This window comes from Trachypithecus francoisi, unplaced genomic scaffold, assembly GCF_009764315.1.
Source record: "Trachypithecus francoisi isolate TF-2019V2 unplaced genomic scaffold, Tfra_2.0 Lachesis_group12, whole genome shotgun sequence".
Classification (NCBI taxonomy): Eukaryota; Metazoa; Chordata; class Mammalia; order Primates; family Cercopithecidae; genus Trachypithecus; species Trachypithecus francoisi.
This window is the reverse complement of record NW_022681457.1, coordinates 77131421-77246090: the sequence shown is the minus strand read 5'-3', so window position 1 is coordinate 77246090 and position 114670 is coordinate 77131421. Positions and strand designations below refer to the sequence as shown.

Below are 114670 nucleotides of genomic sequence, written 5' to 3'. Positions count from 1 at the left end.
GCTATTAAACAGTGAGCGCTGTGAAGGAGGCATATAATCTGAATGTCAGGAAAGGAGTCATTAAGTTCTTTTGGGAGAAGGGAAAATCAGGGAAAGCTTCCAGGAAGAGGTGACATTTGAACTTTGAAAGATGATTAAGAATTTATCAGAGCATAGCATATAACCTGACAGAGCAGATGTTCAGTAATTTTTAATTAAATCAACTAATAAAGATAGTAACATTTACAGATGAAATAATATGAAGTTTGAGATTTGCTTCATAATAAGCCATTGTGGGGAGAGGGAGCGTGGGGACAGATAGAGGTATAGGCAAAACAACATTACTCACATGTTGACAATTGCTGAAATTGGATTCATGCCATTTATTATTCTCTACTTTCATATATGTTTGAAAATGTCCATAAAAAAAATTTAAGACAATTTTTAAAGATGCTTAGTGTTGGCCAGGAGTGGTGGCTCAGGCCTGTAATCCCAGCACTTTGGGAGGCCAAGGCAGGTGGATCACCTGAGGTCAGGAGTTCGAGACCAGCCTGGCCAACACAGTGAAACCCCATCTCTACTAAAAATACAAAAATTAACCAGGGATGGTGGCGCACATCTGTAATCCCAGCTACTCGGGAGGCTGAAACAGGAGGATCACTTGAACCTGGGAAGCAAAGGTTGTGAGCAGAGATCACACCACTGCACTCCAACCTAGGCAACAGAGGAGGACTCCGTAAAAAAAAAAAAAGATGCTGAGTGTTCACTCTAACTATACTTCCAAAAATACTTGAAAGCTAAAGGTAAGTATCTTGAAAACAAACAAACAAAAAATGGAAGGGAGGGGGAAGAGAGGAAGTGAAGGGAAGGAAAGGAGGGAGGTAGCATGGAGGAGCACAAAAGAAGAAATTGTATCAATAAGGCAATCCCATTTATAATAGCTACAAAAATTAAAATAAAATACCTAGAAATAAATTTAACCAAGGAAGTAAAAGACCTCTACAAGGAAAACTACAAAATACTGATCAAAGAAATTGAAGAGGACATAAACATATGGAAAGACATCTTATGCTCATGGATTGGAAGAATTAATATTGTTAAAATGACAATACTAATTGAAAGTAATTTATACATTCAATGCAATCCCTATCAAAATACCAAGCTATTTTTCACAGAAATAAAAAAATCTAAAATTCATATGGAACCAAAAAAGAGCCCAAACAGCCAAAGCAATCCTAAGCAAAAAGAACAAAGCTGGAGGCATTACTCTATTTGGCTTTAAAATATATTACAAAGCTATAGCAACCAAAACAGTGTGGTATTGGTATAAAAATACATACATAGACCAATGGAACAGAACAGAGAACCCAGAAATAAATTCATATATTTACACTCACCTGACTTTCAACAAAGATGCCAGGAATCTACATTGGGAAAAGGATACCCTGTTCAACAAATGTTGCTGGGAAAATTGGACATCTACATTCAGAAGAATGAGATTGTACACCTATCTCTCACCATATACAAAAATCAACTCAAGATGGATTAAAGACTGAAATGTAAGGCCTAGAACTGAAAAACTACTAGAAGAAAACACAGAAGAAACACTTCAGGATGATTGATCTAGGCAAAGACTTTATGGCTAAGACCCCAAAAGAACAGGCAACTAAAACAAAAATAGGCAAATGGGACTATATCAAACTTGAAAGTTTAACCACAGGGAAAAAAAGAGTGAAGAGACAACCTACAGAACGGGAGAAAATATTTGCAAACTATTCATTTAACAAGGAACTATATCCAGAATATACAAGAAACTCAGGAGCAAAACAAGAAACAATATCATTTAAAAATGGGCAAAGGATCTGAATAGCATTTCTCGAAAGAAGATACACTAACGGCCAACAGGCATATGAAAAAATGTTCAACATCACTAATCATCAAGGAAATGCAAATCAAAACCACAATAAGATATCATCTTACCCCAGTTAGAATGACTATTATCAAAAAGACAGAAAATAACAGATGCTGGCAAGGATGCAGAGAAAAGAGAACTCTTATACACTATTGGTGAGAACGTAAATTAGAACAGTGTTTATGGAAAACATTATGGAGATTTCTCAAAAAACTAAAAACAGAACTACCATATCATCCAGCAACCCCACTATTGGGTGTTTATCCAAAGGGGAAAAATCAGTATATCAAAGAAATACACGCATCCTCATGTTTATTACAGCACTATTCACAATAGCGAAGACATGGAATCAACTTGTGTCCATCAATGAAAGTATGGATAAAGAAAATATGGTGCATATACACAATGGAATAGTATTCATCCATAAAAAAAGGGTGAAATCCTGTCATTTGCAGGAACATAAATGGAACTGGAGGTCATTATGTTAAGTAAAATAAGCCAGACACAGGAAAACAGATATTTCATGTTCTTATTCATATTTGGAAACTTAAAAAAAAATTGATCTCATGGAGGTAGAGTAGAATTATAGTTACCAGAGGCTGAGAAACGTGTGTGGGATGAAGAGAGGTTGGTTAATGGGTACAAACATCCAGTGAGATAGAAGGAATAAGTTCTACTGTTCAACAGCAGAATAGGGTGACTACAGCTAACAACGGTGTATTGCATATTTCAAAATAGCAGCCGGGCGTGATTGTTTAAGCCTGTAATCCCAGCACTTCCTAGCACCTTGAACCCGTCTTCCCCATTATCCAGCACTCCACATCTCCCCATTCCTCTCCTCCTTCTCTGGTTGCTTCTTCTGTCTTCTCCAGTTGTTTCTCTCCCCTTGACTAGCTTGAGGTGCTGCATTCCTCACAGATCTTGTTCCACTTCTCATTCCATACCCTCTTGGTGGGTGAATCCCATGATGTAAATTACCACCTCTATGTTGATAACTTCCAAATCTATATTTAAAGGCTTGGTATTTCTGCAGTTTCTAGTGTGCATATCCAACTGTGTTGTCAGCATTTCCACTTAATTTCACAGACATCTCAAGCTCGGCGTGCCCAGAGTGAATTTACTCTTTCCCCTAAGCCTGCTTCTCTCCTTGTACCCCCTGTCCTTCTATGCTCCTCAGTAAATGGCACCACCATAGAACCGGTTGCTCAAATTAAAAAAATTGACACCATCCTTGGGAGGCTGAGGCTGGCAGATCACCTGAAGTCAGGAGTTCAAGACCAACCTGGTCAACATGGTGAAACCCCATCTCTACTAAAAATACAAAAATTAGCTGAACATGGTAGTAGGCGCCTATAATCCCAGCAACCTGGGAGGCTGAGAAGGAGAATTGCTTGAACATGAACCTGGGGAGTGGAGGGTGCAGTGAGCCAAGATCGCACCATTGCACCCCAGCCTGGGTGACAAGAGTGAAACTCTGATTCAAAAAAAAAAAAAAAAAGCTAGAAAAGAGGATTTGAAATGCTCCCAACACAAAGAAATGACAAATACTCGAGCTTTTATCATTATACATCCTTTATCATTATACCTGCCTTTATCATTATACATCCTATGCATGTAACAAAAATCACATGTACCCCATAAATATGTACAAATATTATGTATCAATAAAAATAAAATAAAAAAGAAGAAATTACAATAGTACATATGGGTTAAAGAGCTTGAGTTCTGAAATGGGACATATATAAGTTGGAATCCGCTTCTGCTTTTTCCTGGTGGTGTGACTTTAGTGAGTCCCTTGCCCCCTTGGGTTTTAGTCTATCCATCTATATAAAGGGGGTGATAATAGCAGCCTCCTCTTGGGTTTGTTGGGGGAGTGAGGTGAGAAGGTGCTAGAAAGCACTTGGCACAGTGCTCGCTGAATGGCGGCAGGTGACCCAGCCCTGTCTGCATCATATACCATTCAAATGCAGATCTCTTCCAAAGTCACATTTCCAGCCCAGACCACTCCGCTGACAGGTGTCTCAAACATAAGACATCCTGAACTGAGCTCCTGAGCTCACCCCACTGAAAACCAGCTCCTCCCACAGCCTTCCCGCTTAGTATGTGGTGTTCCAGCCCCCCAGCAATTCACAGGAAGGATCTCATAGTTGATTTTGACTTTCTGACGCTCTCCACACTGGATCCATCAGTAGGTCCTCTTGGCTCTTTCTAAATATATCTAGACTTTATAGTAATACTTATTACCACCTCCATTGGTACAACATCCAAGTCCCTTATCTCTCATTAGCCTTATCACAATAGTGTCCTAACAGATCTCCCCAATTTTGCTATGCTCCATTCTTTCTGCTCTCACCATGATAGCCAGAGAGATTGTTTTGAAAATTTAGTCCCTTGCCTATTCAATATTCTCCGATGGGGCTGGGCACAGTGGTTCACACCTGTAATGCCAGCACTCTGAGAGGCCGAGGTTGGAGGACTGCTTGAGCTCTGGAGTTCCAGACCAGCCTGGGCAACATAGTGAGACCTCATCTCTACTAAAAACCACAGGCGGCCGGGCACAGTGGCTCACACCTGTAATCCCAGCACTTTGGGAGGCCGAGGCGGGCAGATCACAAGGTCAGGAGATGGAGACCATCCTGGCTAACTTGGTGAAACCCTGTCTCTACTAAAATACAAAAAATTAGCCAGGCATGGTGGCGGGCGCCTGTAGTCCTAGCTACTCGGGAGGCTGAGGCGGGAGAATGGCGTGAACCCGGGAGGCAGAGCTTGCAGTGAGCCGAGATCGCGCCACTGCACTCAGCCTGGGCGACAGAGCAAGAATTCGTCTCAAAAGAAAAAAAAAAAAAAAAAAAACAAAGGCATGGTGGTGCCTGCCTGTGGTTCCAGCTACTCAGTGGGCTGAGGTAGGGGGATTGCTTGAGCCTGGGAGATCAAGGCTGCAGTGAGCTATAATTATACCAGTGCACTCCAACCTGAGCAACAGAGAGAGACCCTGTCTCAAAAATAAATAAGTAAATATAAATAAAAGAATAATAAAACAAATCCTCCAATGGTATTGCATCCCGTCCAAAGTAAAAGCCAAAGTCCCTATGTGGACTACAGGCTCCATGTGGTACCTCTGCAACCCATCTCTCACTCCTCTCCTCCTCATTCCAGCCATTCCTGCTTCCTTGCTGCCCTGGACCAGTCCATGCCAGGTACACTGCAGCCTCAGGGCCCTTGCACTAGCTGTTCCCCTCCATTACACTCTTTCCCCAAACATCTGCATGGCTTGTTGCTTTATCTCCTTCAGGTCTTGACACCAGTGACCCCTCTTCTGTGAGATCCTCCTGCTTACTTCCAAAAAAGGCCCTCCCTTCATTGAAAACCCCCTAAAACACACACACACACACACACACACACACGCTCCCCATTCCCTTTCCCAGTTTCATTCTTCCCCATCCAATCCACTATTTATTTAACTTATTTTTCTTATTTATCATCTGTCTCTCCACTCAGAATATAAACTTCACCAAAGAAAATGTTTCTTTTTCATTGCTCTATTCTGGTCATTGCTTTAAGAATAGGACCTGGCATGTGTGATGTGCTCAACAAATACTGATTTTAAAAGTGACAGGCCAAGGGGCTACATTGGAGCATTCAAGCCCCCTTCAATCACACAAGCAGGTGCCTACCTGTCCTGCAACTTTCCTACAAAATCAGGACTTCAGTGTATGATGCAAACCCTTCCCAACTAGAGATGGAGCCAGGAAAGATGCAAGCTCTGGGCTGGAGGGTCAGTGAGGACACTCTTTTGTGCAGAGGCTTTGGCCTTGTGTACCATGGACCTCTGGGGCAGTGTGGTGGAGTCTATGATCCCCTTAAAAATTAATGCCTTAAAAATAAAATACATAGAATAATGAAAATCAAAGGCATTGAAATACAAGTGTCAAGATATTTTAAATTTTTATGATGTAATTGTATGTGTGCCTCCCTACTCATGGATTAAATGAAAAGATCTAGCAACAGGTCTAATACCAACCATAATTTCAAAAAGACAATGATTGGGAACAATATTTCAAGGTAATCTATCACCTGGGATGTAATTTCTGTTGGTAACGAAAGTCGCAGACGCTGTTTGCTAGTGCTGTGATTTGCTGCCTACGTTAACAATGGAAGGAAAAACTAAGTTTCAGTCATGGGGTGATGAAAATAAAGATGTAACATTTTTCCCAGTCAGGTTTATGTCCCATTGAACTTTCTCCTCGGAGTTCTTGGGTGTCCCCGGACTCACCTTGGAGATGCCCTGCTCTAGAAGAGATCTAGAGCTGATGCTGGGGAGCTAAGTCACTCACCACCCTGCGTGGCCCTGTACAAGTCACATCCCTCCCCATCTGTACAATGAATCATTACAAACTTTAATGATTCATTTGTGCTCACCCACCCTGGAGTCTGATGAGATCACTCAGTAAATATTCACTAAGCACCTCCTGTGGGTGGGCCCCACACACACTGGGCAGGATGGGACCATTAGCGACCAACCAGTGACACATTGCCTCAGGACTGAGCAGCTCATGAACAAACAAGGCGATGAGGTCAGGACTCGAACGCAGGTGACGTTGAGCAGCACCTAGACACAGCTCAGGGGCTCTGTGCGTTCAGAAATAGGAGAGGCCCCAGTTCCCGGGGGTGGAGGGAAACAGCAGCTGCAGCACCTGAGATTGAGTCTGACCCAAAACCTGCTCCTGGCGTGGGAGTCTACAGAAAGGGCATCTCAGGTGTGGCAAAGGCTCAGAGCTGGAAAGTCAGAAAGGATGTGCTGGATCCCTTGGGGAGCTCGAGGGCCTTTCAGGGAGAAGAGGATGGAGCAGTGTTGTCACTCTGGTCTTGACTCAGTGTGGTTTTTTTTTTTTTTTTTTGGATGCTCCCTGGAAAGCACAGGGATGGGCACGGGATCAGGCTTGCTTGGCTCCCCTCCCCAGTCCCTATCCACGCCCCTCAGAGGACTGGGAACCATCAAAGTGAGTGATGGAAGGCTAATCACAGCCACTTGGGTCTGAGGAGGGACCTGTTTCTCTCTCCGAGGACCCTCCAGCAAGGACAAGTGCAGGACAAAAGCCGTGCCTCCCTGCCTCATTAGCATCACACAGCCTGCCAGCCGGGCTCCCTGCCTCGCCTCCGCAGCCCAGCAACTGGACTGGACAGCCCGGCTTTGGCTGAGCCCCAACCCAGCAGATGTGGACCCTAAAGGGGCCCATGGCCAACAGCCTCCCACCTCCCCTCAAAAAAACAAGCCAGGCAACCACTGCCTGTCCTGCCTGCCCCATCCCGTGTAGGCCTCTCCTTGTATTGTGGCCAGAAGCTGCTGCAGCTGCCAAAAACCCAAAGGACGCTGGAGACACAGAGAATCCCCGAATGGCAGTGCTTAGGGTGATGGAAACGGAGATCTTAGAGATCCCAACTTTTACCTGGGACTAGGCTCACTGAGCAGAATCTTGGCATCTGAGGCTCACTGAGCAGAATCTTACAATCTGAGGGTATTGGCGCTGAGTTTACACTGCTGCTTTAGAATATGCTGTTGCCAAACAATTGAATGGCAGTCTCTTGGAATGCCAGCCTCCCAGGACCTTGAGTCTTGAGCAGGGCTAGGCAGGTAATGCGTCAGAACTGTGAGGTCCCAGGCGATCCTGGGAAAGATTGGCTGGGGACTTGGGGCTGGGAGTGCTTGTGTGGGTCTGGATCCCACCTATTCAGGGGTAATGGAGGGGGGCGTGAGAGTGATGGGGAAGCCTGATAGCCCATTGAATACAGTGGCTCCCAGGGGATTGCTGGAGAGAGGGGCGGAGTGCAGAGAGTAGGAGCCTCAGCCAGCTCGTGTGGGAACTGCCAGAGGGCAGAAGGCCCAGCCCCCTCCGAGATCCCACAGAGCCTGGGACACAGGAACACCACAGGTCCCAAGCCGCAGAGGGTTAGCTGGGAAGGGCTGAGGACCCTGGGCTCCTGTGGCTCAGCTGGCTGAGCTGTCACCAGGCATAGGGTGGGAAAGGGTTTTCCAATTTGGTCCCGTAGCTCTAGTCGGTCTTGGAAAGGCAGGGGTCTTGGGGGACTCTTGTCACGGGATGGCAAGGGTGTGGGAGTCAGGCAGGGGCAGGTGATGTTATCATCAGACCACCATCTGCATGAGTGAGACTGAGTCAGGAGACATTGTATCTCCCCTAAATCAGGGAACTCATGAAATAACGCAGAGCCAAACTACCCCTCCCCCTGCATATGGGGCCCTCCTCTGATTTCCCCTCAGAGGAGTCCTGTCCTAATGGTCTGGAACTGTGCGGTGCCTGTCTGTAGTGATCATGGCAGTATTCGTAGCTCACCTGATGTACAGTATGGGGACTGGCTCTCCAAACAGCCCAGGATGGAATCCCAGTTAAGCTTCTCTCTTAGCCACTTGACCTTGGGCAAATCGCTTCTGTGACCTCAGTATTCCTCATCTGTAAAATAGGAGTAACCGTCCCCTCTACACTGGATTCTAGGGAGGGATCAGCAGGGATCAGCAGGACAACAGAAGTGAAAGCACAGCCCTTGAACATAAACAGCACAAGGCCTAGAGCAGCTGAGGCTAAACTTTGGTGACTCACATCCTCTTTCTGAGCTTCCCAGGTCTGGGATGTGGAGGCCCCTGGCCTCCTACCAACACTTGATCTTCACAGAGGATTTGCATAAAGCATTTTTACTCTGACACATCAGAGCCTCATCTCTGCTCTTCTCTGGGTACTGGCATCATAATAGGAATGAAGTAGGAAGGTGGAATAGGTGGAGAGGTTGTGGAAGTGTGCTGGGAAAAGAAAGAGCTCACTGAGGCTTGGCTGCAGGAGGATTCCGGGCTCTCCTGGGCTCCAGGTCTTCAAGTCCTAGGACCATAGCACTGCAGTCTTGCTTTTCTCAAACATATCCTGCTGTCTGACTCTGTGGAAGCAGGAAGACAAGCTTTCCTGCCTCTCTCTAAGCAGCCTCGCTGTGCCATGCTGTGGGGGCCTGCAGCTCTCTGACACCTCAGTGGTCTCCCTGCCTTCAGTGTGGCCTTTCCACATTGATTACCCAGAGAGTCCCTAAAAAATGATCTGATGTCCTCCTACCTGCTCACAACCTTCTGTGACTTCCCATTGCTTCGCAGCATTCAAGGCCCTGAGACCTCTTCAGCCCTAACACTTTCCACCACAGGTGCCTTACCAGCTGCCCAGGCTGCAGCTTCCAAAGCACAGCCCACTCTTTCCCAAGGCTGTACCTCTGTCCTGCTGTTCCTGCTACCCTGAATGCCATTCCTCTCTTTGCACACCTGACAAATTCCTATTCATCCTTCAAGAACCAACTTCTTCTGGAAGCCTTGCATGACCTCCAGGGGAGTCAGACTCCTGCCCTGGTGGACTTCTAGGGCAGCACTCCACATGCCTGCAGCTACCTGATTGGTCTGCATTCCTAGAACTTCCCTGTTCAGCAAAGATGACAGTAAGTGTACAATGACTTAATGAATTAGAAAGGCTAAAACTGCATTGTCCAGCACGGCAACCACTAGCCACACATGGCCCTTACATTCAGAATAATTCAACTTAAAATTCATGCTGTTGGCCAGACACAGTGACTCACACCTGTAATCCCAGCACTTTGGGAGGCTGAGGCGAGCAGATCATGAGGTCAGGAGTTCGATACCAGCCTGGCCAACATGGTGAAACCCCGACTCTACTAAAAATACAAAAATTAGCTGGGTGTGGTGGCAGGCACCTGTAATCCCAGCTACTTGGGAGGCTGAGGCAGGAGAATTGCTTGAAACTGGAAGGCAGAGGTTGCAGTGAACTGACGTTGTGCCACTGCACTCCAGCCTGGGGGAAAGAGTAAAACTCTGTCTTGAAAATATAATAATAATAAAATAAATAATAAAATAAATAAATAAATAAATAAATCACTGTGTTAAATGAATAAAAATGCAATGACTTGCATTAGCTGCACTTCAAGTGCTCAAGAGCCACATGTGGTTAGTGGCTATAACATTGGACAGGACAGACACAGGACACTGCCATCATCACAGAAAGTTCTATTTGACAGTGCTGACCTAAGAGAGGTGATAGAACACCAGCAGATCTAGGTTCTAGCTCCAGCTTAGTTCCTAGTTCCTGCTTTGCCTCTTGGAAACTGTTTCCTCATCGTGCAGCCCATCCCACATGCTGTGCAAGGCCAAGCATAGACAGTACCTGATAAGGATATTCCACTGATTCTATCATCCCTCTGCTTGGATCAGACACATGTGGACTTCGGGAAGCAGATGGACAGGTGGCACCCTGCTGCCTAGAGGTGAGGGACCCATCTGCCATCCTCAGGCTCCAGCAGCTCAGAATAACCCAGGGTCCAAAGCTAACCCAGTGAATCTCCTAGGGAGGCAGGCTCTGCAGAGAGCATGGCTAGTGTGCATCTCTCCATAGGTTTGGCCTAACGATCCCAAACTCATCCCTTCTGAACCCAGAGGGAGACCCAGACAGAGCCTAGCAGAGGAGGCAGCTGCAGGGGCTGGTCCAAAGGGGAGGGGAGGAGTGGAGAGTGGAGAGTCAGAAACGCGCTATCAGCACTGCCCGTCCTCCCCACTTCCTCTCTTCGAACGGATCACATCCTGTTATTGTGTGGACAGAAAAGGCCGGGAGCTGGGGAGGGAGGCAGGGCTCGGACCAAGCAAGTGGGGAGAGGTAGGAAGAGAAAGGAGGAGCCAGAGGAACAGGACAGTGGGCAGCAGGGAGCTCCAGCAGCCCAGCCCTGAGCCAGGTGGCATGGACAGGAGGAGGGGACCCAGGAGGATTAGCATCCCTGGGGCGGCCCGCATCTGCCATTGAGAGATGCTGGGGCCCAAGACAGAAAATGGCACCCCCTCCAGGAGGCTTTCCCCAAGCCTCTTCCTCAGGCTCCTTCTATTTAGCTAATGTTCACCCCGGGTCTCTACTGCCAGAGCTGGGTCTCCCGTGGCCACCAGGCCTCTCTCACACAGCACTTGCCTCCAGGGTGGAGGGCTCTGTATCCATTCCCTTCACCCCACTTTCACCCAGCCTGTGAGCCCCTGTGGACAGGGCCAGGGTGGTCCCTTGCTGTCTCCCCAGCACTGCTCAGCAGGAATTCCTGTTGCTGTGAATGAGGAGGGTTCCTACATCTTCCTCTTCTTTCTCTCTTCTGCCATTCCCAAGCATACCCCTATCCCAATCCCATTTCCATGAACAATAATGGCTGTTTTCTACAAAACATAAGCACTTCACATACATTATTTTGAAATCCCACCCTTACAGCTCTGTAAGATGGGTGTTAATATCTTCATTTAACAGACCAAGAAACGGAACCTCAGAGAGGTAAAGTGATTTACCCAAAGTCCCACAGCTGGGACTTCAACCCAGTGGTCTGACTCCAAAGATCAGCCTCTTTCTGTTGGCCCAATTGCCCTTCCCATTCACTGCCTTCTGTGCCCCGGCCTCTCTCTTCTTGAACTGATACCGAATTGACTGCCCTGACTATCCACTGGGCTTGTCCTCAAGCCGGGCCCACTGCTTGAAGCAAGCTGTCTAGCACCCACACTGATTGCTCATAGTCTAGCAGATTGCTGGGGCAGGCTGAGCCGCTGTGTCCCTGCACAGCCCAGGCCTGTTCGCTCTAAGGACACCAACTACCTGTCGACTATTTTGTCTTCCTTTCCTGAGAGGTGGTGAGCACTGGCTCTGGACTCAGATCTGACTCCAATCCTGGGTAACCTTAGTCGAGCCGCTTCCCCTCCAGGCCTCTCATTTCCTCCTCCGCACAATGGGGAGGATGGCTTGGATGATCCACACTTACTCCCTTCCTTACTCTGGCTCACTCTGGACACCATGCCCAGCACCATGGCCTGTGTCCCCACAGGCTGGTCAGTGGTACTTTACTGGTTCACAAGGGCAGTGGGGCCAGAGGGGGAGTACTAGCTTCTAGGGAACAGTTAGCTGTTTTGCACATAGAGAAGGAGGTAGCAGGCAGGCATGAGGAGGCTGGGCTGCCGTGAGCAGACCAGATCAACGGCCTCCTAATCTTCCTATCTCCCCACCTCACCCCACCCAGGTCCAGTATGATAACCAGGCAGCTGCGGCCCAGCCCAAGAAAGCCCACACCCGTCCTCCCTCTGCCCACAGCAACAAAAGCAGTGCTGGGGTGGAGCTGTACATCCGCCCCTGACTAGCTCAGGACCATGGCTTTCGCAGAAGGCCCTGGAGCTGCATCTTTGTAGCAATGATTCTGCCTTCCACCCATCTCCACTCTTTCATTCCATGCCGGCCTCAGAACGGAGCTAGGAGATTCCATAGAGGGGAATCTTCTCATTCAGCAAATGATGAAAGCACCCTGTGCCAGGTCTATCACAGGGCACTAGAGGCGAAGAGATAGATTGCACATGGTATTCCCTCAAGGAGTTCATGTTTTAGTGGGAAAGCAGACAAGGAAAGGAAGGCCCGTGGCAGGCACCAAAGAGGCAGCTGACTCCATAGTCAGGGCAGTTTCCTGGATGTTGAGGACAAGTTAACCAAATGAAAGGAGGGCGGAAAGAGAGGATGGGTAGATTGTCCTGGGAAAAAGAAATGAAAGGTGCAAAAACCAGAAGGTCATAAAAAAATAAAAGAATGTGATCTGGAATAGAAATGATGGTACAGTCGGAGCAAAGAGAATAAAAAAGTGGTGAGGGTTGAGGCTGACCTGGTCAGTAGGGCCATTTCAGGCAAAGCCCCAGTTGCAGTCCTTTCCCCTGGAGGACGGAGGGGCCCCCAGTGCCTCAGGAACTGAGCTGTCTTGGGAGATGGGAAGCCTGGTCCTCCCCTGCCGACCACTATGGGACATGTGGCCCTGAAAAGACTCTTTTCCTCTCTGGGCCTGTCTCCTCTTCTGGAGACATGGATGCTAGCCCAGGTGGCCCCCAAGGGTCAGGGCAGCCTGGACATTCTATCACCTCATCGTTTTGCCTCGCAGGCTGCAGAGTTCACGGGCCCTTCCAGACCTCAACGTGGAATGCCTTGCCCTCTCCTGGGAAAAGTCCTTCTGGAAATGGTGTGCCTCTCTTCCCATTCTTTAGTCCAGGACAGTGAGGCTTCTGCCTCTATCCCTCCCCTTGTGTCACTGTCATCCAAGTCATCAGTGACCTCCATATTGCTAAATCCAATCAACACTTGCAGGCCTTTCTTGCTTGACCACTCAGCCGCTTTGGACTTGGCTAACCACTTCCTTCACCCTAAAGGCCCTTTTCCTCTGGAACACCACAGTCTCTAAAACAGCACACTCTCTGTTTTTCTCCTGCCTCTCTGATCACTCTTTCCCATTTCTCTCCCTCAAGCCCTTAACAACAGGTCCCTTCCTCACACTGCTCCTCCCACCTGTGAGCACAGACCAGGCCACCACCACCACTGCTGAGATCCACAGCCAGCTCACCCCAAGGCTAAATCTCACTGTCCTATCATCCCAGGCACCTCCTTGTCCTGTACCAGGGAGAAGCACACCTGGGAGCTTCCAAAAACCAAGGAGCTTCTCTGTAGGCCAGAGCATGGTCCTCAAGCACTGCCCTGCCTCTGCCCTCCTATCTGTGGTTGGAAGCGCCTTGAGGACAAGAACAGCCAAGTCAGAGCCTGGCAGGATGAACAACGTTCACCCCAAAGGAGCCACAGTTATCTGTGAGGTCCTTGAATTCACCTCCTGGCACAACTTTTATCTTAATACTAATCACGTTGTAACTTACTATAGAATCAACATATTTATTAAGATGTGTGTGTCTATGTGTTTACCGTCTCCCCTGCTAGAGGTTAAGCTCCACCAGAACAAGAACAGGGATCTTTGTTTTATTCAGTGTGGGATCCCCAGTACCTAGAGCAATACCAGGCCCACACTAGATGCTCAATAAATATTTGTTAAATGAAACAGGGTGCCAGTGGCACATGCTGTAGTCCCAACTGCTCAAGGGGCTGAGACAAAAACCTTCCGGTTTTTGCACCTTTTGTTTCTTTTTCACCTTGATGACCCTTGAACTCCTGAGCTCAGTTCAAGATCAGCTGGGGCAAAAGGCTAGAAGAAGCAAGATCCCATATCTTGAAAAAATATTTAAATAAACGAAAGAAAGAAAGGCAGGCATGATACTTCATTAGAAGTGCCTGTGTGACCTACTGAAATCCCTAAGGATCAAATGGTCCACATGCAGTGGCTTCCCCCAGCACCAAATGTTGTGTCCTTTGTTTTATTTTTGGAAAACAATAAAGGTTGTATCATCTAAACCACATTCCCATTCCTGAACCTCCAGGGAAGTCCTCCCAGATGATATGGAGCCTGCCACAGAACCTCCGCTCTCGACTTCCAGTGCCTTCAGACTTCATCACTGAGTCCCCAGTCCTCAAGAACCAGGCATAAGAGCTGCAGCCAGCCTGGCGCGGTGGCTCAAGCCTGTAATCCCAGCACTTTGGGAGGCCGAGACGGGCGGATCACGAGGTCAGGAGATCGAGACCATCCTGGCTAACACGGTGAAACTCCGTCTCTACTAAAAAATACAAAAAACTACCCAGGCTTGGTGGCGGGCGCCTGTAGTCCCAGCTACTCGGGAGGCTGAGGCAGGAGAATGGCGTAAACCCGGGAGGCGGAGCTTGCAGTGAGCTGAGATCCGGCCACTGCACTCCAGCCTGGGGGACAGAGCAAGACTCCGTCTCAAAAAAAAAAAAAAAAAAAAAGAGCTGCAGCTGCCACTGTTGAGTCATCAGGGAACCTGGGGCCCTCCTATGGTATGGCCTTAATCTGTCCTGAACCTAGGATATATACAACTGCCCCAGCCATGGAAGCTGATCCCAACACAAAGAGGGGATGTCTGCTGAGGCTTCCTGAGCTACAAGCATGGGTGCATGAAGCTGAGGGGACAGGCCCCCTCTATGAGGCTTGCAGAGGGAAAGAATGGAAACCCTATAGAGAAAGGCTGTCTCCTCCCCAACAGGCCTGCCTTCAGGGTCGAGGGTGGAATCCCACGTCCTAAGACTACAACTGAGTCCTGGAGGCTCCCCACGTCAGGAGAAAGAGTTTCTTGCCATGCCTTTTCTTTCAATGTCCCGAGTCTGAGGCCTAGGGGTGCAATGCAAGCACAGAGTCCTAAGGCCCCTTTGTAAAACTTTTATTTAGAAATCTTCCCGATATATCCTTATATATATACACACATCATCACCACATGGGTTTTTTTTTTGCTAAAGAGTCACACACCCACAGTGTTGGCCTCTGGGCTGTACAAAGATCAAGGTACCTAGAGTGGTTACTCCTCTTCTGCAGAAAAATGCAGAGACCAACGCAATTCATCACATACAGTACAACATTGACGGAAAGTGCTGGGCCCGCCCACAGAAACAATGCACTATGTACATGGGCAGGGGGCAAGTCTTCAGCAGAGGGTCACGTACCATCGAAATCACAAGTACGGCCAGACCCACCCCCAAAAGGCAGAAATAGTTGTCGGCTGACTATAGATGCTATGCCCTTTGTTTTATTTTAGAAAAGAATAAAGGTTGTACCATCTTGTCATTTGCCATAACAAATAAAAGAATATGAATTTGTCTTAAAAGATGTGATTCCCTTCAGTGGTTATGGTCATCTTTGTTCTCAAAATGTTGTGTTTTGTTTTGTTTTACCTTTATGTTCTTTCCCCTTTGTACAGATGCTATTCTTGGAATGTTGCCAGTTTTTCATGGGTAACAAGGAAGGAGAGGAAGGATAAGGTCATGGGGTACAGAGGGTGAAAATAAAAATTACAGATCTTCTTTAGTTCTTACAAAGACCTAAAGCCTTGCCCTTTCCTACCAGGCTTGTTTTGGGTAGTTGCATTACATTTTACATAGTCTGCCAGTGTTCCCATATCTCTTTTCCATTCTCATTACTGTCTCTGGCCTTGGAACAAGACAGAAATTAAGACAATCTGGGCTGGGTGCAATGGCTCACACCTGTGATCCCAGTGCTTCTAGAGGCAGAGGCAGGAGAATTGCTTGAAGCCAGGACTTCAAGACCAGCCTGGGCAATATAGCAAGACTCCACCTCTACTAAAAAAGAAAAAAATGTAAAAAATAGCCAGGTGTGGTGGCTCACACCTGTGGTCCTCCCTACTTGGGAGGCTGAGGTGGGAGGATTGCTTGAGCCCAGAGTTCAAGGCTGCAGAGAGCAATGATGGCACCACTGCACACCAGCCTGAGTGACAGAACAAGACACTGTCTCTCACAAAAAACAACAAAAAAAAATAGATAATCTGGAGAAATGAGGACAATCTCGATAACTCAGGCCAAAGTGGTTTACAATCGAAATTACCCAAATGCTGAGCAGTCAGGCACACCGACCCACTGCCTAGGTCGTGGACTCAGGCTGCAAAACCCCACTGCAGGATTGAGATTGAGGGGGAAAAAAAGCTCTTTATGCTCTCAAAACTGTCTACTTTCATGATCCCATTCAGTCCATACCATAGCCCCAGGAGATAGGCCAAGCCAGAGTCACATGGCAAGTCTGAAAGAAGAGGGAGCCAGAAGTTTGAGTTCTTGATAAAATATCTGATCCATCTCATGAAACCCGTCCACCCATCCACACTGTGGCTACTTCTCATTCCTAAGTCAAGCGAATTCACTGTGAAGCAAACGGCTTTAGATCCTACAGCAATGACTCTATCTTTAGACAGATGGGGTTCCTCACAGGATCTTCCAAACATTGGAAAGGAACCAACCCTAATGCTCACCAAAACGTGATCTGGGGAGCCTGAAATTAAATGGGGAGCCAGAGTGCTACAAAGGTGAACAATGTTGCCGCAAGCTCAAGAATTGGACCTTCCTTAAAAGGAAGGGGAGGGGAGCAGACATATTATCTGTCTGCACATGGCTGAATTAGAGCCCCATCATGGTGAGGGCAAGCCACTGGGTTGAAGCCCAAACTATAAGAGGGGCTTTCCAGACAGCCACAGTAATGAGTTATTGCATGACAGGACAGGACCATAGCTTATCTTTCTTCTGACCTCGAAGGCAGAGCCTAGAGGGAGAGGGCTGGGGTGACTTAAGGGTACAATGACAGACACAGAGGACTTCTGTGCAGTTGGTCCCCTGGGCTTAGATGCAGGTCACAGACAGGCCTCACCTTAAGGAAACCACATCCCACCATCTGGATTGACACAGGAAATCAATGAAGGGGCAGTGGTTCATTCTACAAAAGGATTCTTCACTTTACAAAAGGACTTGCAGTGGTTATTTCTTCAAAAGATGAAGGATAAGGATGTGATTTACAAAAATTTCATGTACAGCTTTCAGAGGGGAGCAATTCTATTGCATTAAACTAACCTCCCAGACACACCCTTGATGACAGCTGCACAACTGAGGGGTGTTTAAGGTTCTGCTAAGTGAATGTGTGTATGTTTGGGTCTTAGCCAGGGCCTGGTCTCTGACTGGACTTCCCATACCCTAGAAGTGAGGCTGGATCCTGGTCCTATTGAGAGCTAAAGATTGCACCGATAACTGAAGTCAAGCAAAAATTCCAAATGCAAAGCATTCATAGGACAGAGTTTGTGCTCAATTCGGAACGCAGACCAGAACATCAGCAAACAGACATCTTACAGCAAAGAAATCCCTCTAAGCATCTAGGAGAATGCACAGATGGGGCTGCGCATCTATTCAGCACCAGCATACGCCCATCAGCACACTGGCATTCACTCGCCAGCATGAACAGTGATGTGGAGGAGTTGAAGTCCACATGCCCAAAATATCTCTAGCTCCATATCACTCTAATATCATTGTCCCTTTCTCTGCCTTCACACAAAGCCCAACAGGGCTCTCTCAGGGCTGCAGACACGGTCTCCACACCCCCAGGCTTAGGAAGGCAAGTCTCAGTGAGGAGAAAGCAGAACTTTGATGCCCAGGGCAAGAAGTAAGGGCGACTGGGTTTCCTGACCCTCTGACCCAGCTCATCTAGAGCAGACTGTCCACTGATCATCTTCAACCAGGCCCTGAAGAAGGCACCTCGAGGCTTGTGACTCTGCAGCATCTGGCAAGCTGGATGGATCAACATAGGCCTGGGTGAAGATGGGGCTCACGAAATGGGCAGCTATTGGGTACCTATAAATATGGACGGAAGTGGCCACACAGGCCACCCCAGCCAGCTTGGGAGGGGCTAAAGGCAAGGCAGAGACTGTTGGATGCCTCAGATGAGAGCTGACAACCCCAGGTCTCAGGAAAGACAGGGATCCCAAACTCCAGGCCAAAAGCAGTGACAACTCCAGCCTCTTACTTGGGAAGGATTAGGGACTGAGGGAAGAGGGACGACCGTGCGTCTTCACAAAAAGTACCTACCACTTTGCTCCATTTTTCTGATCTCCTACTGGTACAGGAAACAGAAAAACCAGCCCCAGGGTCAGTAAAGGCTTCCCAAAGTTCAGACATCCAGGAAAGTTCAAGTCCACCGCTTTGCTTCAGAACGGCCCAATTCTCATCCCACCTGCCCTGAAGCCCACCATCCCAGCAGCCTAAGGACGCCCCCTGGCTGATCCTGCTGTCCCAGACCCATCACCGAGGGCCGGCTCCATCGGCGGCGGGCAGCATGGCAGGATGCAGGCTGCGGGCAGTGTGCTTGGGCGCAGGCTCCTCTGTGTAGCTGTCCGGGCTGGCTGCCCCGTCCAGGGAGCTGCCGCAGCTGGAGTTGGGGGAAAGCACGTCCTGCAGGAGGTCATCTGGGGGCGCGCCGCCCGCTCCCCCACTTCCACCCCCACCAGCTCCCACCACAGGGTCCTTGCCAGGCTTGGCCCGCTGGGTGCCCTCCTCCTCCTGGTCATTGAGCAGCTTGGCCAAGAAGTTGATATACTTCATGGCCAGGCGGAGGATCTCATTTTTGCTGAGCTTCTTGTCCGGGGGATGTGTGGGGATCAGCTTGCGGAGCTCGGCAAAGGCCCCATTCACATTCTGCTGCCGCCATCGCTCCCGGCTGTTGGTGAAGATACGCCGCACAACTTTGGTGTGGGGACCTGGAGATTAGGAAGACAAGGGTTAGGAGAATGGGCTTGAGATTCCTTCCCCAAAGGCATCTCCATCCATTGGGAAACTTGGGAAACCTAGAGTGCCTACTTTCCTTTCACTTAGAAAACATCCACCCTTCAAATTCAAGTTCCTGTGCTTCCTCCTCTATGGGAACTTCTTCAACCCCTCCAGACAGATCTTACCAACCACCCCATACTGCAATCCCTGGAACTCCATCACTCTTGATCATTACTTACGTTTCTGTGCTTGTCTCAGTCCCTGGGCTGTGAGATATTTGAGGACAGGGACCTTATGTTATTCATTCATCCATTCACTTGTGCCAAGAGGCCTCACAGCTATGTATGTCTAAGGAGACAGACTCCATTCTTATTTGACTATCCCTGCCTATATAAATGACTCTGGGCAAGTGACATAAAAACTTGTGAAGTGGGCCCGGCGCGATGGCTCACGCCTGTAATCCCAGCACTTTGGGAGGCCAAGACGGGCGGAGATGGAGACCATCCTGGCTAACACGGTGAAACCTCGTCTCTACTAAAAATATAAAAAAATTAGCCAGGCACGGTGGCAGGTGCCTGTAGCCCCAGCTACATGGGAGGCTGAGACAGGAGAATGGCGTGAACCCGGGAGGCAGAGCTTGCAGTGAGTGGAGATCACACCGCTGCACTCCAGCCTGGGCGACAGAGGGAGACTCCATCTCAAAAAACAAAAAACAAAAAAACAAAAAACAAACAAACAAAATTTGTGAAGTGCCTTGACTTCATCACCTGCAAAATGAAGGTAATACTACTAAGTCATGAGCTGTTACATGGGTCTAATACCTAACACAGGTAAAGAACTTAAGACAATGCCTGCCTCAGCTTAGCAGTCAATAAATGTTAGCTATTATTATCCATGTATCAGTTTTTTGCTAACAACCAGGTGCTGTGCTAGGCACTGAGGAACACTGGTGAACTAAATAGAGTGCCTGCCCTCATGGAGCTTACGTTTTAATGGGGAAACAGATATTAAAAAAAAAAAAAACAAGGGCTGAATTGTAATGAAAAGAAGCTCCATGTTTAGCTCCAGTGGCTGGGAAGGCTGTTCTGAGGCTGTGAAGAACTAGCCAGGCACAGGAAGGGGAGAGGAAGAAGAGTATCCAAGCCGAGGGAATATACAGGCCCTGCACTAAACAAGGCCTGAAGCCAGGCTGGCTGGAGTTCTATGCACAAGATCAGAGTAGGCAGGGTCCAGACTCCACAGGGCCCTGCAGTAAGGGAGGGGGACTTTATCCTAAGAGTGACAGAAAACACAGAGTAGGGGCTTAGAAAACGTCTGCTGACTGATCCATCATGGTGGCAGGTGGGGAATGGAGGGGAGAGCAGAGATCAATGTAGAAAGGCTCTCATACTCAGGAGAGAAGTGAAGACACAGCTATGCACAGCCATGGCCTATAGCTCTAGGCAGGCTTCTGAAGCCTGCCTCAGTCTCCTCGTGTCTACAATGCACTGATTATGGCTTGGCCCAATAGTCACTAACATTCCATGTATAAAGACTTATGGAGCAGTGGTGGACACCAGCACACATGTCTAGGGCACTTATGGCATGCAAAGTACTGTGCTGTGTTCAAGCCTGACTTGAGATTTGTAAAGTCAGGGGAAGACAGTGAAGGGTCCTGCTAGTGCTCTTGAACTTCTGGGCTGAGGAAACTGCTTCTCTCCCTAACATCAGGGCATAAGTCAGGGTCACATAGCCCAGGAAGCTCTGTGCACTGAAGGAACTGACAGTCCTGGGATATTTATTTGCCCTCTTCTAGTAACCCCTGGAACCAGACCTCAAAAAGAGTGTGAAAACCGGGATAGAGGAGAAGGGCTAAGGCCTCATCTAAGTCCCACTGCTCATTTTATAGCTAAGAAGACTGAAGCTGGGATGGAAGCAGACCTCACCTCAGTGGTCAGTCTGTGAATCAGCTCATCCATCCTGCACTTGCTGCCTGATCATCTTTCTCTCTCCTACACGCACACAGGCATGCACATGCATGTGCGGGCGCACACACACACACACACACTTTTCCTGGGAAGGATCACCATCTCCTACACACGGCACCTCTGAAGCTGCCTTTCTAAACCCTAGCTAGCCCAGCTGACTCGCCTGGGGAAAACACAGCACAACTGCAGGGCAGTTCTACCCTGGGCTGCCTCTGAGGAAATTACTTGTTGCTGTCAGGCCTCCAGGCCAGACAGAGAGCATCCCTCAGCAGTGATATAGGGAGGACAGTCCCTCCACCATGGCTAATGCTGGTGATCTTGAGGGAGCTCCTAATTGCGGAGGGGTGCTTATGACTGCTGTCACAGCTGGAGCTATACTACATCCAGCAGGGGAGGTGGTGGGGAAGTGGTCAGGACTTATTCCAAAGCTTAAGACCAGTGTTATGTGGGTGGTCCAGGACTTAGCTGTGTGACCCAGGACTTAGCTGCGTGACCTTGATCAAGCTGTTTAACCTCTCTCAGCCTCAATTTCCTTATCTGTGAGATGAAAACAATAATATTGCCCTCATGAGCTTGTGGTAAGGAATAAACAGAAACCAAGCACACATAGTCCATGGCACATAGTAGGTATTCAATACATGGTGGTAGCAATTGAGCAACAGGAATCCACATCAAGTCCTAACTCTAGATCTTGCATTAGTTCTACTTCTATGGACTCTTTTGGGTTCAATCTCTAATTTCAGTGTCCCCTAAACACACCCTTCGCCTACATGTCTGCCTATTCCTCTCTGGTTTTTTCCAGAGAACCACCCCCCTGTCCTCACCTTCCTCTTTCCTGAATCTGTCTACCTCTCCTGGTGTCCTCTGCCTCTCTCTCTGGCCAGCACTGAGTAGGTGCTTGGTAAATATTGCCAACACTTATGGGTAATGACTGCCTTACACTCCTGCACGCCCCGCAAACCCTCACCCCTGTCCTCTGCCTCCTCTGCCTATTGTAGAAAATACCTCATCCCCGGGGAACTTCAGGGCTGGTCCTGTCTACTTCTTGTTTGGTACACCCACCTCTCCTACACTAGAGAACTCCTCTCTAATCTAGCAGCAAGGCACCCATGCCTCTCAGCCCTGCACACCTGTGCCCCAGGCTGCTTAGGTCTTTTGAAGTCTTTTCTGTTGCCCAGACGCCAGCCCCTCTCCTCTCCGGAGCACCACAGAGGGCTCCACCTCCAGCTCCATACTCATATCCCTCCTACCAGTTTGCAGCATAAATCTCAGCCTGGCTCCGAGGCCTTGGGAAGCCTTCCTACAGGAGCTCCAGGCCACAGCCAAGCTGAAGTTCTGGGGGCATCTGGGTCTGGCTCAAAGTCCCTCAGCTCTGAAGTACCTGCTCTCCTACCCCTGGTGCTGGGGCCAATCTACTATACAAGGTCAACCTTGGGAAGACAGTGAGGGTCTTCCAAATCTCCCATTTATCCAAACCATCCTTGCAAGTTCAGGGAACATTCAAGTACCTTAAAGGAGCAGTGCCAAGGCCCTTCTCAGGGAATCCAGGGGGCAAGGTAGAATCCATGATGTCAGGAAGGGAACTCCAGGTCTTAGCCCAGAATGTGTTAACGGGAGACAAGGGGAGCCTACTGTGTAGGGTCCTTGGAGGAAACCCTTGATGACTTCATTGCAGGGAGGAAGCAGACTCCAGACTCTAAGGAAGACTTGGGAGGAAGTGCAGGGAATCCCTGAGGGTCAGTGCCTAGAATGGGGGGTTTGGGGACACTGTGTGTTTCTGCACTCACTTGGGATCCTTGCTAAAGTGTAGGAATTGGAGACTGGAACTAACTCCAGAGGTTTGGACTAAGCACCATTATGTGTCTCTCTTCCATGTCTCCTCTTCACAGAACTGTGAGTGTGGTCCTGCTAGCCCCACCCAGGACTTTACCTGGCCCCAGCTCAGCTGCAGAGTGAAGGGCTGAACAGTTTGGGTTTCGAAAGTGGCCCGCCCACCTTTGTGAGACACCTACAGAGTAGTCTCAGATGTTCCCTCCTGCAAAGGGCTCTAACCAGTGTGAGGGGCAGATACAACGGTGGGGTGGGGCAGACTCACCATCAGTAATCTCCATCTCATAGGGGGAAGGTCTCCTCTTCACTCGGTTGTTGGTGGTGAACATAGGGAAGGCATCCGGCTCCCCAAAAAACCCGCTGTCAGATGGACCAGGCAGATCACAAGATCCCGTGTTGTGGGGAGGGGAGAAAGAGGCTACTTAGGGATCCTCCCCACATGTGTTGAGCCCCCCACCTCTGGGCAACCCTGCTCCCTTCACACCTGAGCAGTGAATATGCTGCACACAGACACACACACACACACACACACACACACACACGGAATGCCCTCACTCTGTCTGTCATGAAACAAGCAAACGGAGGCGACACCTTAACCACGCATCCCTCCACACAAACACACAGGCACACATGCAGAAGCAGAGGTGAATAACACATGGAACACACACACACACACACACACTTCACAGATAGAAACACTCTCCATTCTCCTGCCTTGGAAACAAGCACACAATCCACACACACCTCCACTCCCAAACATGTGCCTACTCAGGCAAAGGTAACCTTCACACCTGATGGTGTGCATCTCTGTCACCACAAAGGGGCACACTGTCCCCTCCCCCCCACCTCATCCCACCCATAAGGGGCTGTGGATACACAACAGACAGGAAACCCTGACTCCCCTTCGCTGAAATTCTCCCCCTAGCTCTCTGCCCTCACCCACTCTAAGCTCTCCATAGCTCTGTCTCTTGGGTGCCCGCCAGACTCACTGACTGTCCCACACTCTACCCCAGCCCCATCTTCCGGATTCTATCCCAACCCTACCGCTTCTCTCCGTCATCATCACAGTAGCCCCAGCAGGGAAACGGATGCCCTTACAGCAACTGGAGTACAGGCTGGGTCCAGAGACCACGGCTAGGAGCAGAAGGGCTGGAAGTGGAGGGGCAGATCAGACCTCAGGCGGGCCCTCCAGCAGAGATTCGGGGGAGGGTGCCTCTGCCACCATCCTCATATCCTTATCTCTTGCCTGTCCAGCTAGCGCTGCGCTTCCGAATGAATTTCACACCCTCAGCCACAAACATCTACCTCTGCTCACAGCAAAGCACATGCAGGCACATTCTTTCCTGGTACCCACGCTCAGAGGACTCCCTCCTCTCCGTCCCCCACGACACCACCACCCAGCACACCAGCCACACGCCTGCACCCCCGAAGGTGTCCACGCCCTCCTGTCGGCTTCCACACAGCCATGCACCCCGCAACCACACGCACACTGTCTCTCACAGAAGGCCCCTCCCTCACTGGCACTCACTGGGGGCTCCAGCTTAAGGCTCTAGAGCCCCTGGGTTTAAAATGACCTCCTCTGCCTGCGCTCCACCCGCTCGGCCCCCGGAGCAGGAGGACAGGCCGCCTCCGCTGTGTAGAAGGGAAATCCCGGTGGGGGTGGTCGCCCTGCCCACCTGCCCCTCCCGCCCAGCCCCTGGCCAGTGGCCCCTGGTCCCTGACCTGCCAAGCGAGGCCAGCGGCTGGCTGAGGCTGTAGAGCAGCGCGCGGCCGGGGGCGGCGGGGGCAGCCAGCGCGGGAGGACTCAGCTGCACCATGCGGCCGTCGCCGGTCAGCTCCGCTGGGGCCGAGGCGGGCGCGGGGGCCGGGGCGGGCCCGGGAGGTCTGCACAGCTCGGTGGTGGGGACCCGATGGCGCGCTTCGGTCGCCGGCGCGTCGCGGCCCTTTAAGTCTCTCGCGGCGCCGCCCCCACCGGCAGGGCCGCCCCCCGGGCCTCCGCGCGCGCCCAGCTCGATGACTGGGGGCTCCGCGGGGGCCGCGCGGCTTGTCTCCTTGGCGACGCCGTTCAGCAGGACCAGGTGCGGGGGGGCCATGCGGGCCTCGGCCGCGTCCCGTCCCTCTAGCTGGGGGTCACTGTGAGCCGCCTCGGTCGGCGGCCGCTCGGTCATCCTGCGGGCAGACAGACAGACAAGCGGATGCCCGCTCTGACGACCGCCCCTGACCCACCGACGTGGGCTGGGGTAAAGGGGTGAAGGGCAGAGAGAGGAACTCACGCACAGAGACGTAAGAAGAGGCAGACAAAGTTAGCGCCACGTGGGGCTAGGGCGGGAGGCCGGGTAGGGCTAGGATGGGAGGGAAAGGGGATCTCTGGATTTGGAGAAGGGAGGGGTGCCTGGGAGACACAGAGACTGGAGGCCAAAAGGACAGAGATGGAGGAAGGCGACAGAGACACTGGAAGAAAAGGAATACAGCCAGCGAAAGAAACACAGAAAGGGAAATCAGGAGGAAGGAAACGTACAAGGAGGGGAGAAAGAGATTACCCTGTCCCCCTTCTCAGGCCGAAAGGGAAGAGGAGGGAACAAATTCCCGATCGTCCTCTTTGGTTTTAGCGGGGAATCTGTCAGGCAGGGGTTCGTTGCTTTGGGAACTTCCCTTGGCCTCTCAGCAATACCCCCAGCCCACCTGCAGGTACACGCTCAGAAACACGGTGGGGGTGGAAGTAGGGAATTAGAAAGTGGAGGCTAAGGGGACTGGGGTCCACTCCACTAGAGCTGGCAGGGAATAATCCGGAGGAACCAGCTCCCTCCACACACACACACACACACACACACACACACACACACACATACACATTCGCCCCTGATGGGGAGTGAGGGAGTGTCTGTCTACACTGAGCAAATCCACTGTGAGTCCTGTGTCTGCCCAGCAGGCCTTTACTCCCGCTCAGACAGAGATGAGAGGTCACCAAGGGAAGAAGATGGTGCTGGCCGGACCTCCCTACGCAGTCCACCCCTTTCTGCTCAGCTGGACTTGGAAGTGAGGTCGGGTCTCAAAGAGAGGCCTGGCTGAGGTGAAATGGAGCTGGGTATTTGAAGGGTTCCCTGAGGGCAATGAGGTCTGGACTCCCATCCAAGAGCAGGACAGATGTCATGAGGCTCTTGAACTCTTCCAGCCCCCCTCACCATCATCTCCTGCCTTGGTGTTCTTTGGGAAATGGGAGGAATACCTCCTTTATGCATTTGAAAGTACTGTGCAAATGCTCAAGGAAACATTATTAACAAGGGGAATGGGCCAGCGAGAAAACTGCCTGGCCCAAAGTCACTCACAGTCTATCTGTGAGAGAGCCAGACCAGAACAATAATATCACTTTGCTCTACCCTCCCATATTCCCAGAGCAGTGAAACCACCTTGTGCTCCCATAAGCATACTCCAAGATGACCACAGCCACTCTACTTCCCACAGGTGTGTTAGGGCTCTTCCATCACCTGGCTTCGCCCGGATAGAGCCTGGCCCAGCAAGAACCAAAACAGAAAAATCGGGAGACTCAAGGGCCAGAGTTTGGGGATGCTTGTGAGTTGTACATATATGATCAACTCCACATAAGTTGTTTAAAATAAGCTTTCTGTTCTCTGAATTATATAATTGGGCATTTAAAAGAAGAAAACAAATACAAAAAAATCAACTTAGCCCCATGTAGAGTCTATCTAATCATACATAGTAGCCATTGAGCTTCCACACTGCCACTGCAATGCTCTGGACAGGATTCATCTTAGGAACCATCCCTCCCACTCCAGAAGGGAGAAGGGACGGACCGTTTGTAGCCTCCTCTGGAGCTTAGCTCAATTGCCACCAGACACCCAGGACGACAGACAGACAAGATTCAGACTGCTGTACACCTGCTCTGAGAATGCCAGCCCCCCAGGTCTGGCACAGAAACCACAAAATTCCCTAAGTCCTGGTGTATACAAGCTGTTAAGGCAATAGGTCCCTGATGCTTCTTTGGAAGTGAGTTTATGATTTTGGTGGAGACAATAGGTCTCTATCCATAGAATGCAACCACCAAGACACCAAGGCCACTGGAAATGCACCAGAAGTATATCAGCCAGGTCCTTTTGCTCCCAGCAGCAGCGAAACGTGCCAGAAATATACCAACCCCTGGGAAACATACAAGCTTCAAGGTGTTGGTTCCCTATCTCACTGCTCACTGTCCTGACACACTGGTGTGAGCCCAGGGACCCGTCCTTAAGCCCCAGCTTCTAACCGAGTGACAGTGTGCACTGCAGTTGCAGACTGAGCTCAAGCTCTGTTATGACATGTTTTTACTCTCCTATTAATTATTTGACTCCTGCTCTAGCAGTGGGTTCCTGAGAGGCAATGGGAGTACATATTCCAGATGAATTAACCCTGGCCCCAAATGTCTTCTTCAGATGCCTATAAATATCCCATCTCCAAGGCTCCTTGTGAGAAATACATGATTGGCTCCCAGGGTCTGTGGAGGACCTCTCCCGGCTTCTCCCTGCATTTTAGGAAAATCTTGCCTGTTCTTCTGCAATCAGGATCACCAGCCAGAGGTCCATGCCCCAAAGAAGCCACTCACACACACTGACGGTTGTTGGCGACTAAGCTGCATCACTTGGTTCGATTACAAAAAGGAACGCCTGAGTGATTTTGTTTGTTTTTATTTGGAGAGAATGAAAGAGGAGGGAGATTTTAGAGTTCTAGACTATTTGGCAACTACAGCTCCTCGCTGTTTGTACTGCGGAGACCCTGCTTATAGCCCCCAACGTGAAATCCTCATCTGCAGTTGCCAGACAGCCAGAATATTTCCACCTGCGCCAGAACAAGACAGAAGACCCCAGGAGATTCTTCCTAGGGACAGGTCTCAAGCAGACCCAATCTCCCATACAGAGAATTTCTTAGATGAAAACAGTCTCAGCCCTTAAACCCAGCCTCTGGTCTCTCTTCTGGGCCCACACCAGCACAACATCCTGGAGAAGCCCTAAGCCTGCACAAGTACCAAACCCACCAGGGAACAGCACCACCATCCTCGCCTCTACCAGAGTAGAGGGGTGTTCCTGAAGCCCCACCCTAGGCCTCAGGCCTGGGGTCAGGGCCCACTCGAGCTGGGAGTGCACTAGACAGGAAGGCTGTCGCCTTCTTCCTGCGGGAGCTCCAGGCAGAGTTTGCACCACCCGGATACAGCCGACCCAAAGTTACCGGCCTTGCAAAACGTCCACAGAACCGGGACCAACGGGAACGGCCTGGACGACTAAGTCCAACTAGCTGGTTTTACCCAGGGCAGAAAAGGGAAAGAGCCGCTGGAGGCTACAGAAGCAGCTAGCAGCAATCAGATCCCGATTCCAAGCTCTGGCTGGTCCTCCCCTCTCCCCACTCCCAATCTGAGACTGGGCTCTCCTCTGTCCTGAGCCTTCCTCACCCCAGGCCGGAACCCAAGGCCTTCCTGGACACTGTTTCCACCGGCACCATTCCCCTGAAAACTCACCTGGGGCATATTTAGAGAGACTGGCCCCTCTGAATAGGATCTCCACTCCGCCGGAGAGGGGCGGAAGCCGAGGTAGAGGATGCAGACCCGGGTCTTTGCTTTCCCCCTTTTGCGCTGAGAGGCCTGCAGTTACGCTGCGGTGTAGTCCTGGGCAATCTGCCGCGCCCAAAGCGAGTTTCCAGGAAAGATAGGGGTGGAGAGAAAGAGGCAGGGGAAGAGGGAGGGAGAGAGAGAAATGGGGGTCAATGGCTGGGAATTACCTCCTGTCCCCGACCAACCAGTCCAGGGAATCGCAAACAGCTTTCCGCCCCCAACCCGCAGGTGTTTGGAGCCTTCCCTCTACCCCCTCCTCCCCCCACCCGCCTTAAAAAACCCTATACATGACCAATCAGGAATAGCTATTTAGTCCAACAACAACAACAGCAACCCCTCCCGACAGGCTGTCTGGAATATTTTCGAACCCTCCAACTGGGATCGGTCTGGTTCAGTGTTTGTTTTCTAAGCAGGGAGGTGTCTACGCGGTTGCCTCCGCAGCCAGATCTCCGACTGCCGCTACACCGCGAAGGGGTAGTCCCAGGCCTGGATGGGCAGAGGTCTGTGTTGGGAAAGGCGAATAGTCCTCAGACTCTGGTCGGTGGGACAGAACCTTGGAGTCCACCCCACCTCATTCTCTCCCTGATGCCCATCCACCCACCTCTAGCCCAAAGCGAAACCAGAACCCAATTCCGGGGGTTGTACTTTCTTACAGAAATGGAGTTGGGAAGGGGGTTTGGGGAGAGATATCTGATATGTTCAGGTCCGTTCTCGTCCCCCTACTGATTAAGAGAATGAAAAAAGAAAGAGAGAGGAAGAGAGAGACAGAAAAAGAAAAGGAAATAAAGACCAACAAAGGGGGAAAGAAGAAAGGGGGAAAGTCCCCCATCTTCCCCTCCACCACCCCTACAAAACGATTTTCGATTTTTCGGGGTTTAAACAGAGTAAGGGAGAATTCCAATGATTTCTTACAGCAATAAACAAGGTGAAAGGAAAGGAACGTAAAAACAAACCCGATACTACTTTCAAGGATGTATGTAGCCGGACTTAGCTTGCTTTTATTTTTTCCTGGTGGATTTTGTTTAATTTGTTTTGCCTAAATCGTGAGGCTTATGATCACACATCGAAGTCTTGGATTAACTGCGAAGCACTCCTTCTGTTTGCCGCGGCTTTGGTGGAAATATAGGAATAATTCTTCTCTGGATTGCAATACAATGCGGAAGATTTTCTTTCTCCGCTTCTAATCCAAAAGAGGGAAGGGGAGGAAAGCAGAGGGGAATCCATCCATTCCCGGCGTGTTTGCGGGGGGTTAATGTTGGCGTGTTCGCTGGGGGTTAATGTTTGCCTTATGACCAAGTCTCTGTGTCCCTGCCTCTCTCCATTTTCTCTTCCTACCTCAAACCCAGCAACTTAGAAAACGGCGGTAGCGGGAAAAAACCCGCTGCTTTGTTCTCCCGCCAAAGGAGCCAAAAGGGACAAACTGCTGCCCTCTGGGATGATTATTTTAATTAAAATAGGATGTTAATGATGACGATTGTGATGGCGATGACATTAGCAATTACAATAATTGACTAAACAAAATCCTTTCAACCCGAGCTAGGGCCCCACTAACCCGGTCCCCGCCAGAGCCCGGATTCGGCCTCGGTCTCGGATGCGATGGGTACCAGACCCAAGCGGCAACCTCTCTCACCCAAAGAGGGGGCGGGAAAATCTTCCCTGGAGGTGATCCCGAATGTCCCCATCCGAGGCGCGAGGCCTGGTGAATGTGCCCATTGTCCTTTCGGGGCCTCTCCCTCGGACCCCGGCGGCCGCACCCACGAAACTGACCAGAAATGGACGAAGCCGGAGTGCAGCGGGAACCGAAGCCAGCAGCGACCGGCTCGAAGGCGCCGGCCTCTGCGAGCGCTGCTCAGCTTCAAGCCCGGAGGAGCCTCCCATTCACCAACGAACCCCTCAAACACCGAGGCACACGCGGGCCTCTGGGCAGAGCAGCCGCCGGCCCGGCTCTGTCCGCCCATCCAAGCCAACAACTGACTCCCGAATACATCATAATTTGGAATAAAATGTGAAATCCCGCTCCCCGCCCCCATGCCGCCGCCCCCACCAGCGCCTCGATCTCTCGCTCGCCCTCCCCCCTCTCCCGCCCCCAGCAATTTGCAAACGCACCTCTAAAGGACACAGGCACACAGGCACACAAGTCACTGCGGACAGGACCACACAGGGTCCAGCCCCACAGAAGGGCAACAAACAAGCACCACCCAGCACTGCTCCAGAATCCGACTTGGTCAGCCCCGCACACTGCCCAACAGGACACAACGAAATCGGTTAAACGTATCGGCTCACGGACACACAATCCAACACAGTCGGAATCACACACGCCCGACATAACGACGACACCACCCAAACACAGTCGCAGAGGCCACACACCCCCACACACAGAACCAGATCCCTGCTGAGAACGCCAACGGAGCACAATCGTACGCAACGAAGAAAACGCAGAAGGGCCTCGAAGGGTCCACATCTACACACCCCAACCGCGCAGGCACACCACACTGGGACACACAGCCTGTCGCCAAGAAGACCACACTCAGAAGCAGCCAACGCCGCCCACAGCTCTCATGAACGCACTCTCACAATCCCACCGCATGCACACAAACACGAAGAAGAAATGAAAACCAACCACCGCCTCGCGCATTTCTGTATATTGCGTAAGGAAAAGGGGGAAGGAAGGAAGAGAGTCTCCGAGGCGGGAGGGGCGGCGGCAGCCGGGGCGGTGGCGTCCGTGGAAAATGCCCCCCCATCGAAAGGAACCGAGGGAAAGGGAGCGAAGACCTCTTTTGCGGACGTGGGGAAAAAGAGGAGGAAATTGATGAGGAATTCGGTGGGAGGCCTCGGGTTGCTTTTCCCCTAGAAAAAGGCCAGAATGCTCACGTTTTTCCGCTACGGGGGTAGGCGTGTGGCCATTTTGAGGCCCGGTCCTGAGCGGCGGCGGCCCGGCCCCTCCCGCGGCCCCCGCTCCCCCGCCTGCGCCGCGCCCGCCCGGCCCCTCCACCAACGCGCTCTAATCCCACTCACGTTCCAGGCCTCGTTAGCATGGGCCCAGGCGCGCCGAGGCCGTGTGCGCTGCGGAGATAAGGCAGTGCCGCGGGTCCGCCCGCCCCCGATAAGCGCCTCGGCCATTATGGGCCAAATGATTCATTTTAATTTGGCAATTTCACCGGAGGGAGTGGGGACTGGTTGAGCGGCGCTAGGACCGGCTCCGGAACGCGCTGCGGGGAGCGTTGGACGCTCTGTCTAGGACCCAGCAGATCCAGCCCGCATCTCGGATCCCAAGGCCTCTCAGAAACCCCGGCTCCCCACAACCTCAGTCCCTTGACCTTCCAGACACCTTTCTTCAGCGACTCTCACCCCAACACTCTGTCCCTACCTCTGAAGACCACCATGATATCAAAATCGTCACCTCCCAGCGCTTCTTTCTTATTCTTCCTCCAGTGTCCCAGACACCCAGATTTCAATGGGCAGTCTCCTATCCCAGAAAGCTCCCCAGCCCTTCCCTACCTCTTCACCCCCTTCTAAAATAAAGCCGGTACCTCAAATTCATGGGCTCTACGGCGGCCTGGCAGAACCCCTGTCAACAAGGATATTAAAATGCCCATTCTGCTAGCTTTCAGGCTGAGCCCAGAGCCCAGGAACACTGCTCTCCACATGGTATTAAAAAAAAAAAAAAAAGTTTAGTCTAGCGACTGAAACACTATTCTAGGCATTTTACAAATACTAACTAATCTGCTCTTCATAAACAATCCTGAGAAGTTGGATCCTCCATTTACAGAAGAGAAAACTGAGGCACAGAAAGTCAAGTAACTTTTCCAATGATACATAACTAGTGCTTGATGGAGTCTGCCTTAGAAGGAAGTTTGGCACGGAGTCTTCTCTGCAACTCAGTTGATGAAGAGGGGCAACCAAAACCTAGCCAGGGACAGGGACCTGGGATCAACTCATTGCAGGGACCAAGGTCTTTACTGTGGGGTAGGAATCTGAGTTCAGTGCCAGCTGGATGATGCGCCCAGCCCACGGAGGGTCTCTGGGTTCATTCTTTCATGGTGGAGTGGAAAGAACACACGTTCGAATTTTAGTCACTGATCTCTGAACCTCAGTTTTCTCATATGTAAAATGGGGAGATAATGTCGACGTCACAAAATTGTGAGAACTAACTTATATGACCTTTAAAAGGTGGTGGTGAGGATAATAATGTACGGAAAGTCCATAGCCCAGGAAAACAGCATATGCACTTACATGGGAGTTCTGGTTACCATCATAGAGAAAGAAATTAAGACACAGAGAGATGTGACTTAGCCAAAACTTACAGTAACCCAAAGGAAAAGCCAGGACCCAAACTTTGGTGTCCAATTCCCAGTCCACAACTCTACCCTCCATGCCAGGCTGATTTCTCCTTCTGGTATCTCTGCTTTTGAGCTTTTTCTGGAGCCTGAGAACTGGGGAAAAGCCCCTACTCTGGTAACAAACTGAGTCCCAGTCAAAGATTGAGCTGAGAGCATGGCCCCAGTCTGGGATCTAACTTCTTCTTGGTCATCAGGATGATTTCCTGAGAAGATACAGTTAAATCAGTGCTGCCTGTCCCCTTTGTTCCTCCTGTGCTCTCTGAAGGGTCAGGCTGTCATGGGGATACAGAGAACTCTCACAGAATCAATCCCACCTCCTAAGAAAAAGTCTAGTTCCTCCCTGCCATAAGGCCTTTGCTTTTGCTTGGCTCCATCACTGAATGGAAAATGACAGTCATATAATTCTGAGTCTGAAACACAACTCTGCCATTTCTGGGCTATGGGACCCTTGGACAAGTGATTTCATGTCTCTGAGCCACTGTGAAAACAGGCTAGCCATTCCCATCTAGAAGAGCCCAGGTGGGGACTGCTTCTCTAAGAAAATGAGGCCTGGACTGCGATCTAAGAGTGAAAGTTGGGGGTGCGAAGAAGGGGGCTTCTACCAAAGCGTGAGTATCCAGAACCTTCCAGGTGGGCTGAGGAAACAGCTGGACCAAGGGCTAGAACGGAAGGGTGGTAGGTTCATGAAAAGAATAGAAAAGTGTCCAGTATGGCTGGAGCATGCTTGTGGATAAGTTAAAGGATTTTTTGGCATTTTTTTGTTTGTTTGCTTTGAAGGTGGGGGTGGTACCCTATATAAAATAAGATTTGCATTTCTAGAAAGTTCTTTGGCTGAAGTGTGGAGGGGAAAGACTTTGGGAGGCCAGTTCTGGAGCCAGTGCAGTGGTTAGGGGAAGGGGATTAGAACTTGGACCACCATGCTGGCAGAAGAGATAACAAGAGGCAAGTGAAGATGACATGTATTTGGGGTATAAAACTGGGTTTATAAGAATTGAATTTGGGCCAGGCATGATGGCTCACGCCTGTAATCCCAGCACTTTGGGAGGCCCAGGAAGGCGGGTCACAAGGTCAAGAGATCGAGACCATCCTGGCCAACATGGTGAAACCCTGTCTCGGCTAAAAATACAAATATTAGCTGGGTGATGGTGCACGCCTCCAGTCTCAGCTACTCAGGAGGCTGAGGCAGGAGAATCACTTGAACCTGGGAGGCAGAGGTTGCAGTGAGCTGAGATCATGCCACTGCACTCCAGTCTGGCGACAGAGCGAGACTCCGTCTCAAACAAACAAACAAACAAAAAAAGAATTGAGTTTGGGGGGATGAGGGAGAGGAAGGAATCTGGGAAAACCCCTGGGTTTCTGGCTCTCTTGCAGAGCTAGTGGTGGTTACTCCTGGAGATGGGGAACGTGGAGGCCAAAGGGACCTGGGGAGGGCTTATACATTTGGTTTTGAACTCCTTAAGTTTAGATGCCTGTAAGGCACCTGCAGACTGTTGGATTATTTTACAGTGCATTAAATGTCCCCAGCCAGCACCTCCAAGGCAGGTGTCCTTTCCTGTGGTGAAGGACTATGGACAGGTGGAAAGGCGTTTGTCAGCCCTATGGCAGAGGGTGTGCCCAGGCCTCTGTCTGTGGGGCAAGGAAGTGACGTTCGATAACTCCCCAATTCCACGCATTTGTTCTCTGCCAAGCTCCAGGTTCTGACAGTCAGGCAGCCACTCCCAACCTCATCCCCCAAACCCCTGCCAGGGGCTGGGGGCTCATGACGTCTACACCGGCCCCCTCCTGTTTCCGATGGTCAGTGGAAAAAAGGAAACTGCGCGCTAAGCGGGGCTCTGCCCAAAATAGCATCTGGTGCCTTTCGGTCAGCGAGTTGTCCGAGCGTCCATGAGAGAGTGACAGGCCAGGAACCAGCCAGGAAATGCCACCCCTCCTCCACTCGCCCCAAACGGAGGCCCCAGTCGGGCAGGAAACCCGGAGCGCCTGGGGTGGGGGTGGAAAGGAGGGAGGGGAGGTTGAGACCCAGACTGGTAAGTCTGGAGTCTGGAACTGGGCAGCAAGAACGGGACAGGAACAGGCTAGGCAGGCTCTGGCCCTGAGGCCGCTGTTCCCCACCACCACCACCACCAAAGGTTGGCTTCTCCCTAAACCCCAAAACTGAGCCTCTTACCATTTTTCAAGTGTTTCTGCCTGCCCTCTCTGAATACCGGACTATCTCTGAGCTTCTCCACTGAGTTTGTTCTCCAGAAAGATGCCGTGCATGCACTCTGATAAGCAGCCAAGTTTATTTTTAACAAATTACATTGCAGTTACTGTGTGACGAGTACTGTCCTAGGCACGTTATAAGTATTATTCAGTTAATCCTTGCAAGAACGTAATGAGGTAGGGACTACTCCATTTTGTAGGTGGCACAGAGAGGTTGAGCAATTGCAGAGAACACCCAGCAGGTAAGTGGTGGAGGCAAAATTCACACCTAGGGCAGTCTGGCTTCAGGCCACAGTGCTTCAAAGGCAGCAAAACAAGCACAATGATCAGGCAGACCTGAGCTCCTATCCCTGCTCCCTTAGTTGCCAGCTGTTTGATACCAGGCAAATTACTTAATCTCTGAGTTTCACTTTCCTCATTTGTAGAAGAGAGGTGATCATTTTCCATACATAATACTGTTTATATAAGGATTATTTTTAATGAGGAAAATTTCGATTTGAGGAAATGTCATTATTTCCCTCTTCCACTTTCAAAGGACTATTCTGTCCATTTTTGCCCTTGTCCCTTGCCCTGGAAGAACCCCTATCCCATCAGTAAGCAGGCCTCAAGAATTCTGAGCTTGAGAGTCACGTCTGTGCTTCCAAACCCCAGGACTGCTGTCAGAATTCTCAGGGATGGAAGGAACTCCACTCTCAGTGGCTCTCAAAGTGGATGGTCAGCACCACCTAGGAACCTGTTAGAAAAGCAAATTCTCAGGCCTCACCCCAGGCCTACTACTACTGCTCTGAGGGTGAGGCTCAGCAATCTGTTTTCACAAGCCTTCCTGGTGATTTCTGACACACACACAAAATTTGAGAACTGCTTCTCTAGTTTACAACCCCGATCTGTAGCAAAGGCCAAAGTAAAATTGTGTTAAGGAAACACCGTGCTTTTTGTTTTTTTGAGACAGAGTTTCGCCCTGTCTCCCAGGCTGGAGTACAGTGGTGTGATCTCAGCTCACTGCAACCTCCTCCTCCCAGGTTCAAGTGATTCTCCTGCCTCGGTCTCCTGAGTAGCTGGGACTACAGGTGCGCGCCACCACGTCCAGCTAATTTTTTTTGTTTTTGTTTTTTGTTTTTTGTTTTTTTTTTTAGACAGAGTCTCCCTTTGTCACCCAGGCTGGAGGGCAGTGGCACAATTTTGGCTCATCACAACCTCTGTCTCATGAGTTCAAGCAATTCTTGCACCTCAGCCTCCCAAGAACCTGGGACTACAGGTGCGCACCACCACGCTCTGCTAATTATTTTTATTTTTAGTAGAGACAGGGTTTCACCATGTTGGCCAGGCTGGTCTTGAACTCCTGACTTCAGGTGATCCGCCTGCCTCAGCCTCCCAAAGTGCTGGGATTACAGGCATGAGCCACCGTGCCTGGCCTTTTTTGTATTTTTAACAGAGATGAAGTTTCACCATGTTAACCAGGCTGGTCTCGAACTCCTGACCTCAGGTGATCTGCCGATCTCAGCCTCCCAAAGTGCTGGGATTACAGGCATGAGCCACCGCGCCTGGCCTGTGCTTTTTAGTGTTTCAAAGCCATTTTCCTTTCCCTAACCCATGCAGAAGACCAAAGCATGCAGAAGCATGCAGAAGACTGAAGTTGTTTTCCAGACCTACAGAAGAGATAGTGTCTAAGCTTAACTGTCCTCATGAGCAGAGAACCCCAATAGCTCTGCCATCAATGATTTTATTCCCAGAGCTGTTAGAAAAGGACAGAACATGTGCACAGCCACCAGTTCTCTGGCTAGCAAGCATTTGTCGATACTCACTGAGACAGAGCCCGGGCCCAGGAGTACACATTAATACATGTGGACAAGACCCCTGGGCCCCTGAAAGGGACTGTATGTCCTGGGCACTGCCATGTGTGCCTGCACTGCTTCCTGCTTCTGCCTCTGTTCTGTCTTTTGATCCTCCACTATAACCTGCCGGGCCGCTTGTGTGATCCCCACTTTAAAAATGAGGAAACAGGCTCATCTCACCCAGTCACTCACTTGGTATACATCCAAGTCAGCTTAGCCCCAGTGCCTTCTCCATTCCTGCTGGTTAGAATGAACTATGTGTTACTTTGGGAGAACTATTTCAAAATCTTGAACACTTTGGATAGCACTGTGATATCCCCTGGTTTCAATCCTTTGACCTTAAAGAAGATAAATAGCCAAAATTATCATGAAAAGATTCTTCAACTTGTATTAAGGAAATATAAATTAAAACCACAATGAGATGCCATGACACATCCACTAAAATGGTTAAAATTTAAAAGACTGACAATACCAAGTATTGCTGAGGATGTAAAGGAGCAACCGGAGTTCTCCAGCAACATTGCTGAAGGAAATACAAAAATTACTCAACCACTTTGGAGAACTCTTTTGCAGTTCCTATGAATGTGCAGTTTATAAACATACATTTACTGAGATAGCTGAAAAATATATATCCACAAGAACACCTGTACATTAATATTCATAGAACCCTTATTTGAAAAGCAAAAAACAACAAACAATTCAACTATCCATCAACAGGTGAATGGTAAACAAATTGTGGTACATTCATGTAATAGAACACTACTCAGCAACAAAAAAGAAACAAATTACAAATGGCAGAAACAAACTGACACATGCCAGAATATAGACCTCTCAACAACAGGCTCAGTGAAAGAGGCCAGACACAAAAGACTATTTAGCCTATGATTCCATTTATATGAAACTCTAGAAAAAGCAAAGATTTTTTTTTTTTTTGAGACAGAGTTTCACTCTTATCACCCAGGCTGGAGTGCAAAGGTGCCATCTCGGTTCACCGCAACCTCCGCCTCCTGGGTTCAAGTGATTTTCCTGCCTTAGCCTCCCAAGTAGCTGGAATTACAGGTGCCCGTCACCACGCCCGGCTAATTTTTGTATTTTTAGTAGATATGGGGTTTCACCATGTTGACCTCAGATGATCCGCCCACCTTGGCCTTCCGAAGTGCTGGGATTACAGGCATGAACCACCGTGCCCGGTCGGCAAAGCTAATTTCTAATGGCAAAGCTCAGATCAGGGGTGATGGAAGAGGATGTATGACTGCAAAGAGGCACAGGGAACTTTCTGCATAAAGGAAATATTCTATATCTTGATTGTGGTGGTGGTTATATGAGTTTTATGCATTTGTTAAAACTCAACAAACCATACACTAAAATTAGTACATCTTATTGTATGTAAATTATGCCTAAAAAATTGACTATAAACATTCTTTGTGGCCCCACATCAATCTTACGTTGTCCAGGAAAACTTTTCTGATCAATACTGTCCTCAGCTGCATTGATATCTCCTCCTCTCAGCACTTGCTCTCCTGATTAGCATACCCTGGAGCCCTCTGTTACAGTCTAACTCATGCTGCTCAGGGCCAGGCACACAGGGCATGAAAAAGGATCTGGAGATAAGGGAGGAACAGAATTAATGGTATTTGAAAAAGTGACAGAGACATCTGCCAGGAAGTAGGGTTATGTCTTCCTGTGACCCTCAGTTTCCCTATCTGTAATAGGAATGGGGTGGGGCAACCACAGGATCTCTCTCTCCCTTTTATCTCTTATCATGTCTTTCACTCTGCTTCTCATCTATGCCATCTCTATTTTAAGCGCATGTGCATTCTCTCTGTCTCTAAGTCTGCTCCTCTTTCCTACCCCTGCCCTGTCTCTCCATCTCTGTCTTTAATCGGCTTCTCATCATTGCTTCCTTCCTCTTTTTTGGTCTCTGTTCAGGCTCTCGATAAGAACTCCAGTTGTGCACGGGTACCCCTATAGAAGCAAAGCATGCCGATTCTCTTGTCACATTCCTGACAGGCTGGACCTGTTAGAAAGTCATAAGCTGGTCTGTCAGTTATATGGGATTGGGGAGACGGGGAAATGAAAAGGGGGGTGGAAAGGGAAGGGGAGAGATTTGGAAAGGCACCGTTCAGGAGGCACACAGGCTTGGCACACTGGATGCAGGGGATTAGGCCTGCTGGACTCTGGCAGAAGCTCTGAGTTCCCAAGAAAAGCCGTGGCAGGAGGCCCTCTCCTCCACATGGCCTGTGTGCCCAGTCCAGAACCCATGCCACAGGACACAGCCTGTAGCTGATTAAGAGCACATGGTTGACTCTCAGGCCACCTTGGACTAGAATGCCTCCTCAACAACTTAGCAGCTGATAACCCTAGGCAAGTTGCATCACTTCTCTGTGCCTCAGTTTCCTCATCTCTAAAATAGAGGTAAAAATAACACGAGGCTAGGCGCGGTGGCTCACGCCTGTAATCCCAGCACTTTGGAAGGCCGAGGTAGGTGGATCACCTGAGGTCAGGTGTTTGAAACCAGCCTGACCAACATGATGTAACCCCGTCTCTACTAAAAATTATAAAAAATTAGCCGGGCATGGTGGCGTGCACCTGTAATCCCAGCTACTCAGGAGGCTGAGGCAGGAGAATCCCTTGAACCTGGGAGGTGGAGGTTGCAGTGAGAAGGAGAGGCAGGAGAATCCCTTGAACCCCACCTCCCAGGTTCAAGCAGTTCTCCTGTCTCAGCCTTCCGAGTAGCTGAGATTACGGCACCAGCCACTATGCCAGGCTAATTTTTGTATTTTTAGTAGACGGGGTTTCACCATGTTGGCCAGGCTGGTCTTGAACCCCTAACCTCAATGATCCGCCTGCCTTGGCTTCCCAAAGTGTTGGGTTACAGGTGTGAGCCACCATGCCTAGCCTCATTTATTCATTTTATTCCACATTTACTAAGTATCTTTTTTTTTCTTTTTGAAACGGAGTCTCACTTTGTCACCCAGGCTGGAGTGAAGTAGTGCAATCTTGGCTCACTGCAACCTGTGAGGAGGACAGTCATTCACCCTCTCTGGAACTCCGTTTCATAGTCTGTACAGTGGGCACGGCCCTTGCTTCTTTGTTTATTTTAAACAAACACTTTTTGAGCAGTAGTGCGGGGCCCTGTGCTGTCTGCTGGGGATGTGAGGGAACCCAAGAGTCCATTTGCACTGCCTCAGGAGACTAAGGTGTGTGCCTACTACAGGCTTACAAAAATTGAGAGGAATAGAATAAAATTGTGTACATAAGCTCAGTCCTTTTGTGGCACACAAGTGGGAATCTTGCTTCTCCCAGGTTATTCCCACATTGTCTTTTTTTTTTTTTTTTTTTTTTTTTTGAGGTGGACTCTCGCTCTGTCGCCCAGGCTGGAGTACAGTGGTGTGATCTCAGCTCACTGCAAGCTCCCCCTCCCGAGTTCACGCCATTCTCCTGCCTCAGCCTCCCGAGTAGCTGGGACTACAGGCGCCCGCCACCATGCCTGGCTAATTGTTGTATTTTTAGTAGAGACAGGGTTTCACCATGTTAGCCAGGATGGTCTCGATCTCCTGACCTTGTGATCTGCCCACCTTGGCCTCCCAAAGTGCTGGGATTACAGGTGTGAGCCACCGCGCCCGGCTCCCACATTGTCTTGTTTCCCCACACCCTTGGGGAATTGGGCCCTGCTGAACTGGGTGGCAGGAGGAGGGGGAAGGGTGAACACCAAGTGAACCTCCTCGAGGCAGAGAGAGCCAAGGTGTTTGGTTGCCCTGGGACTCCCAGCGGAGCTGAAGGTCTGTCCTCTGCTCCTGTGTTTCTTCCTCCAGCTCCTTCTCCTATGTCCCTTAAACATGCCCACAGCATGGCACCAATCACACTTATCTGGGTGTCTGTGTACCCCACCAAGACCCTCAAAAACTGGGACCATGTCTATGGTTTGTCTATACCCCAGCATGTCATGGAGGCAGAGTAGGAGCAAATATATGTATGTTTTAAAAATAAGAGGAGCAGAGACAGAGCTGGAGAAAGAAATTGAGAGAAAGGGAAATCACCCAGCAGGAACCTGGGCCATGAACTTGAAGGAAGCAGGACTGGCTAGCCCTCCTGGCCCTAGAAACCAGCCACAGGGAAATGTGAAAGTACATCCTGTATGTCCTTGTGAGGAGAGATAAATATTTCCATGATTGCATGAACTGTGAGTCCCAGCCCCTTCCTGGGACAGCCCAGGAAATGCAGGCCTTAATGGGGGTTTGGGGATGGGTAGACTCTCCCTATCTCCACAGAGGGTCTCTGTGCTGGGTGGGGAGGTGAGGGCAAGCAGAGGTCTTGGAGAGTTACAGCACAGGCCCCTCCATGGTGGTTTTGGGGGTTTAGAGCAAGTCACTCACAGGAGTGACTCAGCTATGAAACATGAACCTGCTCCCCTTCCAACCAACATCTAAGACTTAGTGTCACTTTATCAAGGTAGGACCAACGGTTTTAGGGAACTGAAGCACATGCTTATTTCAACCTGCTGCTCCCAAGGGATAAGGAGGAGAAAAAGAAGGAGAACATAGGCTCTGAAGCCATACAGGCTAGAGTTCAAATCCTGACTTCACCACTTTCTTCATCTGTGTGGCTCGGGCACGTCATTTTACGTTTGAGTCTCCATTTCCTCAAAGGGATAATCCCAATCTGATGGTCAGGTTAAGAGCATGAGATCTGGGCTGGGTATGGGGGCCCACACCTGTAATCCTAGCACTTTGGGAGTCCGAGGTGGGCAGAATCACTTGAACCCAGTAGTTCAAGACCAACCTGGGCAACATGGCGAAACCCCGTCTCTATCAAAAAAAAAAAAGAGCATGAGATCTGGAACCAGACTGCCAAGCTTTGAATCCTTATATTGGCTGTGTGAACTTGGGCCACATTACTTAACCTGTCTGTTCCTATTTCTAGCCTACTAAATGGGAGATTAGAATAGTATCGACTTCATGCAGTTGTGAGGAATAAATGAGTTAACAAATGTAACAGACTTAAGACATAGCAGGTGTGTTCAGTAAAGGTTAAATATTGTTATTACTGCACCAAGTTGTGATGATTAGATGAAGGAATATGTGTAATAATGCTTTCCTTTAAACCCTACTGATCCCCAATGTGGCAAGCAAATAGTATTGGTTCCGTAGCAGGCAGTTTCTGGTCTTTAAAAAGATCTCTAAGAATAGTTTCATTTTCCTTCCCTCAATGTCATTCTTATTCCACCATCCTGAACCAGGAGTTTGTCTCTTCTTGCAGGTCGTTTCTTCTGATTTGTCCCAATTCTGGTAATTCTGAATACTTCTGAGTATCTGCATGTGAAGCTGCATGTCTGCTTCCACTTGCCAGGAAAGGCTATTGTGAGGTCTAAATGAGATACTGAGTAGGACTCTGATCAGTGTTAGACGAAGGTGATTCTGCATATATGTGTCCGAGCATGCATACATGCACATCTACAACAGTAGGATCTAACAGCACCTTCTCTTTATTTGTTATGCTCCCCAGAGTCTAGCACAAGGCCCCTGACATAGCAGGAGCATTTGGTAGATCTTTTCCATGTAGCTGTTCCTTGGACAAGGGAATCACACACAGTCCCTGCTCTTGAGGAGCTCCCAAGCTGGTTGTAATGAATTCTGTGGGAGGACAAGAAAAGGACCAGAGAAAGGGCTATAGAATTTCTTTTCTTTTCTTTCTTTCTTTTTTTTTTTTTCTTCAGCCTTGATCTCCTGGACTCAAGTGCCTCAGTCTCTCGAGTAGCTGGGACTACAGGTGCACGTGGCATCATACTCAGCTAATTATTTTGTTCTTATTTTTTTGTAGAGACGGAGCCTCCCTATGGTGCCCAGGATGGTCTCAAACTCCTGAGCTTAAGTGACCCTCCCTCTCAGAATGTTGGGATTATAAGGCATGAGCCACCGTGCCCAGCCTGCTATGAAATCTCAAAGAGGGATAATATCACTTCCACATAAGGATTCCAGGAAGATTCTTTTAGGATGGGAGGGGAGGCAGAGATTTTCAGGGGTCCACAGGACTTTGAACCTGTAGAGAGTTTGGAGGCATAGGAGCAATGTAAGCAAAGGTAAGAAAGCTGAAGAGTGTCTGTGCGCGTGGGGGATGCCTTCCTTTTCTGTCCTTTGTGCTATGTCCGGGAGAACAGAGAGGCCTGGGTTTGATTGCTGAGTACCTAACTTTCTGACTCACATGCCATGGCATATGGTAGTAAAACCTGGAAGGCTGGAGTCCTGAATTCCAGCCCCAGCTCTTGCTTACAACACGGTGTGAAGTTGAGCAGGTCCCATCTCTTCTTTGGACCCCAGGGTCCTCATGCATAGGAGGACTAAGTGATTGCTTAACGCCCTCAAGCTCTCACACTCTTGGATACCTGATGTCATCTTTCTATTGTGTTTGTGATGAGCCCCTCCCTCACCCCTTCGTGGCCCCAGACCTCCCATGAAGAGACAGGACACAGAGCTCTCCCCAAATCCATCCTTTTCCTGGAGTTCAGCCTCTGACCAGGAAGTGGGAAAACAGGATTTCCTCTGAGGATGTTCTCTGTGACCCAGACAGTTCCAGTATGGGGAGTGGGGAGGAAGAGATAGGGAGCATCGTCCAGGATTCCAAACCTTGAAGCACCTTTTCATGGGCTTTATGTTTTGAGCTCCTTAGAAACTGAATGCTTAATTCAGAGCTGAAGAAAGACATGTTGGTACTTTGAACAGATATTACTTAACATTGTTGCGGGGAATGACAGAATTTCCTTTTATGAAATATATTAAACACTATATTAAATAAAAAGTGAGGAAATCTCACTTCTGCCTGTGGAAATCCTTCAAAATCTTTCAAAGCCCAACCCCAGTGCTTTCTCTTGCAGGAAGCCTTTCTCTCCTCTGGATTTTCAAATAACTGCTCACATACAATTTCCACACTATCATTTCATACAATCACAGCATATCAGAGACACTCAGGGTTAACCGCTTCATCTCAAAAACTGGGAAACTAAAAACCAGTGACTTGTCCAATGTCACAGAGTTTGGGACAGAGCAACAGGAACCCAATTGTTGCTGACTCCTAATTTGGTGTTCTGTCTACTTGTGTGTCTTTTCTTTCCTATGTTTGGTTCTCTTCCCCAGATCCCCTGTTCCAAATGCTATACCTATTTATAGCTCCTTGCTTTTGCAGAAGTGGTTCCCTCCATCAGAACTATCCCTGACTCCTCTTTTCTTTCCTATTGCTCCTGATTCTAGGAAAATGTCACCACCCCTCTAGAATATTCTCAAAATAACCTCCCAGCTTTTCTCATATTCTCACATGTTGTGTAGTTTCATTATAAGCACTTATCTAATGGTATTGCGAATGTTTGCATGTCTCTCCTTCATTAGACTGAGTTCCTATAGGGCACATTTTGTTCCTCATCTTATGCTCAGCTTCTAGCTCACTGTCCAGCAGGATCAACATTATTTATCTGTTGAGTGGCTAGGTGCAAAAATGATGCTTGTGTGGAGAGGAAAGGTGGAGGGAGTGGCTGCATTGGGCTAGATGCTGTGGAGGGACACTAGGCTGGTGTCCTGGTTGTTAACTATAAGTGTATGATTTTACCCTGTTATACTTTGTGTCTGTCTCATCATTGGTAAAAAGGGATCAATTTTGCCTGTCATACATATTTCAGTAGGGTTTTGTTGTGAGAATTCTGTGTGAAAAATATGTGGAAAAGCACTTTGCAAAGTGTGAAGGAATCTGCAAACGTCAGACATTATCAGGAAATTTATATTGCTGGTATAAGGGCCTCTCAGTTAATCTAGGAGGCTAGGAAAGGTTCTACCTTCATGAGCAATGCCTAGAAAACAAGGGCACAGAAGGAACTTTTTTTTTCCCTTCAATTTCCTAGAGCCCTTATAGTAGACTCAGTACTAGTTTATCACATTGTAAAATCAATGGAAGTGAACACTTTAACATTAACAGAGCTGGGGTTGCTTACTTCAGAACACATGAGTAAAAAATGATTGCCTCTGGTCTTGGCTAACAGGCAAGAGACTCCTTCCTGAAGAAAAGGAAAGTGGGGCAGCTTGGAGGACAGCACAGTATTTAAAGACAGCATTGGCTGTAGTATTTGAAATAATTTATTCAGCTCAAGATCTATTTCTTGCAGAAAGCTCTTCCTGAATTCCTCAGGCCTGAGAGGTTATATTTCTCAATGGCTTAGTAAGACCGTGAGCTCTAGAGTTATATTTAAACTTGAATCTCTGGTAGCAACTTACTTGGGTAAATTACTTCCCTGAAGCTCTTCCCTCAACTATGAAGATAACAATCACTGTCTTAGTCTGTTTTTATTGCCTATAACAAAAATATCTGAAACTGAGTAATTTATAAAAAGGAATTTATTCTTACAGTTATGGAGGCTGAGAAGTTCAAAGTTGAGGGGCTGCATCTTGTGAGGACCTTCTTGCTGGTGGGGACTCTGCAGAATCCCAAGGTGGCACAGGGCATCCAAGGTGAGGGGGCTGAGCATGCTAGCTCGGATCTCTCTACCTTCTCTTTTTTCTTTTTTTATTTTTATTTTTTTATTTTTTTATTTTTTTTTTGAGACGGAGTCTCGCTCTGTCGCCCAGGCTGGAGTGCGGTGGCGCCATCTCCACTCACTGCAAGCTCCGCCTCCCGGGTTCACGCCATTCTCCTGCCTCAGCCTCCCGTGTAGCTGGGACTACAGGCACCCGCCACCGCACCTGGCTAATTTTTTGTATTTTTAGTAGAGACAGGGTTTCACCGTGTTAGTCAGGATGGTCTCGATCTCCTGACCTTGTGATCCGCCCGTCTCGGCCTCCCAAAGTGCTGGGATTACAGGCGTGAGCCACCGCGCCCAGCCTTTCTTTTATTTTTGTGAGACAGGGTCTCACTCTGTTGCCAGGCTGCAGTGCAGTGGCGCAATCTGGACTCACTGCAACCTCCGCCTCCCAGGTTCAAGTGATTCTCCTGCCTCAGTTTCCCGAGTTGCTGGGACTATAGGCACGCACCACCACGCCCATTCACCATGTTGGCCAGGATGGTTTCAATCTCTCGACCTCGTGATCCACCCGCCTCAGCCCCCCAAAGTGCTGGGATTACAGGCATGAGCCACCGCGCCTGGACTTTCTTTTCTTATAAAGCCACCAGTCTCATTCCCATGATAAACCATTAATCCATGAATCTATGAACGGATTAACCCATTTAAGAGGGCAGAAGGCTCATCACCCAATCGCCTCTTAAAGTCCCCACATCTCAACACTGCCACATTGAAGATTAAGTTTCAACATGAGGTTTGGAGGGGACAGATATTCAAACCATAGCTATCAACAACTGGGGTTAGCCAGGAGGCTTAAATGAACTAATGCATGTGAAGTGCTCTGCACAATGACCCGTGAGCACACGGTAAGTCTTAAAAAGACGGACATGATCACCAGTACATTGTTGTGGCTCCTTAGAGTCTAGATCACTCATGTTGGCTTTTCGTCACACTCTCATAACTCTTGTGACTATTTCCTAGTGTATCTGTTTTCCGTGGAATCTTTACAGCTGGTAAAGGTAAAGATTACCTTTACCTTTTCTGTGGAATCTTTACAGCTGGTAAAGGTAAAGATTTAAACAGTATCCTTGCTGTTACTGTTTAAAATGTTTACATTTTAAAGGATACTGTTTAAAATGTCTACATCCACTTCTGTGGGGCTTAGCACAGGGCAGGATAAGGCAGAGGACAGAAGTGGAGCATGGAGTAGTTACTGATTTAAACTAATCGGCAAGGGGATTAGAGGTTGAGTGAGGAGACTTTTGGCGAAGTGGGATAAGAGTGGTTGCCAACTGGCCAGGACTTGCACTAACGGGTTTGTTTCCCAGAAGTTAGGTAATATAAATTCCATCATTTTCCTATGCCATTTGAAGTAGCATCCATGTTATATTATAAACAGTATGCTGCAGGACTGGAGGAAAGAAATTCAGAGATATGTCACTTGAGAGGCAAGTATCTCCAAAGTTTTTTTTTTTTTTTCTTTTTTGAGACAGTCTAACTCTGTTGCCCAGGCTGGAGTGCAGTGGTGCAATCTCGACTCACTGCAATCTCTGCCTCCCAGGTTCTAGTGATTCTCCTGCCTCAGCCTCCCAAGTAGCTGGGACTATAGGAGTGCGGCACCACACCCAGCTAACTTTTGTATTTTTAGTAGAGGCAGGGTTTCACCATGTTGGCCAGGCAGGTCTCGAACTCCTGACCTTGGGTGATCCACCCACCTTGGCCTCCCAAAGTGTTGGTATTACAGGCATGAGCCACCGTGCCCGGCCTAAAATTTTAAAATCCAATTTTCGCAGTACTAATGCTTTCTCTAAAGATGCCTAAAAGTTATCATAGCAACTAATTTACCAAATAACTTGTGCTAGGCCATTTTTGCATTGCTCTAAAGAAACGTCTGAGACTGGGTAATTTATAAAGAAAGGAGGTTTGGAGTGGTGGGGAGGGGGGTAGGCACCATACACTTTTGAAGTTTTTAAACGACTAGATCTCACCTGAACTCACTATCTTGAAAATAACACCAAACCACGAGGGACCCGCCCCTGTGACCCAAACACCTCCCACCAGGCCCCACCTCCAGCATTAGGGATTACAATTCAACATGAGATTTGGGTGGGAACAAACATCCAAACTCTATCAACCTTCTCATAGTAGAACACCTTCTAGAGTAGGCTTCAGTAATAGTTCCTCTTCTCTTGGCACATGTTTAGTAGAAAGAGACATTGTTTTGTTGAATTAATCTGCAGTCTAAATTCAGGCTCCAAAATCCTCAGACATTTTAATTAGATGTGGCCTTGGCCAGGTGCGGTGGCTCACACCTGTAATCCCAGCACTTTGGGAGGTTAAGGTGGGTGGATCACCTGAGGTCAGGGGTTCGAGACTAGCCTGGCCAACACAGTGAAACCGTGTCTCTACTAAAAATACAAAAATTAGCTGGGCGTGGTGCCACACCCCTGTAGTCACAGCTACTCAGGAGGCTGAGGCAGGAGAATCACTTGAACCCGGGAGGTGGAGGTCGCAGTGAGCTGAGATCGTGCCACTGCATTCCAGCCAGGGTGAAAAAGTAAGACTCTGTCTCAAAAGAAAATTAGATATGGCCTTAAATTAGATGTGGTAATAAGTGATCAAATTAGACTTTGCCTAAAAAGCTTAGGCTCCATTTTTACTATTAAGATAGCTTCTTGTTTGGTATAAACATTACAGGACTCCCAGTGATAAAGGTACTTGATGAGGCTGTCAGTTAATTCACTTTCTGTTTCTTCAATAGTGTGCAATATAAATTGTACCTACATTCATTGAGTGAAACTGAGGGCTAAACAGAAGACACTTGAAGTGGCATTGACAATTCCATTATGTAAACTTACTCCAATAAAACATGTAAGTGAATTTTTATGCTATTTATTAAAATAACTAAAGCCCCAAACAACGTGCATGGAAACACAGGGCAAGACATTGCCATTTACATGTCTTAATTTTAATCACCATTGCCATTTACATGTCTTAATTTTAATCACCATTGCCATTTACATGTCTTAATTTTAACTTGAAAGAGCAATGATGTAGGGAAAGATGCACTAACTGGTCCGTGGCTCCAGTGGGGAACAGTAGGGAGCCACCATGTTGCTACACTTGGGCTTGCTACTATAAAGCGATATCAGATTGTCTTGGAAAACCACAGCTGGGTTGAAAATGGATCCAAAGTCCATATATTTCTAGTTTACATATCAACTTTGATATGAAACAATGACATCTCAATTTAACTTCATCAGAAAAGCTTTATCTTTCAAGTCAATGAAGACTTTCATTTATATTCAAATATAACAATTTAAGACCTTTTAAAAAAGGTTGCGGGGGATGTGCCAGGAAAGAACTGATACACACAACGACTTGGATATATCTTAGGACATCATGCCAAGTGAAAACAGCCAATTTCAAAAAGGTACACACACTGTATGATTCCTTTTATATAAAAGATTCTCAAAATGCCAACATTCTAGTGGTGGAGAACAGATCACTGGCTGTTGGAGGTTAGGGTTGGAGAGACCGTGTTTTAAAAGGCTAGCACTAGGGAGTTTGTGGTGATGGAATAGTTCTGTATGCTGACTATGGTAGTAGTTATGTTTCTATAAAAGACAAAATTTCAGCCAGGCGCAGTGGCTCACGCCTATAACCAGCACTTTGGGAGGCTGAGGTGGGCGGATCATGAGGTCAGGAGTTAGAGACCAGTCTGGCCAACATGGTGAAACCCTGTCTCTACTAGAAATACAAAAATTAACCAGGTGTTGTGGCATGCACCTGTAGTCCCAGCTACTCGGGAGGCTGAGGCAGGAGAATCACTAGAATCCGGGAAGCGGAGGTTACAGTGAGCCAAGATCGCACCACTGCACTCCAGCCTGGGCGATAGAGCAAGACTCCGTCTCAAAAAAAAGGTAAAAGTTCATGGCCGGGAGCGGTGGTTCATGCCTGTAATCCCAGAACTTTGGGCGGCAGAGGCGGGCGGATTACTCGAGGTCTGGAGTTTGAGACCAGCCTGGCCAACAAGGTGAAACCCCATCTCTACTAAAACTACAAAAATTAGCCAGGCGTGGTGGTGTATGCCTGTAATCCAAGCTACTCGGGAGGCTGAGGCAGAAGAATCACTTGAACCCAGGAGACAGAGGCTGCCGTGAGCCAAGATCACGCCACTGTACTCCATCCTGGGCAACAGAGCAAGACTCCATCTTGAAGAAAAAAAAAAGGTAAAATTTCATACAGCTATATACCAAAAAGTAAATAAATGAGTGCGTGTAAACACTTGTGAAACCTGAGAGGTCTGTGGTTCAGTTATTAGCATTATAGCCAATGTCAATTGCTTGCTTTTGTTCATTTACTATGCTTATGCACGAAATTATCACTGGAGGACACTGGAAGAAGGGTATATGGGAACTCTGTATTATTTTTGTAATTTGGGGGCAGGTTAAGAGTTTTTTAAAAAGTGGGGAATAAACTATAAGAGAACAAAGGAAAATAGTCAATCTAGACATTTTTATTAAGTTCTATTAAAAAATATTAAGACATTTGAAAAACTCAGAAAGTTTATAAAACATACTCATACTCAGTAATTTTCTTATTCTTTGATAGCCAGCGTGACATGTTGAAGATGTTACACTAAAACCAACCCACCACACTGCAAAAAGTTGTATCTCCAGAGTTTACTAAACATGCATCCTAATTAAGAGGAAATACACTCTTGTATAAAAGAGTGTGTTATTTTTATTATTTTCAAAAATAACTTTTCCCTTAAACTCAGAAAGGGCTGATTTTGCTAATTTACCCAACACCATGATAACTTATGTTCTTTTAGTGATATGGGATAAATGCAGAGATGAAACATGCTAGAACTTCTTAAAATGTATAGTATAGCTGGGCACAGTAGCTCACGCCTGTAATCCCAGCACTCTGGGAGGCCAAGGCGGGTGGATCACCTGAGGTCGGGAGTTTGAGACCAGCCTGACCAACATGGAGTAAATCTGTCTCTACTAAAAATACAAAATTAGCCAGGTGTTGTGGCACATGCCTATAATCCCAGCTACTTGGGAGGCTGAGGCAGGAAAATCACTTGAACCTAGGAGGCAGAGGTTGCAGTGAGCCGAGATCGTGCCACTGCACTTCAACCTGGGCTGCAAAAGCAAAACTCCATCTCAAAAAAAAAAAAAAAAAAAAAGTAAAAAAAGTACAGTATAAAAGAGCAGTTGAGACTCAGAGCTGGATAGTATCTGTCTACTTAAATTTGTAGGAATAACTGATCTCAGGGTTTGTTTTTCTTAAAGGTTTCAGTGATGTTGAACAGCTCTATTTGAACAATGAGAACTTAGTCCTATCACCAGTCAGCCATCTCACAGAAAAAGTCACTCTTCCTAGTTGGCTGCTACCAAGAAACAGACTGACTCCAGAATGATCAGGAAATCCCAAAACTACCACAGGGCTCTCTGGCTTCCCTAAGTATCTTCAGCAGACACCCTGTCCCTGTATTAAAAGGGCAGAGAGTTAAAGGGTTAAAATAATTTTGGTAACTGTCTGAGACGTTTTACATCTAAGAAGGTGCCTACTGAATTCATGCTATTCATCTGCTTTAGAGTTTCAGAAGGTTGCAGACTTTCAGGAAAAATTGCAATGTCCCTTTCATTTTCTTTCTCAAGATGTTGAGTGAACTCTGCTTTTCCGGTTCGAAGGTTCACTGCAGGACTTGGTTTAAGGTTCTTTAATAAGAAAGCTGGCTTTTCAGTCAACTGCTGTTTTGCTTTTGTCTGCAAAATTTCATTTGTAATATTTCTTAACACTGGCGTATCTGCGTTGGTGCCCACAGATTCACAGTTAGAACAATTAATTATTTCATGGTCATTCTTAGAAGACTCTTTCTGACCACCAAGCTGTTCAGGTATGGACGTATGGTTCTGATTCAATAAATGTTCACTCTTGCTATCTGCATTGTCGGGAGGCTCCTCTTCGTCTTCACTATTGTCACTGCTTTGTAGGAGTCCATATCTCTTCATATATTTTTTGGTTGCAAATGACATGTTGTTTGGTGAAATTAAACTAAGCCCTACTGTGCTTCTGTCTGTATTAATATGGAGAAGGCTGAATGGGTCACAATTATTTTGGTTTGATCGAGTGACAGACAGTTGTGAGAGCTGATTTTCACTTAAATATTTCAGAGCTATAGCATTTGCCTCCATGCTCAAATCCACACCATTGGGGCTTACGCCACTCATGCCGACATTAGCAAACGACATGCAGTTTAATCCAGAGATCACTGCTTCTGGGCTGATGCATGCCAACACACTGAAAGACACAAAGCAATAAGCCATCATTTACCATATTCTAAGTAATACCTAGTTCTCAATGTGTTCCATTCTATACAAGCAACAAAAGATCTTCAGCTTTAAGTTCATGGTCCTTTTATCTAAGTACTCAGACATCTAAGTCTTGATGATCCAGATACACAAAGGATAGATATGGGCTGGGTACAGTGGCCCAAGCCTGTAATCCCAGCAGACTGGGACACTGAGGTGGGAGGACTGCTTAAAGCCAGGAGTTCAAGATCAGCCTAGGCAATATAGCCAGATCTTGTCTCTACAAAAAAATTTAAAAATTGGCCAGGCATGGTGGTGCACATTTATAGTCCCAACTACTCAAGAATCTGGAGGATCATGTGAGCTCAAGAGTTCAAAGTTACAGTGAGCCATGATCATGCCACTGTACTCCAGCCTGGGCAACTGAACAAGACTCTCTTAAAAAATAAAAAATAAATAAATAATTTAAAAAGGGATAAAATAATAGCCTAGAAGGTAATCCATGATTTACACGTTGAAAGTGGAATACAAATTAATTTTCCTAAATCTGTATATCAGTCATGGTTTTAACAACAAATACAAGGCCCCAAATGTAAAAGTCATTCAACATGGTTATGAGTCATTTAATTTATGACTATTAACCCAAATAGCACAAGAGATCAGCTAATGTTTAATGTAAAGTAAAACATAAAAATAAAATCAAACACAAAACACATTTGATTATATAACAGTACAAGCTTTGGTAAGTAGCTCAGAAAATTAAATTGTTCATAGTTGAGGAGATTCCATTTGCAATGAATAAAAAACATCAACCAGTCTCTGGATATGGACTTGTACACACACACACACACACCCACACACACACCCACGAATACTTTTTTCATTAGTCATAATCTTCAACTTACTTTGATTAGTGTTAAGTCAACTGACTTACCTTATCCTTAGTATCACATATATAAAAAATAGCTGCTAATTTTTTTTTTTTTTTTGAGACAGGGTCTTGCTCTGTTGCCCAGTCTGGAGTGCAGTGGCAACTGCATGTCATTTGCTAATGCTGGCACAATTACAGACTCAGGCTGGTCTCAAACTCCTAAGGTCAAGCGAGCCTCCCTCCTCGAACTCCCAAAAGTGATGGGATTACAGGCGTGAGCCACTGCACCCAGCCTGCTAATTATTGAGTCCTTATATATGCCAGGTACTCTGCTAAATGCTGTACATGCATTATTCATATACATTTCTCACAGTAACCTTTCTCAGGGAGGTATTCCCTATCGAATATTTCTATCTTATTCTCCATTTCAACACTTTACATTCCCTTTCCACTACTTTTTTGTTTTCTTTTTGGCACTTATCGCGGTCTATACATTGAATACACATATCTACATATTCAATCAATGCTTGATTCTTATTTACTGTCTAGCACCCTCATGAAAGCCAATGAGGGCAGAGTTTTGTCTGCTTGCCCGGCCCCCACTGCAGTATCTTTGATGCCTGGAACACATAGTAGGCACTCAGTAAGTACTTGTTGAATGAATAAAAGAAGTAGGTACTATTGTTATATTTATTCTCAGTTGAGAAAGCTGAGGAATAGAGATTTGAGCTAATTTTCTCAAGCTATATAGTACATAGCAAGCTGAGATAAACCATGACTGCCTTACTCTCTGGGGCTCTGTAACCACTGTTTTACTGTACTATATTCAGCAACTTGGATTTTTTCCATCAGAGTCCTTTGTGCACTATTTGTTGTGGTGAACATTATATTCTAGTCAAATATGCTATGGCTTTCTACATCATCCCATGAAGAAATTCAGTTGTTTTATATGTGCTAGCCACGGCTTGCATTCACAGACCCACAAAAATCAAACAACCATTATATATTTTCATTCTTATAAGCACCTGAAATTTGCAAAAAAACTGTTTCCAACCATTAATAATCCCTGAAACCAGGCTGGGCATGGTGGCTTACGCCTGTAATCCCAGCACTTTGGGAGGCCGAGGTGGGCAGATCACCTGAGGTCAGGAGTTCGAGACTAGCTTGGCCAACATGGCGAAACCCCATCTCTCCCAAAAATACAAAAAAATTAGCCGGGCGTGGTGGCGGGCGCTGTAATCCCAGCTACTCTGTAGCTTGAGACAGGAGAATCGGTTGAAGCCAGGAGGTGGAGGCTGCAGTGAGCCGAGATTGCGCCACTGCACTCCAGCCTAGGCGACAGAGTGAGACTCTGTCTCAAAAAAAAAAAAAAAAAAAAAAAAAAGTTCCCCGAAACCATCACCAAATAATGGGACAGTGTGCTCAATAATGCTGGTCTTTATAACCTTGAAATTCTTCCTTAACCTTCTTGGCATTTAATGCTTTGAAGACTATTTTAATAAGATTAAAGAGATACTACTAATTTATCCAGACATTATTCTTTTATTCATAGTAACAATACTTTTGGAAGTCTTTTTCTACTTTGCCTATTTCCTCAGTCTATAGATAATATTAATGTAAATAATTTGATAAAAGCAAAGAGAACTTCTAATTCAAAATGTTAAATATTTAAAGAAAGCAGGTCTAATTAGGGTGTTTTTTTTTTAATCAATTAATTTTTTTTTTGAGACAAGGTCTCACTCTGCCACTAAGGCTGGAGTGCAGTGTCGCAATAATGGCTCACTGTGGCATCGACCTCCCAGACTCAAGTGACCCTCCTACTAAAGCCTCCCAAGTAGCTGCGACTACAGGTGCATACCACCATGCCCAGCTAATCAAAAATTTTTCTTTTTGTAAAGATGGGGTCTCACTATGTTGTTCAGGCTGGTCTTGAACTCCTGAGCTCCAGTGATCCTCCCATCTTGGCCTCCCAAAGTGCTGGGATTACAGGCGTGAGTCACCATGCCCAGCCTCTAATTTTAACTAGAGCTTCTTTTATAGAATGGTTAAAAGATCCATAAAGTAATTAATATCAGTTTAGAAGGCTATTCAAGTTTCGATGCCTGACACAAGCTAGCCAATTTCAATTTGGAGGGTGGGGCAGGGGCAATGAGATATCATTACTTTAATAGCAAAACAAATCAAGACAGACACAGTGGTATGCACACCTGTAGTCCTAGCTTCTCAGGAGCCTGAGGCAGGAGGATTGCTTGAGCCCGGGAGTTCAAGGGGCCAGCCTAGGCAAAATAGAGACCACATCGCTAAAAAAACAAATCAATAATGCTCAGAACCAAAGCATATAAACACTAGGGTAATTAAGACAAAAAGCAAAAAGGAATCCGCTCCACTAATCACATCCTAAAAGCCTGAGCACAAATATATGCCTATGTTAAAATCTCATTAGATGTGCAGCCACAAGGAATGATGAAAGTCCATGAATAAATCTGAGTAAGAGAGCCACATGCCAACAATTTATGGGAAGCTCTAAAATTATTCCAACTCAGATGAAAACCAAGACCGCCATCTCTACAAATAAAAATAAGCCGGGTGTGCTCCTGCACACCTGTAGTCCCAGTTACTCAGGAAGCTAAGGTGGGAGGATCACTTGAGCCCAGGAGACTGAGGCTGCAGTGAGCCATGATTGTGCCACTGCACTCCAGCCTGGGCAATAGAGCGAGACCCTGTCTCTCAAAAAAAAAAAAAAAAAAACAACTTTGATTCATGATCCTATTTGAATCCAGATTAGTTATCTACTACTTATCCTAAACAGAGTTTTTCAACTACTAAGCAGATAGCCAGGAAGCAAGGTAAAGAAGCAACCAGAGAGACTGCTTGAGACAGGTTTTGAATTCAAAAAGTCGCTCCAGTTGGGAACCTATGTGTAGAGGTTGCTTCTAGACCTCAAACCCACAATCTCCATTTCCTGCACAATTTCTAGGTTTGTCTGGCACCCTCTTTCCCTGCCTTCCTGCCTTTAGACTCTCTTAATCTCTGCGGCATTCTATTAACAGGAAAATAGAAAGCAGGTCTTCTTTCCCCTGCCTTAGCCACTCTTCTGGTGGAATGATGTGCTCCTGGAGTCCAGAATTGGAACATGAAATGAGTTTTCACATAGATACAATGATGAAAGATGTCTGGTTTACAGAGCTAGAGGAACAGTATGGATTATAAGGATTAGTTTCCTAGCATATTTAACCTATAATTTGTAACAGTTTCTATAGAAAAATGTGTCTTAAATTCTAAACAACTGCCTTATAAACTTTTAGTATACCAGTTATATTATACCTACACACGTTAAAAAGATAACAATATAAGGTCTTAAATACTGACAGTAAATACTACAAAGACACTAAAAATGAACCTTCACTGTAAGCTTCAGTGATGACCTGAGTAGGAGGAATGTCGTTCGTTCAGCAAATGACTCACTGAAGGCCCACTAAGTTAGTGGTAGAGGCAATGAGGATTTAGAACTATGCAAAATCTTCGCCGGATGTGGTGGCTCATACCTGTAATACCAGCACTTTGGGAGGCCGAGGCTGGCAGATCACAAGGTCAGGAGTTTGAGACCAGCCTGGCCAATATTGTGAAATTCCGTCTCTACTAAAAATACAAAAATTAGCCGGGCGTGGTGGTGCGCACCTGTAGTCCCAGCTACTCGGGAGGAAGGCTAAGGCAGAAGAATTGCTTGAACCCGGAAGGCAGAGGTTGCAGTGAGCCAAGATCATGCCACTGCACTCCAGCCTGGGCGACAGAGTGAGACCCTGTCTCAAAAAAAAAAAAAAAAAAAAAACACTTGCTGAAAATGCTGTCACAAGTACATACTACAATTTACTGAGAACAAGGTAATTTTAAGAGTACAAAACATTGGCCAGGCGCAGTGGCTCACACACGTAATCCCAGCACTTTTGGAGGCCGAGGCAGGCAGATCATCTGAGGTTGGGAGTTCAAGACCAGCCTGACCAACATGGAAAAACCCTGTCTTGACTAAAAGTACAAAATTAGCTGGGCATGGTGACACATGCCTGTAATCCCAGCTACTCAGGAAGGCTGATGCAGAAGAATCACTTGAACCCGGGAGGCAAAGGTTGTGGTGAGCCGAGATCACGCCACTGCACTCCAGCCTGGGCATTACAAAAGAAAACTCCGTCTCAAAAAAAAAAAAGAGTACAAAACATCAATACACTCTGAGAGGTCCAAAGAGGTGACATCTGAGTTCAGCTTTGAAAGATAAGAAGGATTTTGGCAAGGAGAAAGGTAAAAAAGAGCATCTCAGATAAAAGTAACATCAAGGAATCTTGCAAGTGCCAATGGCAAGTAGGCTGGAACTTGGTAGAGAGTGGTAGGACATTATACTCAAAAACTAAGTTTAAGTCAAACTGAAACTGAAACAATGCGAATTAATCAGGTAGGCCTCAGATAGGCTGGGAGGACATTCCAGACGTAAGCCTAAGATAACTGGGAAACAAAATTTGACTCTTATGTTGGAGAAACTATTGCAGTACAGTTTCATATTTAATCAAAATGACATAGAGATGATGGCACATGCCTCTGGTCCCAGCTACTCAAAAAGCTGAGGCAGGAGGATTGGCTTGAGCCCAGGAGTTTGAGATTACCTAAGTTATGACTGTACCATTGCATTCCAGCCTGGGTGACAGGCCTGGGTGACAGAGCAAGATCCTATTTTTAAAAACTAAAAAAAAAATTTAAATATACAGAAATTGCATCAATAATAAAATATAACTTTTCAAACTTTAAGGTATTTTTGGTCTTAATTAGTACAGATCTTTAAAAGGGACCATTTTGATGTAATTATAACACAGTATGAAAATACTCTTTTTTTTTTTTTTTTTTTTTTTTTTGAGACGGAGTCTTGCTCTGTCGCCCGGGCTGGAGTGCAGTGGCCGGATCTCAGCTCACTGCAAGCTCCACCTCCCGGGTTTACGCCATTCTCGTGCCTCAGCCTCCCGAGTAGCTGGGACTACAGGCGCCGCCACCATGCCCGGCTAGTTTTTTGTATTTCTAGTAGAGACGGGGTTTCACCGTGTTAGCCAGGATGGTCTCGATCTCCTGACCTCGTGATCCGCCCGTCTCGGCCACCCAAAGTGCTGGGATTACAGGCTTGAGCCACCGCACCCGGCCGAAAATACTCTTAAAGTTAGCTACCTTTCCTATGTGATTCCATGGCATTCTCTATCCTTCCATTTCACAGCAGGTATAAAAGATATTGACTATCTGTGTCTTCCCCACTGAACTGTAAACTCTATGAGAACAAAGATGTCTTTCTTTACCAGGTTATCTTGTGTATTATGATATCTCTTATAAGCTGGCTCACAGTAGAAACTCAGTATGTATTTGTTGAAGTTAATGTATTGGTGAAATGGTAGCTGGCATACATGTATACATGCAGCTGGTAATAATACTTACTCTTTCAGAAAGCAACTTAGCAACGGCTTTAAAATTTTTGTATCATTTTACCTTAGTCTTTCCATTTCCAAGATTCTATTCAAAAACTGAAAAGCAATATTTGCAAAAGATCATCATAGCAACATTTAAAATAGTAAGAAACTGCAACTAACGTGATAAGTTCGTTCTCAGTTCTGACAAGAGGGGAAGGGTTAGGATATATAGCCTCACTCTTCTACACTATTGGCAGGAATATAAACTGGTACAACTATTTGGTGAGCAATGGTAGTAGTATCTACTAAGACTTTGAATGCACATACTCTTTGATCCTGCCTATTCAGGAATTTATCCTACAAAGATACTTGTACCTGTAGAATGATGTTCACTTAGGATTGTTTGAAATAACAAATAAGAGATTTGGCTTAAAGGTCCATTAATAGAGCACTGGGATTCAATATATTCTAGTACAAGGGTAGAAAAGAATATTATGCAGCTGCTTAAATACATGAGAAAGAACTGTATATCCCTATAAGGAAAAGTATCCAAGATATTATAATATCATGTTTAAAACAAAAACAAAAACAAAAAAACAGACCAGGTGCAGTGGCTCACGGCTGTAATCCTAGCACTTTGGGAGGCCAAGGTGGGAAGATTGCTTGAGTCTAGGAGTTTGTTTGAGACCAGACTGGGCAAAACAGCAAGACCCCATCTCTGCAAAAAATAAAAAATTAGCCAAGTACTGGTGCATGCCTGTAGTGCCAGCTACTCAAAAGGCTGAGATAGGAGGATCACTTGAGTCCAGGAGGTTGAGGCTGAAGTGAGCTGTGATCACGCCACTGCACTCCAGTCTGGGTGACACAGCAAGACTGTCTCAAAATTAAAACAACAAAAAAATCAAATCACAAAGTTTATCACATACACATATACGTGAACATGCATGGAACATTTCTTTTTTTTTTTCTTTTTTTTGAGACGGAGTCTCACTCTGTCACCCAGGCTAGAGTGCAGTGGCTGGATCTCAGCTCACTGCAAGCTCTGCCTCCCGGGTTTATGCCATTCTCCTGCCTCAGCCTCCCGAGTAGCTGGGACTACAGGCACCCACCACCTCGCCCGACTAGTTTTTTGTATTTTTTAGTAGAGACGGGGTTTCACCAGATTAGCCAGGATGGTCTCGATCTCCTGACCTCGTGATCCACCCGTCTCGGCCTCCCAAAGTGCTGGGATTACAGGCGTGAGCCACCGCGCCCGACCACATGGAACATTTCTACAATACAAAAGAAATGGTTAAGAGAAGTAACTTTTTTAAAATTTTTGTGAGACAGTCTTGCTCTGTCGCCCAGACTGGAGTGCAGTGGCGCAGTCTCGACTCACTGCAAGCTCCGCCTCCAGGGTTCATGCCATTCTCCTGCCTCAGCCTCCCAAGTAGCTGGGACTACAGGTGCCTGCCACCCAGCTCGGCTATGTGTTTTTTTTTTTTTTTTTTTTTTGAGACGGAGTCTCGCTCTGTCGCCCAGGCTGGAGTGCAGTGGCGCGATCTCGGCTCACTGCAAGCTCCGCCTCCCGGGTTCACGCCATTCTCCTGCCTCAGCCTCCCGAGTAGCTGTGACTACAGGCGCCCGCCATCTCGCCCGGCTAGTTTTTTGTATTTTTTAGTAGAGACGGGGTTTCACCGTGTTAGCCAGGATGGTCTCGATCTCCTGACCTCGTGATCCACCCGTCTCGGCCTCCCAAAGTGCTGGGATTACAGGCTTGAGCCACCGCGCCCGGCCTCGGCTATGTGTTTTTAGCAGAGACAGGGTTTCACTGTGTTAGCCAGGATGGTCTCGATCTCCTGACCTCGTGATCTGCCCACTTCAGCCTCCCAAAGTGCTGGGGATTACAGGTGTGAGCCACTGAGTCTGGCCTTTTTTATTTTTATTTTTTTTGAGACTGAGTCTTGCTCTGTCATCCAGACTAGAGTACAGTGGCGCGATCTCGGCTCACTGCAACCTCCACCTCCTGGGTTCAGGCGATTCTCCTGCCTCAGTCTCCTGAGTAGCCGGGACCACAGGATCCTGCCACCGCGCCCAGCTAATTTTTGTATTTTTAGTAGAGACAGGGTTTCACCATCTTGGCCAGGCTGGTCTCAAACTCCTGACCTCCTGATCCACCAGCCTGGCCTAAGAAAAGTAACTTTGGAATAGTCAGGTAGGAATGTGGGGAGTTGTGGCTTTTGCATGTTATCTTACACTCTCTTCTGTATTGTTTTTTAAAACCATCAATTTTTATTACTTTTTAAATTAGAAAACAAAAAATAATTAACAGAAAATATGCTAGCCTTAATAATATAATCTCCAGACTTTATTATTTTTTTAATAAGTTATGTGCTGAGGTCATCTTTGGTAGAAAGGAATCTGAACAGAAGGACATGACCAATTGGGTACATTTCTAGAAAAAAGAAATGGTTTTGCTTTTTAGATGGCATGATTGTATAACTGTACATCCAGTAGCTGGCACAGACCTTATCACCTCCAGAAAGACTTTTCAGATGCTACCAAGCGAAATTCCTTTCTCTTTCCTCAAGACTCCTAAAGTATTTTGTTGGCCTATCCAACCAGGAGTCATCCCATAATATCTCTCAAATTACTTATGTATGTAACCCTCTCTCCCACAAAAATGAAGAATCTCTTATTCATCATGCATATGGTAGGCCCTGAATAAATGGTGAATCAACTGAATTGAGGCACAAACATAACTTTTCTGATGAGATTGCCACAATACATCTAGCCAATGATGGGCAAAAATTATAACATTTTTAAAAAATAAAATTTATTCTCCCTTTAAAACAAAATTGTAAAAGTTACCTGGCGTGATCCACGTTATGTGCATTTTTCTTCACTTTAGTGGGAGAATCAATTTTTACTCCAAGGCTTCTTAGTTGCTTAAGAGTTGCATTAAGAACACAATCTTTGTCCACCAGTCTTGAATGATGCGTGTTTTTCTTTGTATGGTAAACATTTTGGGTTCTGGTGCATTCATGACTGATAATTACCGCTTTGGTAGATGGCTGCTCAGTTTCCTTGGAGGAACTACTCAATAGGTGGTTTACTTGACCCTGACAAAAAGAAAAAAAAAATTTTTTTTGAAAAATCACTATTAACAATGTTAGGGCTGGGTGTGGTAGTTCACGCCTATAATCCCAGCACTTTGGGAAGCTGAGGCAGGAGCATCAATTGAGCCCAGGAGTTCAAGACCCTGGGCAACACAGCGAGATCCTGTCTCTACAAAAAAACTAAAAATTAGCTGGGCATGCTGGCACACACTTGTAGTTCCAGCTACTAAGGAGGTTGAAGTAGGAGGACCACTTGAGTCACAAGGCTAAGGCTGCAGTTAGCCGTGATTGTGCCACTATATGCTGCGTGACAAAGTGAGACTCTGTCTCTAAAAAAATAAAAATAAAAAAAAGTTAAAAAACAATTTTGGCCGGGCGCGGTGGCTCAAGCCTGTAATCCCAGCACTTTGGGAGGCCGAGGCGGGTGGATCACGAGGTCAGGAGATCAAGACCATCCTGGCTAACATGGTGAAACCCCATCTCTACTAATACAAAAAACTAGTCGGGCGAGGTGGCGGGTGCCTGTAGCCCCAGCTACTCGGAGGCTGAGGCAGGAGAATGGCGTGAACCCGGGAGGCGGAGCTTGCAATGAGCCGAGATCGCGCCACTGCACTCCAGCCTGGGCAACAGAGTGAGACTCTGTCTCAAAAAAAAAAAAAAAAACAATTTTACAATAAGACCTTAATGATACAATAAGGCCAGGGAAAATCAGTATCTCGTCAAATTCCACAAAGTATCAAGTAAGCAGGTATTATGGTATTATTTGCAGGTATTATGGAGTTTTTATAGAAGCACATCCTAATGAACAATTTCATCAGACCCTAGAGAAAACAGAATGTTTGTTCAGACTTCATTCACTCAAAAACCAACATAGGCTGGGCACGGTGGCTCACACCTATAATCCCAGCCCTTTGGGAGGCCAAGGTGGGCAGATCACTTTAGGTCAGGAGTTCAAGACCAGCCTAGCCAACATGGTGAAACTCTGTCTCTAACAAAAATACAAAAATTAGCCAGGTGTGGTGGCACGTGCCTGTGGTCCCAGCTACTCGGGAGGCTGAGGCATGGGAATCACTTGAACCCAGAAGGCCCAGGTTGCAGAGAGCTGAGATGGCGCCACTGTACTCCAGCCTGGGTGACAGACTGAGACTCTGTCTAAAAAAAATAAAATAAAATAGAAAATAAATAAATAAAAACAAAAATCAACATATTTAAAAATCATTTGAGTACAGGCGCATGGCTCAAACTTGTAATCCCAGCACTTTGGGAGGCCAAGGTGGGCCAGGAATTCAAGACCAGCCTGGCCAACATAGTGAAACCCTGTCTCTGCTTAAAAATACAAAAATTAGCCGGGTGTGGTGGCGTGCACCTGTGGTCCCAGCCTCTTGAAAGGCCGAGGCAGGAGAATCACTTGAACCTGGGAGGGAGAAGCTGCAGTGAGCTGAGATCATGTCATTGCACTCCAGCCTGGGCAACAGAGTGAGACTCTGTCTCAAAAAAAAAAAAAAAAAGCCAGATGTGGTAGTAGGTGCCTGTTAGTCCCAGCTACCTGGAAGGCAAGAAAATCGCTTGAACCCAGGAGACAGAGGTTACAGTGAGCTGAGATCATGTCACTGCACTCCAGCCTGGGCGACACAGCAAGACCCTATCTCAAAAAAAAAAAACAAAACCTCTTTTGAGTAATTTTCCAAGTATTTTCGAAGATTTATGCTCAATTTTTTAAAAACAACTTTTAAATAATGCTTTCATTTGAAAAGTGATATGTTTCAGTTATAAATTAGGCCTTTATGATATTCACAGAATTAGGCTCCTTTTCTTCTCACTTTCGAAAAGTAAGAATGACCTGTGATACTATTTCTGCATATTTCATTCCCTGAGCATACAAGCTGCTAGCACCAGTCTAGGACCTAGCAAGCAAATAACAAATAAGTGTTCATTGATGAATACATAGGGCCCTGTGAAGTATGTTTAATTAGCCTTCTCACAAATGGACAAATCAAATGTTCTACAATTTGGATGAAAGTGACAGTCAGGGTTTCTCTATCTTTTAAGTCCCAGATCACATTTTAAGTTTTATAAGACTAGTTCCTCCAATTAGAATTATCCCTTTATTCTGTGTTCTCTTTGCTTTACACTACTCCTCCTCAACAGCCTGTCTTGTAATTGTTTACTAGTCTGCATGTGCTGTTGTTTCCCCTAGGCTCTCAAGGGCACAGAGTGTCATATTTACCTTTATATTATCGATTTCACTGAGCCTACTGTCTTAGACTAAGTATTTAATAAACATTGGCTTACCTAAACTCAGTAAATATTATCATAAATATCCCACTACTTTCCAATTTTCAAATTTCCAAGAAACTTGCTTATTGTCTAATACTAATTTTGGTTTGAATTAGGCATATCAATATTTATACTTTAAAAATAAAGCTGTGTTTTTCTAAGTACTTAAGTATATTTACAGTAAATTACTGAATTTAAGTTATAATTTATGAAAAGCTAAAAGAAATGCTACACTGTTAATTAGGCAAAAATCTTTTTATGTTAAGGTCTCCATCAGTTTAAACCTAGGAAAAGCTTAACTAGTATATTCTATACTAAATAACCTTCTGAAAAAGATGAAATGATCTACATTTTCTTACCAATAAATCCTGGTAAATTTTCTGGTTATCTGATGGTTGATGAGGCAAGGGTTGCATTACTTGCTCAATTTTTGGTTCCCCTGATGTTTCAGAATTGTTACTGGCACCCTCTGTTGGTCCAGTCTGTAAACACATGCTTATACTTTCTGCCAGCTGGCCATTTGGAAAGAACACAGGTACATCAGGTTCTTTTCTCACAACTAGAGAAGAGCTGCTGGGAAGGATATATAATGTGTTAGTCACTGAGGTACCTTTAACATATAATTGAAATGTAGTAACTTTACAAGAAAGGGTTAAGACTCAAGCAGTATCTGGTTTGTATTTTTAGCTCTTAGTGATGCTACATAAACACCCCATCTTAGCCAAGTGCAGTGGCTCATGCCTGTAATCTGTGTTTTGGGAGAGCAAGGCAAGAGAAGTTTGAGGTGAGAAGTTCAAGATCAGACTGGGGAATATAGGGAGACCCCACCTTCACAAAAAATTTGTTTTAATTAGCTGAGTGTGGCACCATGCACCTGTAATCCTAGCTGCTCAGGAGGCTGAGCAAGAGAATCACTTAGTCCAGGAACTCGAGGTTGCAGTGAGCTATGACTGTACCATGTACTCAGCCTATGCATCAGAGCAAGGTCCTGTTTCTATAAGAAACAAAAACAAAAACACTCCATTTTAACAGGCTGCATATAAACGAAATCATGGTACCTTTTAACTTGTGTTACTTATATTTAAGACAATTTTCTTTGAAGCCTGGAAAACAAGCTGTTGACTTCTCCTGAACTTGATGGCAATGGAAATTTTTAGAGCATTTAAATATTTTAGATATGTTATTTGTTCAAGTTTCTTATTTTTATTTTTTATTTTTTGAGACGGAGTCTCACTGTGTCACCCAGGCTGGAGTTAGTGGCGTGATCTCGGCTCACTGTAAACTCTGCCTCCCAGGTTCAGGCGATTCTCCTGCCTCAGTCTCCTGAGTAGCTGGGATTACAGGCGTGTGCCACCATGGCCGGCTAGTTTTTGTATTTTTAGTAGAGATGGGGTTTCACCATGTTGGACAGGCTGGTCTCAAACTCCTGACCTCAGGTGATCTGCCTGCCTCGACCTCCCCAAGTGCGGGGATTACAGGCGTGAGCCACTGCACCTGGCCTCAAGGATTTAAAAATATCTGTCTTGGTGTCTAACCTAGGAAGCGAAAACCAAAACCGAAAAAGAACAAACCCAAAACATTAAAGATTACAAGGGTCCTTAATAAAATAACACCAAGAGCTAGATAGCTCCTTTTACCATGTGAGGACACAACGAAGAGGCATCAACTATGAACCAGGAAATGGGCCCTTACAAGACATTACATCTGCTGGTGTCTCAACCTTGGAGTTTCCAACCCTCAGAACAATGAGAAATAAATTTGTTGTTTATAAGTCAAAATAAATAAATAAATGTCTACGCTCTTTAGGGGGAAGGAATAAATAAAAATGTCAAATCTCAACAAAAGATTAAATAAAAAAATTTAAAATGCTTCTAATATGCCAAGTGTTATTATGTATGTCCAAAGCACAGCTTCTAAAGAAAAATATGGATCATTTTAAAAGAAAGTCTCTATAAATACTACATACCACTACTCACTGCTGGGAAAAGGTAATCAATAACCAATTAAGCTCCAAGGCAAATAAATTTATCTTTCACAGACTGCTTCAACATCAGAAACACTGATCCAACAAGACATCTAAGGAGGACTGGAAGCCCCAGAGTTGGGTTTCATCTATGAATACTCAGCAGTAGGAACCAGAGCACAAATCAGACCAAATGTGCGAGAAAGATCCCAGAGAAGCACCAAAATCACCATAGACAACACTGGAGAAAGAATTTATTCCAAATCAACAACCCAAATCGATGCTGAACAAAGATTAGATTTACATCTAGTTATCTGGTGGGATCAGTTAATTAATTGTTCTGAAAAAGCAATTAACTTCATTCTATCCATTAACTCAGATCTGTTTCTAAAGTTAAAAAAAAAAAAAAAAGGCAGAAAAAGGGCATGGTGGCTCACACCTGTAATTCCAGCACTTTGGGAGGCCAAGGCAAGCGGATCACTTGAGGTCAGGAGTTCGAGACCATCCTGGCCAAAATGGTGAAACACTGTGTTCACTAAAAATACAAAAATTAGCTGGGTGTGATGGCGTACACTTGTAATCCCAGCTCCTTGAGAGGCTGAGGCAGAAGGATCTCTGGAACCCAGGAGGTGGAGGTTGCAGTGAACCAACATCACACCACGGCACTCCAGCCTGAGTGACAGAGCAACACTCTATCTCAAAAACAAAACAAAACAAAACACCACAACAGATTGGATATTTTTAAAAATTCCAATCTGAAAACCCCCATTATTCTAGAAAGTAGTCTGCAGTTTACAGAGTTAAGTCAAGGAGAATAAGTAAAGATCCCATGGTTTGCTCCTCTTTGTCCTCAGTTTCTATAATTATTCTAAATAAACTGCAGACTTAGTTTGGGGCTCACCCCATGGGGAACCAGACACTGGGTCAAACTGTAGTTTTTTTTAATTAATTATTTTTTTTGAAACAGAGTTGGCCGGGCATGGTGGCTCACACCTTTAATCCCAGCACTTTGGGAGGCTGAGGCGGGTGGATCATCTGGGGTCAGGAGTTGGAGACCAGCCTGGCCAACATGGAGAAACCCTGTCTCTACTAAAAATACAAAAATTAATCGGGCGCGGTGGCAGGTATCTGTAATCCTAGCTACTTGGCAGGCTGAGGCAGGAGAATCGCTTGTACCCAGGAGGCGGAGGGTGCAGTGAGTCGAGATTGCACCACTGCACTCCAGCCTGGATGACAGAGCAAGACTCTGTCTCAAAAAAAAAAAAAAAAAAAAAAAAAAAAAAACAGTCTCTCTCTGTCACCCAGGCTGGAGTGCAGTGGCGTGATCACAGCTCACTGCAGATTCAACTTCCCAGGCTCCAGCGATCCTCCCACCTTAGCCTCCGGAATAGCTGGGACCAAGGGCTAATTTTCATAATCTTGGTAGAGACAGGGTTTTGCCATGTTACCCAGGCTGGTCTCAAATATCTTAGCTCAAGCAATTGGTTCACTTCGGCCTCCCAAAGTGCTAAGATTACAGGCATGAGCCACCAAGCCCAGCAAATTCTAAAAATATGGAAATTATTATGATCCTTACCCTGTAGGAACTCAATCTAACATACACAAAAGAGCTTTTCTGTCTACTGTGGCACATACAATGAGTGCTTAATTGAATCTTATAATTAAAACGTATACTATACTAAAAGGAGATGTTTCTCTGTAGTTTTCTGAAGGGACATGTTTACTGTTTTAACCATGATTGTAATCACAATGATTTAAAATGTCAAATATCACAAGGCTTATAATCTCTAAAAAGTAATCTACTGCCCGCCCCATGCCACCTCACCAGTTCACCTTTTTCTTTTAGAAATGGAGTCTCACTCTGTTATTTAAGCCGGAGTACAATGGCACTTATCATAGATCACTGCAACCTCAAACTTCTGGCCTCAAACCCTCCTGTTTCAGCCTCCTGAGTAGGTGGAACTACTACAGGCACATACCACCACACCCAGCTAAGTTAAAATATTTTTTTAGAGAGACAGGGTCTCACTATTTTGCCTAGCCTGGTCTCAAATTCCAAATTAATCTCTTTAAACTGTTTCATGTGCTATTATCCCAGGATGTTTTATACCTACATTTTTCTTTTACCTTCAAAATTTATCCTACACCTGATCCCTTCCACGAATTCCACAAGTCCAAGGCACCTTCATCTCACTTTGTCTTTATTCTATTAACCAGTTAGTATCCTCACTTCCACTCTTAACATCGTTCGGTTCTCCAAGAAACAATTAGAATGGCCTTCGAAAATGAAAATCAGATCATAACACTCCATTATCTAAAATCCTCCACTGGCTTTAATGAGCATGGAATAAATTCAAAATTCTTTTCTATATCCTACAAAGCCCCACATAATTTGGCTCCTACCTGTATCTCAGACTTCATTTCCTATACTCTCCCTCTCAATCACTATGTCCAGCAACACTGGCTTTCATGCTTATTTCTGTAACTTTTAAGCTCACACTTGCCATTACACTTGCTGTTTCATCTACCTGGAATACTCATCCCCAGATATTATCATGACTGGCCCCTTCTCATCATTCAGGTCACTACTCAAATGTCATCCCCTCAGAGATGGTTTCCTTCAGCACTCTACTTAATATAGCACCTTGTACCCAGGCTACCATCCCAGTTACACTCCACTTGATCGTTCCAGTTTACTTTGTCAGAGCAGTTGTCACTATATGAAATTATGTTATTTGCAGCTCATGTGGTTAAATTCCATAAAGTGAGGAGCTTTGCCTAACCTTGTATTTGATATTTAGTGTCTAGTTTTGTGGTAGCACATACCAGAAACTCAAATAATATTTGCTGAGTTTGTTTCCAAATTTGCTGAGCATATAAACTACTTTAGGCCAGGTGCAGTGGCTCACACCAGTAATCTCAACAATTTGAAAGGCTAAGGCAGGTGGATCACCTGAGGTCAGGAGTTCAAGACCACCCTGGCTAACGTGGCAAAACCCTGTCTCTACTAAAAATACAGCAATTAGCCAGGTGTGGTGGCCTGCACCTGTAGTCCCAGCTACTTGAGAGGCTGAGGTTGCAGTGAGTCGAGATTGTGCCACTGTATTCTAGCCTGGGAGACAGACAGAGTATCAAAAAAAAAAAAATTACTTTAGAATCCATTTTTTGTTTTGTTTTGAGACTTAGTATTGCTCTGTCACCCAGGCTGGAGTGCAGTGGTGCAATCTCGGTTCACTGCAACCTCCACCTCCTGGGTTCCAGCGATTTTCCTCCCTCAGCCTGCCAAGTACCTGGGACTACATGTGTGCACCACCATGCCCAGTTAATGTTTGTGTTTTTAGTAGAGATGGGGTTTCCCATGTTGGCCAGGCTGGTCTCAAACTCCTGACCTCAGGTGATCCGCCTGCCTCAGCTTTCCAAAGTGCTGGGATTACAAGCATGAGTCACTGAGCCTGGCCTAGAATACTTATTTAATGGAAAATTTCATAATGAAAAATTTCAAACATGAGAGAATTATTTTACAAATCACCATATACAATCAACTTCAAAAATTACCAACAAATAGTCTATCTTATTTCATTTATACTCCTAGCCATTCCGTTCTCTCACAGAATTAATTTGAAGCAAATCTCAGATAACATTTCATATACAAATATTCAGGTTCTAGCTCTCAAAAACAGACTCTTTTATATATAATTGCAATATGGAGAATCTTTAGAAATTTCCCCATCTCACAGTGGCTCATGCCTGTAATCCCAGCACTTTGGAAGGCTGAGGCAGGTGGATCACCTAAGGTCAGGAGTTCGAGATCAGCCTGGCCAATACGGGAAGCCCCATCTCTACCAAAAATACAAAAATTAGCTGGGTGTAGTGGCACACGCCTGTAATCCCAGCTGTTTGGGAGGCTGAGGCTCAAGAATGGCTTGAACCTGGGAGGCAGAGGTTGCAGTGAGCCGAGACAGTGCCATTGCACTCCAGCTTGGGTGACTCTGTCTCAAAAAATAAATAAAATAAAATAGGCTGGGCACAGTGGCTCATGCCTGTAATCCCAGCACTTTAGGAGGCCAAGGTTGGTGGATCACCTGAGTCAGGAGTTCACGACCAGCCTGGCCAACATGGGAAACTCCATCTCTACTAAAAATACAAACAAAATTAGCCCGGTGTGGTGGCAGGCGCCTGTAATCCCAGCTACTCAGGAGGTTGAGGCAGGAAAATCACTTGAACCCAGGAGGCGGGGATTGCAGTGAGCCAAGATCGCACCATTGCACTCCAGCCTGAGCAACAAGAGCGAAACTCCATCTCAAAAATAAATACATAAATAAAATAAAATAAAGAAAAGAAATTTCTTGGCTGGGTGTGGTGGCTCATGCCTGTAATCCCAGCCCTTTGGGAGGCTGAGGTGGGCAGATCACGAGGTCAGGAGATTGAGACCATCCTGGCTAACACAGTGAAACCCCATATCTACTAAAAATACAAAAACAAAATTAGCTGGGCTTGGTGGCAGGCACCTGTAGTCCCAGCTACTCGGGAGGCTGAGGCAGGAGAATGGTGTGAACCCGGGAGGCGGAGCTTGCAGTGAGCCGAGATTGTGCCACTGCACTCCAGCCTGGGCGACAGAGAGAGCCTCCATCAAAAAAAAATAAATTTCTCCATCTCTATCCGGAACCTAATATTATCAGCAACACTAGGGTGAGGCCTGAGCTTGTGTATTTTTTTTTTTTTTTTTGAGACTGAGTCTCGCTCTGTCACCCAGGCTGGAGTCCAGTTTTGTGTAGTTTTGAAGTTTCCTTCCGATTTCTGATTGATCCAGACTGTTAACATAGCCAATGACTGACATCTGGAAATGGTTCTAGAAGGCTCACAGTTGACAGTTACATAGAAATCATATCAAGTAAAGACATAAATGAAAATATCAGTTAGAAAATAAATTATTTCTGAGTTAGAAGATTTCAAAGAAATTAGAATGAAAAACAAAAAAAAACCTGAACAGAACAGCAAATGTAATGAATAATGCATTGTATATTTCAAAATTGCTAATAGTAGATTTTAAATGTTTTTACCACAGAAACAGTTAAGTATGTGAAGTGACAGATTTGTTGGTCTGATTTAATCATTCCACACTGTAAACATGCATCTAAACATTGTGCCCCACAAATATATACAATTATTATTTGTCTATTAAAATTTTTTTTTTCAAAGTAGGATGAAAGACTAAATCAAAGAGACCTTACTTGGACACAGAAAGTGGCTGGTTAAATTCTTCTTCCACAGCAATGTTGCTCTCTTCAAAACTGGGAATATCAACTGCTTTTAATGAAGATGCACTACCTGGAAGACTTGTGACTTCATTATTAATATCAACAGAAAAATTCATGTCCTCACTGGAAATTTTGGTATCATCTTGCTTCAGTTGAGAGTCAGGCTCTTGATCCTCACCAGCTGCATTCCAAAACAAGCTAGCACCTGGAGGTTAAATAATTTAAGATACTGAAACAAACATTCAACTTTAAAAATAATACTCTGCCAAACTTTTGTTAAGAATAGCCATAGGCCGGGCGCGGTGGCTCAAGCCTGTAATCCCAGCACTTTGGGAGGCCGAGACGGGCGGATCACGAGGTCAGGAGATCGAGACCATCCTGGCTAATACGGTGAAACCCCGTCTCTACTAAAAATACAAAAAAACTAGCCGGGCGAGGTGGCGGGCGCCTGTAGTCCCAGCTACTCGGGAGGCTGAGGCAGGAGAATGGCGTAAACCCGGGAGGCGGAGCTTGCAGTGAGCTGAGATCCGGCCACTGCACTCCAGTCCGGGCGACAGAGCGAGACTCCGCCTCAAAAAAAAAAAAAAAAAAAAAAAAAAAAAAAGAATAGCCATATTGGCCAGGTGCAATGGCTCACGCCTGCAATTTCAACACTTTGAGAGGCAGAGGCGGGAGGATCACTTGAGCTCGGGAGTTCGAGACCAGCCTGGGCAACATGGAGAAATCCTGTCTCTACAAACAAAAATACAAAAAAATTAGCCAGGTGTGGTGGTGTGCCTATAGTCCCATCTACGTGGGAGGCAGAGGTGGAAGATCACTTGAGCCCAGGAGGTCGATGCTGCAATGAGCTGTGATTGTGTGATTGTGCTACTGCATTCCAGCTTGGGCAACACAATGAGACTCTGCTTCAAAAAATATATATATCTATATATAGATATATATAGATATATATACACACACGCACACACACACACACAATTACTTAGAACTAAGTTTTGAGATTATATTCCTTCAGAAATGCCAGAAAGAGGTAGGTGGAAGACAGAAAGACAAAAACCTGGGGGATGGGTGGGGTGGAAGGGCACATTCTGGGTTCTGCTTTTTCAAGGAGGGTGGCTCTGAAATGATTTGTTTTACATATTAAGGTTCTGAATATGATCTGTGGGGTGGGGTGTGTATGTTGAAAACTGCTGCTCTGAATAATATGAGATAATATATAAAATACAAATCCCTAGGTTCTCTGATTTTGATACTTAAATGCAATATTTAAGAGACTATATTGGTGATGCGTCAGACATGTTTAATATCTGTAATATCAGGCAGGTATTTAAAAAAAAAAATCAAATGTTTCCCAATCTTTTTTTTCTTTTGAGACAGAGTGTCATTTTGTTGCACAGGCTGGAGTGCAGTGACACAATCATGGCTCACTGCAGCCTCAACGTCCCTGGGCTCAGGTGATCCTCCCACCTCAGCTTCCTGAGTAGCTGGGACTACAGGTGTGCGCCACCATATGTGGCTAATTTTTGTATTTTTTTAAAAGATGGGGTTTCATCATATTGACCAGGCTGGTCTCAAACTCCTGGCAATCCACCTGCCTTGACCTCCCAAAGTGCAGACATTATAGGCGTGAGCCACTTTGCCCAGCCTATTTCTCAATCTTTATGAACCACTTACACCTATCTTCAGAGCCACTTGCACGTAATATTGTTTACTTACTCTCTTTCTTTAACTCTTTTTTTACTGAGCCTCATTATTTCTGTAAAATCACAGATTTGATATGCTTATTGTATTTATACCTATAAGTATTGGAAAAGATGTATTTACAAAATATAAATATTAATGTGTACAACACCCTAAATCATCTTTTGTACCACAAGCCATAGGCATTCTATAATTTGAGGAATATTGCTAATATATAATGGTTTAAATACATGGTTAAAACCAAAAAGTAGCCTGGGCGCAGTGGCTCACGCCTATAATCCAGCACTTTGGGAGGCTGAGGTGGGCAGATCACGAGGTCAGGAATTGGAGACCAGCCTGGCCAACATAGTGAAACCCCATCTCTACTAAAAATACAAAAATTAGCTGGGTGTGGTGGCACGCGACTGTAGTCCCAGCTACTCAGGAGAATCACTTGAACCCAGGAGGCGGAGGCTGCAGTGAGCCAAGACTATGCTATTGCACTCCAGCCTGTGTGATGGAGTGAGACTCCGTCTCAAAAAAAAAAAAAAAAAAAGTAAATCCTAGTCAAAATGGTTTCTATGCTGAAGATATACTTGGGTGATTTTATGAAAATAAATTAATACAACCAAGACTGGCTGGACGCAGTGGCTCACACCTGTAATCCCAATGCTTTGGGAGGCTGAGACAGGAGGACTGCTTGAACCTAGGATGTGGAGGTTGCAGTGAGCTGAGAGTGCACCACAGTGCACTCTCACTTGGAGAACAGAGGGAGACTCTGTCTCAAAAAAAAAAAAAAAAAAAGAATTGGGTCCAGTCTAGAAAAGTAGCAAAACCAAACAATATATCATGTTTGCATGTTTGCAGGTGTAGTTTTATTTCACAAAAACTAAAATTACACAAAAACTTAAGTCATACTCTCATCACCTTGGTTTTGGTCCTACTGCACCGTGTACCAATTTGAACATAAAATTCAAAAACCGGATATAAAAAGCATTTTTTAAAATTTACTTACAAATTTAAAAAAACTGAAATCACCTGTGCTCACAGCAATGCTTACACTTTTTCTCATGTGCAAGCCAGGGGAAGACTGTGCTTCCATGGAAACCAACTCCATTTGTCTTCCAGCTTGCACTGTGTCTTCAACGGTGGTTATCTTAGGGGAAGAGGGCGTCAGAGACTGTGCTTCCAACAAACGCTGAATCTGTATCAATTAAAAACATACTTTAAACTGACAGGGAAGTAATCAACAAAACTGGCTGCAGTTTAATAATGAATGACAAAGCGCCCTAGTTATAAGAAACTGACTTTCAAGTCTATTTTCTCATATTTCAACTAGACCATACCATGAAACCTATTCAATATAGAAAGCCATTATCACTAGTAATTAAGAAGCACTTTAAGTATACTTTTTTTTTTTTGAGACAGGGTCTTGTTCTGTCACCCAGCCATGCTGCAATCATGACTTACTGCAGCCTCAACCTCCCGGGCTCAATCAATCCTCCCACCTCAGCCTCCTGGGTAGCTGGGACTACAGGCATGCACCACCATGCCTGGCTAATTTTCGCATGTTTTGTAGAGATGGAGTTTTGCCATGTTGCCCAGGCTGGTTTTGAACTCCTGGCCTCAAGCAATCCGTCCACCTCAGCCTTTTAAGTATACATTTAAAAGCAAAACATAAAGGTGTTTAGCTTAGTATTCATAAGTTGATACTTATGTAAAAAAGTGTGAATGGTTAATATTTCAAACTAACATTCTATCCCTATTTCACTTATAAATCAAAAGTTAGATTGGAGGTATACTCTGATTCCATATGCCAAATACTGAACATATCACACAAGATTATTATAACGGTAAAACAGAATTGCCCAGGTTTGGCCATGTTGAAATTGGATATATTAATAACAATGGCTAACAGTTACTGAGCGCCTGTTGTGTGCAAGACCCTATTACTACAGGCATTTATGTATGATTTTTTACAACAATCTTCTGAAGAGTATACTACAATTAAACCTTTTTTTACAAGTAAGAAAACCTGAGGCAAGGAAAAAGTTAAGTTACTTGTACAGGTCATATAACAAGTAGCAAATCTGAAAGCTGAGGTTCAAACACCAAAAGCCTCCCCTCTTCCTTTTTAAATTGAGATATAATTCACGTACCATGAAATTAGCTGCTTTAAAGTGTACAATTCAGTGGTTTTTGGTATACTCACAGTGTGCAACAATCACCACTATCTGATTCCAGAACATTTTCATCAAACCCCCAAAACTCTGTACCCATTAGCAGCCACTCCCTATTGCCCTTCTTCCCAGCCCCTGACGGTCTAACATGATTTCTATCTCTGAATTTGCCTGTTCTGGACATTTTATATAAACAGTACCATACTGTAGCCTTGTATCTGGCTTCTTTCAGCATGTGGCATAATGTTTTGAAGGTTCAACCATGTTGTAGCATTTACTAACACTTTATTGCTTCTGATTGCTGAATAACATTCCCTCATATGGATATGTCACATTGTGCTTTTCTACTCATCAGTTGACAGACATTTAGGTTGTTTTCACTTTGGGCTATTAGGAATAATGGTACTATGGACATTTATATACAGCTTTTTGTGAGGACATATTTTTTTCACTTCTGTTAGTTATGTAACTAGGAGTGGAGAGCCTCCCTTTGTAAACACTATGATTTTCTGCTTCTCTACAAATGGCACTACTGTGATCAATATAATTATTTTTAGTGGATTAACCCTATTAATATAGGAAAATCAGTATCATCAATCAATTATTAAGGTCAGTAGAAATATAAAACTGCACTAATAGTATAAAATGGCATGTGTATTTATAGTGGTTTGGAGTACAGGCTTTGGTATCATATGGCTATAAGTTTAAATCCTACCCTGCTACCTTTTGGAAAAGTTAACCACTATGAGCTTCAATATCACCTAAAACTAAGGTTGTTAAAAGAGATAAATGAAACAGTTATACTTTGTTGCGTACTTACTATAGCTAGGTCCCATACTAAGCACTTTATATACACACATACACACACACATACACTCATTTAACCCTCAAATCTGCAGATAATACTGATAATTTCTCCCATTTTATAGATGAGAAAAGCGAGGTGTAGAGAAATCACATAGGAAATGCACAATAAAAGACATTACACACACTCAGGTCCTAAAATTGATCACCCAGTGTTTTTAAAACATTAATCACTAGAATTCTATAGTACATTTTAACATTTGAAATAGCTAATATTCTTTCTTTCTCAAAACTTTTCTTTTTTGTTTTTTTGAGATGGAGTCTCACCCTGTCGCCCAGGCTGGAGTGCAGTGGCACATCTCGGCTCACTGTAAGCTCCGCCTCCCGGGTTCATGCCATTCTCCCGCCTCAGCCTCCCAAGTAGCTGGGACTACAGGCACCTGCCATCACGTCCGGCTAATTTTTTCTACTTTTTTTAGTAAAGACCGGGTTTCACCACGTTAGCCAGGATGGTCTCCATCTCCTGACCTGGTGATCCGCCCGCCTCGGCCTCCCAAAGTGCTGGGATTACAGGCATGAGCCACCACACCTGGCCTCTTTCTCAGAACTTTTAAGGATCATCTGGCAGGACTTCAGTGTTATTTTTCAAAGTTCCTCTCCTCAAACTGCATCTTCTCCATAAAAAAAAAAAAAAAAAGCCATTGAAGTTGGAATATTAAAATATAAAGCTGTGGGTGATTAAATCAAATGGTAACTAGTAGTGGTGGGGCAGGCAGATCAGTGGAGCCCAATACAGTTCAGAAATAGATGCAAACATATGATACTTTCATTATACAATAAAAAATGCATCTCTTGCTGGGTGCCGTGGCTCATGCCTGTAATCTCAGCACTTTGGGAGGCCAAGGCAGGTGGATTACCTGAGGTCAGGAGTTCAAGACCAGTCTAGCCAACATGGTGAAATCCTGTCTCTACTAAAAATACAAAAATTAGCTGGGCGTGGGGGCGCACGGCTGCAATCCCAGCTACTCAGGTGGTAAAGGCAAGAGAAGCACTTGCACCCAGGAGGCGGAGGTTGCAGTGAACCGAGATCACACCAGTGCCCTCCAGCCTGGGCGACAGAGCAAGACCCTGTCTCAGCAACAACAACAACAAAAAGCATCTCTAAATCATTCATAAATAGATACATATTTATTAAATAAATATATGAGGCCAGTCATCTGATTAAAAAAAAAAAAAAAAAACTTAATAAAAAAGAAGCAACAAATATAATCCTGGAGGGAGAGGGAGAATTTCTTAAAAAGATTTTTTTTGCCAGGTGCGGTGGCTCACACCTGTAATCCCAGCACTTTGGGAGGCTGAAGCGGGCAGATCACGACGTCAGGAGATTGAGACCATCCTGGCTAACACGGTGAAATCCTGTCTCTACTAAAAATACAAAAAATTAGCCAGGCGCGGTAGCGGGCGCCTGTGGTCCCAGCTACTCGGGAGGCTGAGGAAGGAGAATGGAGTGAACCCAGGAGGTGGAGCTTGCAGTGAGCCAAGATTGCACCACTGCACTCCAGCCTGGGCAACAGCGCGAGACTCCATCTCAAAAATAAATAAATAAATAAATATATATTTTTTTGAGACAGGATCTCACTCTGTTGCCTAGGCCAGAGTACAGTGGCACGGTCTTGGCTCACTGCAGCCTCAGCTTCCTGGGCTCAAGCAATCCTCATGCTTCAGTCCCCCAAGGAGCTGGGATTACAGGTGCACAACACCATGGTCAGTTATTTTTTTATTTTTAATTTTTTGTAGAGATGGAGTCTCACTATGTTGCCCTGGCTGGTCTCATATTCCTAGGCTCAAGTGATCCAACCACCCTGGCCTTCCAAAGTTCTGGGATTACAGGCATGAGCCACTGTGCCCAGCCAAGAATAAATTTTTTATAATCTTGAAAGGAAGAAGGCTTTTCTAAACATAGAACCCAGAAAGAGAATGACTGATACTTTTTTTTTTTTTTTTTTTTTTTTGAGACAGAGTCTTGCTCTGTCGCCCAGGCTGGAGTGTAGTGGTGCAATCTTGGCTCACTGCAACTTCCACCTCCCAGGTTCAAGCGATTCTCCTGCCTCAGCCTCCTGAGTAGTGGGATTATAGGCACTCGTTACTATGCCCAGGTAAATTCTGTATTTTTAGTAGAGACAGGGTTTCACCATTTTGACCAGGCTGGTCTCAAACTCCTGACCTCAGGTGATCCAACTGCCTCAGCCTCCCAAAGTGCTGAGACTACAGGTGTGAGCCACAGCACCTGGCCTACATTATTTAACTGTATCTAAACTGGAATATTCTGTACAAAACAAATGGTTAAAATGCAAAACACTTAAGACTAAGAAATACCACATACATATACATATATATATATATGATAAAGGACCAATTTCCTTCATATACAATGAACTCTTATAAATAATAAAATAATCAATTACATATTCTTTTTTTTTTTTTTGAGACGGAGTCTCACTCTGTCGCCCAGGCTGGAGTGCAGTGGCCAGATCTCAGCTCGCTGCAAGCTCCACCTCCTGGGTTTATGCCATTCTCCTGCCTCAGCCTCCCGAGTAGCTGGCACTACAGGCGCCTGCCACCTCGCCTGGCTAGTTTTTTGTATTTATTTAGTAGAGACGGGGTTTCACTGCGTTAGCCAGGATGGTCTCGATCTCCTGACCTTGTGATCCGCCCGTCTCAGCCTGCCAAAGTGCTGGGATTACAGGCTTGAGCCACAGCGCCCGGCCACATATGTTAATATAATGTAAATTAAAACAACTTCTAGGCCAGGTATGGTGGTTCACACTGTAATCATAGCACTCTGAGAGGCCAAGGCAGGTGGATCACCTGAGGTCAGGAGTTCAAGACCAGCTTGGACAACATGGTGAAACCCCTGTCTCTATTAAAAATACAAAAATTAACCAAGTGTGGTGGTGGGTGCCTATAATCCCAGCTACTGGGGAGGCTGAGGCAGGAGAATCACTTGAACCCCGAGGGGCAGGTGGTGGTTGCAGGGAGCCCAGACTGTGCCATTTCACTCCAGCCTGGGTGAAAGAGTAAAACTCTACCTCAAAAAAAAAAACAAAAAAAAACCAAAAAAACACCTCCTAAGACTGGTAATAATTTAAGTTTCCCTAATGTTGGAGATGTGGATGTGGAAAAATGGTTTGGGTATATTAGATTGGTATAATCTGGCATCATTTATCTCATCTAGAAAAATAAATAAATAAATAGATAGATACAGCCTTTCCAGCAGCCATTTTCACTCATTCAGGTAACAAACTATGTATTAAGCAACAATTACACATCAAGTACTATTCAAGGTGCTAAGAAAACAGTGATGAATGTGAGATCCTTCCCTGGAGCTGACTTTCTATCACAAATAGAACAGGAAAACGTGATTAAGGACCTGAATGATGAGAAGGAAATAGCCATTAGAAGGGCCCCAGGAGGATTATTTCAGGCAAAGGGAACCAAAAGTTGAAGAACCTAAAGTATAAACATGTTCTGGCATTTTTAAAGAACAAAAAGTTGGCTGGGTGCGGTGGCTCAAGCCTGTAATCCCAGCACTTTGGGAGGCCGAGATGGGCGGATCATGAGGTCAGGAGATCGAGATCCATCCTGGCTGACACAGTGAAACCTCGTCTCTACTAAAAAAATACAAAAACTAGCCGGGCGAGGTGGCGGGCACCTGTAGTCCCAGCTACTCGGGAGGCTGAGGCAGGAGAATGGCGTAAACCCGGGAGGCGGAGCTTGCAGTGAGCTGAGATCTGGCCACTGCACTCCAGCCTGGGCAACAGAAGAGACTGTCTCAAAAAAAAAAAAAAAAAAAAAAAGACTACGAACTCTGCAAGACAGGTTCTGAAGAAAGGGAACATTTCAGAATACAAGAAGTAGAGTAAGTCCAGTATAGATATACAAAAAGGTTCCAACTATTTGTTTAAGGGCAGACTGGCTAAGCGTTATATAGGGTTGACAAACTAGAGATGAAGCAGAAGCCACTGTCCAGACTTTATATTTAGCTATATATAAAGGTTTAATATAAGAGACTTTTCATTAGAGGCAAAAAATAAAAGAAAAATACAATTCTATTGTAGGTTAGGATATGCATAAGATGGTTCTACTACTAACTAGCAATGTGGCATTGGGTTAAATTATTCTCTCTAATCCTCATTTTACTTACCTGTAAAACAAGAGAGCCTAGAATTCAGTTTCCAAGGTCCTTTCTAATTCTGACATTATATAGTTCTATAAAACGTCATTACGGAAGGGAGGTGCCAGTTTTTAAGAAATCATAATACCAAGAATTTAATAGAACTAGGAAAGCACCAAGCAAACCTGTGCCTGAAGTAGTCTCAGCTGTCTGTCTTGTTCTGTGAGAAACCGATATGCATCTGGAGATAGTCCCATCATTCCATTATCTGATTCAGTCTTGGGTGTGTGCATGCACACTGTGCAAGGCTGTGGGTTACATGAGTCCATATGTGAAGGTAGTCTTGCCACAGGCGATGGTTCTATATTGCTGTGGGGAGAACAACAATCCATACCTCCCTGAGGTCTCAAGGTTATAGGACTACTTGAAGAACAGAATGCATTACAGTTCAGAGTTGGACATTCACTTGGATGAAATAATGAATGCTTTTGAAGGGCTCCAGACTGTATATCTTGAATGGATCCAACTGTGTTTGCTCCTTGCCAAGAATTTAGTGGACTATATTGAATACGACTATGATGCTGACAACATCTGCAAACATTTGTGGAACAGTAAGATGGCGGTGGGGGACTAGGTATCTGAAGTTCCATTGGTCTTCCTGAATTATGGGGTGAAAAAACAAAATTGGGTGGTTGGGACTGCGGAGCAAGAGAAGACTGCCTAGAATTAAGTTTGGAGGGTCTTATAGGATACTCTTCGTTTTGTACATTTCCAGCAGAAACTGCATGGAGCTTTTCAAATATATCAGGAGATGGTCCATTATGAGAAGATGGTTTAACAGTGTTCCTGCTATGGGGGTTCCCTTTCTTACAGGCAGGTGGCTGTCTTACTTTGCAGTGTCTCAAAAGAGCTGCTTTATCCTGGTTTAACTGATTTGGTATTCCTCTCAAGGAAGGTTCTACAGCTTCAACTTCTGGACTGTGTTTCTCATCATAAAGCTGGGGTTGCAATGGCTTCAAGTGTTCCAAGTGGTTAATCAAAGGAGGATTTTCATTATTCACCATTTCCAATGGAGTAGGCAGAGGGTTTGATTCTACGAAATTGCCATCCAACACAAGCGAAAGTTCAGGAACTGATGGTTGGATCTTAGAAATCTACAAATAAGAAAGAAATAGAAAAAAAAGGTTTTAGAAGAAAATGTATACTTTACTTTCCTAAGACCAGTATTTCCCAAATTATATCTAATTACATATTAACAAGTGTTCATTCTTTATTTAGACCATCAGCAATTTTTTTCTGGGCATGTTTTATGTGCTAAGCACTAGGAATACAATTGTAAGCAAAATAAACAAGGTTCTTGCCCTAAAAGAACAAAACTAAACACTTCCCAAACTTACTTAATGGAACTCTTTTTATTAAAACACTAACACTGCTAAGATCACAGAACATATGAGAAACTGTTGTATACAACTTTTTAAATCCTCTCTACAAAAAATTGTCACAGCAGAATGTCTTCACAGATCTAGTAGCAAATGTTTATGTACCTTAAATAGTAAAATCTTCCAATAAATATGTCAGAATATTTCTCCACTAAGAAGTCGCTCACTGTTATCCCTTCTATTGATATCAACTAAGAGTAAACAAAATACTCGCTGTGATGATTTTGGTTATAATTTGATATTAACTTTAAAAAATCCTTCCCATTACTTTTTCTTCTAAAATAAGTAATTACACCAATTAAACAACAATTCTAAAATAACCCACAGGTTGGTAGCAATCAAAAAATTATGACAAGAATTTTAGCAATTAACCTCTGAAATCAAGTATAATGTTTTCTCAGAATATAGTGATAAAATCCAATGTCAAGCTCTAGTGATAGTATACAATGTTGAATCTATATGGTCATTAAAAGCACCAGATTCTAAAACAAACCTCCTGAATTAGAATTCCAGCTTTACTACTTACTAGTTGTGTGATCTTGGGTAGGTAACTTAACTAATCTATGTCTCAGTTTACTCTAAGAATAAATAAATGCTTATTACATAGATATTACACATATGTATATATCATTACAGATAACACGAATTATTATATATAACTGTGAAATACTTATATCTCTCTATATAGATATAACCATAGAGATAGAAATAGCTAGATATATCTAAGAATGATACTTAGGTTTCAGGTAGTATTATTTAGTGTTTTAACCATGAAGAGACTTAGATCTCTAACCACAAAAGTGAATGCATTTTAAAATCAGTGATACCTTCTGACTCACTGGATGAGGAGTAGGAATTGGTCTTGGAGAAAAATCTTCATCTTCAACACCAGAGTCGTGATCATGTATTGGCATTTTCCCAGGAGATAACTTTTGGGAAGACCTAAAGAATAGAAGGGGAGACCAGAAAAGCCTTCGGTAATCCAGTGTTCTTTCTTTCTTCTAGAAATTGAATAAAGTCCTTTAATAAGTTGCAGTAGTACTCAGATCATTTAATTTAGTATCTGACAACCACAAATTATTTTATTTTTCAGGCCAGTGTTAGTTGACTAGGGAAGCTGGCCCAGTCAGCCTTAATAAACTACCCTATTTACCTGATCATGGCAAGTTTAACCTTGTATTGTTAATGTCACAATAAAGTCGCTGGGCACCCTCTAGTTGATCACTTTGATAAATATAGAAACAAACAAGACATAGTACTTGCTGTCAAAAAATTTATAATCTAGTATTAAAGGTATTAAACACACTATATTACAAACCCTCTGTATTACAAAGGAAAACCAAATACGAAATTATATTTTCCTATGTACTTATATCTGTGATGGGAAAATACTTTGAGAAATCAAGGTACTACCCTCCCACTGAGTCAGGAATACTCATTGTATCACAGATGGCATGCCCCAGCAAAACAAAAAGTTTCTGAGTGCTGGTACCGAGTTTTTAAAGCTGAAATTAGTGTTTAAGACAAAAGATTTGGAATACTATATGCATCAGGCTTTTTCACATCCTACACTAGACAAAGTCTCAATAGGATGCGTTAGGGAAAAGAAAAGCCAGAATGAAGCTAACAGCACTCAGGATTAATGGGATCTCTAAAAAAGCATCCTGCATTCTGTTTCATACAAGTTGAATCCTACCTAGCAGGAAGAACAACAGAAACGCCAAGGCAGATTTGAAAATCAAACAGCAGAAGAGACCTTTTGCCCTAAACTCTGATTGTCTGAAGAGGCAGATCTTCACAGAGTTCTTTCTGTACAAGGTATTACAATGAAGCAATCAGAATATCTGCATGATTATGTTTAAGCAGAAATGGGTCTCCAACAGTCCCACAAAGCTCTTCTCTGACACCCAAGACAGCTTGAGATATATAATGACATTCCAAAGCGCTCAGTGCAGCAGGGACAGGAAACAAGAGATCCAGTGGCCTGAATAGGGTCAAAAGTTGCAGCAGGAACTTGCACAAATCTGACAAAGACCAGATGCAAATGAAAACACCTCAGCAGATTGTAGCCAGATGGATGAGAATCATGTCACCCCATATCACCAGTACTGGCATACCACTGGTCCCTTCTATATTACATATAACCCCAGAGACGAGACAAGGGAATAAAGAAACCTTGAATTAGGTGAAATTTGGTGTCTATAATCCAGTAGAATAAATAGGGGCTTAAAATAGATATTAATTTCAATTACTAATTTTTTTAAGTTACATTCTTTTGTACACCTGAGTTGTGGCATGGAATTAATACCTGTTTTGTACTTAAGATGAGCACACACACAAAACTGTTGACACTGAGCAATAAAATCCATTTCTTAGCTTTTTTTTTTTTGCAGGGGGTTGGGGGCGGGGTGAATAGAGTCTCGCTCTGTCACTCAAGCCTGGAGTGCAGTGCCACGACTTCAGCTCACAGCAGCCTGCGCCTCCAAAGTTCAAGGATTCTTGAGCCTCAGAGTCCCAGTAGCTCAGACTACGGGCACATGCCAGTATGCTCAACTAATTTTTGTATTTTTAGTAGACACAGGGTTTCACCACATTGGTCAGGATGGTCTCGAACTCCTGACCTCAGGTGATCCACCCACTCTGCCTCCCAAAGTGCTGGGATTACAAGCGTGAGCCACTGTGCCCGGCCTCATTTCTTAGCTTTTTTAGTACCCAAGGCAAAAAGGAAAAACTTCAGGTTGTAGAGTTATAACAAAAGTATTTTAGGAGAGACAAACATTTTGATAAAATATGACTGTTCCTCATTAAAGCTTTGGCCAGAGTGGAAAATAAACAAGGTTTTTTAACATTACTTTTTTTGAGGCAGGTTTCACTCTATTACTGAGGCTGGAGAGCAGTTGGCGTAGCATGATCATGGCTCCCCACCTTGACTTCTTCAGCCCAAGTGATCTTCCCATCTCAGCCTCCTAAGTAGCTTTTAATAACAATCTTAAAGAAAGTGCTATTGTCTCCTTAGTTTGGCTACTTCTTCCATAAATATTCAATAAATGTTGAATAAGGTCTTACAATTTAAGACAGCAAAGATGTTCCTGGCTGGGTGAGGTGGCTCAAGCCTGTAATCCTAGCACTTTGGGGGTCCAAGGCGGGTGGATCATTTGAGGTCAGGAGCTTGAGGCCAGCCTGGCTAGCCAACGTGGTGAAAACCCATCTTTACTAAAAATACAAAAATTAGCCGGGCGTGGTGATGCACACCTGTAATCCCAGCTACTCGGGATGCTGAGGCAGGAGAATTCCTTGAACCTGCGAGGTGGAGGTTGCAGTGAGCTGAGATCACATCACTGCATTCCAGCCTGGGTGACAGAGTGAGACCCTATCTCAAAAAAAAAAAAAGGTAAAGACTGACTTCCTGGAGGGAAAAGGAATTCTGCCAGCAGACTGCCTTTGGACTGAAACTGCAATTTTTCCCTGGGTGTCCACCCTACCAGCCTACCTGTAGACATTTTTTGTTTGTTGTTTTTTCTTTGAGACAGGGTCTCATTTTGTCACCCAGGCTGCAGTGCAGTGCCACGAACATGGCTCAGTGAAGTTTTGACTTCCTGGGCAAGTGATCCTCCCACCTCAGCCCTACAAGTAGCTGGGACTACAGGCATGTGCCACCACACCCAGCTAATTTCTGTACTTCTTTTTTGTTTTTGTAGAGGCAGGGTTTCGCCACATTGCCCAGGCTGGTCTCGAACTCCTGAGCTCAAGCAATCCTCCCGCCTCAGCCTCCCAAAGTACTGGGATTAAAGGGGTGAGCCACTGTGCTCAGCCCCTACCTGTAGACTTTGGATATGCCAAACCTTCACAAATACAGAAGCCAATTCCTTAAAACAAATATCTCTACATACACACATCTTGTTGTTTCTGTTAATGTGGAGAACCCTAATACAAGATAGTATCTTTTTCTTTTTTTTTTTAAGATGGAGTCTCACTGTGTCACCCAGGATGGAGTGTAGTGGCATGCTCTCGCCTCACTACAACCTGTGCCTCTTGGGTTCAAGTGCCTCTTGGGTTCAAGTGATTCTCTTGCTTCAGCCTCCTGGGTAACTGGGATTACAGTGATGCACCACCAGGCCTGGCTAATTTTTGTATTTTTAGTAGAGATGGGGTTTCACAACATTGGCCAGGCTGGTCTCGAACTCCCGACCTCAGGTAATCCACCTGCCTCTGCCTCCCAAAGTGCTGGATTACAGGCATGAGCCACCAGGCCCAGCCAGGAATGTCTTCTTTACCACAAAAGGTAAAATATACTGACCCAAGAAGTCAGAAGACTTTATTTAATTAATATTCTCCAAGTGTGTTTTAGAAGTTTTAAAACAATTTTTTTTTTTTTTTTTTTTTTGGTAGGAGTTACTTTTTTTTGAGACAGGATCTCACTCTGTTGCCCAGGCTGAAGTGCAGTGGCGCAATCTCAGCTCACTGCAACCTCCACCTCCCGTGTTCAAGCGATTCTCCCACCTCAGCCTACCAAGTAGCTGGGATTACAGGCACTCTACACTGTGTCTGGCTAATTTTTGTATTTTTAGTCGAGATGGGGTTTCACCATGTTGGCCAGGCTGGTCTCAAACTCCTGACCTCAAGTGATCTGCCCACCTTGGACTCCCAAAGTGCTGGGATTATAGGCGTGAGCCATCAGACAGCAGCTAGTAGTTACTTTTATAGTAGTTTATCTGATAGGTCCAGATTTAAAACTATAAGGAAGCGCTGGGGATAATGGTTCACACATGTAATCCCAGCACTTTCGGAGGCCAAGGCAGAAGGATCACTTGAGGCTAGGAGCTCGAGACCAACCTGGCCAATACAGTGAGACCCCACCTTTGATTTAAATATTAAAATAAGAAACTTATAAGGAAGGAAGAACAAATAGAAAGCACTAAACAAAACAGGAAGCAGATTCTTTCTAAGCAAGATAATTTTTGACAACTACTTTTGTGTTTTTCCTATATAATACATCAACCCAAATGAAAACCATATTAGAGTTGCCATTTCATTAAAATTACTATCCAACTTCCTAATGAATATGAAGGAATGCATTTAAAGCAAAGACATTTATGGTACATAAGATTTAAAAATCGTTTCATCAGAAATAATTTAGTTATTTTAATTACTTGCCAAAAACTAATAAACGTAATTTTCAAAAAACCATACACATAATAATAAAAAGATCTTTTACCTCTTAATTGAAAAATTCTTGGAAGCCTTGCTGAAAAACTCTGTTTCTACATTTTGGCTTTCAGCACTCAGTTCACAATGGATTGGATTTTTGTCAGGAGGTTCAACATTCTGAAATGAAGCAGGTCATATTTTGAGATCTGACTTAAATAAGACCACCAGAGAATTCTATTTAGATGAAAAGTAGCTCTGAAACACTAGATGATGGAGTGGCAGACTTCTGATTTCTGTAACTGTAACCCTCTTTTGTAAATTGTCCAGTTCCCTGCTACATAAGTGAAAAAGTTAATCACTTGTGTTATAATCACAGATTCAGTGAATATAACTATGAAATGAGAATATCATCTAAAGAATAAAATGATAAATGATGTCTCTAAAACAGAAATAAAGTATTAGATCTCAGTTAAAATGATTATATAATTAAAATACAAAAACTTCATAGCTTACATAACCTATAAATATATAAAATGTATATAGATATATATTATATAAGTATATTTTTATATATAACATATATGTAATAAAATGTATATACTATATAATATTAAAATATATATTTATATAAAATATATAGATTTATAACCTATACATGATCTCAAAGAAGGTACTAAATAAGACTGGAGCGGACACACATGGTTATTCAAAAGTATTCAATATTTTTCTAATAAAGAATGTACTTTTATTAGTCTGAGACCTAAAATAACCAATAATTTTATTGAAAAGTAGCCTTTGAATATTTTCGTATAATGATACATAGTTTCAAAGATCTACTTCCTTTTTTTTTTTGATACAGAGTTTCGCTCTTGTTGCCCAGGTTAAAGAGTGCAACAGCGGGATCTCAGTTCACTGCAACCTCCACCTCCCAGGTTCAAGCCATTCCCCTGCCTCAGTCTCCCAAGTAGCTAGGATTAAAGGCACCTGGCACCATACCCGGCTAATTTTTGTATTTTTAGTAGAGATGGGGTTTCACCATGTTATCCAGGCTGGTCTCAAACTCCTGACCTCAGGTGATCCACCTGCCTTGGCCTCCCAAAGTGCTGGGATTGGAGGTGTGAGCCACCACGCCTGGCCTAAAGATCTACTTTTTCTACGATCATCATCTAGTTGTGTTTCTAGGTATTTTATTAGATGATACAGTAACAACCTATTCTGATTCCTTTGATACATAATCTAAATAATGGCTTTTAAGTATAAAAAACCATTTGTTATTCCCACACATTTTAAAAATAATAAAGTCATGGTAAGATGCTGTGGCTCACACCTATAATCCCAGCACTTTGGGAGGCTGAGGCAGGTGGATCACCTAAAGTCAGGAGTTCAAGACCAGAATGGCCAACATGGTGAAACCCTGTCTCTAATGAAAAAAAAAAATTAGGCATGTGTGATGGTGGGCTCCTATAATCCCAGCTATTCTGGAGGCTGAGGCAGGAGAATTACTTGAACCTGGGAGGCGGAGGCTGCAGTGAGCCGAGATCACACCACTGCACTCCAGCCTGGGCAACAGAGTGAAACTCCATCTCAAAAAAAAAAAAATATAGTCAGGACAAAGAAAAGTACTGAGATCCCACAAAGTTAACCTTCACAAATATAAAATGATATATGAACTGATAATATTCTTCAAAGATTTTAGAAAAACATGGGCAAGTTATTCTTTGGGGAACCTCTGGTTCTCTATTGTAATTTGGTTGAAGATATGATCTAAGATTTACTTAAAACATTTAACCATAAATGAATAAAGTTAATATTTAATAAGATTATTTGTAAGTAAACAAAGCAAAATAGTTTGGATTACTATTTTAAAGCCTAAAATCTGTTGGGTTTAAACTACCAAAGAGCAAAACCTAAACAGTCACTAATGTGCTAGGTAATCAAATCACTTACTTTGAAAAGATGTAATGTTTCCTTACTGGTTAGCAACTGAAACCGAAAGTCAGGTATCTTGCCATCACAAGGGAAGCATTCATAAAACTCAGGCTCCTTATGTGTCACAGAATAGAGAACTATGATGAAATTTCCAGATTCTGAAAAAACCCTGCACCAAAAAAATGCTATTTAATTAAAATTTAATGAGGATAATATGATTACACTCAAATAACTTCATGTGAGTCTCCCAATCTAGTTAACAAAACGACTAAAGGGCCCAATTTTTGTTCAAAAACTGGGGCCCACCACTTAGGAAGGCAAAAGGTGGGAGAATCCCTTGAGGCCAGGAGTTTGAGACCAGCCTGGTCAACATAGCGAGACCCCTCCTCTCTACAAAAAAAAAAAAAATTCTTTTACTAGGGAGGCTGAGGCAGGAGAATGGCGTGAACCTGGGAGGCGGAGTTTAGAGGGAGCTAAGATGGCGCCACTGCACTCCAGCCTGGGCGACAGAGCGAGACTCCGTCTCAAAAAAAAAAAAAGGCTGGGTGTGGTGGCTCATGCCTGTAATCCCAGCACTTTGGGAGGCTGAAGCAGGCGGATCACAAGGTCAAGAGATGGAGACCATCCTGGCTAACATGGTGAAACCCCATCTCTACTAAAAATACAAAAATTAGCTGGGTGTGGTGGCACGTGCCTGTAGTCCCAGCTACTCGGGAGGCTGAGGCAGGAGAATCACTTGAACCTGGGAGGCGGAGGTTGCAGTAAGCCGAGATTGCGCCATTGCACTCCAGCCTGGCGACACAGCGAGACTCTGTCTCAATAAAAAATAAAAATAAAAAGAGAAAATAGGCCAGTAGCTATTTAAAACAGGTGGCTCACACCTGTAATCCCAACACTTTGGGAGGCCAAGGTGGGTGGATCACCTGAGGTCAGGAGTTTGAGACCAGCCCGACCAACATGGCAAAACTCCATCTCTACTAAAAATACAAAAATTAGCCGGGCGTGATGGTGGGCGCCTGTAATCCTAGCTACTTGGGAGGCTGAGGCAGGGAGAACTGCTTGAACCCAGGAGGCAGAGGTTTCAGTGAGCCGAGATCACGCCATTGCACTCCAGCCTGGGCGACAGAGTGAAACTCTGACTAAAAAAAAAAAAAAAAAAAAGAAAGAATAAGAGAGCAATTCAAAATAAATTTTATTGAGGATTTACTGTCAATATGAACTTAAAGCATGATCAGTAATTGATAATAAAACTTAATTGTACTAAATCATAGCAAAGGACCTAAAACTAACATTTAATTTCTGCTATCTAAATATAACTAATTATCTTGAAAAGTTAAAATAAAATGTTAAAAGTAGAACTCCAAAAGCATCTGAAGAAAATACGAGTGATTTTTTTTACTTCAGTAAATATACCTGGAGTGGGTGAATCTTTTCTAAGCATGATAGAAAACAGATTAATAAATATGACTAAAAAATAGTAAGTCTGTTTGGGAAAAATACTGTTAAATGACAATCTGGGGGGGAACCGTTGCTATATATTATAAATATATATTTATGTATTTTATATTATATATAGAGAGAGAGCTTGCTAGCACAAGCAATATGAAAAGATGCACAATTTAAGAGAAAAATGGCCAAAGACATGACTAGGCAGTTCCTGGAAGATGAGGTTATAAATCACTGGAAAAGATTATTTTTCATCTATCAGGTTAGCAGAGGTCAAAAGTTTAACGACAGCCCTCTACTTACCTCTCTGAGCTCATCTCCAGCTACTTTCCCCTTCCTTCACTCCTCTCTAGCTACAGTGGCCTCTTTGCTGTTCCTTGAAGATGTTACATGATCTTTCACCCAAGAGCCCTTACATTTAACATATCCTTTGCCTAGGACAGTGCCCCAGACAGCAACAAGGCTTACTCCCTCACCTCAAGTCGGCCTCCCTGACCACCCATTTAAATTGCAACTCTTGGCCGGGCACGGTGGCTCACGCCTGTAATCCCAGCACTTTGAGAGGCCAAGGCAGATGGATCACCTGAGGTCAGGAGTTCGAGACCAGCCTGACCAATATGGAGAAAGCCCCGTCTCTACTGAAAAAATACAAAATTAGAAGGGCGTGGTGGCACATGCCTGTAATCCCAGCTACTCGGGAGGCTGAGGCAGGAGAATTGCTTGAACCCGGGAGGTGGAGGTTTCTGTGAGCTGAGATTGAGCCATTACACTCCAGCCTGGCCGACAGAACGAGACTCCATCTCAAAAAAATAAATAAATAAAATAAATAAATATACAAATTTAAAAAATTAAAAAATAAATAAATGGCAACTCTTTATCAGCCACTATCATTCAGACACACAACATCCTCCTCTCAGGCTTTATTTTTCTCCACAGTACTCATCATCTTTTAACATACTATTTATTTTACTTATTCTGTTTATTGCCTGTCTCACAGGACTATTTTATTTTATATTTATTTATTTATTTATTTATTTTTTGGTCACCCAGGCTGGAGCGTAGTGGTGTGATCTCAGCTCGCTGTAACCTCTGCCTCCTAGGTTCAAGTGATTCTCCTGCCTCAACCTCCCAAGTAGCTGGGATTACATGCATGCTCTACCACACCAGGCTAATTTTTGCATTTTTAGTAGAGACGGGTTTTCACCATGTTGGCCAAGCTGGTCTCTAATTCCTGTCCTCAAGTGATTCACCCGCCTTGACCTCCCAAAGTGTTGGGATTATTAGGTGTGAGCCACCATGCCTGGCCTATTTTATTTTTTTAAGATAGGGTCTGCATTGTTCAGGCTGGAGTACAGTGGCACAATCATGGCTCACTGCAGCCTGAACTCCTGGGCTCAAGCAGTCTTCCCATATCAGCCTCCTGCTGGGACTACAGGCATGTGTCATTACACCCAGCTAACTTTTTTTCTTTTTTTTTGGTAGAGACAAAGTCTTGCTATGGTACCCAGGCTGGTCTGGAACTCCTGGCCTAAAGCGATCCTCCTGTCTCAGCCTCCCAAAGTCCCAAAGTGCTGGGATTACAGACATTAGACACCATACCTGGTCTGGGGACCTTTATTTTGCTTGCTGTCATCCCCAATATCGTAAACATAATAGATATAATAGGTGCTCAATGAATAAATAAATAAATATTTCTTTCACAGTGTTAGTGCAGGTAGAGAGAAAAAGGCACTTTCGTGTACTGCTGGAAAAATTATAAACTGGTACAGTCTTTCTGAAGGGCAATTTGGCAATATCTACCAAATTTTAAATTACATACTCTTTGGCCTAGAAAAAAACACATTTAGAAATTTATCCTACAAATATACTAGCATATGCACACAAAGATGTATGCATAAAATGTTCAGTCGACCACTATCTGCAAGACAAAAGGGCCAGTTGTTTTTAGAATACAGTATGTACTATATACTCTTCAGTTGTAAAATATGTATATTAAATATATATATGCCAAGATGTAATGATCTCCAAGGTATAATTTATACAGAAAAAAGCAACATAAAGAAAAGAAAGGATGCTATGGTTTAATTTTCACAGGCCAGGAAAAGGTGATACTTGTCTATGTTGAATATTGAAATATTGACTATTTCAGGAAGGAAGCACAAGATATCACTTAACAGTGATTGTCTCTGAGAATGGGGTCTAGGGAAATGGGGAGGAAGAGAGATCTATTTTATTGTAGATATTTACGTACGTCAATTTATTACTATGTGCTTGTATTGCCTTTTCAATATAGTTTTTTAAAGTCCTTTACAGCCACCCAAGGTAGATAAAAATAGACCTTCTCATTTAATAGATAAAGAAGGTAAGAGACAAATACTGACATTTGTCTCTTACCTTCTTTATCTATTAAAAGAGTTGAGGTTAAAAGTAGTTTCCCTAACTATTAATTCCAATGTTTAGGCTCAGTTCCAGGAAGAAATTAAAAATCTTGTCTCAAGTATTTCTTTGTGTATTAGCAGTAACACTGTGTAACTTAATAAAACACCTGTAAGGTAACAAATTCAAACTCATTTGCAGTCATTTCACTGAAAGTTAACTTCCTTAATTACAAAATAGGATGCTACAGTAGACAATCTCTACGGTTTTTTTCCACCCCTAAAAGGTTTGTGTTCTGTGGTTAGGCAAGTGAATTCCTTGGTATTTCCAGGTATACTGCAACCTCATCTTTTTTTAATCTGGTTTTATTCCCATTTAATATAAGGTTTGTTTTTTCTTAATGTACATGTTTATTTATAAGTATTGTAAAAGGTTAAGGCATTACATGAATTTTAAATGGGACCACAAACTATGAATGGGGGAAAGGATCAAAATAAAGTACTACAGAATAAAATATCACTTGCCTTTCTCGAACAGAAGAATTGAATATGTATCGCAAACAGCAAGCCCATACCTGAGGACTATAGAGATGTATAATTCCAGACAGCCAACTAAAAGAAAAAACTAGAAATTAAAAACCATAGTCACTTACATATATAGCATACTTTACATTCTTCCTAAGATAATAAGGTAGACGTATGGCTTTTATCTGCCATACATTAAAGAGCCTTACTAGTAAGAAATCTAAAAACATGCCGATAATTAAGAGGAAGAATATATAGACATCTGTATCTATATAACTATATTGATATATATAGACAGACAAATAGATATATATTGAGAGAGAGAGAAAGACAGAGAGCAAGCATGTGTTATCTCTGTCCTCTTCTACCTGAGATGTGGGAAAGAAAATGGTTAAGAGATGAAAGCAGTATACTAGAATGAATTAGCTTGGACTGGAAAGAATGGGCTGAAGTAGTACAGACTAGTTTGTAGCCTAAAACTACTTCACGGCCGGGCGCGGTGGCTCACGCCTGTAATCCTAGCACTTTGGGAAGCTGAGGCAGGGGGATCACCTGAGGTCAGGAGTTCAAGACTGGCCTGGCCAAGAAGGAGAAACCCCGTCTCTAATAAAAATACAAAATTAGCCAGGCGTGGTGGTGCATGCCTGTAATCCCAGCTACTCGGGAGGTTGAGGTAGGAGAATCGCTTGAACCCAGGAGGTAGAGGTTGCGGTGAGCCGAGATCCTGCCATTGCACTCCAGTCTGGGCAACAAGAGTGAAACTGTCTCAAAAAAAAAAAAAAAAAACTACTTCACAGAGTTGCTGAGGATTAAATGCTGTAACATATACAGGTAGTCAGAAACAGAGAAGGCTCTTAATATTTACTTAAGCAGCAACAATCCATTGCCTATACTAGGACTGTAGCAAACTACAAGTAGATTTCATGGTCCAGAGAACATCCGTGCATTCTCATTCACTTGCATGTGCCATTCTCTCACATGGGTTCCCTTCCCCATCAATCTTCCCTTCTACTATCCAAACAATTAAAAGTCTAGTTCAAGTTTGTCTTCTCTAGGAAAATGCTCCCTATCATATCTTTCTTACAAATACTAAGTGTTCACTTTCTATATTGGTCATTTTACAGTAAATCATATACTTTATTTTTCTGTGTATGAATATTTGAATGTTTTATCACCTCACTTTGATTTTAAATTAAGAAGCTTTAAACTTCAATACATTATCAAGCATAACACTGTATATAGTAAGTACTCAATACTGAGTGAATATAAATTTCTACATATTCTGTCTAGATATCAACTCAGATGGCTTGAGCCCAGGAGTTTCAGACCAGCCTGGGCAACATGGCGAAAGTCTGCCTCTACAAAGTATACAAAACTTAGCCAGGCGTGGTAGCTGGTGCCTGTGGTCCTAGCTATTCAGAAGGCTGAGGTAGGAGGATCACCTGAACCCCAGAGATTGAGGCTGCAGTGAGTCATGATTGTGCCACTGCACTCCAGCCTGTGTGACAAAGTGAGACCCTGTCTCAAAACGTGTGTGTGTGTGTATATATATACACACACACGGGTCTATATATATATACACACACACATATATATAAATTAAACACATAAATATCATTAAGTACTAAAGAGAAGACCGTTAACACTAAAGGGGTTTCTGCAAGATTCCCTGACAGTAGTTTTTAAATGGTATTATTATGAGCCGTGAGTTCTTTAGGGTGACTTAAGGATGAGTGGTAGTGAGAGAATATTGAAGAAATAGGGCTCTAAGGCTTCACCTTCAACTAGGAGAATTCAACTTTTATTTTTTATATTTTTTGAGATGCAGTTTCACTCTTGTTGCCCAAGCTGGAGTGCAATGGCGCAATCTCAGCTCACTGCAATCTCCACCTCCCGGGTTCAAGTGATTCTCCTGCCTCAGCCTCCCGAGTAGCTGGGATTACAGGCACACACCACCATGCCCGGCTAATTTTTTGTATTTTTAGTAGAAACGGGGTTTCACCATGTTATCCAGGCTGGCCTTGAACTCCTGACCTCAGGTGATCTGCCCACCTTGGCCTCCAAAAGTGCTGGGATTATAGGCGTGAGCTACTGTGCCCAGCCATAGAATTAAACTTTTATCTGTTTTATATATTAGAGTTCCTCCTAGGATTGGGCAAAATCTGGCCAAGCACGATGGTTCACGCCTGTAATCCAAGCACTTTGGGAGGCTGAGGCGGGTAAATCACTTGAGGCCAGGGGTTCGAGACCAGCCTGGCCAACATGGTAAAACCCCGTCTCTACTAAAAAAACAAAAATTAGCCAGGCACGGTGATGCATGCCTGTAATCCCAGCTACTTGGGAGGGTGAGGCATGAGAATCACTTGAACCTGGGGGATGGAGACTGCAGTGTGCCAAGATCTCTCCGCTGCACTCCAGTCTGGGCACACAGTGAGACTCCATCTCAAAAAAAAAAAGATTGGGCAAAATCTTATTTTAGCTGATTCTACTAGTAAAATAAGAAAACCTGACAACCACTTATCTTTGTGGCTTTATAAAATGATCTAAATAGTTACAGTACAACTGAGTCACATGCTTATCATATACATTTGAACATTTGGCTGATAAGGTTTTCATAAATAATGTAATACTTACATTCCCACTAATGGTAGAGAATAAACCTTGGGATCAGATTCCAACAAAAGTAACAATTTGCGTGTTTCATCCATGGTAAGATATCTAAACAGAAGACATTCATGTGAAAATAACTGAAATTAGGTACTTTTTACCTAAAAGACATAATCTAGATGCTGAAGCATACTTTAGAAAGCAGAGATAATTCAAATGAACACTGTCTTGCACACACAAAAGAAACACAACAGAAACTTTGTACTGACTCAGTAAAAAGACTCTGATAAGAGGAAGAGATTAAAGAGATTTAATACCTTAAAACTTCCATCTATCAATTAAAAGACATTGAAGATTATACAACTTTTTAAAAAAGTTTTGCTCTATAACTTTACTTACAATTTACTTTAATCAAGAGTGTTAACATTAAGGCAGACAATTTCAGAACCAAATAGGTTTCCTTGGAAGAACTGAATTCCCTATTACTGGAAAATGTTCATGCATCCAAGTGATTTGACAAGACTGCAACACATGTGACTTCTAAGTGAAGGAGGCTGAATTAGGAGAGGTATAATCAACCTTCCATGTGCCACATTCCTCCAATCACTGTCAAAGGACTTTGGAACCATCATGATAAAACCCAAAAGCTCACTCTTCCCTAAAAGGACATTATACTATATTTATATTTTATTTATTATTGACAGTAAGTTATAAGAATACAAAAAAACCAAAGTAGAATTGTTTATTTTATTGTTATATCTTTCTTTGCAAACAATGCCATTAGTGGGCCAGACGTGGTGGCTCATGCCTGTAATCCCAGCACTTTGGGAGGCCGAGGCGGGCAGATCACTTGAGGTCAGGAGTTCGAGACCAGCATGGCCAACATGGCAAAACCCCCATCTCTACTGAAAATACAAAAAAAAATTAGCTGGTCATTGTGGCACACGCCTGTAATCCCAGCTACTTGGGGAGGCTGAGGCAGGAGAATGAATCACTGGAACCCAGGAGTGGAGGTTGCAGTGAGCCGAGATCGCACCACTGCATTTCAGCCTGGGCAACACAGTGAGACTCTATCTCAAAAACAGAAAACAAAAACAATGCCATTAGTGACATAAAGCCTTGGTATTACCACTGATGATATATTTTATTGCTCTAATAACACTAACACACAAAGACAATACATTTGTCAGGTCTTGTGACAAGAATATTAAGCCTGAGTTGGCCTAAGATTTACATATCAACAATGACACAGCTGCTTTGAAAGTTCTCCCTCTTGTCTTGCTCATCTGATAAATTTCTACTCCGTAAAAGAATTAGTTCAGGCTGGCTGGGCACGGTGGCTCACACCTGTAATCCCAGCACTTTGGAAGGCTGAGGCGGGTGGATCACGAGGTCAGGAGTTCAAGACAAGTCTGGCCAAGGTGGTGAAACCCCATCTCTACTAAAAATACAAAAATTAGTTGGGTGTGGTGGCAGGCGCCTGTAATCCCAGCTACTTGGGAGGCTGAGGCAAGAGAATCGCTTGAACCCGGGAGGCGGAGGTTGCAGTGAGCCGAGATCACGCCACTGCACTCCAGTCTGGCGACAGAGCAAGACTCCGTCTCCAAAAAAAAAAAAAAAAAAAAAAAATTAGTTCAGGTTTTCTATGATTTCCCCAGGAAATATGGACATCCCTCCCCCTACTTTCCCAGCACTGTATATAAACCTCCATTATAGCACATCATGTTTAGATGTCAACATATTCAATGGATAGTAAGTATAGTTTTTAATCTATTTATTTCCAATGTCTAACATAATACCTATTCCATAATGGGCCCCAGTAAATATTAGAATATATAAAGGGCAAATGTCAATTTTTTTTTTTTTTTTAAATGATGAGGTCTCACTATATTGTCCTAGCTGGACAGCAGTGGCTATTCACAGGCACTATTGTAGCTTACTGCAGCCTTGAAACCCTAAGCTCAAGCCATCCTCCTGCTTCAGTCTCCCAAGCAGCTGGGATTACAGGTGTGTGCCAATGCACCTGGCATGGCAAATGTCACCATAGATTAATCTAGATAGGAAGGGGCAAGAGGAATAGGTGATTGACAGAATACTGAACATCCTGGTTACTACCAGCATGCCCAGGAGTCACAGATGGATAATTCCAAGAAAGGTAAATTCATGCTATTCAAGTAAATGGGCATGGGTACTAAGGAAAACAAATTAATTTTTTTGTTAATTTAAATAAAAAAATCCCATGCTCCACTTGAGAAGTACTTTATTAATTCAAGTGAATTAAATGTTTCATTTAATTCAAACAAGCTTTGCTCACTTTTGACCACTCCACGATTTTGGAATATACCAACAATTTTTCCTTTAGGCCACCAGAAAGCACAGCTCTGGTTAGAATCTGGTTCTGAAGAGGTATTTTTAGAGAATAAGACTTGGAATTGAGTGTACTTTGGCAAACATTTTTAGATTGAAAGGCCTAACAGGAACTAGGGTGGAGTCACTGGGAAAGGAAGCCAGAAGTGTAATATTTGGAGCAGTCTCTGGTCAAACTTTAAAGTAGAGAGTGCTTATATTGTCTAACCTAGTTTTGTAGATAATAGATAAATAGATGAAGATTCAAGGAAGTAGCCCCGCTGAGGATTAGAAAGCATGCATTTTGGCTTATATTTCCTAAGAAATTAAGAGTGGAGATAGGAAGCTGGAGAGGATTCTACTCCAGCTCTGTAAGGAAACTCCACCCTCAAGTAGTTGGCAATTTGGTAAGCAAGAGTACTGTAACTTTTTATTTAATTATCTCCTTTCTCTATCTGCAATGCTCATTATTCACAGTTAAAACTGCATACTATAAATAAATTATCTAGCCTCCCTTGGGTTCATAATTAGTCAGGTTATAGTTAAGAAAAAAAATGGCCTAAAACCTAAATAAAATACGAACAATAATACAGAATATATAATATAGAACATAATTTCTCCTTACATTTTCAAATAATAAATTATCAACCAATTTTTTGTTTGTTCGTTCTTTTTTGTTTGAAATGGAGTCTCACTCTGCTGCCCACACTGGAATGCAATGGTGTGATCTCAGCTCACAGCAACCTCCGCCTTCCCGGTTCAAGCGATTCTCCTGTCTCAGTCTCCTGAGTAGCTGGGATTACACAGGCATGCACCACCACACCCAGCTAATTTTTTTTTTTTTTTTTTTTTTTGGTATTTTTAGTAGAGATGGAGTTTCACCATGTTGGTCAGGCTAGTCTCGAACTCCTGACCTCGTGATCTGCCCACCTTGGCCTCCAATTTTAATATATTTAACACTACCTTTTTTTTTTTTTTTTTAGAACTGAGGTCTCTGGGACTGGGCATGGTAGCTCACCCCTGTAATCTCAGCACTTTGGGAGGCTGAGGCAGGAGGATTACCTGAGGTCTGGAGTTCAAGTCCAGCCTGGCCAACATGGTGAAACCTTATTTCTACTAAAAATACAAAATTTAGCCGGTTTAGTGGCATGCACCTGTAATCACAGCTACTCGGGAGGCTGGAGGTGGAATTGAGCCAAGATCCCACCACTGCACGCCAGTCTGGGTGACAGAACAAGACACCATCTCAAAAAAAGAACTGAGTTGTCCAGACATTATACTTTATGGCCACTCGGTTTTGTCTTTTTTTTTTTTTTTTGAAATGGAGTCTCTGCTGCCCAGGCTGGAGTGCAGTGGTGCGATCTCAGCTCACTGCAACCTCCACCTCCCAGGTTCAAATGATCCTCCCTCCTCAACCTCCCGAGTAGCTGGGACTACAGGCATGTACCACCACGCTCAGTTAATTTTTATATTTTTAGTACAGACAGGGTTCCACCATGTTGGCCAGACTGATCTTGAACTCCTGACCTCAGGTGATCCCCCCACCTGGGCCTCCCCAAGTACAGGTGTGAGCTACCGCGCCGGGCCCTATCACCAATTTTTTGTAGGTGGTGGCAAAACTTAAAAGAAAACTTTATATTCAACAAAAATAAAGCACTTCGTTTTTTACTTTCCCTTGTCATTAACCAAGCCACCATATCTCTGGCATGTAAACTGACTGCACAATTCTTTCATATTACATGGACATTCTGAAAATATACTAATGCAACTAATGTTTAGATTAATGTATCTTTTACTTACCCATATTTATAAGTCCCTTGAACTTGAGAAATATTCAGATTACTGCTCAAGTTTCTTGCCAGAGCTGTTGGAATAATGGGGATGGGCTTCACAGGTGTGCATTTAAAGTTATTTGCTAGAGTTACTGCTGCCCAATGCAAGTCAAATTCCACACTGTCCAAAGTCTCCCTGGAAGTGATATGAGCTCTTAGGGAAAGCAGCTTACCACAGTCCAAGGAATCTTTGCTACATATATGGCACTGTAGAGCCTGAGAAATCAATATTAAATAATTATTTTACAACTTCGAAACGTGCAAAGTTTATTTTATACTGATACATATACATATATAATATCTTGCACTAATAAAATTAAATGAGTTCTGACTTACATTTCAGTTCTCATTTCTTCCATGTGACCAAAAGATTATGTGAATAATTATATCAAAGCAAGTAAGATTCACTGTCCCAAGCTCCACTACACATTTCCAATGCAAATATCCTAGCAGCACTTCAGTCATATTGGGAAGTCACCCCCAATAAATACTTACTACATGGAAAAAAATGGACATAAAATAAGTCTTTTTTTTTTTTTTGAAAAGGAGTCTCGGTTTTTTGCCCAGGCTGGAGTGCAGTGGTGCAATCTCAGCTCACCACAAACTCCACCTCCCAGTTCAAGCGATTCTCCTGCCTCAGCCTCCCAAGTAGCTGGGATTACAGGTATGTGCCACCACACCCAGCTAATTTTTTGTATTTTTAGTAGAGACAGGGTTTTACCATGTTGGCCAGGTTGGTCTTGAACTCCTCTTGATCAGCCCGCCTCAGCCTCCCAAAGTGCTGGGATTACAGGCGTGAGTCACCATGCCTGGCCTCATAAAATAATTCTGATTGAGTCTCAGAGAATCTAAAGTCCATTCCTCTTTGATTCCTTTCTTGCTACCACAAACTGTCAAGTTAGTTCTCCCTCTGTATTTGCCCATGCCCACTGTGTCCTTCCTAGTTTCACTGCTATCATTGTACTATAGGTTAATACATCCCTCTGTAATACACACCAGCCCAACTACTACAATGGCTACTCTCTATAACTTCAGTCAGCCTATCAGATTAACTTATTTCTGATTTGACAGTGTTTCCTTTTCACAAGAACCTTCAATTACTACATGGCCCATATGACAAAGTTCAAATTCCTAAGGCTGGCAGACAAGGCTCTTTTTTCTTGAGAAAGGATCTTGCTCCCACCAAGGCTGGAGTGCCAGGCTCAAGCAATCCACCTGCCTCCCCAAAGTGTTGGGATTACAGACACAAGCCACTATGCCCAGGCAAGCCTCTCTATAATCTGACCAAATTAATACTCCAGTCTGACTGCCCACAAATTCAGCAAAAATGTATACCCTGAACACTACCCTAAGTACATCTTGAACTTTCTTATCTTGGTTACACTGCTTCTTCTGAAAGGCTTACCTAGAATTTTTGCCCTCAGAAACACATTTAGTTGGATTTTAGGTTCACAATAATTCAGTCAAATTATTGTGAATAATTCTCAAATATGGTTTTACTAAAATACAGCATACTAAACATAGTTTGATTCTTGTGTTGAATTAACTATCAAGTTGTCAATGAATCGCACCTTTAAAGCTGAACTGAAGTCATCTACACCGTGAACTATCATTTCTCTTGAACAAAGTTCTTGAACATGAACTTTGCATGGAATCAAAAAGTCCCCAGGAAGAGAAGCAGTAGGGGTTATTTCTAGACATTCAGGTACTTCTCGACCAGGATCAAAGCGATCTACTGTCAATGTCACACCTTCTTCATCTGTAGAACAAAAATAACAGCTATTATATAGCATACTGATTAAAAACATAAAATCAACCCATCAAGACTACATTATAGCAAAGCACTTTGTTCATACCAATAGTACACTAAACTCTTAAATACTAAACTAAAATCTTATAGTAAACTAAACTCTTACAAGAGTATACTAAACTCTTACTTGCTTATATATATTCATCCATCTGACCAGATAGTGAAGTCTGTAATTGATGGTTTTACTCATCTTCATATCCTTGGTACACAGCAAAGAAAATTAGCACAAAGCAAATACAATAGTTGACCGAATCAATAAATTCTATTGCAGTCATACAAGCAATTTTTAAAAAGGTTTTCTTGTACTGATGGGGTCTCACTATGTTATGCAAGCTGGTCTTAAACTCCCAGGTTTAAGCAATCCTCCCACTCCAGCCTCCCAACGTGTGGGGATTACAGACATGAGCACTGGTCAATTTTTAAAAGTGTATTACCTTCATCTACTGTCAGAGAACCAAGTAAAAAGCATGATGAATTTTCTTTATTCTGCTTAGCATGACGATAAGCAAGTCGGATGGTCTTTTTAGTTACTACAAGCTTTGGATTTCTGAAAAACAACAAGTCTTTTATGAATATGGTAGACCTCATATCTTAAAAAAACCTCCTGCCACAAAATGCTGTCTAAATTATAACACACATCTTAAAAAATGTACAGAAAGATCATTGTCAGGAAATCCCAGGGTCAAAGGCAGGGGATAGGGAGGGTCACCAGGAAACTAGAATGGCAATAAACAGACACTGAAACTACAGTTGTTCTCCAGGCATTTTGTTAACTTGATGAACCTCAGCAGGTAGGTCTCCTGTTTTTGTAAGTTGAAACAATCACATCTATTTCTTTACATACTGTGTATGGGCTTCAGATATAATTAGCATTACAGTGGTGCCCCCTTATCTCTGGGAGACATGTTCCAGACCCCCAGTGGATGTCTGAAACCGCAGATAGTAACAAATCCTATACATACTATGTTTTTTCCTATACATACATATCTATGATAAAGTTTAAATTATAAATTAGGCACAGTAAGTGATTAACAATAATAATACAATAGAATAATTTTAACAGTATACTGTAATAAAAGTTGTGTGAATACAGTCTGTCTCTCAAAATACCTTATTGTACTATACTGTGGGTAACTGAAACCACGGAAAGTGAAACCATGTATAAAGGGGGGGAAACTACTGTATTGAATACAAAATATAGTATGATTTAAATGTTTTAAAAAATGTAAAAGGAAAACCAAAATATGAGCCAGGAATAAGATACTATGAAAACAGACCAGGCAAATTTGAGTAAAAAAGCCATATGGAACTTAAAGAAATAAAAAATATAATTTGCAAAAATTCAATGAGTTATATAATTAACTGGGGATAGGTACACAAATGTGTATTTTTATTCTATTAACTATGCATATATACTATAAGTATCCTTTCATATATATAGTACACTGCCACATTTAAAAAACCTAAATGAGGGCCAGGCACGGTGGCACACACCTGTAACCCCAGCACTTTGGGAGGCCGAGGCAGGTATCACCTGAGGTCAGGAGGTCGTGACCAGCCTGATTAACATGGTGAAATCCCATCTCTACTAAATACAAAAAAATTAGCCAGGCATGGTGGCACATGCCTGTAATTCAAGCTACTTGGGAGGCTGAGACAGGAGAATTGCTTGTACCTGGGAGGCGGAGGTTGCAGTGAGCCGACATCATGCCATTGCACTCCAGCCTGGACAACAAGAGCAAAACTCCATCTCAAAAACAAAAACAAACAAAAAAAAACAACCAAACCTAAATGAACAGGTTAGATGGCAGCTAAGCACAGCTAAAGAGAAAATAAGTAGACTTGAAAAACAAAGGAAACTACTCAAAATGTACAGAACGATAACAATAAAAAAATAAAAACAGGACTAACCATTATTTAGTTGAACTTCCATAAGACTCTCCCTATTTTTGTCAATGGTACCACCCTTCTCTGCCAACTAGTGTTGAACCTGAATACTTTCTGACTTGTATCTTTCCTTCGTTCCTCTCGTCAATCAATCATCAAATACTACAAACTATTTCTTCAAAACACCTTGTTTCATTCTTTTCTCTTGATCTGAATACTGCTACATTGCTCTAAGTCCTTATAATATATAATAGATGCCATTTATGAAATACTTTCTATTCCAGGCACTGTGACAATTGCTTTACAGAGTCTTATTTAACCCCTAGAAGAGAACTGTGAAACTGGTATTATTATAGTCATTTTATAAAAAAGGAACCTGATCCTTGGCTACTTTACTGAGGTCACATAAATAAGCAGTAGAATCAGGATTTGATTCCCTAGGCAGTCTTCCTCCAGTTATTGCACTTTTTTTTTCCTTATTTTTTTTTTTTTACTTTTTATTTTAATTTTTTATTGAGACAAAGTCTCACTTTGTTGCCCAGGCTGGTTTCAAACTCCTGACTTCAAGCAATCCTCCTGCCTCAACCTCCCAAAGTGCTGAGGTTACAGGTGTGAGCCACCACGCCCAGCCCAGTTACAGAACCTTAAACCATGACAGCATACACCTGTGTGATTACAGAAACGCATCTTGAAGCTAGGCTGACTCAAGGCTCTCCCCACCACAATCTATCTTTCTTAGAATACTACTTTTAACAAGTAACTCTTAGGTACAAAACCTCAATAGATCTATTTTCTATTACTTTACACCTAAACTTCTTTCTTGTCTTTCTGTCAAGGTCCCGGAGGTAACCACAAGATTTTATACTCCTTCTAATCTGATCCACTCAAAAATCAGTTCAAGCTTCTCAATGTTCTACAAGGACACCATGCTGATATGATAAAAGACACTTTCAATTTTTATTATATTTCACCTCTTTTGAATTCCTACAATATGCAGAATTTGCAGAAAACTGGGAAATTAAGATTATCTCTCAAGAGTACAAAGAACAGATGTTAAGAAGCAGCAGAAGGAAGATTTTGCCTGAAGGGAGCTTCTAAAAGAAAAGTAAAGAAAAATTAATAATTAGTCATAGTATCAACTTTGCCTTACACATCTTTGTATTACTCTTGTTTATATTGGTTTGATTTGAAAAAAAGAAACATGTTATACCTGTAGTAACTGAGATGTAAGTAGATGAAATCTCCAGTTGGTGTTGGGTTCCAAAGTGCACATTTTGATGGAGGAAAGTGGAAAGGTACCATCCTGCTTGAAGGAAACCTTTCAAAAAAACAATTTAAAATTAAAGCACAAGGAATAGCAAACTTGGTAGACATTTGATAGGAAACATTAACTATCTTTAAGGTGATGGTATTTTCAGATTACTTTTGTAATCTGCAAAGAGTTTATATATAAAAATATATATATAACATATATATCATATATATATTATATATATTTATAATATATATAATATATATGTTATATATATTATATATTATATATATTATATATATAATATATATATATATATTTTGAGATGCAGTCTCACTCCATCACCCAGGCTGGAGTACAGTGGCATGATCTCAGCTCACTGCAACCTCTGCCTCCCGGGTTCAAGCAATTCCCCTGCCTTAGCTTCCTGATTACCCGGGATTACAGGTATGTGCCACCACACCCAGCTAATTTTTGTATTTTTAGTAGAGACGGGGTTTCGCCATGTGGACCAAGCTGGTCTCGAACTCCTGACCTCAAGTCATCCACCTGCCTCGGCCTCCCAAAGTGCTAGGATTATAGGCATTAGCCACTGTGCCCGGCCAAAAAATACTCTTTTTTTTTTTTGAAACAGATTCTCGCTCTGTCACCCAGGCTGGAGTGTTGTGGCGCAATCTCGGCTTACTGCAACCTCCACCTCCAAGGTTGAAGCGATTCTCTAGCCTCAGCCTCCCAAGTAGCTGGGACTACAAGCGCATATCATCATACCTGGCTAATTTTTTGTATTTTTAGTAGAGACAGGGTTTCACCGTGTCAGTCAGGATGGTCTCGATCTCCTGACCTCGTGATCTGCCCACTTCACCCTCCCAAAGCACTGGGATTATAGGCGTGAGCCACCACGCCCAGCCTTTTTTTTTTTTCAGACAGAATCTCACCCTGTTGCCCAGGCTGGAGTGCAATGGCGTGATCTCAGCTTACTGCAACCTCCGCCTCTGGGTTCAAGTGATCCTCCCACCTCAGCTTCCCGAGTAACTAGGATTACAGGGGTGCGCTACCACATGCAGGTAATTTTTTGTATCTTTAGTAGAGATGGGGTTTCACCATGTTGGCCAAGCTGGTCTCAAACTCCTGACCTCATGATCCACCGCTTCAGCCTCCCAAAGTGCTGGGATTACAGGCGTGAGCCACCGCGCCCAGCCCAAAATATATTTTTTAAAAAAGAAAACTCACTTGTAACTCTACTACCAGGAGAATAGACACTCAAAATTTGGCTTATTTGACCTTTTTATCTATGCATATGTAAATTTATATATACACAAGCTTTTAAAAAAGAACAAGACAATCCTATAAAGTCCCTTTTAAGTAACAGAAAAATGAGTATAAATCATAAATTTACATTTAAATTTAAACTAAAATCTTCTCTTTTCTTTTTTTTTTTTTTTTAAAGAGCAGGGCCTTGCTCTGCTGCCCAAGCTGGAGTGCAGGGGCACAATCATAGCTCACTGCAGTCTTAAACTCCTGGGCTCAAGGGAGCCTTTCAAGCAGCTAGGACCACAAATGTGCACCACCACGTGAGGTTTACTTTTGTATTTTTTGTAGACACAGGGTCCCACTATGTTCCCCAGACTGGTCTTGAACTCATGGTTTCAAGCAATCTTCCCACCTTGGCCTCCCAAAACACTGGGATTATAGGCATGAGCCATGGCTCTTGGACTAAAATCTGTCTTTCTGAACTAATTTCAGATAATTGCTAGACAATACCCAATAGTTATGAAAAGCAAAAAACCTTAATAGATTCTTAATTATTTTCCAGTGTTTCCAAATTTGGTATTTTGGAATAACAAAATACTGCACAAGTTTAATTGTTGAAGCAACAAAAGGACGTAATTATAAATAATTCCTCAACAAAGATGTCAGGGGCAGTGTAAAGCAAGGTTTCAATATTAAATCATATAGGGTACCATAAAAAACTTTTCATTTTACATGAGTGAATGATACACGAAAACCACAATAAGAAAAAGACCACTAATGGGGCCGGGCCCGGTTGCTCACACCTATAATGCACTTTGGGAGGCCAAGGCGGGTGGATCACTTGAGGCCAGGAGTTCGAGACCAGCCTGGCCAACAGGGCGAAACCAGTATGGGAGACAAAGTGAGACTCTGTCTCTAAAAAATAAAAAATAAAAAAAATAAAAATAACTAAGTGTACAGTTGGACTGTGTGTAACACAAAAGATAAATGCTTAAGGGGATGGATACCCTATTTCCCATATGTGATTGTTACACACTGCATGCCTTATAAAAATATGTCATATACCCCATAAATATATATACCACGTACCCACAGAAATTTAAATTTTTAAAATTAGAAACAAAATATACTGAACTTGTTACATAACTGTACCCTTCTAAGAATAGAATTTGAGAAAATTTTTCTGTCTACACGGGGTTTCCCATGTTGCCCAGGCTGATTTTGAACTCCTGACCTCAAGCGATCTGCCCACCTCAGCCTCCCAAAGTGCTGGGATTACAGGCATGAACCACCTGGCCCACTGACACATTTCTTTTTTTTTTTTTCTTTTTTTTTTGAGACAGAGTCTCGCTCTGTCGCCCAGGCTGGAGTGCAGTGGCGCCATCTCGGCTCACTGCAAGCTCCGCCTCCCGGGTTCACATCATTCTCCTGCCTCAGCCTCCCGAGTAGCTGGGAGTACAGGTGCCCGCCACCATGCCCAGCTAATTTTTTGTATTTTTTTTAGTAGAGACGGAGTTTCACCGTGTTAGCTAGGATGGTCCCGATCTCCTGACCTCGTGATCCGCCCATCTCGGCCTCCCAAAGTGTTGGGATTACAGACTTGAGCCACTGCGCCGACCAATTTTCAAATAAGAGATGGCAGGGGGGTAGAACACAAGGGCCAAAATTAAAGCAAAAGGAATATGATAGCCTCCCTGGGTCATGTTTCCCATTATGTTCATCAAGAACATCTGGCACAAAGAAAGACATTACAGAGAAGAAAGGGGACCCATGAATGTAATTCTAGTTTGGAAGAAAAAAAAAAATGCACATGTCAGCATTAATTGTTGTTCCCCAGGGGAAAAAAGAGCAATAAATGATCCAAAGGGCCAAACAATACAAGCTGATTTGCCCAGTCCCCATAGTAACTAGGGACAGAGAAAATTGGGAGACAGGTGGCATGCTCCTACTTCACATGACAAAGGCTTAGGAACATCTGAGGAAACTTGGTATATCTAATGTGAAATTATTCCCAACAAGGAATTAGTATTTTTAAGAGGGAAAGAACCCAACCCCTTTCCCAGTTGTCTAGAAAGTAAACAAACACCGAGGTAATTTTTAGCCTCTTAAGTTCAGGTACTATTTCCTGTCAATAAAGATCTGTGTTATGAAAATAACTGAAGGAGGGGATGGAACTAGTATTTACTGAGTGCCTATTACGTACTAGACCCTTTAGTTTAGTAATCTTATATAACTCTTCACAATAATCTTCTGTGAGACAGAGATTACCATCCTCATTTTACAGATGACGAACTGAGACAAAGTGAGACTCTGTCTCCAAAAAATAAAAAATAAAAAATAAAAAGATAATAATTAAGTGTACAGTTGGATTGTGTGTAACACAAAAGATAAATGCTTAAGGGGATGGATACCCTATTTCCCATATATGATTATTACACATTGCATGCCTTATAAAAATATGTCATATATCCCAATATACTCGTTAATTAACTTGATCAAGGTAACCCACCTAACAAGTGGTAGAGCTGGGATATCAACCCAGAATTTCCTGATTCTAAAGATTATGTTATTTTTTCTCTTCCAACCTACCTTCCCAAGTTATGTGAACAGCTGTAAGACAAATATTTGTAAAAATACTTCTATACCTGGTATTCATCTGGGGCCATGCAAGAGGATATATAGGCTCCATGACGTCTGGTGAATGATTTCTTTAATTTCAAATCCTCAGTATCCTAAAGAATTAAAGAGAATATTACTAATGAATGATAAAAACAAAGAAGAAAAATATGATTTAACCACATATTAAAATTACAGGCAAAATTAGATTACTTCTTATATGAAGTGTGACTATAGATTAATAAGATTAAATGCTTGTAGATTCTGCCAATCATTTTCATATGTTACAGTCATCCTGCCAATAAATTACTGTTAATATTTATTCTAGGCAGCAAAATCTACCAATATATCTATCCCTTAAGGAAAGCGTAGATTCTGCCCCAAAACCTTGGTATCAACTCAGTGAGCTTGGTAGGGCAGGTAGTATTAAATGTATGAGATTTTGATCAAAAGCCTTACAATCCTCATAAAACCATGAAGCAGCAGAAAAGAATGATTTGGGTTAGATATTTATTGGGCCTACAATGAAGTCATTAAAGAATCTTCAGTGGAAAAAAAAAGTACTGCATTCCCACAAACTGACTTGTGTCACTAAAAAATCAGTGTACTTTTTTCTTTTTTTTTGAGACGCAGTCTCGTTCTGTCATTAGGCTGGAATGCAGCAGCGCAATCTCAGCTCACTGCAACCTCCGCCTCCTGAGTTCAAGTGATTCTCCTGCCTCAGCCTTCTGAGTAGCTGGGACTACAGGTGCGCGCCACCACGCCCAGCTAATTTTTTATTTTTAGTAGAGATGGGGTTTCACCATGTTGGCCGGGATGGTCCTGATTTCTTGACCTCATGATCTGCCCACCTCGGCCTCCCAAAGTGCTGGGATTATACGCGTGAACCACTGCACCCAGCCCAGTATTCTTGTTTTTTAACTCCAGATGCTCTCTCTGGGTACTCTCCTCCACTCCTATTGCTTCTATACTCACCTATCTATAGCAAACCTTTAGCTCCACCTCTCTTCTGAGTTTCAAATCCATTTTCTTTTTTTCTTTTTTCTTTTGAGACAGGGTCTCACTCTGTAGCCCAGGCTGAAGTAGTACAGTGGTGCAATCTCAGCTTACTGCAACCTCCACCACCTGAGCTCAAGTGATCCTCCCACCTCAGCCCCACGAATAGCTGGGACCACAGGCATTCACCACCGCACCTGGCTAATTTTTTTGTATTTTTTGTAGAGACAGGGTTTTGTCACGTTGCCCAGGCTGGTCTTGAACTCTTGGACTAAAGCAATCCATCTGCCTTAGCCTCGAAAAGTGCTGGGATTATAGGCATGAGCCGCCATGACTGGATGTTTCAAATCCGTATTTCTAACTGCCCACTGGATAGTTCCATCTAAGTATTATTGAAGCAAAATACAGACCTCATAGTCCTTTCTTTAGAGTTTAGTATGTCCTATATTCTTTCAAATCTTAAGAGTTCTTTAGGTCCTGCACATTCTGTATTAATTCTAGGAAAAAGAAACTGTCTAAGGCCAGGTGTGGTGGCTCATTCCTGTAATCCCAGCACTCTGGGAGGCCGAGGCAGGTGAATCACCTGAGGTCAGGAGTTCGAGACTAGCCTAGCCAACATGGTGAAAACCCTTCTCTACTAAAAACACAAAAATTAGCCAGGCATGGTAATGCACACCTGTAATCCCAGCTAGCCAGGAGGCTGGGGCAGGAGAATCGTCTGAACCTGGGAGGCAGAGGTTGCAGTGAGCCGAGATTGTCCCACTGCACTCCATCCTCGGCAAGAGAGTGAGCCTCTGTCTCACTCTGTGTGAAGCAAGATAAAGGAGAAAAGGATAATTAATCCAGGTGCAGAGATTATTTAGAAGATACTTTTTAGATAAAGTCAGAGGCTGAAAATCCTATTGAAAGTGATCTTATACCTTGTTCAAGGCAGAGAAAAATGTGTTCTTAATAAAGTTGACTAGGCCGGGCATGGTGGCTCATGCCTGTAATCCCAACACTTTGGGAGGCCGAAGCAGGCGGATCACGAGGTCAAGAGATTGATACCAACCTGGCTAACATGGTGAAACCCCGTCTCTACTAAAAATACAAAAAATTAGCGAGGCATGGTGGCGGGCACCTGTAGTCCCAGCTACTCGGGAGGCTGAGGCAAGAGAATGGCGTGAACCCAGGAGGCGGAGCTTGCAGTGAGTGGAGATTGCACCACTGCACTCCAGCCTGGGCGACAGAGTGAGACTCCATCTCAAAAAAAAAAAGTTGACTAAAAAGTCCTTCTTAGAAATATCTGGACTTAAAAGGTTTAATGTAGCTTCCATGGAATGCAGGCTTTAAATCCTAAAACCCTTCCTTAGTACTTGGTTGTCATGGATAACAGTATTCACGTGGGTAACTGTAACTATGAAGTATAAAAAGTGCCAATTTTTTCTTCATTAAACAGAAGTATCTTAAAATGTGCTATTTGTGTCTTCTTCCTTTATTCATTGGGGTGAAAAGATGGATGTTGATTTCTCATTTTAAAACAATATACATAAGGTAGTTTCATTGTCAGTGTTGTACAAGCAATTAAAGCTAATGAAACTAAAACCACACAACATCTATACGTAGCAAAACATATTCTCAGGTAAAGGCATCATCGTATACAATAGAAACCTTCAAATCATCCTCACCCCTTCTTCCATACAAATAATCTTTCCATACCCACCAACTCAGTCGCTACCTTCACCAACTCTCATGGTACTTACGGAAAAGTCCCCACAGTGCTGCTAGAAGGGTGTTTCCATATAAATCTGATCAAATTATTCTCCTGCTTTAAAAGTCAATGGCTCATGTCAGGCGCGGTGGTGCACGCCTGTAATCTCAACATTTTGGGAGGCCGAGGTGGGTGGATCACCTGAAGTCAGGAGTTCGAGACCAGCCTGGCCAATATGGTGAAACTCCATCTCTAGTAAAAATACAAAAAACTGCTGAGCGTGGTGGCGTGTGCCCGTAATCCCAGCTACTAGGGAGGCTGAGGCAGGAGAATCGCTTGAACCCGGGGGATGGAGGTTACTGTGAGCCAAGATCACGCCACTTCACTCCAGCCTGGGCCAAAGAATGAAACTGCGTCTCAAAAATAAAAATAAAAATTAATGTTTTTAAAAAGCTGTTGGTTCTTCTTTATACACAGAATAAAGGATCTTCACAATCCAGCCCCACTCTATTATTCCAACCTTAACCCCCATCCACTCATCCTACATTCCAGTCAAACTGAACTACTTGCAGTGCCCCGGTTTCAGTATCTGCACAGGCTGCCCCCCTTAACTTGGAATGCCCTGGTAAACTCCCGCCATCCCTCACAATCCAACTCGAATGTCACTTCCTCTGTGAAACCTTCTCCCAGACACCCTGGTGATGGTACTATACTGTCTCTGTACTCACACGCATAGCATTCTCGCACTTTGCGGCTTACACTTGACTTTCAGTAGTCCACGAACTTCAAACATTAACTGATCCCTTTACTACGTAGCAGAGTGTAAGCCAGAAACTGTGAGGAATGCAAGAGGGAGCATTCAAGGTTTCAGGCCTCAAGAAATTTCCACCGTAAAAACAACTTTAAATGGCACGTTATCGACTTTCACATATCTTAGCTCAGATGATACCCAAGGATTTCATGGAATGCTTAATTTCTCCCACTAGCTCCCCTTCTCGTCATCGGCTCCAGGCTCCTGGAGGGCGGAACCCACTACAGGGCTTTGAATGTTCCCACCAACCTTCCCCGGGCCCCGCTGCCGCCCCTCAAGGGGGAACCAGGAGCACAAAGCTCCACTTACCGCAGCTTCCGCGGAGCTGAGGTCTGTTTGCAGGGTAGAAGCAGGGGCCTGCTCCAGGGAGCGCCACCGCCTCACCACCACCAACTCCGGCCCCGCCTCTGGGACGTTGGGGTCGCGGGAACCGAGGCGGCAAACACAGGCTCGCGAAACCGAAGGCCGCGCCACGCCTGCTGACTGGTCAGAAACCCCGCCAGTCAGGGAGCGGGGGGTGGTGCTAGAGCGCCGCGCACGGTCGCTGTTACGTACTGGCGTACCAAGCAATCAGCGCCCCGCGCTGGTTCTGCGCTCGACCAATCCCAAGTCTTCTTGGAGAACTGCGGGCGCCACCGGCGCTCCGGGATCAAGGTTCGGAGGATTTAAACCTTTCATTTCGTCAACGGTTAAGTTCCGGGGCGGGGTAGGCTTTCCGCTAGCGCAATGGAAAGCCCAGGTAGGTAAACGGAGGAGCGAGTGGCAGATGAAGCCGGAAGTGCTCTATAAGACGGTCATCGGTCGGCTACTGGAAGCGGACACCTGAAGAACAGTTTCCAAACTATTTACCCGAAAGCACAAAAGACAAATTTAGAGTTCTTCCAGTTTCTTACTTTTTAATTTTTATTCTAAAATTTACATTTTAATTTTTCCTTTTTCTGATCACTTATCCTCAAGTTCTAGATTTCTTCCAGTTCATTTCCTAGGAAGCCGTCTGTGTTAGTGACAGTATTTATTTATTTATTTGTTTGTTTATTGAGGTGGAATCTCACTCTGTCGCCCAGGCTGGAGTGCGATGGCGCGATCTCGGCTCACCGCAACCTCCCCTTCCCGACTTCAAGCCATTCTCCTGTCTTAGGCTTCCAAGCAGCTGAGATTACAGGCGTCTACCACCCACCACCACGCCCGGCTAATTTTTGTATTTTTTAGTAGAGACGGGGTTTCACCACGTTGGCTAGGCTGGTCTTGAACTCTTGACCTCAGGTGATCCACCCACCTTGGCCTCCCAAAGTGCTGGGATTACAGGTGTGAGCCACCAAGCTGGGCCCAAATTTTTATTTATTAATTTATTGATTGATTGAGACGGAGTCTTGCTCTGTCGCCCAGGCTGGAGTGCAGTGGCACTATCTTGGCTCACTGCAACTCACTGCACACTGCCTTCTAGCTTGGCTCACTGCAACTCACTGCACACTGCCTTCTAGCTTGGCTCACTGCAACTCACTGCACACTGCCTTCTAGCTTGGCTCACTGCAACTCACTGCACACTGCCTTCCAGGTTCAAGCAATTCTCCTGCCTCAGCCTCCTGAGTAGCTGGGGTTACAGGCAAGCACTACCACGGCCGGCTAGTTTTTGTATTTTTAGTAGAGACCAGGTTTCACCATGTTGGCCACCAGGCTGATCTGGAACTCCTGACCTTAAGTGATCTGCCCACCTCGGCCTCTGAAACTGCTGAGATTACAGGAGTGAGCCACCGCCCCCAGCAAAGTAACATAAAAATTTTAAATTCCCATTGAATAGAAGAAAAGAATGTGACTTAAATTTATAAACCATATATGCCTATCTCTACAACTATTGATATTATATATAGTATTGATATTTTATGTATTTATATACAGTCAGCCCTCTATCAGTGGGTTCCATATCCACAGATTCAGCCAGCCACAAATGGAAATATTCAGAGGGGAAAAAAACAAAATAACAACAATAAAAATAATACAAATCCAGTCTGGGCAACATGGCAAAACCCCATCTCTACAAAAAATACAAAAAATTCACCAGGCATGGGAGGCTGAGGTGGGAGGATGGCTTGAACTGGGGAGGCAGAGGTTGCAGTGAACTGAGATTGTACCACTGCACTCCAGCCTGGGTGAGATCAAGACCCTGCCTCAAAAATAATAATACAAATAAGACACACATGTTGGGTACCGTAGCTCCTGCCTGTAATCCCAACACTTTGCAAGGCCGAGATGGGAGGATCGCTTGAGACCAAGACTTCAAGACCAGCCTGGGCAATATAGCAGCATCCTGTTTCTACAGAAAATTTTTTTTTTTTTTTTTTCTTTTTGAGACGGAGTCTCGCTCTGTCACCCAAGCTGGAGTGCAGTGGCCGGATCTCAGCTCACTGCAAGCTCTGCCTTCCGGGTTCACGCCATTCTCCTGTCTCAGCCTCCCGAGTAGCTGGGACTACAGGCGCCTGCCACCTCGCCCGGCTAGTTTTTTGTATTTTTTAGTAGAGACGGGGTTTCACCATGTTAGCCAGGATGGTCTACGATCTCCTGACCTTGTGATCCGCCCGCCTCGGCCTCCCAAAGTGCTGGGATTACAGGCTTGAGCCACCGCACCCGGCCTAGAAAATTTAAGAATTAGTGGGGCGTGGTAGTACAGGCCTGTAGCCCTAGCTACGGGAAGGTTTAGGTGGGAGGATTGCTTGAGCCCAGGAGTTTGAGGCTGCAGTGAGCTATGATTGTACCACTGCACTCCAGCCTGGGTGACAGAGTGAGACCCTATCTCTCAAATAATTTAATTTAAAACCATAACCACTTTGACCGGGCACAGTGGCTCATGCCTGTAATCCTAGCACTTTGGGAGGCTGAGGTGGGCGGATCACCTGAGGTCGGGAATTCGAGACTAGCCTGACTAACATGGAGAAACCTCGTCTCTACTAAAAATACAAAATCAGCCACGTGTGGTGGCACTTGCCTGTAATTCCAGCTACTAGGGAGGCTGAGGCAGGAGAATCACTTGAATCCAGGAGGTGGAGGTTGCAGTGAGCCAAGATCACGCTATTGCACTCCAGCCTGGGCGACAAGAGTGAAACTCCGTCTCAAAAAAAAAATAAAAACAAAAACTTATAACCACTTTTTACATAGCATGTACACTGTATTAGGTATTATACAATGTGCTAGGTATTATACAATTAGTTTATACAATTAGTTATTATAAGTAGAGACGATTTTTAATTTTTTTTTTTTTTTGAGACAGGGTCTTGCTCTGTCACCACAGACTCAACTTCTGGCTGAAGTGATCCTCCACTTCAGCCTCCCCAGAAACTGAGACTACAGGCACATGCCACCACGCCCAACTAATTTTTGTTTTAAGATGATTTAAAGTATAAGGATGACTGTACACTGTTTATATGCAAATACTAC

The 114670-nt window shown here is 44.2% G+C and overlaps 2 protein-coding genes and 2 long non-coding RNA genes across 22 annotated transcripts; 1 reads left to right on the top strand and 3 right to left on the bottom strand.

Moving 5' to 3' along the window:
• Positions 1-4865: 4865 nt before the first annotated feature.
• Positions 4866-11999, bottom strand: LOC117092639. The gene is made up of 3 exons (XR_004440870.1): positions 10114-11999; positions 8242-8358; positions 4866-8045 (listed from the first exon to the last, which is right to left on the bottom strand). It is a non-coding gene; the product is annotated as an uncharacterized LOC117092639 (long non-coding RNA).
• Positions 12000-15027: 3028 nt separating this feature from the next.
• On the bottom strand, positions 15028-31492 carry TAL1 (TAL bHLH transcription factor 1, erythroid differentiation factor). 18 transcript variants are annotated; one of them, XM_033226483.1, is made up of 7 exons: positions 31177-31314; positions 29259-29485; positions 28674-28807; positions 28213-28368; positions 24432-24878; positions 22975-23069; positions 15028-18902 (listed from the first exon to the last, which is right to left on the bottom strand). In XM_033226483.1, exons 5-7 carry the CDS (start codon positions 24875-24877, stop codon positions 18448-18450), a joined length of 996 nt encoding a protein of 331 aa, XP_033082374.1. In that variant the 5' UTR covers position 24878; positions 28213-28368; positions 28674-28807; positions 29259-29485; positions 31177-31314; the 3' UTR covers positions 15028-18447. The 18 variants fall into 18 exon arrangements, 17 of the variants coding, with proteins under 17 accessions (XP_033082374.1, XP_033082371.1, XP_033082376.1 ...); XM_033226480.1 differs by lacking the exon at positions 31177-31314 and adding an exon at positions 30412-30768; XM_033226485.1 differs by lacking the exon at positions 31177-31314 and adding an exon at positions 30412-30768 and having other exon boundaries at positions 29259-29414.
• Positions 24852-27282, top strand: LOC117092638. Of its 2 annotated transcripts, XR_004440869.1 has the most exons (4): positions 24852-24992; positions 25639-25750; positions 26172-26279; positions 27137-27282. It is a non-coding gene; the product is annotated as an uncharacterized LOC117092638 (long non-coding RNA). The 2 variants fall into 2 exon arrangements; XR_004440868.1 differs by lacking the exon at positions 27137-27282 and having other exon boundaries at positions 26172-26391.
• An 18222-nt stretch (positions 31493-49714) lies between the features above and the next one.
• Positions 49715-111724, bottom strand: STIL (STIL centriolar assembly protein). The gene is made up of 17 exons (XM_033226477.1): positions 111551-111724; positions 107774-107860; positions 103836-103943; positions 101173-101285; positions 100500-100687; positions 98897-99144; positions 94778-94861; positions 92144-92230; positions 87816-87966; positions 85936-86045; positions 81548-81662; positions 79467-80435; positions 73162-73327; positions 70417-70648; positions 63582-63795; positions 60698-60948; positions 49715-51530 (listed from the first exon to the last, which is right to left on the bottom strand). The coding sequence occupies exons 2-17, from the start codon at positions 107815-107817 to the stop codon at positions 50744-50746; spliced, it is 3867 nt and encodes a 1288-aa protein (XP_033082368.1). The 5' UTR covers positions 107818-107860; positions 111551-111724; the 3' UTR covers positions 49715-50743.
• Positions 111725-114670: the final 2946 nt, after the last annotated feature.

What these genes read in the sequence shown, in the direction of transcription:
- TAL1 (XM_033226491.1), bottom strand. Translation starts at nt 24,877, where the DNA reads ATGACCGAGCGGCCGCCGACCGAGGCGGCTCACAGTGACCCCCAGCTA. An exon ending in CCGCTGGCCTCGCTTGGCAG is followed by an intron (nt 23,070 to 24,431) that starts GTCAGGGACCAG and finishes TCCATCTGACAG; the next exon opens with CGGGTTTTTTGGGGAGCCGG. An exon ending in TGAGATGGAGATTACTGATG is followed by an intron (nt 18,903 to 22,974) that starts GTGAGTCTGCCC and finishes CCTAATCTCCAG; the next exon opens with GTCCCCACACCAAAGTTGTG.
- STIL (XM_033226477.1), bottom strand. Translation starts at nt 107,817, where the DNA reads ATGGAGCCTATATATCCTCTTGCATGGCCCCAGATGAATACCAG. An exon ending in ACTTCAGTTCAGCTTTAAAG is followed by an intron (nt 99,145 to 100,499) that starts GTGCGATTCATT and finishes TTGATTTCTCAG; the next exon opens with GCTCTACAGTGCCATATATG. An exon ending in CTCATCCAGTGAGTCAGAAG is followed by an intron (nt 80,436 to 81,547) that starts GTATCACTGATT and finishes TCTTATTTGTAG; the next exon opens with ATTTCTAAGATCCAACCATC.